Genomic DNA, 144,179 nt, shown 5'->3' on the forward strand with positions numbered 1-144,179 from the left:
GGGAGGGGCAGAGAGAGCGAGAAAGTAAGAGAGAGAGAGAATCCCATGCAGGCTCCGCTCTGTCAGCACAGAGCCCGATGCGGGGCTTGAACTCACAAACTGTCAGATCATGACCTGAGCCGAAATCAAGAGTCGGACGCTTAATCGACTGAGCCACCCGGGCGCCCCATTTATTTTATGTACATTTTCCCACAGGTGTGCTGTAGTTCAGAGTCGTAACTTAAAAAATAGAAAAACGTATGAACCTTACCGAAAATTCCCAAAGTCCAAGTGCGTGTGAAAAAATGTCCGTGATCACTAGTACCTGGAGAAATGCAAATTAAAACAGTAGGATATCACTTTACATCTTTTAGACTGGCAAAAACAGCTCCGTTGTATTAATTATTGGCAGGAATGTGCATAAGAAGTCCCATTCGCCTAAGGAGGGAAGCATACACTTATCAAGGCATTCTGAGGGATGTGGGGTGCGCACGTGTGTGTGTGTGTGTGTGTGTGTGTGTGTGTATCTTCTATGACCCAACAACTCCACCTTTCACTATATGATCCAAGTAATGATATATGATCTCACGGTTCGTGGGTTTGAGCCCTGCGTTGGGCTCTGTGCGGACAGCTCAGAGCCTGCAGCCTGCTTCGAATTCTGTCTCTCTCTCTCTCTCTCTCTCTGCCCCTCCCCTGCTCATGCTCTGTCTCTCAAAAACAAATAAATGTAAAAAAAATATTAAAAAAAAATAGAATGGGACATACCACAATGTCATTCATATAAATTAAAAATACCTGAATGTCAAAAACGATTTTTCAAGGACATATAAAAACAAAATGTTATCTATTACTTTGGGTGGAGAGTAAGGGAAAATGGAGAGTACAAGATGGTGATAAAAGAAACTTTTTATTTTATTATTTTTTAGAGGGGGGCGGGGCAGAAGGAGAGAGAGTCCTAAGCAGGTTCCATGCTCAGCACGGAGTCCGACAGAGGGCTGGATCCCACGACCCTGGGATCATGACCAGAGTCGGACCCAGCTGACTGAGCCACCCAGGCACCCCAGGGGAAACCTCCTAAAAAGAAAAATATAAATAGCCAGGATCAGACACCAACTTAACCAAATGGTCAAAGTTAACGATGCCAGTAGTGGGACAAACCAACAGAACATGCTTCCTAAATGATCACGAAGAAAAGCAAATGGCCATGCGTGTGGTATCCTGGCCATATGCGTAACCTGAAGCAGAAAGGACCATCAGAGAAAATACCAGTTGAAGGGCATTCTACACAGTAGCTCGCTCGTGCTCGTCAAGTGTCAAAGTCATGAGAGCCAGGAAGGCTGGGGAACTCTTTCGGGTTAAAGGAGACTAGACACAGGACAGCCAGATCCGGGATCTTCGACGGATCTTGAACATAAAATAGGGCACTAGTGACACAGGTGGTGAAATGTGAAATCACGTGACTAGAGTATGGTGTTCCACTGACGTTAACTTCCTAATTTTCGTAACTGTTGTTACGTAAGGTATTCACACTGGGGGAGATGATAAAGGATATGTGAGGCTTTCATATTTTTAGAATTCACATCCCATAAAACTCACCCTAGGTGTACAATTCAGGGGTCTTTAGCGTATTCACAAAGTTGTGCAACCATCACTAGAAAATGAATCCCAGAACATTTCTATCACCCCAAAGAGAAACCCTATACCCACTAGCATTCCTTCCCTGCTCCCTCCTCCAGGCAGCCCCTGGTGACCATTCACCTCCCGTCAGTCTCTCTATTGCCTATTCTGGACATTTCAAGCTAACGGAATCACATGGCATGTGGCCTGTTGTGTCTGCTTCTTGAACTTTAGTGTAATGTTCTCAAGGTTCATCCCGCCTTATAGCGTGTATCAGCACTTCATTCCTTTTTATGGCCGAATACTATTCCATCGCGTGGATAGATCCCTTTTTATCCATCCACCAGGTGACGGGCATTTGGGTTGTTTTCCACCTTTTGGCTATCATAAACAGGGATAATGCTACTGTGAACATGGATCCGTTTCGGTATCTGTTTTCGATGCGTTTGGGTCTATACCTGGGAGCAGAACTGCCCTGTCACATGGGAACTCTATTGAACTTTTGGCAGGACGGTCTTTATAATATTCTTTGTAATTTTTGGAAAGTCCGAAATTGTTTCAAAATGGAAAGTTAAAAAAAAAAAAAGACTACAGCCGCGTTGCCGTGCGTCTTTTAGGAAGAGCCAACACACCAAATGTCCATCCCTTTCTTGGTCCCAGAGAGAGAGAAAAGGTTGAGAAGAATGGAGAATATAAAATGGAGAGTGGGAAATGAAACCCTGACCACGTAAGGAGTTCTTCACAGCCGGTCTCATCGTCAACACTCTTTTTTTAATGACAGGCAAAGGGACTCAAAGGGCATCACAAGTATGGGAGTGGACAGAGGGGAAAGAAAACTGTCCTTTTGGGAATTATGATTTATTAAATATAAGCATGCCACCCAGAGACCTTTATCCCTCCTCTAAGGATGTCAAATACCTCAAGTGCAAGGACTTTCTCTCTTAGGGCACACAGGCCAGTGGTTTCAGTGCAGAACAGGTAACAGAACTGATAGGTGGATAAAAAGCCAAAAGACACACACACACACACACACACACACACACCCCCCAAGATGCACACACAAAAAAAGTTCCAAGTCATTAGCTTTATTCTTCCTGAATTCAGCATGGGGTGACAAAAATGCATTATGATCACAAAAATCAACCATTACATACACACATTTCCTTATCATTCACTTTCTCCTTTAAATCTGTTAATTCATATTAATTAAAAACATATGAAGCGTATTAAACATATTAAAATTAAACATATTAAACATATTAAAAACACATGATCTCTTACTAAAATTCTCCAATTCATATAACCAAGAGGTTACAAACTTCTTTAAAAAGTTGTATTCCTTTCTTACTGAGAATTTAATGGTTTAAATTGCTAGGTTTTTTTTTTTTTTTTTAATGTTCAGACGATTACATTATTTACCAGGAGCAGACAAACAAAACGTAACGTAAAAAGTCTTCCAGAAGCTATTTCCATTCTCTTCTTCCTTTTCTCTTGCAAACTGGTGTCTTGTCTTTACAAGTTCTCGGTCATGCCATAAAGCTGTTCTTTTGGTTTCATAACAGAGATGGTGAACAGTGGTAAGAAAACAAACAAACATCCAGTTTACATAAATTCCAGAGCTCAGTTCAGGGAGCAAATGATGGGGTTGAATGTTGGGGCAGAGTGAAAGCTCTGGAGTCTGGTGAGACAGAGTCACTCACTTACGGGGCTGTGGTAAGGGGAGAACAAAACTAAACTGGGTTCCTGGGCAAGAAACCAAAATGAGCACGGAATTGTGATCGGGGCCCATAGGTGCCGTGCCTTGTGATAGTAATTACGAACAGAAACCAAACACTAATTAATAACGGCATGGAAGGGGATCGATCTTTGAGAGCGGAGGCAGAAAGAAGGAAGAATGGCATTACGCCTTTTCTCTGGTTCATTCCGTTTCCTCGGCTGGTGTGGGAGAGCATCTTGGGTGAAATCAGGACAAAATAATTCTTTGCTAAGGTGATCAGCTCTCATGAGGTCCTTTCTCTACGCTCTGTCCAATGCTAAAGCCCACAGGTTTATGCCTCCTGGGAAACAGTTATTCCAACCCCGTACAGGTGAAGCGCTGAGGGCATAACCATGAAGAACATGTTTCCAGGTAGCCTGAAACCCAGCAGACAATGTAGCTGTTGCCCAAGAAACACAGATATCTACATTGTATGCCAGGTTCACGCCCCAGACCTGGACGCTGGCCTTGCAAGTCCTCCCCATGCATGATTTCAACACAATTGCCAGCTATGTTCAAAGTTCCTGGTAGGTATCTTATCTACCATGCTGAAAAGACAAGTCAGAATGCACTGCTGGGACTTATCAACGACAAGTAAAATTTCCTTAAACTGCCATACCGTCAGATTGTCATTATTTAATCACATAATTGTGAAAATGCCATTTAAAAGTCAAGAGATGAAAAGGATGGGTGGATGGATGGGGGGATGGGTGGGTGGATGGATGGATGGATGGATGGGTGGGTGGATGGGTGGATAGATGGGCGGGTGGATGGGTGGATAGATGGGCGGGTGGATGGGTGCATGGATGGGCAGATGGGTGGGTGGATGGATGGGCAGATGGGTGGGCGGATGGATGGATAGATGGATGGGCGGGTGGATGGGCGGATGGATGGGCAGATGGGTGGGCGGATGGATGGATAGATGGATGGGCGGGTGGATGGGCGGATGGATGGGCAGATGTGTGGGCGGATGGATGGACGGATGGATGGGTGGGTGGATGGGTGGATGGATGGATGGATGGGTGGGTGGGTGGGTGGATGGGTGGACGGAAGGATGAATAAGATATACAGGTAGAGAAGTAGGTAGGTAGACAGATGGTTTTGTGACCAGATGACACCTTCCACATGGGGAAAAGAGGAAAGAAAAAGAGAGTCTATGGATTCCCCCGTCTTGTGGTGCTGAAATCAAGTCACCTCATCATTCATAAAACCTTGATGGTTCTCACACTCCAGCTAATAATGGAAGAGTTACCACTCGGGAACTTAACTCTGTGTGTGTGTGTGTGTGTGTGTAAATCAAGGCAACAAGTGAATTATTAAGGACTCCCCAGTAACCTCACTCAGGACACTGTAACAGAAGCCAGAAGATGCCATCAGAGACCCAGTAGCCAGATGTAGCTACTGATTACAAAAGACAGGATCTACACTGGCTACTGAGCCATTGAGGGTACCTACACATGCCAGCAGCTAGGTGATCCGCAGCCTTCTGGGGAGGGGTTCTGTGGAAGGAAAGAGAAAAACATTAATCCTGGAAACTTACGGGGAAGTGATATCAATGGATTTCAATTCCGTATTTTCTTTATTGACATAGCTGACAACAATCCCATGAATGCAGTTTTAAAACAAACCTCTAGATTTGTTCACTCAGTGTATATTGATTGAGTGATATTGAATCAAGGGTCAGATACTCTCCCAGGTGCTAGAGATCCAGCAGCAAACAAGATATGAAAATCCCTGCCTTTCTGGGCACATGATTGTGAGAAAATCTACAACTGATTACCTGGCACATGTTTGCAGTAAAATGTTATTATATGAAAAACTGATCAATTACAGTAAAGAAATAATATTTCCCCACTATACATTGAGGATGATAAAGTTATTTCTACCAAATGTCTAACACACCAAAGAAACCTGCAAAAAAGAGATGTCACCAAGTATTCAAAGCAACAGCTCGCCAGTATGTCAGTTCCAAGCTTTCCTCCCCTAATCCGATGTCGGAAGACAAAAAAGTTCGAGGATAGATGTCCTCTCCATGGATTCATTCATTCATTCATTCACCCCAGAAATGCCTACTGAGTGCCTTCTCCGTTCTGTCTGCTGGGCCCCGGAAGGGTGACACTGACCAGAGGCCCTGCACTCATAGAACTGAGCGTCTAAGATCCGAGGGGTGTGTAGGCAAAGACAAAAAAGAAACTCGATTGATATGTATGACCGTTTCACAGAGTAATGGGACAGTAAAGAGGAATGCTATTTGCATAGGTAGTCAGGGAAAAGCCTCATTTGAGCAGATCCTTGGAGGAGGAGGAGGAGGAGGAGGAGGAGGAGGAGGAGGAGGGAGGTGGGGAACCTGTCACAGACCTGGGGTGAGAAAGAACACCGAGGAGAGAGGCAAGAGTCAGAACAAAGGCCCCGAAGCAGGAAAAAGCCCGGTGTCTTCGAGAAGGCACTCTCATACTGGCACATGACCACCGTGGCCAATTATTATTTTTGACTTTTAAGATTACTTAGAATCCTACCTTCTTATGAATTTAAAATGCTTTGGCTGTCACTTTGAAAAGACTGAGGAAAGTTATCATCAACTGGAAGAAAGCCTATACTTAGAACTTTAATTTTTTTTTTTAACATTTATTTTTGAGAGAGAGAGAGCGTGAGCGGGTGAAGGGCAAAGACAGAGAGAGGGAGACACAGAATCTGAAACAGGCTCCAGGCTCCGAGCTGTCAGCACAGAGGCCGACGCGGGACTCGAACCCACGAACTGCGAGATCATGACCTGAGCCACAGTCCGGCGCTTAAATGACTGAGCCACCCAGGCGCCCCAATACTTAGAACTTTAAATCACGGCAATCCGACTGGACATGTAGCTAGACCACGGAATGACACTGAAATATTCGTGGTCAGGAAAAGCGCCTTTAAAAAAAACTGTGTTGGCTGTGAGAAAAGATGACCAGCTTTCTGGGAGTTCTAAATACATACATTTCAAAGGAATGATTTAACTATTTAATCACAGATGTCTAATTTTAAGACAGAAGCTACTTGCCAAGTTCTAATAATGGTGTTTCACCAGGTGGTTCGCTCTTAGGGGAGGAGGGTGAAATTTACAAGGTGAAGTAGGTTTTTGTTTGATTGTTTTTTTTTTTCCTTTTTCATTAAATTAAAACCAACTCTATGGTGAAGGACATTTTGGCCCTGCCTGAAAGCCTGGGCAGAAGTACCAAAGTGGAAAAAAAAAGACTGCTTGTGCAGGTTTGGCTGAATCTCACCCTCAATGTAAAATGAAGCATTTTATAGAACACGCCAATTTATTTTTCATAAGCCGCTAAGACTAAATGTTCATAACTCTACTTTTATGAATAACACTGACAATTACAGTGAAGCAAGGGTTCAGTCTGGTTAGTTTTAATGCCAAAATCCAAAGGATTATCTTTTATAAGTTTTGGTCCATATTTAAATTAGAAGAATGAATGCTACTTTTAATTGTTAAAGCTTGCCCTGCCTATCCTCCAAATGTTCCTAAATTTAAAGAACTATGAAGTTAACATGGTCTTTCCCCCCCTCCTTTTACACTTATCTAGGTAATACCAAAAGGGAAAAACTAAGTAAGATTTTACTAAAGACTGTACTATAGATTAGTGTCAGCCACTAACACACTTTTAAAGTTTATTAAAATATAGAATAGAATATCTAAGGAATATACTATAACACAGAGTATTAACCAATAGTACATTTTCAAAGCGTAGGGCTACCTGGGTGGCTCAGTCGGTTGAACGTCCAAATCTTGATTTCAGCTCATGATCCCAGGGTTTGGGGATTAAGCCCCCCGCGTTGGGCTCTGCACTGAGTGTGGAGTCTGCCTAAGATTCTCTCTCCCTCCGTCCCTCTCCCCTAGTTGAGCATGCACTCAATCTGAGATGAAAAAAAAAAGTATTTTATTTTAATTTTGTAATGTTTACTAAGCATTAAAGAGATATAGAGAGAATGAGACAGAGCGTGAGCAGGGGAGGGGCAGAAAGAGGAGACACAGAATCTGAAGCAGGCTCCAAGCTCTGAGCTGTTAGCACAGAGCCCCATGCAGGGTTCGAACCCACAAACTGTTGAGATCATGACCTGAACCGAAGTTGGACGCTTGACTGCCTGAGCCACCCAGGCGCCGCCCCCCCCCCAATAAAATTTTTAGATAAAAATTTTAAAGAACCATTTTCAGAGTTTATAAGTAAAAGTCAAAGAAAAGGAATTGGGTCCAACTGAAAATGTCACATTATATATAATTCCATTATCTAGCAATTAAGAAGCCAGCTAAGCCCCAGGGACGGGTGACAAAACTATAACCAAGGTACTTGCTGCTCAAGTCTCATTCACAGTGCAAGCAAACAAAACAAAGACAACGGTTTAAAAAATTTCTGTCCATTCAAGCTAAAGTCCATTTATTCGAGGTGTACAGAATGGGAAAGGGAGTTTGAAGGAAGAAGACTGCTGAACAGTGAAGCCTAACACCTGCTGTTGGAAAGCCTGGTTGGAATGGAGATAAAGCCCATTTCTTGAAATGTTAACCTAGAATTTGAAGAGCTCACTCTCCAGAATTAGAACAGGGGTGACCTATAAACCAAATCAAGAAGTAACGAAACCCACTGATGTTTCCAGCTAAGATGACAGATATAAAATGGCATTCTCATCAAAGTTCCACTAGAAATGAAAGAAACGCAGGGTCGCGGGTCATTCAACGAAACAAGAGTAGCCTTACCCTGTCTCTTTTAAGGGATTATTGGGACAATTCTATTTGCCCCACCCCAAAGTATCACTGACTTTAGAAATTGTGGTTTCTGGAAAGAAATGTAACCCCAGGCACTGTATTTGGAAGTCAACAAAGAGGGATGAATAGAACGTTGACTTCCCAAGTCAAAATGGTCAAGTTTGACTCTAGATGTCCCCTCCAACACCCACCCATGCGATTTCGCATATTTTAGTGCATGTCCCAGCAGCTTTCGGAAACTAAATAGGAATACAAATATATCTATGGATCTGATAGGACTCACCCCAGAAAGCTATTTTAACAAAGTCAGAGTTTACTTTAGAAAGCGAACAAAAATGGGGCGCCTGGATGGCTCCGTCGGTTAAGTGTCCGACTTCAGCACAGGTCATGACCTCACGGTTCATGGGTTCGAGCCCCACATCGGGCTCTTTGTTGACAGCTCAGAGCCTTCCGATTCTGTGTCTCCCTCTCCCTCCCCCTCCCCCACTCATGCTCTCTCCCCAAAACGAATAAACATTAAAAAAAATTTTTTTTAAATGAACAAAAACGGCCTCCCATGGGGTAGATCTTATGTTAAGTGCTCTTAACACACACACACACACACACACACACACACACACACACACGGGCATAAAGGCAGCTTTAAGAGGTGTTGCATATGTCTGTTACATCTCGATTGTGGTGATAGTATCGTGGGCATTTGCATATGTCCAAACTCATCAAATTGCATACAAGAAATACGTACAGTTCCTTGTCGATCAATCATATCCCTCCATAAAGTTGTTGACCAAAAACGCAAAAACAACTACAAAACTGCCTCCAGTGTGGTTAAGAACAAAAAGTCTAATGAACTCAACCGGCCGGCCCAGGGAAGAAATGTACACGTATATACACACCGGGCCCCATGGGGTGAAACTATGTCAGAGGGAAAAAAAAAAACCCGACCCAACCTTTTAAACACAGGTGACTAACTAAAGTACATTCTTGCGGACCTAGATTCCTTTTGGGTTACGTTAAGAGGTATGTGAGCCAGGGTCTCACCATAACCAGCACGTGGTTGCAGCCCATCCAACTCCTGCATACCTGAGATCCTGTGACCAGACGGACCAAAAACATTTACACCAGCTGATGGTCACTTGATTTTCGCATCGCTCTATTTAGTAAATTGCTCTGCAGGTCAACCTGAAGCCTGAGGTGAACATTTTCTGAGACGTTCCTGCTCAAGACATTTTTTTTTTAAAGGACTTTGCCTGCCAGATAATTCTAGTCTGAACAGGCCTGGGAAGGGATGGGGTTGGCACGAGATCCTAAAACAAGCTTGCAAAGGCAAAACCACTTAGAGCCAGCCCATAAAGACAGACCCAGACTAGTTTCTTAAAAATACTATTTAGCAATTAGACACATGCCTTTAATCCTTCTCAACGAAAACCAAATTTTTTTGCTTTTTTACACAATCACTGGATGAAAACATGAATCATTTGGCTCATTAAAAACACTCAAGAGAAAAAGGATGGTCTTCACCTAAGGAACAGCCTTTTTTTTTTTATGGACAAGGTCCAGAAATTAATTGAACTTCCATCCATGTGCAAATATCTCTCTGTGTCACTCTCCCTCTCTCTGAAAGAAACCACTCAATTCACTTCATACAATGTCAGCAGGTGCGCAACTGCAGTGAGGAACTCTTATCACTGAAGAAGAAAGGTCATTTGCATTCTATCAATGGTAAGTAAAAAGAGAGTTAAGATCAAAACAAGGTGATTCTTCTGAACCTGTAATTACCAAACCAGGCAATTCGACCAAGATTCTGTGACTTAGCCCTTTACTTTGTCACAATTAACCCCCTGCTCCTTTTCCATTATTACTGGGGTCTTTCAAAATGTGTCAGTATCACAGACGCGTAAGTGTTGCAGGTTTCATTCAGAATCAAATGTCCACCAGGCCTCTGCTTTCGCCGCGGCACCGAACTCCCTTTTGTCACCGAATGTGCTCACGGTGTGAAATTCTTCGTTTGGTCTTTCTTTGCTCTTCCCATCAAGTTTCAGAGGATCTCCATTCCAGGAAAATTCTTACGTATCCTTATCCTTTAAACAATACATGCTTCCCAACTTAGTTTTATGGTACCTTTCTGTAACATTTGTGGGTGTTTATAGGAGCAAGCTATTTACTTGTAAAGGAGCCAGTTTCCTAACAGAAGTACAGGCCAGTGACAGCACGTTCCTATATAATCCCTTGCGGGTACTGAAGAGTCCTGGGCATTCAGGAAGGTTCTCCTAAATGCCTTCATTCCACAGGATAAGTAAGCAAGATCTACTGTGGTGCAATGAAAACAACTGAGACAACCGAACAAGTAACAGTGGAGGAGGGAAGAGAATAGAAGAAGGAAAAGAACAAAAGGAACATCCACATGTTACGGTTTCTTTGGCTCACGATGGTTTTACAATGAACTACACTGTAATCAAATGAAGCCTCTTCCGAAAATCATAGCTGTCTACCAGAAGTCGTACTGGACTTCAATTATTACGAGGTCCGTGGTAGTATGTTGATTTTTTAAATTATTGGTTTGGGTAAATGACTCATACCACAAAGGAAAAGGGAAGACAGCTAACGGATACGTGTGAAGGTTTGGAGGGGCCAATAATAACCGTTTGAAAAGATGGAGGGCTACATGTATATATCATGCTTGCTGATACTATCTGATGACCTACCGGTTACAATACCCACAAGATATTCACCAGGGCAAACAGGATGATAACGTGGATTCTACTATGTAACCAAGAGAAAACAGGAAAGCTGATGGAGATTTATAAAAGACTGTTCTGATGTGTGTTACACTGGGGAAAGGGACAGAATTGGGTGTTTTTCAGTTTCTAGAGAATGGAAGAAAGACAGCCTTATAAAGTCCCAACCTGCACATCAAGTATTTGCTCCCAGAGCGATCTCCACCCAGTGGATGTGTGGCCACTTCAACTGGTCACAAAGAAACCAAAGGTAGGGGCGCCTGGGTGGCTCAGCTGGTTACGCATCAGTCTCTTGATTTCAGCTCAGGTCATGAGCCCAGGGTTGTGGGATCGAGCCCCGCATCGGGCTCTGCGCTGAGCATGGAGCCTGCCTGGGATTCTCTCTCTCTGTCTCTCTCCCTCTGCTCCTCTCCTGCTCATGTTCTTGCCTGCGCCCTCTCTCTCAAAATAAATAAACATTATTATTGGGCAGTACTGAGTTACTACCACCGAAACACTTTCTCTCCCTTCTTCCCTCATTAGTTGATGCTCGACTGGTCTACACTCAGTACGTTTTTGACAATATATGGATGATTCTGCAGAGTACATGTCAGCGTTTAGAGAGACACTATCAATCTAATTAAAATGAGCCAGATTCAAAAAAATAACGAAGAAAATATCAAAGGATCAAGCTCTCAACTTAGAGGAAGAGGGCTACTTAAGACAGAGGGCCACTGGAAATGACAGAGTTAGGGCGCCTGAGTGGGTTGAGCGTCCGACTCCTGATTTCGGCTCATGTCATGATCTCACGGTTCGTGGGTTCAAGCCCCACATTGGGCTCCGCGCTGGCAAGTGCCAAGTGTGGAGCCTGCCTGGGATTCTTTCTCTCTCCCTCTCTCTCTCTCTCTCTCTTTCTCTGTCCCTCCCCGGCTCACTTGCACACACGCTCTCTCTCAAAAAAAAAAAAAAAAAAAAAAAAAGGAAAACGACAAAGAGCAAGGAGGAGAGACAGAGGTCAATACAGCCAAGAAGAAAAGGGGTGTAAGAGAAGCCCGACACCCAACTACAGCACCTAGGCACTCATCAATGAGGTAAGGCTTCCTGGGCTGTCCTGTTACACTAGGTAGAAGAGGAAGGGTATCAGATCGACAAAACCAGAGTTGGGAGAGGAAGGATACAGTCGGAGTAACCCTCCGGAGTTAAAAAAAAGGGGGGGGGGCTCCGGGGTGGCTCAGTTGGTTAAGCGTCCGACTCTGGCTCAGGTCATGATCTCACGGTCCGTGAGTTCGAGGCCCGCATCGGCCTCTGTGCTGACAGCTCGGAGCCTGGAGCCTGTTTCGGATTCTGTGTCTCCCTCTCTCTGACCCTCCCCCGTTCAGGCTCTATCTCTCTCTGTCTCAGAAATAAACGTTTAAAAAAAAAAGTTAGCAAAGGTGAGCATCCAGAGTCCGAGAGAAAGGGAAGATTATTCACAGTCCTGAGCAAAAAGGCAAGAGATGAAGGAAGGAAGTCTTTCTTCCTGTGCAAGGTGGGGGAAGACACAGTGGCAAACTTTATCGCTAAGTTGAAAGGGGAAATAACAGAAACACAACTGCTGTTTATACTCATGGTAAGTAACACAAGGGAAATCTGGTTCCCCTTTCTGTGAGTGGAGAAAGGCGTCAGGAGAGACACTTGGCACTGAAGGATAATGTACAACCTTGAAAGGACTGGTTACGGAGGACAGGAGAGGATGTGTCTACCGAAGCAGTGCCTTTCAGTCAAAAAGGAATAGCAAAACGCTCTCATTTACAGAAAACGGCAAGGCCTAAGAAGCTAGAAGATGGGGGCGCCTGGGTCACTCAGTCAGTTAAGCGTCCGACCCTTGATTTCGGCTCAGGTCATGATCTCACGGTTTGTGGGATCGAGCCCCGTGTCTCCTAGGGAGATGTGACAAGCCAGGAACGACCCCAACTCACCAAAGTCCAGAATCACCTGGTCCGCTTTACAACACAACAATCCTAGCCCCGCATTCATTCCCCTGCTTCCCGTTCCTCACTGGCAGACAACGGCATTGAAACTATTCGAATTTCTCCCTGACAATTACGATTCATTCTGACATGAGCTCCCTTTTAAGTCCTATCCTGATGATTAAACTTTTGTGCTGTCTGGGGGAACAAACTGTTAAAAAAAAAATCTATACAATGTAATTCTTTTCATGCTGAGAGGTCAAATTCATCCTACTGCTGTACTCACTAACAGTTAACATGCCCACAGGACAGCTATTGGGACCCCAGAACAGGGATGGAATAAATGGAGGGACTTCAAACGGCAGAATCTAGACGATTTGGTGAAAAACCAAAATAAAACAAAACCAAAAACAGGAGAAATTCCTTCCATTGACTTTCATGCTTGGGCAAAACCTCACTATCTGTGTGCCCTCAGAGGATTACATCTCCTGATTTTTCTAAGGTGAAAATAAACCTGAATGAGTTTTAAAACCATGAATAAAGTTTAGAAACTGGAACTCTCCAGACCCGAGTCAGGAAAACAAGTCACGACATGGACAGACAGAAAACTCGTAGGGAAATTGTCATTTTACCAACACAGCAAATGACAAGTTACAAGACAGCATTTTCCAAAGTGTATTCAACTTTGGAGTATTAAACCAAGAGACGAGTCCACACACACACACACACACACACACACACACACATACCACAGTTCTATGAATCTCTTAAAATTTGGGAAATGTTACTGAGGTACTCTATGCTTCTCTTGAAGTTTCAATACAAACATAAAAGGTTCTGAGAAGTCCTGCAGGAAAGAAACTTAATTTAATGTTGTTCAACCCAGTGTTTCCTGAACTTATTCAACCAGAGAAGTTTTTCCCTGTCTTCTGGAAACATGTTTTGTGAAAGGCCATCCTAGGGAGTAAAAAAGGCTACCAACAGTCCCCACGTTGTTCATCACGTCAGCTGGGGAGGACTTTGGTTGGCAACAGACCCATCAGAAAGGAAGAGGGATACGAAAGAAAGAGGGCCACTGAATGTGACAAAGAGCAAAGAGAACTGTCAGTCAACATAGCCAATGAGGAAAAAGGTGCCAGGCATGGACGGGCCAACCTTCTTAGCTAAGTAAACCCTAATGGCACCTGCCTTCAGCTCTTTAGTGTCCTTTCAAACCATGAGTTTCAGGCGCCAGGACTCAACTAAGCACTGTGTAGTATCTTTTGTGTTTGTTTTTGTTTTGTTTTGTTTTGTTTTTGAGAGCCAGAGAGAGCACAGATGAGCAAGAGGAGGGGGGGGGGAGGGTCGGAGAGAGAGAAACTGCCCAGCGCAGAGCCCAGTGCGGGGCTCGATCCCGCGAACCGTGAGCTCATGACCTGAGCCGAAATCAGGATTCGGACACTTAACCGACCGAGCCACCCAGGTGCTCCAGGACTGTTTGGTATCTTTTAAAGAAAAGTTGACAATAATCCAGGGCACAAGATTTCACGTATCATGAAACGTGGCAATGTTGATGGAAGCCACAACGCAACTAATGGAGTTAAGCTCTAATGGAGTTAAGTATCGCGCCATCAGTAAGCACGCCTGATAGGGAAATCACAGTAAATATCAATATCCGCTGCGAATACGATGTTTACGGGCTACCGTGGCTCTTTCACCAAATGAGTCTTTGGCCCTTAGAACATTCTCGTGAAGCCTGGGGTTGTATTACTACCCTTCTAGACAAGGGGAAACAGGATTAAAGACCATCACCGCGGGCAGCTCATATGCAAACAGAGGAGACTCTAGTAAGTGACAAACCAATGAGCAAAGAACCCTGGCCAAGTACCCAATGACATGAATTTGGGGAAGCAACAAGGTACAGTAGGAAGAATGGTGACCTCTCCCCAAGAAGTTGGGGGCTCTGTGATCCAGGCAAACAGCTTGGCTTCTCTGGGTTGCAGTGTGTGCCCCAAGAAAACGAGGGGAATATTGATCCTACCAATAACGGGATGGCGGAGATGATCACACAAAATGAAGTTTACCAAAGTACTCTATCAATTCCCCCATGCTCTGCAAATAGAGTTACTTCTCTAACGGTGGTAGAATCTGAAGGTGGGATTTTCATCTTTGCCATGTGAACCCTGCTGCAGAGGCTTTAGCCCTCCCTCATCATCTGGCGAGTGCTACAGGAGTTGTGTTTAAGTGCCGATGTTTCTACACGAGGCAGGTAGCTGGCCCCACAGTGCTGGACAAGATCTGTCTGGAATCATCTGTTTCAATGCCCTGGAAACAGGAGGAACTAAAACTATCCCATCTATTACGTTCAGTTTAACTTGGGTTTCTCATCTGCACTAGAAGGTTATAGATCTATCCCCCCAAAATTAAACTTTCATCAGTTTTTTTTTCCCTAAGAGAGGCCAAGTCTTTATTTTGTCAAATAAGGGCATTTTTAAATGCTCCATCTACTAGCATCGTGATCGCTCATTTTTTTAAGTTGTTTTTAGCTGAGGAATAACTAACACGCCATAAAGTGCACCTATTTAAAGCATATAATTTGATTAAGCTTTGACATGTGTCCACACCTGTGAAACTATCACCACAACCAAGATAGTGAAATTATCCAGCAGCCCCAAAGTTTCCCTGTGCCTTCCTGTAATCCCTCCCACTTACCACCCGAAGCAACCAGGAATCTGCTGTCATTATGAATTTCTTTTGCATGTTCTAGAATTTTACATAAATTGAATTATACAGTGTGTCCTCTCTTCTGTCTGGCTTCTTGCACTCAGGGTGGGGTTCTCTACGTTGCGGACTACATTTATAACTCACTTCGTTTCGGTCTTGAGTAGCATCCATCATACGGATACACCATAGTTTGATGATCTGTTCCCCTGTTGATGGACATCAGGGTTGTTTCCGGTTTTTAGCTATTACTTATAGGAGCAGAAATGTCTGCACCATACGGTAGGTGTATGTTTAATATCGTAAGACTTTGCCAATGGTCTTCCAAAATGTGCCATTTTACGTTTCTACCAAAATGTATTAGGAGAGTTCTAGATCATCCGCAAACTTGCCGACCCTCGAATGAATGATCACCTGGTGTTTCGGTTTGCATTTCCCTCATGACGACTGATGGTGAACATCTTTTCATCTGCAGATCTGTCATTTGTCTCTCTTCTTGGGTAAAGCGTCTGTTCAAACCATTTGCCCCTTTTTTTCTAGGCTGTGTCTTCATTATTGAAAACTCCGTCGGCTTTAATGGGTGGTGCAAAACGGACACCTAAGAACTCGGGTCGAAATTTCACATTAATTCACGGGTCCCCGAGAGGATCAAAAAACCTCACCAATGCCGAACTAAAATACTGTCCAAATGTTAGGACAAACTTGAAATTCTTTTAAAGCTAGAAAAGGGTGGGATTATTTTTACTGGTATTGCCGCTAACTCTACATAGGCTCAGAGCTCCATCACTGAACAAAATAATCCTATTTACGCACGTCGCAGTGGTACCTAAACCATCTTAGTTCTTCCTCAGCGCCATCAGCTAAGATCCCCAAAGTTCCTGTCCCCAGGGCCACATTTCACGCTTTGTGCTCAGTGCGTTCTAATCCCTGAAGATTCCATTTTGCAAAAAGAATTTCTCGCGTCAAACTCGTGCCCACGTTCAAAAAGCGACGCAAGGCCAAACCTCTTTCGCACTTGTTTGTGCAATCAGTTATGGCTACAGTCTTCATTTAAGATCTACAGAGTAGGCTAGTTTGAGGGCAGCTACAGGCTTTCCTTTGAGGAAAAGCAGGCTGGGTTCTGCCGTGCGGGGCCATTGGTTCGCAGCTCAATTGTTACAGTTGCTGTGGGTTTCCTTTTAGATGCCTGGGAAATGACTCTGCTGACCACATCCACATTCTGAAATACTTTTTGAGAACTTGTAACCAAACTGCAGGAACTGACTCATTTTGCAGCGCCCAGACACCACACAGGCGTTCCAGAATGGACTCCAGTCAAAGGCAGAAATAGCAAGGCCTTAGAACACAGGCAGCAAATGGTCTATTTATATGGGGGAGACCAGGGGGGAAATCCCGGGATGCATGGGGCAAAACGGCGCAAGCCCCGGGAGAGCATCGGAGGTGACCGGCTTTAGAAAAAGGACCAAAGAGAACACACGACTTCATGAGTTAACACATGTGTTGCCCTCAAAGCTACAAGTCAGAGACCAGGTGGCAAAGGGACCTTAACATCTAGCTCTCTATCTTTCACCTAGAAAGCAGATTCGGTTGAGACACGTACACAGGGGAATTTGGGGGCCACTGGGTCTCAACTCCCATTCCTGAATTCCTTGATAAATCAGGAACACACCCCCGCCCCCCATGTCTCAGGAGCTAAACGGGAATGGACCCCGAGGTCGAAGATGACAGACAGAAGTCACCTGGGCTTCAGACCAGAAATCTGCAGGTACCCTGGGGGGGCGGGGGGTCTCCTACCTCCTTCCTTATCTACTTCTACACCTTTCTCTCTCAACTCCCAAGCTCATCCAAGGGGGCTGGCTTCCACAGGAAGTGCCAACTCTCAGCTCCCTTTCTCCCAGTCCAGAGTTCCCACCTCCGGGGGGAGGGGGGGAACAAGAGCAAACCAGGCCCTCCTCGGGCAAACACTCTATGTTCCCCAATTACTAATTTCTCCAACCCACAAGTGAAACTCTCAATCTCTCAGTCAGTTTCAGCCAGAGGCAGTGAGGAAATCCGGTCCAGTTGAACTAAACTATAAATGACAAAACCAGTTAACTCTTTTCTGCAGGTGGGGTCCCTGGCTCAAAGAATAGGAGTGCTAACCCAAATGCATAACTAACTAGTGGAAAGTCAGGCGAGGCGAGGCGGTAAGAAAATAAAGTCTCAAGGGGGGGGGGGGCGGGTGAAGGAAGATAAACGTGGACAAGACGTACAAACAGCTCTCAAGCCCTGTGGCGCGGTGCGTGCCGTTAGACCTGGTTGTGGGGTCCAATGTCAGTAAAATGACGTGTATACACATTTTACGTCCGCTCTCACTGATGCCACGTCTGTTAACACAAAAGGGAGGACTTCTAACATCAGATGATGACAGAGCAGATGATGACAAGGGACGGCAACCCATCTGCAGCAATCGACTCTATCTTTAAGAAATTGCAAAAAAAAAATGGCTTTAACACAGTTATTTAAAAGACAGTAAGTAGATACACCTGCATTCCTCGCGACTGAGCAACTGGTCTGACTTTGGCACGCTCCCTTCCTGCCTCCGATTGTAGAAAAGTACGGTGGAACACAGCCTTTTCACCTGTATCGGGCAGATTTTCATATACAATTGAGAGGACATCTATCAAGGAAGTGAACATAAAACTAAGGGCCCCCAAAAAGAAAACCCGGAGTTTTTAACACAGAGTTACGTGGAAACCAGGGAAGTTACCAATCTTCAGCTGTTTCACTGAGTATAAAATCAGCAAAGACGTGCCCCTTGGAGAGTGAAGCATTAACCCACTTTTGGCTCCTTGGCTGATAAGGAGTTGCTAGCTCAACCTTCTCTCTCTGTCTCCCTCTTTCCTCCTCCCAAGGTTTTCAGGTAATTTAAAAGACAAAAATGGCATTCTATCCAAAGAGAGCCTTGTGTAACTTGTATACAACTCCAGTTATGAGGCACCATGGGCTGGTCTCTCTGGAATCCCTACATAAAATCACCCATACTCTCGGAACGCCATCCTCCTTCTCTCTAGTTATCATCTCCTACCTTCCAGCAGCTTCTGTGGCCAACAAGGCCCTAGGAGACCTGATATTCACTACCTCCCAGACCTCATCTGCTACCTTCCCCCTTGCTTACTGTTCCACACTGGCCTCTTTTCTTAAGAGTTTTTTCAAGTTTGGGGTGCCTGGGTGGCTCAGTCGGTTGAGCATCTGACTTTGGCTCAGGTCATGATCTCGCGGTTTGTGAGTTCAAGCCCCGCGTCGGGCTCTGTCCTGACAGCTCGGAGCCTGGAGCCTGCTTCAGATTCTGTGTCTCCCCCTCTCTCTGCCCCTCCCCTGCTCATGCTCTGTCTCTGTCTGTCTCTCAACAATAAACGTTAAAAAAATAGTTTCTCAAGTTTATTTATTTATTTTTAGAGAGAGAGAGAGCAAGCGGGGTAGGGGCAGAGAGAGAGAGAGAGAGAGGGAAGGAGGGTGAGAGAGAATCCCAAGCAGGCTCCACGCTGTCAGCGTAGAGCCTGACGCAGGGCTCGAACTCATGAACCGTGAGATCATGACCTGAGCTGCAATAAACAGTCAGGCACCTAGGTGACTGAGCCACCCAGGCGCCCCAACACTGGCCTCTTTTCTAACTCATGGACATACCAAGCTTGCCCCCAACTCCACTGGAGTGGTTTTTGTCTTCTCTGCCTACAATCCTTTTCCTCCGCATACCCGTGGGTAAGTCTCTGAGCAAAGTATCACGACATCAGAGAGGCCTTTCCTGAGAGCCCCGGATAAGCCGCTCTTCCTGGACCCCTCGGGTACTCCTCTGTCTGACCTAAGTACCTACTGACACCTGGCTGTCCGCCTCCCCCCACTGCCATGCGGGCAGGAACCCTGTGCACGGTCGTATTCCCAGACCCAAAACATCACCCGGCACGTGGGAGGTGTGCAACACGTTTTTGCAAAATGCACATTTCTCTGCCCATTGTTCTGTGACAAGCCTATGAAGTCTAGTAGGCACCCGGGACAATTTCTGTTAACTCCTCACCCAAACGCCCCGTACTTCAAGGGCCAGGTGGACGGAGGTTAGAGGAGAGCCCACAAGCATTAGAATGCAGGCAGGACCGGGGCGGGGGGAGGAAGAATAGATTCTTTATGGGTAGAAGAGAAGGAAGAACCTGAATGGTCAGTTATGTGTTGTTGTTGGCTTCTCCCCCCCCGCCAAAAAAAAAACCGTGCCAAATGACTCCCAGGCTAAAAACACCAAGTGTGAGGGGCGCCTGGGTGGCTCAGTCGGTTAAGCGTCCGACTTCGGCTCAAGTCATGATCTCGCAGTATGTGAGTTCGAGCCCCGCGTCGGGCTCCGTGCTGACAGCTCAGAGCCTGGAGCCTGCTTTGGATTCTGCGTCTGCCCCTCCCACGCTCATGTTCTGTGTCTGTCTCTCAATAAAAAATAAATGTTAAAAAAAATTTTTTTAATAAAAAAATAATCACCAAGTGTGAGTACAAATCCTCCTCCCTCTGTATCTTCCTCTCCCCAAAAGAGAGGGTATCCCTCGTTGTTCCCATCCCTACTGAAAGATGTTTTCCAAAATCTCACAATAAATTTAATTGAGGGCACAGCAGGATTTCGTCCCCCCCCCCCCAAATTAGCCTAAATCCTACTTAAAAAATCTTTTCCAACACATCGTTGCGGTCTCTTCATGTGCTCCAAACAGGGAAAGGAGTTGAAAGCTTGGGGCTTCTTAGACTGTATTTCCTGCCACATTCCCTACTAGGGGGCCCTTCCACCGCCACCATCAAAAAAGAAAAGAAAGAAAGACCATTTCTCTGCATTATTTTCCTGTCACAAGCCTTTTCTCTCCCTTACTTTAAAAAAAGAAGCCTGGCTGCCAAAGGAAGATGCTTAAAGACTTTTATGAATGTCAGCCTGTGAAATGTGCCTTGTCGCAAAAATGGCAAAGGATCAAATAAAAGATGGAGTCACTGAGGGGAAAGGAACAAAGAGTGGGCTGCCTTCCCCTAATGGACCCTCACACTGTCCTTTCTTTCATCTGTCTGCAGGTAGGCGTTGAATGAGTTATGTGAGAATATGGATAAAGGAAGGAGGGGGGGGAGAGTGGGAGTGAGGGAGGGGAGGAGGGAGGGAGGAAGGAGGGAGGGAAGGAAGGAAGGAAGAAAGGAAGGAAGGAAGGATTATTAGATTATTATATCCTCCTATATCCTCCTACGGGCAAGGTCAACCCAAGGCCAAGAGATGTTTTTAAAACATTTCTTTTTTTTTTTAATTTATTTTTGAGAGGAAAGCTGGAAAGTGGGGTAGAAGCAGAGAGAGAGAGAGACAGAGACAGAGAGACAGAGACAGAGAATCCCAAGCAGGCTCCACAATGTCAACGCAGAGCCCGACGTAGGGCTCGAACCCGCCCACCATGAGATCGTGACCTGAGCCGAAGTCAGAAGCCAACTGACTGAGCCACCCAGGTGCCCCGAGATTTCAAAGCGCCCTGAACCCGTCAGCTTGGGTAGCTTGCCCTCATCTTCCAAGTCAAATTCTCAAGCCACATTTGAAAGAGGAGGAAAATTCTCAAATGTGAACCCCCTCTCCCACACTCTGAAAGTGAACTCCTCATCCAAACATAGGCTTTTTATGCACATCGGTTCCTGCAATTCTTTGCTCGGCAGGTAAAGGAGAAAGACATCAGTCACTGCGGATTCGTACTCATTTTCCATTTCTAGGGATTAATTCCACGCCGGATAGAAGAATCTCCAGAAAGGTTAATAACCGTGCATCCCTGGGACCCAAAGGCTCACAAACTTCTCACTTCCACCCCCACTTTCAAGTGAAAACATTCGAGAAAAAAAAAAAAGCAGGGGAAGTTACATGAGTAAATTTGTGAAGCGCGTGAGATCAAATGAAAACAAGGAATTCCCCTCCTGGCCTTTCGTGGCCTAATTTAAACTCATAACACACAAGTGACTAAAAGTGCCCCCGTTGATCTGTGAAATAAGAAACAGGAAAAGTCAACTGTGTATTTCACTATTGAGAGGGCCAGGCTCGGAAGACGTGACACTTTGCAGAATAGAAATGAGAAGACCATTTCTGAGACTTTCAGGTTCAGTCAACTTTTTGGATTTACATTCTGGTTCCACAGCTTACCAGGTGAATGGCCCTACGCACGTTCCTTTACCCCTGTGCCTTAGTGTCCTCATCTATGAAACGGGCCCCCCCAAATCGCGCCAGTGGGATGTCGAGGGGATTGAAACGGTCAGCGCGGACAGAGCACTTATAATGGCGCTCTGTTGTAACAGAAAAAAAAAGACACGTACCTTACAATGGATCCACAGGCCTTGCGACCGAACTGAAGCCTGTTCCCAAAAGGATCTGGGAAGGGCACTCAAGTGTGTGAAGCACCATGATTCCAGGGACCACAGCAGGTGCTTTACACGTGGTTCTCTCGTTTCCTGCCATAGCCCCGTGAGCCTGTGAGTCCTGACCCTCCACTCTCGAGGGCTTCTGGAAATAAATGGACTCATTTACTCACCTAGTGAGGGGCAGGATGCGCTTAAAGCACAGGTCTGTTGGTGCCCAAAGGCTAGACCTCTGGGGGAGCAAACGCTTCAATGGGTGCCGTGAACGGGCACCTTCTTGGGGTCACCGTAACCACTGCCATGTACTTGATCCACTCACTAGACAATGCCTGGAGGTTTGGAGATTGTTTCCCCAGGTGATCAGAACTTTGAAAGCACCCTGGAAAGCTTCGCTGGGCCCATACAAACTCAACTCAGTTTCTCTCAATTGTAAGACCTTCGGGTCTCACTTTACACAGATGTCACACACATCCTAATGGAAAGAAATCGATGGGCTTTCACTGAAAAAGCCTTTATCCATCTACTTTTAAGAGAGGTGGGACAACAAAGCATTCTTCCAATGCCACCACCAGCAATGGGTTTTTAGTGGAACAGGTGCTTATGGAGAATTAAAGTCTTCCAAGGCAGAAAAAGAAGATCCTTTAAAATAAAACCTTACCTTCCTTTTCACAATCGATGACTCCACCTTCTACCTTAAAGGAAGCCGTTACACTGAGCTTTTAAGCAAGGTATTACTTTATCATCGAAAGCAATGAGAAACTATTTTGCTATTAAAATGTAACAAAGAAAAACAAAATGTCCCAAATATTGTATCGACTTACAAAAGCATATTGTATTCAGTTTTACAGGCTTCTCACCTGTTCCTTTAGGAATTAATTTAAAGAAAGAAAATCAACTACGTAAATGCTCTAAATACTTTGGAATGTGCAAACCAGAATCAATATAGGATATTATGGCAATAGGTTATAGTTGAGAACTTAGGAACCTGACCCACAAACTGTCCAAGATTTGATCACTTATATTCTTTTTATGTTTTTTAAAGTTTATTTATTTTGAGAGAGAGAGAGACAGAGACAGAGAGAGAGAGAGAGATCGAGCAGAGGGAGGGGCAGAGAGAGAGAGAGAGAGAGAGAGAAAGAATCCCAAACAGGCTCTGCACCATCAGGGCAGAGTCTGATGTGGGGCTTGAACTCACAAAATGTGAGATCATGACCTGAGCAGAAACCAAGAGTCACATGCTTAACCGAATGAGCCATCCAGGGACGCCTAATCACTTACATTCCTTAGTGTAATTTTGTAGAATTGTCTTATATTGAAATTTTTCTTAATTTCCAACCCCCCCAAAAAATACTGGTACCAGGTAGGTGAGTTTAACATGTTAACCCCTGGAAACATGAGTTTCCATGTTTTCAGTGGAATAAAAATTTTGCATGGTTCCCCAGCTCCCTATCTAGATTGAAGGCAGTTCACAAAGCATGGAAGTATTTTACTTTGCATATACTCCTTAGTCCTTTAAAATACGCTTGATTTTAAAAATCCTCAATGATTATGTTCAAATTTGGCTAGTTTCCTCTCCTGAATGAAGCCATCAGTTCTCTGAATACTGACTGCGCAATCAAAGCTGTTGAAGAAATTCTCGTGGCTGTGAATACAAAAATGGTAACTGATAAGTAAGAGAAATCCAATGGGCAGAAAAAATTTCATTACCGACAACAGCCTGAGACTGATGGGAGGGACTATCAGACGGAGATCAAAGAGAAATAAATCGAAGATCCTTACATTCGTTCAAAAATAACATCTCTGCTAGTGATTGACTGAACCGGCAAACGAACACAGAAGTAATACATCAGGGAGAGACAAGTGCTAAGAGGAAAAATGAAGCAGGGTAGAGGGACAGAGAATTTGGGAAGGAGAATGGGGAGGTTGCTCTCAGCTTGGAATGAATCTTTTTTAGCCCTAGAAATGCATAGGTATTGAAGAGACACCTTATATACTTGTTTGAAAAGTGCTGTTAACAAGTTTCTTTTTGTGGGGCACCTGGGTGGCTCGGTGAGTTAAGCAACCGACTCTAGATCTCAGCTCCGGTCATGATCTCGCGGTCATTCAAGGTCATGCAGCTCAAGTTCCACAGACTGCCTGAATCCGCCCCCCCCCCCAAAAAAAGGCCCTTGCTTTGTCCCAATGTGGCTCCTGTGCCAGGGTGCTCACCCCCTCCAAGGTGACCCTATGCCTTCCACAGGGCGTGCACCGCCTGCTGGCTCAGGGGCCCAGAAAATGTCTATGAAATGACTTTTCCCTGCTACTCAAGATTGTTTCCTTGGGGCTGAGGAAAGAGCTGTTTTGTGTGTCTTAATTTTTCAAGATCAAGAAGTCCTGCTGCCTGCTGGTGGAGATCAATGCTGGCAAGCCTGTAAAGAGATTAACAGCCTCTCACATCCCTGGAGCTCCCACACTCCCACCCAGGAGGACCTAGGAGAAGCATTCCACTGCAGGCTCCTGGCCGTGACCACGGGGGCGAGGTCATCGGCTTCTGATGACAGCAGGGCACCGGGTGACCTAGGAATCAGGTAAGTAGCTGACCCGCCCCTCTGACTCAGCCAAGACTTCCTGTGCCACCGGCGTCTCTCAGACCTAAGTGGGCTCATTAAGGGCAGACCGCGTGGGCGGTGTCACATTGGGCAAGTCGCTTCCCCATTGCGTGCATCAGTTTCCCCGCGTAAAACAGGGGTGAACGGATTGGCGATATTCACTTTTTGCGAGGATTCAATGTAAGTTAAGATAGGTAAAGCATGGTCTAGGGGCCAGGACACTGCTGTGGGCGTCAGTGATGCATTTACATCAGTGCCTGGCACATGAGAGGACCTCAATGTGTTGTCAGTAATTAGAGGTCCACCGACCTGTATCGGACACTGTGATCATTACGATGACGATCTGATAACGGTAACAGGGGGACTCTTCTAACTGTGAAAACTCCCGGGGGGTCTGGTACAGCACTCCGTAATCAAACACCAGTAAACCATACGAACGCTTGTACTAAGTGGGATAAATACAGACTATATATAAATAGCCTCCCCCCTCAGTTCAGGTCATGGTTAATGACCAAATAAATAGTCAAAACCACTTAGGAGCAGAAAATAGGAAGCCCTTCAGGCATGGAAAATCCATGACTCCCTAATTAATCTATGCCAAACAGTATCTAAACCACCCCTCCCCCCTCCAAATACAGGGCACCGTAAGAGACTCGGTCAACCAAGTCACTTCTACGAACGGCAGGTCTTAAAGTAGTTTTTCACTACAGGACGAAATACTTGGGTTTTACCACCGTTTCCAGGGTACAACCTTCTTTCCCACAGGAAACAGAGAAGCTATCAAAGGGCAAATAACTGTCTTCAAAACATGTGCCTTAAAAGAATACAGTGTTCTCCGCAGTCAGCCCAGAGGAGATGAAGAAACGTGCTATGCCAAAGTGGTTAAAGGATCCTGCCACCAAAGGATTTGCACCAACCCATGGAAGCCGACCTCTCCCGCCTCTTTATTAGCCCCATATGTTGTTATTTATCTTCCCCAACTTTTCGGACCCCTTTCCGTGGATTCTATTCCTCAAGTATTTGCTTTGTTCGAAACCTGTGTTTACCACTCCCATGGCGATCCGGACACAAAGGCGAGTCAGGAAGACATGGAATGAACAGAGGTACTTAATGTTGCTTCATGGTTTTTTCCCCTTCTCATTATCTTCCTACTCAATGAGACTGTAGTGGGAGGTCTGAATGACATTTCCAAACTGAGAACTTAAAGCTACATTTCAACACCCAACCCCTCAGTTGTCATAGGAACAACACTAGGCGGCTTATCTAGATTCTAACAAACAGCCACTTGTTTCGCTAAGAAATTAAGCCTCCTCCCCCAATCAAATATATACACACACCCCATATACCTAACCTTAAAAAAAAATACTTGTGGATAAAACTGTATACTACACCAAAAACTTAAGACACAAGCCCAAAGGGAGCATGTTCATATCCCTGAGGATGCAAATATCAAATGCTATTTGCGAGAAATTGTTTTGAGGTCTGTCACTTGACCTGCATACCTTATAGTCTGTAGTTTTTACAAGCCCCACAAAGCCAAGGTGCTCGTATCTTTTCAGAGCACACAAAAATAATACTCTCCATAACCCCAGTAGAGAAGTGAGGGCAATGTTAATGGCATTTATCCTACATGTATTTTTAAAAATTAGTAAGTTGATAACAAAAGAGCAAAGAGAATTAAAAACATGAAGAGCTAAAGGAACTCTTCTGGAATATACTTCCTGGCATTTACTGTTTCCACCTGCTTCTGCTTCCATTATATTTTTATCACTCAAAACAACGGCTTCTCAGTGGATGAGTAAAACCTAATACTTAGAGGCTTTTTTTTTCTCATTAAGCATGGCAGTAGCCAGATTATTAAATCATCAAGTTTTGCCCAGGTATTTACATGAAATACAGAGCTCAAGGCAATTGCGAATCACAGAACACAAGCTAACAATTGGATAGAAGTTACCTGTAAATATCTCAAACCTATAAATTCAGGGGCTTCAGGGAAACCAGGAGAGTTTTTCCTGTCCTCAGCCACACCTTAATTAAAGTCAAATAACCTGTAACAGTCACACGTTTGGATCACCAATCTGGTTTGCTGGCCATGTTCACGTTGCTTTTTGTTTCTTTCTTTGAAACTAAATCCTGATACCGGAGTTTTGAGAGCTCTTAGTCTGAGCAAAATTGACCTTACAAGTCATCCTGTTTTTTATGATACGTTTTTCTCCTTTTCAAGTTAAGGATTTTTAAGATTTTGAAAGTAATGGAATGGGAAGCAAAAGTCAGACGGGCAGATTCAACTTTCAATTTGGCTTAAGGTACTTAAAAACAGAAATCAACAGCATTATGTCCTACAGAACCCCAAACGTAACCACTCTGTCAGTAATGGTTTTAATTATATATAGTCACTTTCATAAAGGAACATCACCAAAACTACCCTATATCATTGCTAGCAGTTAAATAACAACATTTTTTTTCCTGTCGGATTCTATAAGGAGACATCACATGGTTGCTCGTAGTGACCAATAAGAAACTAGTAAGATCAGGTAGCCACCCCCCCCCCATTCTAACTATATTTTCTTATTCTAGTCCCCCTTCCCGGCACAATCATTCTTAAAAAGCCAAATCAAGAAATCAGACACTTTAAAATGTAAAAAAACCTATTACCAGCTGAATCAGCCCCTCGCGATCGGTAGGAAATGTTTCCAATGCATGACTTACACTTTCATTTTGTAGAGTTCTAAGTAAATAGTTGTCATCCCCGGGTAGAGGGAGGGCTAGGAGGGCAAGCTGGGGAATTCTGAAAGCAACCCTTCAAATATTATACAGACTATTCAGACTAAATGGAAACCTATACCCATGGACTATCAGTGCCCCAACTCTACCAAACAGCCCGTTTGATTTGTGTCTCCCCACTAAAAAGAGAAAGGGGGAGGGGAACCCAACTGGTTATATTACATGTATTTGTCTAAACCGGCAAAGCCTAGCTCATCATCTTTGTTAATAACCTGGCTTCTTCTCAGACTTTATGGTATATTCCTGGGCGACTTCTTTCAAGAATTCCTCCCTGTTTATGTGTTCTCTGGTTCAACACAGTTGTTAGGGGTCTGTGAACAATTTTACAATCCCCACGTACACCATATGATATCTATTAGGGAGTGATGCCACTTTTCACTTACCAATTCTGGATAAAGCAGTATTTCCTGGTGACAGAATGCTGCTGCTTCCGTTCGCTACAACTCCCTCTTCACAGCTTGATAAATCTGATTATAAAATGTCTTTGTTCCAGATCACACGAGGCGCTTTTCCTGCGAAAGTTTTCTAAAGAGTTAACTGCATTTCATTCCTGTTACAAAACGAACAAGAACAAGGGGTGGGGGGGGGGTGGGGAACAGGGAGTTAAGTCTATACAAGTTCCTGGCAAAAAAATTTTAACTGCATTTTTCTGAGTTTAATCAGTAAGCTATATTAAAGTGACAGTTACCAGTTCGGGGAGGCAGAGTTTGATCAAGTCGGCCACCACCGGTGTTGGGTGTCTTCTAGTGATGTGCAGACCCCAAGGAAGAAGTCACTTGGTCATCTATCACATGTAGCTGAATCACTGGACACCCGCCACCCCCCCACACACACCTCCACCCTTGTTGAGCAGCACTCCGGGCAGGATGGTGGCTGGACACCCAAAGCAAGACCTCTTATAGGGACCCGCCAATTAGCTGCTGACCAATCACAGACAGCACCTAGTACCTAAGTCACATGACAGGGCAGTCCCTATGACTGCAGGATTTCTGAATTACTGGGGTTACACAAAGGACACTCATTCAGGAAAAGAGAAAAAAAAAAAAAGCCATAAGCCGAAACAGAAAACGCCCAGGCTGTGACAACTCCGGCTTTAAAACAGGGAACACCCGAACTTCACACAGACCGAGAGAAAGCCACAGCCAAGCCAGGATGAAAATCAGAGGAATGCCTGGCACTTATTAAAAATTAATCCCAAAGCAAAGGCTGAGTTTACAAACCCACGTCAGCTATAAATACACTCTTCCTTCCTCTACAGTCTCCCCGACAATTCTGCATTCTAAACGTCTTTAGTTCAGAAGGCTCCCGTGAGCCTCGGGAAAACTCCGGTAGGAAACTGGGTAAGAGATGCGAGCCTCTTCTCTTCCCATCCCCTCAAAATACCCCCAACGGAGATTCGAGGTGCACCATCAACAAGTTGCTTAACCAAAATGCATTCCTTTCAAAATGGTTGGATAACTCAGGCCAAATTAAACCTTGTCGTGACACATTTGTACGGTAGCTACCAAGTCATATGTGTCTCCCCCCACCCCCGCTCTCTCTCTCTCTCTCTCTCTCTCATGTAATCGTTTTAGGCTGCTCACATCAAGAACATTCTCATTAAGTAAATGAGTCCCCCCCCACCACCACCACGTACTAGCTACTAATCTATTTATGTTTAACACCTCCGATTTATTGCTTACACATTTATGTCCTAGGAAAAATTCAATTGTGAAAACCCCCTACCATTTCTTTGCCCCCTCCCACCCGAAAACGGTACTTACAAATGTTGTCTGTTTGGGTCTGTCAGTTTCTCCCCCTCCCCCGACATCTGAAGCCAAAACATGCGCTCAACTTCATCCTTCAAGCCTAAAGGCCCTATTTTGATCGTGCAAGGCTGCAACGGCTCTTTCTCCGAGGCAAGCCCAGAACACTGTGCTGCTGGCCATTCCCAATTTATGGAAGGAAGCGTATGTCAAACAAACCAGGTGATGACTCACACTGCCTCCCCCAGCCACATTTTCCCTAGAATGGGAGGGTAGCGTAAGTGCAGCCCATTTGGATGTGACTCAGTTTTATGAGACTGGTGATTGTAGTTCATCTGACAAGCTCACATTTTTTTTTTCCTTTATAACGTGTACATTTCAGGATCAGAATGCACGTTCTAAACCGTTTCAAAGAACTGGACCGCGGAAACGAGAAAGTTGCAAGATTATTTTTAAGGTATGGCAAAGCTCTGGTTCTAGTCCCAAATCCTTAAAACTTCCTGATTATCCCTTGAAAATGTCATACCTGAGGCAACCTAACCTTTGAGTTCACAGGACAGCCGTAAACGAATTTTATACATTTATGTCTACTAGAGGCTTTCACCGGGGGAGGGGGGACTCAGACTCTTTCTGTCCTGAGGACCCAACTGCAAGTCAAAGTCTGGGGCCCACGTGGCAGGTTCTTCAGGAAGTGGTCGGGAGCATAAGAGCCACGTTGAGGCTTTCACTTTTGCATTTACTGCAATTCACATACTAACCTGAGCTTTTCTCTCTCTCTCTCTCTCTCTCACACACACACACACACACACACACACACACACTCATGCAATTCAACCACATCACACGCACACTCACACAAATCTATACAGTCCTCTCATCCCAACATGCTAAAAGCTGCAAGAGAAAAACTTGGAAATCATCAACCGTCATCTATGAAAATTCCCATTAAATACACGGCCATGCCGAAAAGTCTTCACCTCAGGAAAAAGTTTACTACCAAGATGGCAGAGGCATTATGTGGAATAAATTGTTCCCGGGTATTACACAGGCAGGAAGAAGGCAGTCCTAAGAAGTGCAATTCCCCACCCGAAAAATCTGGAAGGCTTGGTCTGAGCAAGTTTCACTAGAGTTATCTCTTGTCAGAGTGCTTCCTTTAACCTTGAGCAAAGCCAGCAACCGCTTGGACTAAGGCTTAACATTTATGGTTGACAATGCCTTGATGGAGGACTAATTCTGTTGCAACAGGAAAAAGATTCTATTTCTAGAATTCACAAAATTGTTCAAACACCTAACTTTCAAATTGGTAGATGAGGCCAGAGAAAGGGTATACACACTGAAACAGTGAAAAAGAGCTAATTCCGGGCCTGACTATTCACTTTACAAAACGATTCCCTTGAGGGTTTTGCTGGAATAAACCCTACACTAAATATACATAGAGAACTGACTTTCGGAAACTAAAGTCACATGATACAATTCAGAAGCCCATTTTTTTTTTTAACATTTTTTAAAATGTTTTTCTTTATTTTTGAGACAGAGAGAGACAGACATGAGCAAGGGAGGGGCAGAGAGAGAGGGAGACACAGAATCGGAAGCAGGCTCCAGGCTCCGAGCTGTCCACACAGAGCCTGACACAGGGCTCGAACTCACAGACTCTGAGACCATGACCTGGGCTGAAGTCGGACGCTTAACCGACTGAGCCACCCAGGCGCCCCTGGAAGCGCATTTCTGAATTACACTTTTGAAGCCTTGGTATTTTAACTGCACGCACATAGTTGTCATTCAGTTATTAAAACATATTCATACTTTAAAAGGGATGTGTTAATCTAGCCACGGACTTTTTGAGTAAAATTTTACTGGCTTAAAGAAAGTTACCTCCATATGACAGAGAACATAAAATCTATAATTACGTGGCTTTCAATGGAAATAAAAACAGGCTATGAAAACAGAACGTTAATAAAACCAAACACTGAAAACTTTGGCATCTAAAAGAATCTATAACATTTTAAAAGCTTGGAGCCAGACTTGCTGGGATTCGAATCCTGGCTCTGACATTCCTACAGCTTTTCTATTATTGTCATCATGTCACTTCTACCCTTTTCGCCATTCTTTGTGCCACTGTTTTAGAGTCAGAGACACCTTAGTCTAAACAACACTTCTGCCTGAGAAAAATACAATCCTGTAACTTTTTTTTAAAAAAACTCACTTGTAACTATTTTACTAATGATGACAAATACCTCACCAGGCCATATTCTCCTACCAAAGTTTCGGTACATAGTTTCCAAAATCCGGTACAGAATCGGGTCCGGGCCGGCCAGGGAAGACGTTCAAAAAGAACTTCCATTCCAGGCGGCCCAGATGGGTCAAGACATGAAACTCATCAGCTAGAAACGAAGGTGAATGGGTCAAAGACTAAGGGTAACATTACATCCCTGTCGGGGCCAGGGGCGGGGAGGGGGCAAACAGAGGAATGAGGAAGGGGTTCCAGGCTCAGAAAACAGTACGTGAGATCCACTCTTTATACAGGGTCAAGACACAAAACTTTATGATGGTTACCCTAAGGGAAAATCATGGAACGGAGGGTGCATTCTCTCCTTTGTGGTCTTTCATTAAGAAATTTCAATTCTTTTTTTTTCCTAATATCTATTGATTTTTTTCTTAATTTTATTTTTTATTTTTTAAAAGATGTTTGAGAGAGACAGAGAGACAGAGCGCAAGTGGGGGAGGGACAGAGAGACAGGGAGACCCAGAATCCGAAGCAGGCTCCAGGCTCCGAGGCGTCAGCACGGAGCCTGACGCAGGGCTCGAACTCACGAACCGCGAGATCATGACCTGAACCGAAGTCGGACGCTTAACTGACTGAGCCACTCCAGGCGCCCCAAGAAATTTCATTTCTTAAAGGAGAAAACTACATGGGTTTCCATCTGAAAACCATACGAAGAAATTCAAACATCCCACAAACCCTTCAGTAACAAAAGCTAATCGTTTCCAGCCAGCATATAACATATTTGAACAATGATAAGAAGGACAGCAACCAGACATTTCTGAGGCTCAGGCAAGCTTTTTAAATATGGAACTCCTCAAATATGGTGCTCGACACTGCTCTGGGGGAGAAGGTGGTTAGGATTACAAATGAGTGTTTGGGGGACCGTTTGGTTTTGCTCCCCTGCATGTCAGTTCCGAGACGCCCGGAGACCCGGTTCAACAGCTCAGTTAAAGGCAGGTCCGGAGCCCCGGCACAGAGCTTCCTCTGGGCCACCACTCCTGTCCCCAGGCAATCGCTAAAATACCAAATGACCCAACTGTGTCGGGTTCCCATGAACCGGAACTGCAAGTCAGGATGCAAACAACCTGGGTTCCCGGTTCCAAGACTGGCTCTGGGACTAGCACGTGGGGAGGGACGTGGGAAAGTCACTTCATTTCACGGAGGCTTTGTTTGCTTATTTGTTTCATCTGGAGAAGGGGAATCGATGAGAAGAACTCCATGGCTGCCATCCACAGTTACCAACCTGACGACTCCTGGCGGGGCTCGGAGGGGGGCAGGGGGAACCCAACAATCTTAGGCTTCCAAGCCACACTGCTCCTTTGAAGGTTGAAGGTTCCAGAGCAACGTCATCACGTCCCAGTGATCAAAAATCTTTCGGACGGCTGCTCGATTCACTTTTTGGCTGCTCACGAAGTACCCTACTCGGAGATCAGAAGACCACCTTCGTGTGTATACGGTACAAGGGAGAGTCCCGATCTGAACAAAATGAAAACCTGCCTACGTGGCGACGGGTGTGCACGCCCTATGGACACGCACGCAAACGAAGTCTAGGCTTACGTAAGACCATCTGAACGTTTCTCTAGGAGAGCGCTGCCTCGGGTTCCACGCTTTTTTGTGTGTTATATAAGCAGCCACTTTGCCCGTCTTCCTGCAGTGCTTTCAGAGCTGAGCAGCATACTGTGCTCAGAAAAGTTTTTATTCGTCGTCTGCTTTCCCCCACCCATTTTAAAGAACGAACTGACTCAGTTTTCTGATGGCAATGCCACCGGGTGGGAGTGAGTATGGGGGCGGCAGGGTGGGAGAAAGGGGGATGAGGAGAAGGTGGTGGTAGGAACCAAGAGCTGAATCACAGCCATGTGAGTAATCTTAGGCTTTTTTTTTCTCTTCCTAAGGGTATGAATCAAATTAAGCTTGTTTTGCTGTGGGTGAAGGAAGAGGAATATAATAGCATGAATCAGAGCAATTATCAAATATGCGGCACTCACTGAAAATTAATTACAATCACTGCCTTCCCTCACTCGTCTGCCAGAAGATGCCGGAGAGCTTTTGTTCATCAATATAATCCTTTACGAGACCCCTTAAGGGTTTGGACTTGATCCTCGCCCGCTTCCCTTTAAAAATTTCCTTTTACACACGAAATTTCAGAAACAGGAATCACTTCGGAGCTTCTGCGAGATAATCTTTGGCCCTTGGAGACAAGTGTGAAAACAACGTGGCTAAGCGCTGGGTAGAGACCAGGTTACATAGGCTCTAGCCGTGAGGACTGGAAGCAAAATACTGAGTTTATGAAAACAATCGCTCAGAAATGAGTTTAACCTCTCCAGAGCTCTCCAAGGGGAATGCTGTCTGCAACAACAAACCCTTGGGGGGAAAAAAAGTGGGCATCCTTTCACAAGGGTTTTCGGCAAGAATAAAGCTGCCGCACAACATTTCTGAACTACCTTATGCTGACATTAGTGGATCCTCATCGGTTTGAGAATTTACAAGGAGTCATATTGAGAAAACAATGGCTCAGAACATATAAAATCAGGTTTTCTGGAATTTACGTAAAGAGGAAGAACACAGCTCAGTTATTTGTAGTCAGGGAGCAGATCTAACCAGATTTATAGAAAGTCACTTCCTTTTAGGCCGTATTTTTAAATCCGATCTATTTAGTAATTCATGGCATCTAAATATTACCATGGGGGAAAACTGGCTACCTTAAGAGAAAGGCGCGATATATCTATAGATATTCTATACATAGGCAAGTGCACCCTGTGAATTCAGTACCCTTACAGAACATTCCACACACAGGAGCTCGAGGAGGATAGTGTCTTTATCACACTGTCACGTTTTCCAAAGTTCATTTCTATTTATGGGACAACGTACTTTGTGCCAGTACAACCTTTGCTGGGGGGGGGGGGAGGGCGGGAGGGTCTCCAAATAAATGATTTCAAGAGTACTCTGAATAAGCAAAAGTTTTTAACTTTTCCATGCCTCTGTGTTCTTCAACCTGGAAACTGTAATCTGTAACACACTTCCAAACCTGTCATGTAACATTAACATTTTGGAGATTTTAGTCAAGATCTGTTTATATAATCTAGAAAGATATAGCAATAGAAGGTTTACATAACATGAGCCAGATGTATTTTGAGACTAGGAGACTTGGCGATCTCTGGATAGCCCCAGCCCTCCAGTTACCTGCTACCTGGTCACAGCCAAGTTCACGACATGGCAGTATTTAACTTTCTACATTTCAAGCCAGTAACTCTCCCCACTTAGACTGTCTAGTTTCTCATGCAGCAGAACCAATATTCCCAAACTTGATTTTGTCACATCCTGAACTGTCTCTATGGCAAGGGGCTAGGAGTGACCAGAAATTTTCTATTCATGTTTTAGCTCTTTCTCTTTCTTTTTTTTAAATGTCCTCAACAGTAGGGGCACCTGGGTGGCTCAGTCGGTTAAGCGTCCGACTTCGGCTCAGGTCATGATCTCCCGGTTCATGGGTTCAAAGCCCACGTCAGGCTCCGAGCTGCCAATGCGGAACCCGCTTGGGATTCTGTCTCTCTTTCTCTCTCTCTCTGCTGCTCCCCGGCTTGTGTGTGCACACTCTCTCTCTCAAAATAAACTTTAAAACAAATTTAAAAAATGGGGAAAAAAACACTACTATTTTAATGGCGAGCTTTTATTTCCAAGCTTGTACCAAGTCCTGTTTATTATTATTTTTCCTATACTGTATCTCCCAGTTCACTCCCTAATTAAAATACCTGACCCATCATTATCCTGTCTCCAGGATGTGGCCAAGCTATCAAAAAACGCAGCAGCCAGGGAAATGAGGGGGGTCTAAAGCACCCTGGGATTAAAGGATCTAGACGTATTTAAGCGGAAGGAAGGCAGGGAGGCACAGAGATACCTGTGTGTTGTGTGATGTGCGGTTAAGAAAAGTCCTATCATGTGGATGGGGTGCCTGGGTGGCTCAGTCGGCTGAGCATCTGACTTTGGCTCAGGTCACGATCTCACGGTTCGTGAGTTCGAGCCTCGCGTCGGGCTCTGTGCTGTCAGCCTGTCAGTGCAGAGCCTGCTTCAGATCCTCTCCCTCTCTCTCTCTCTCTCTCAAAGATAAATAAACATTAAAAAAGGGGGGGGGGGCTGAAATAGGAACCTGGCAGGGAGGTTAAGAGAGAAGTCACCCTATCCAGCGTGTGACTGGCCTCAAGTCCCTTCTGACTGTGTGATTCTAGAATTGCACTATTTCCAGAGTTTTTGTAGAGCATTGTAACTCACTCTAAATTTCGTTACAAGAAATCTTGTGCTGAAGCAAAAACACAAGTCGATGCAGGGTTCCCCTGGTGGAGAAACAGGTCGCAAATCAATTCAACCTGATTATTTCCTCCGTGACGTGACAATCAATACGCAAATCCCTCTGTGATGTCTCTGCCTCTGATCTCAGCTCCGTGACGGGGGGCCCTATAAAGTGAATGGGCTGGTTGTACCGTAGGACAAAGTCGCTTATCATCTCCACTCCTACCCCCACAGGTCACTGGGAGAAAACAAGATGATCCAGTTAACACGAGTGGCTGTGCTGCAGTTAACGTAAGATGTCACCAGCGGGGGAGAAAGCTGGGAGATGGGTGTACGAGCCCTCTGCATCCCGGTCGGGACTTCCTGGGAGCCTATTACTATTTCAAAAGAAAGAGCTGGAAAGCAAAACCTGCCGCTGTCCGAAAAACTGACCTTCGCCTCATCGTTCCCAAACCAAAGGCAAAACTCATTTTTGGAGAATTACTCCCAAGGGTGCCGGGGGCTCTCAATGCCGGAGAAAACGTTCGGTAAGAAACCCAGCACACCGTAACTCCAGTTACCTGCCCAAGCCTCTCCCTTCTTTTGGAATGCCTACGCTAGAGTGGGCATGAAGTACGCACGACCTGAAGATACACCGGCGTTTCCGAAGCTAAAGTGAGTAGAGAAAGGGAGACAGAGAATTTGAAACGGGCTCTGCTCGGAGAGCAGAGAGCCGCATGGCGGGGCGGGGGCTCAAACTCCCGAACCAAGAGATCATGACCTGAGCTGCAGTCAGACACTTAACGGACAGAGCCACCCAGGCGCCCCCAGGATATCTTTTAAAGGAAGGGACGACGGGACTTGCAGATGCGGGGTAAGCTAAAGAGAAGACTCAATGGGGACTCCAGGGTTTCTGGAAGAAAGGAGCTGCCGTTTCTCAAGCCGGGACCGGCTGGGTATGGCAGGGGTAGGGAGGTGTCCAGAGGGGAAGGAAGAGCTGAGTTTTAGACCTGCTCGGTGGGAGATGCCAATCAGACAACCAAGCAGAGATGGAAGTTGAAATTGAGCAGAGTTGTAAGATGAAATCATCAGGAAATGAGCAAAGGAGACTGGCAAGGAACACCCTCGGGCGGGCAAAACACCAAGGAAAGCCAAGTAAAGAAAATGATTTCAAGGAAAAGGAAACCGATTTCAGGAGCAGCGGGGTCGAATCTTGCCTGAAGGCTGAATAAGATAAGGATTGGGAGCTCCTCACTGGAGGCGACACATGGAGGTCCCAGGCACTCAGGACAGGAGTCATTTGGGGGGCTGGGGTGTAGGTTGTAGGTGCATACAACCTAACTGGAGTGCAAACAATGGGGCATGGGAGGAAACGTATTTGAGGCAGCAGATAACGTAAACACCAAGAAATAGCACAGTAGCTGGAAAACGATGCGGGTGGAAGAAACGGAACACAGATAAGTGCGGGAGCCTCAATTAGGAGACAGAGGATAGGACCCAGTTTGCCACGGAGAGGTTGGCCTTCGTAAGGCAGTACAGGAAAACAACCCCATGCACACCCATTGAGGTCTTTTTTCTTTTTAGAGCTAGATTCATTTGTCCTCCGTGACTTCGGGTTGTTGCTGTTGCCCCAATGGATACAGAAAGCCTACCGTCCTGATCCAAATATTTAAACAATTTTTTAAGTGACTAAAAAAACATGGGGGCACCTGGGTGGCTCCGTCAGTGAAGCACTCGACTTCGGCTCGGGTGACGATCTCGAGTTTGATGAGTTCAAGCCCCACATGGGGCTCTGTGCTGACGGCTCGGAGCCTGGAGCCTGCTTTGGATTCTGGGTGTCCCTCGCTCTCTGCCCCTCCCCCGCTCATGCTCGGTCTCTCTCCATATCAAGAATAAACATTAAACGGGGTTGTGGGTTGGGGCGCCTGGGTGGCTCAGTCGGTTAGGCGGCCGACTTCGGCTCAGGTCATGATCTCGCGGTCTGTGAGTTCGAGCCCCACGTCGGGCTCTGTGCTGACAGCTCGGAGCCTGGAGCCTGTTTCGGATTCCGTGTCTCCCTCTCTCTGACCCTCCCCCATTCATGCTCTGTCTCAAAAATAAATAAACGTTAAAAAAAAAAATGTAAACGGGGTTGTGGGTAATGAGTGGCATTAGCCTTAGTTTACATAGCTACAAAACACAATGCACGCTAAGTAAAGAGCATCGGTACCAAATAACACCGCAAAGCCACCACAGCGACTTCAGTATCAGTATCTTTTGTATCTGAGCCACGCTGTTGGAAAAACACCCCAACTACATGGTTTATGGAGATCCATCACCTGATGTCATGACACAAACTTCAGACCGAATCTCTCTCTAGTCTGAGACGGGTCACTCCAATCAGAGAGGCACTCCCTCTGTGGCATCTCTCAGAAGCTGAGGAGTTGGTGGTTATCGGGTAGAGTCTGTCTGTGGCCACAGAACTGAGGCTGACCAAGTTCTGGCTAAATGAGGACACGAAGCCCCACTATTGAGCCTCTTGAGTTCTAGATAAATAAGTTACCTAGAAATGACATTACAATTGATTGCAGAAACGCTGTGCGTCATATAGTGGCTGTGAAAAGCAGCACCAAAATTCTAACCATTGTTAATCTCACACACACTCACTCACACACACACACACACACACACACACACACACACACACAATCAATTGGTTTTCTTGAATTCGTTTACTCTATCATGCTTGTCTACATTGCAGACAGCAGAGTAAGGTTAAGAGCACAGGTTTTAAGAGCCAGACTGCCAGGGTCAAGTCCCAGCTTCACCATTTACAAACCATATAACTTTGGGCAACTTCCTAAACATCTCTGGACCTGTTTTGTCATCTATAAAATGGAGGTAACTAACAGTACCTATTTCATATGGTTACTAGGAGGATAAAGAGAATTGCTATCCACAGTAAATATTATAAACTCATATTTTCCATCAGGGAACCGAAAACTGACCCAACATGGAACAATTACACAGAAGTGGGGCGCCTGGGTGGCTCAGTGGGTTAAACGTCCAACTTCAGCTCAGGTCATGATCTTGTGGTTCCTGGGCTTGAGTCCCACGTCGGGCTCTGGGCTGACAGCTTAGAGCCTGGAGCCTGCTTCAGATTCTGTCTCCCTCTCTCTCCGCCCCACCCCTGCTTGGGCTCTGTCTCTGTCTTTCAAGAACGAATAAACCTTGGGGCGCCTGGGTGGCTCAGTCGGTTGGGCGTCCGACTTCGGCTCAGGTCATGATCTCACAGTCCGTGAGTTGGAGCCCCGCATCGGGCTCTGTGCTGCCAGCTCAGAGCCTGGAGCCTGTTTCAGATTTTGTATCTCCCTCTCTCTCTGACCCTCCCCCGTTCATGCTCCGTCTCTCTCTGTCTCAAAAATAAACGTAAAAAAAAATTTTTTTTTAAAGAATGAATAAACCTTAAAAAAAAGGTGAGTGACTGCTGAGGGTTAAATACAGAGAATATGGTGGGGTTAACAAGTAAACCAGGGCTCCCAACTGCAGGTTCAGTCATGCCTCCAACTTGACCTGGGATGTGGGGTCTTCCTGAGAGGGTACTTAGTTGCCCAGGGAGAGATGCCTTGTTGTAAGTACGATGTTTTTTAGCAAGAGAGTTTGGGAATCCCCAGGGTATTTCTGACAGGACTGTGGTCTCCACCCTGAATACTGTCAAAGTGTCCGGCCCTCCCTGGTTCTCCCTCACATAAGGTGGCTTGAGGTGCCCAGGATTGTTTCAACCAGGCCTGTCACCACTTGTCCCTTACTTTTAGTCCTTGATTTAATTAAGACAGATCCCAACAGATTGGGGAAATAAAGAGATGATGCTATGGATGGCTTCCATATTCAAAATTATACAAATTTTAAGAGGAGCAAGGAATGCACGTGCCCTCAGAAGAGGGTCTCAGGGTATTAAAATTTAAATTTGGGGGCGCCTGGGCGGCTCAGTCGGTTAAGCGTCCGACTTCGGCTCAGGTCCTGATCTCACAGTTTGTGAGTTCGAGCCCCGCATCGGGCTCTGTGCTGATGGCTCTGAGCCTGGAGCCTGCTTCAGACTCTGTGTCTCCTTCTCTCTCTGCCCCTCCGCCAACTTGTGCTCTGTCTCTGTCTCTCCAAAATAAATAAATGTAAAAAAAAAAGTTAAAGCAGAATAATGCTTTTAAAAAAATTTAAATTTGTATCACCTATAGACCCTGTGCCCTAAAAATCAGTAAGTGAAATATTGGTTTGATTGTGCCCCAAATATCTATTCTTCTAACTCACTTCGTGCAGTCCAAGGCTGGGCTCTGGGTCAGTAGAAACATAGGGGACAGAGACCCTGCCCTCCAGAATTCAAGATGCAATTAGAGAGACCAGATACAAAGATTAAGAAAGATAACGAATAACCTAAGGCAATTTGTGGGCTCTAAATTAGTGAAACAGACAATACCTTAGGCTCTGGAAGGCTTTCTTCAAAGGAAATGTACAAAAAAAAGCCCAATATGTAAATCAGATCAAAGCAAGTGACCTGGCAGAAGCTGGAAGAGCCCCAGCGTGCAGCTGTGTTCTCTGTTGCCTGCCCCCCAGCCTCGAGCCCCAAAAGTGCCTAGCCTTCAGAATGCTCGAGAAGGAGAGGTAGGGTGTGCTCTCAAAGGTGAGCAGCACCACAAGCAGGTAAGAACTGCAGAGACAGGTGTGGAGGACTAGAAAAAACTGGCAGCACAATTTCCCCTTTCTGATTTAAATTCTAATCCTGAACCTCGCAAGGCAGCTAGCTGCGCAGCAAGCCAGAGTAGCCTGGGAAGGGCAGGGTGAAGGGCAGAGTTCAAGAGCATTGCCCACTGGCAGAGAGAGCTGCTGGGAGCCACACCTCCCATCCCAACCAACCTGGCCTCTTACCCCGGCTCTCACCCAAGGCTCCCCATTTCAGAGGGTGATCACTGTGTAGGGAGGCGCATAAAGCGGGGGATCCCAACCAAAGGTGCCCCCGAGAGCTAAAATACCAGATACAAATCTCCCAATTTTTCAAGAGGAAAAAAACACCATAGCGTTTATAGAACTGGGTGAGCCAAAGAGAATGTACCAACAGGCCACATTAGAAGAGGGGTCTGGGGCTATCTTGCCTACTACAACGGTCCCAGCATCTTGCCCAGGGTCCCAACGCACACGGGGTGTGTCCAATACGTATCTGTTCAATGAGTGTGTGAGAATCAAATATCAGAATGGGCAGCCAACGGTAAGCCGGCTTCTTTGTCTCTCCTCCCCTAGAGAAACGCTGCAGTTTGGGGGACAGAGATCCGGTAGCAGGTTCCAAGCAAAGGGAGGTCTATGTAGAAATTACTCACAAAGTCACCATGAACAGTGTCAGGGTTACTGTATTTGCTCTCCGCACTGAACCTCCTCAAGATCATTTATTATGCAGTTACGCATAATCGCAATCGAATGCTTCCCTTCCTCTTTTCCCTTCTCACCCTCTTCAAGGACTTCACTTGGAGTTGGGCCAAGAAAAGAAAGTCACTATCACAAAGTAAATGGGGAGCGTATTGTAGTTGCACATCAGGGTGGCAGGTGGCGTTACATCTGTCTCCAGCCTCAGAAGGTAGCAAGGACCTGGGCGGGCTCTGAGCGTCTGCCCTTCAGAGCCCTGTTCCTCTCTGGGAGACCTAGGAAGGACACGTGCACACTCATGGGGTTGCTAGAAATAGCTCTGGAGCTCTTATCTCAAAATGTATTTCTGGGGTTTTGAAGATGGGTCCCAAGACTCTGTTCTCAGTAGCTCTGCTTGGACTTTACAGAAAGCCAAGTGTGAGGTCTGAGGAATCAGGGGAGTTCCAAGATGCACACGGGGGAAGTTTTACCTAAGGTGTATCCCATACATCAGAATGAAACCGCCCTTACAGGGGCACCTGGGTGGCTCAGTGGGTGAAGCTCCCGACTTCGGCTCAGGTCATGATCTCACGGTCTGTGAGTCTGAGCCCCGCGTCGGGCTCTGTGCTGAAGGCTCGGAGCCTGGAGCCTACTTCTCATTCTGTGTCTTCCTCTCTCTCTCTCTCTCTCTCTTCCCCTCCCCCACTCATTCTCGTTCTCTCTCTCTCTCTCTTTCTCTCAAAAATAAACATTAAAAATGTTTTAAAAAAACAAGAAAGAAACAACTCTTACCACTGACATGAGACATTTAATCGGAGCTTGAGGGCAAAGATCAAAGCGTCCCCGAAATGAGCAGATCCTAGAATTACCAGGGCTGAAGGAATTCTTGATCATCTTGCTGACAGCATGTAAGATTTTGGCAATGGTTTGGGCCAGTTTTCAGGTAAAAGGAAAACAATAGGCTGAAGAGGATGAGCACACAATAGGCTTCACTGGAAAAGTGCCTTCTGCTGGAGGCTTTACGGAAGCCAGGTCTATTGGTGGGAACGCAAACGAGTGCGGCCACTCTGGAAAACAGTATGGAGGTCCCTCAAAGTTAAAAATAAAACTATTCTACTCTGATACAGTAATCACACTATTGGGGGTTCACCCCCCAAAATACAAAAACACTAATTCAGGGGCACCTGGGTGGCTCAGTCGGTTAAGCGTCTGACTTCGGCTCAGGTCATGATCTCACGGTTTTTGAGTTCGAGCCCCACGTCAGGCTCTGTGCTGACGGCTCAGAGCCCGGAGCCTGCTTCTGATCCTGTCTCCCTCTCTCTCTATCCCTCCCCGACCAGTGCTCTGCCTCTCTGGCTCTAAAGAATAAATAAATGTACAAAAACAAATTAAAAGAAAAACACTAATTCAAAGGCTATATGCACCCCCAATGTTTATAGCGGCATTATGGCGATAGCCAAATTATAGAAGCAACCCAAGCATCCATGGATAGATGAATGAATGAAGACGCACGGTGTGTGTGTGTGTGTGTGTGTGTGTGTGTGTGTATACATATATAATGGAGTATCATTCGGCCATAAAAAATGAGATCTTGCCATTTGCGACAATAGGGACAGACCTGGAGTGTGTAACACTAAGCAAAATAAGTCAGTCAGAGAAAGACAAATACCGTCAAATACCGAGCAAAGAAAAATATCGACAAATACCGAGCAAAGAAAAAACGAGAGACAAAGGAAGAAAGAGACTCTTTCACTATAGAGAACAAAGTGATGGTTACCAGAGGGGAGGGGGGGTGGGGAGGGGGGAAACAGGTGATGGGGATGAAGGAGGGCACATGTTGTGATGGCATCACAACTCTTCATCTCAGGGCTGTGAGTTCGAGCCCCATGTCGGGCAAAGAGATTTATTAAATAAATAAACTGGTTTTAAAAATGTGTTTTTGAGAATATATCCTCCCCCCCTCAAAAAGAGACAGTCAGCCGGGTCTAACTAAGGAATTTCTAGGTGTAACCCTCCTCAAACATTCACATCTAGTCCCTTCATCTTCCACTCACCAAATACAGGTCCTGAACTGATCCCATGCCAGGCCGGCCTTTGCACTTGGCCTTGAAGTATATTCAGATCTTCCCCCTGACCTTTTGAGAACACCAACGGTAGTCTTAGAACAAGATACACTTTTATATATTTCTGTCACCCTTTAAAAAAAAATTTGGGGGGGGGTGCTTGGGTGGCTCAGTTGGTCAAGCATGCGACTCTTGGTTTCAGCTCAGGTCATGATCTCTCAGTTCATGAGTTCAAGTCCCACATCGGGCTCTGTGCTGACAGTGCAGATCCTGCTTGAGATTCTCTCTCTTCCTCTCTCTCTCTCTCTCTCTCAAAATAAATAAACTTAAAAAAATAAATAAAAATATTTTTATTAATAAGGATGTTCTTAAAAAGCACGTACAAAAGTTGAGAGAGTAGTATAATGAACCAACGTTACCTTTACCTGGCTTCAAAGATTGTCTCTGCCAATCTTGTTTCATCTATCCCCTCCAGCACTGGTTTTCCTCTCTCATTTTAATAGTTAACAAACTTGGGGGACGCCTGGGTGGCTCAGTCGGTTAAGGGTCCGCGGTTGATCTCGAGGTTTGCGAGTTTGAGCCCCACGTTGGGCTCTGTGCTGACAGCTCAGAGCCTGGAGCCTGCTTCAGATTCTGTGTCTCCCTCTCTCTGCCCCTCCCCTGCTCACACTCTGTCTCTCAAAAATAAATAAAAACATTAAAAAATTTTTAAAAACATCGTTTTAACAAAATTGGTTTGAGAGGGCAAGGGCCTCACTCAGAGCCACCTTGTTAGAAGCAGACAGAAAACTGTATCTCAGGCCAAGTTTCTAAGTAATTGTAATGGGCTCTTTGAGAGATTCAAACTGCGGAGAAACAAAAATAAAAAGAACAGACCCAGAGTGAAAATCACTTACCACCCTTTTCAGTAGATTCTCTCCCCCTCAGGAAATTTTTTAAAAATTCAGTAGGGGGGCGCCTGGGTGGCTCAGTCGGTTAAGCGTCCGACTTCAGCTCAGGTCACGATCTCGCGGTCCGTGAGTTCGAGCCCCGCGTCGGGCTCTGGGTTGACAGCTCGGAGCCCGGAGCCTGCTTCGAATTCTGTGTCTCCCTCTCTCTCTGCCCCTCCCCCGCTCATGCTCTGTCTCTCTCTGTCTCAAAAATAAATAAAACATTAAAAAAAATTAAAAAAAAATTCAGTAGGAAAACATATAAAACAATATAATATAGAAGTCTTTTCAAAGCAAGATGTATATATATATATATATATATATGTTTTTTTTAAGACTATTTATGTTAAAGGGGGAGGGGCAGAGAGAGAGGGAGAGAAGGAATCCCAAGCAGGCTCCGCACTGTCAGTGCAGAGCCCAACGTGGGGTTCGATCTGAACCGTGAGATCCAGACCTGAGCTGAAATCAGGAGTTGGCTGCTTAACGAACTGAGCCACCCAGGCATCCCCAAGGGGTGTATTTTTTAAATATTGCTTTAAATGATAAGGCCGTTCTGTATTTTCTGTGGAATTTCAATTGTTAGCAAGCAAAAGGTTAATATTCAGTGAACCATGACAACAAAAGCCTGTATGTCCGTGTTCAAGGTTTTTTGAAAAGGTTATATAGGGGGGAAAAATCTTTATTTTTCTTAAAATTGACAGTTACTGTCTATAACTGAGAAGATGGTTCTATTTGTGTGTTATTTTATAGCCACATTATACCTCTTCTTTTTTTTTGGTGGAGATAGTGGTAGAATCTTCTCAAAATGTAATTTTAAGAGGGCAGAGATCATTTATTTTTCGGGCAGCTAAAGCACACCTCCTAATTAAAACTAAGAAGCATGGGGCGCCTGGGTGGCGCAGTCGGTTAAGCGTCCGACTTCAGCCAGGTCACGATCTCGCGGTCCGTGAGTTCGAGCCCCGCGTCGGGCTCTGGGCTGACGGCTCAGAGCCTGGAGCCTGTTTCCGATTCTGTGTCTCCCTCTCTCTCTGCCCCTCCCCCGTTCATGCTCTGTCTCTCTCCCAAAAATAAATAAACGTTGAAAAAAAAAATTAAAAAAAAATAAATAATAAATAAATAAATAAATAAAATAAAACTAAGAAGCAGACATTTGGTCTTCTCCCAGGACTATGAGAAAAGGTTTCGTTTTAGAAAGCCAGCAGACCAGATTGTTCTATTTGCTGTTCCGTCCACCTATCCTTTCGGTCTGGGCTAAATTCTGTCTTCATCGATTTTAGCGTTCTGACATTTAAAACAGCAGTTAGGTGTTCCAAAATGCCTGAGAATGACAGATCGTGCCAGATACCACGGGTCCACTACCTTTTACAAATCTGTGACCACTTGGGACACTGAAGAAAGGAACCTGTTTGGATGGTGGATGGGAGCCCCGGGACCTCTCCACTGCTGAGGCTTTGCAACTCAATCTGTGAGTCTCCGGGCACAATCTCGACATTTAAAAACGGAACTCTGGGGCTCGTGGGTGGGGAGTTCGAGCCCCAAACTGGGTGTTAGAGATTACTATAAATAAATAAATAATAAAGAAGTAAAAAAAAAAAAAGAATAGAACTTAGGCGTTTTCTTCGCAAGAAATTAATTATTAATGCCACTTGATGTTAACACAGCCGGATTCTTACAGTGCATTGTATTCTGACTTTTCCACCCTACTATTTCGTACTTAGCAGGGATCTCAGCAAGGTTAACAGCCCCTAGCGCTGCTGACTGGTTGATGGTTATCTAAGTCTCAGGGGCAATGTTAAGAGCAGCCTCTAAATACCTTGGACAAAAGAGTCCTTCACGCCGAATGGCCACCAGCTAATTATTACCTCCACAGTGGAGAGATGAAATGAAGTAGAAGCCAAATTTATACGATGGGAAATCTGGGCTTGAGGAAAAGAAGTGAACCCTGAAAATGAGAACCTAAAAAAAAATAATGGACCGTGGAAATCGCCAAGGCAATCCTTTTCGTGAGCGAGCTGTAGTCAACTACTCTCTGAGAAGTCTAGAAATAATATTTAGATAGATATAGCTATGTGCTAAGAGGGATGCCTCCAGCTGAAATTTCTTCCACACAGCTCAGTGACGAAGGGAGGGCCCTGGTTTTAGTGTCTTTTCTGTGTTAATTTGAAGTCACGGTTATTGGGGCGCCTGGGTGTTTCAGGTGGTTGAGCCTCCGACTTCGGCTCAGGTCATGATGTTGCGGTTTGTGAGTTCCAGCCCCGCGTCGGGCTCTGTGCCATCAGCTCAGATCCTGGAACCTGTTTCCGATTCTATGTCTCCCTCTCTCTCTCTCTCTCTCTCTGTCCCTCCCCTGCTCGCACTGTCTCTCTCTCGCTCGCTCTCAAAAATAAACGTTAAAAAATAAGTCACAGTTGCTCCACATGAGCACTTTTGATATATTTGGGGCCAGATCATTTGTTTTGGGGGGACAGGGAGGGACGTTGTCCTATGCATTATAAGGTGTTTACCAGCAACCCTGGCCTCCACCCCTTAGGTGACAATGAAAACCCGGTTCCAAACACTGCCAAATGTCCCCTGGGGGCAAAGTCAGCTGAGAACCAGTGTTATAAGTCCCCAAACACACCCATCCCTGTATCCTCTCCTTCAGATCCTCCCCCCGCCCAACCAAAGCCAAACTGAACCACCCCGCTCAATTGATTTTCTTTCAAACCTATAAACTCACTTCAACGAAGTGGGTGGGGGTGGTTTCCCCACTTTTTCCTTTCTGCTGAAGACTTCACAGCCTCTCGAGCCGTTACCTGTCTCTTTCAGGTACCTTGTTTTCCAGGTACCCTCCTACCTTGAACGTGGCAATTACAGTCAAAATGATACAACTAAGGATTGTGATTTATGCTATCTTTTCGCTCCCCGTAGGAGGAATGCAAGTCTTTAATTTTTAGGAAGAACACCGGAACTAAATAAATACTTAGCACTTTAAAGGAAATGCTTTTTACACTTCAATGAATTCCTGCCAGGAGGCACGGACTGAAAAATGCAGCACTCCTCAACAATGATGTCTAACAATAATAGCCTCCAGTACTTAACAGCCTCCCACCCGTGTTTCTATGGTGATACTTGAACTCAAAAGGTCTGAATTTAAACTACCTAACTAATCTGAAGAAAATCCTTTCCCTCCTTCCTTGGAGCATTTTTTTTCAAAATCATTTGTTGGGGGAGGGCGGAGAGGAGAGAGGAACGCTTCCCCAGTTTTAGTGAGGCGGACGTGAGACCTTCTCAAATCGGGACGGAGGATAAAACTTCTAAGACCAATCTTCGGAGCCTCGTTTAACCGCTTTGCAATGAGGAAAATACTAGGCACTGTTCAAGGAGGCGCAGAGTTGAAGCACGCCAGCAGCGTTGAAACTCATCGGCAAAATACTCTTCCCAGCTGACATATACCTGACATATACTCTCCCGTGTTCCGTAGGGACGATACACCCCGGCGACGAAAAATACATTCCGTTTCCTCTAAGGGCACATCCAACCCGTCAGACGGGGCGACAACAGCAAAGAGCTGCTGAAATCCTGAGACCCAAGCTGCGAGGCATCCTGAAGAGCCAGCCCTTCTCTCCCAAGAAAAGTTAGGAGCCACGTTCAGATACGGCAGCATCTGAAAATCTCGGGAGAAGGATTTCAAAATAACCCCCTGATAAACTGCTCAACGGGCATGGCGTTTCAGGTTCTCGATCTCACGTGAAATTTCCCCATTTGTGGCACATGGCGGTCAAATGGAAATTTTCCCTGTGTTCTGGAGCACTCAAAGGGGTTTAAGAGGCCTCCGGCTGACACAGGCATACACCTTTGAAAAACGTGGGCTGTAGCTTTAAAAGGTGTCAAAGGAAAAGCAGATGAAATACTGTAATCTCCACCCACTGTCACTTAAGACATACAGCCCACGCACTCCGCACGCCCAGCCAGCATCCTGCATCCACCCTTTCGGTCAAGCCCACTGCATTAGACCATGGAAACTCAGGATGTGTGGCCACAGGGGCCCCTGCTCTGGCTCCAGCTGGCCCACCACGTGGCGTGGCCGTGACCTTAGTCACACTTCCCCCTGACATCCTGTGAGTGGGCTCAAGCTGGAGCCAGACCTTCCCACCGTGACAAACCCTCACTCCCTGAAACATTCCATTCTCTTCTAACAACCAGGAGCTTCCTGCTCCCCACCCCTCCTGAACAACAGGTCTTTGAATATCATGCACCACCCTGGTGACCCCTTTAACCATTTAGCGCAAAGGGAGGGATTTGCAACTTCACTCTGGATGTTCACAGAAGCTCGTTCTCTCTCTCTCTCTCTCTCTCTCTCTCTCTCTCTTTCTCTCTCTCTCTCGTGTTAACTAAACGATTTTCACGATCATCACTTCTCCAGGAATTACAATAAGCACATAGGACCTTGGGAATGGAAAACAGGATGCTGAAAAATGTGCACAACAAAGCGATCTTCATTAAAGAAATGCTTCTTCCCTTAGGAGACAGAGGGTGCCTGCTGGATTCAGATTTACAGAAGCATGACCTTCCCGGTCCTTTTCTAGTTGGGACTAGAAGGATTTCAGAAATCTTGGGAGTTGTTGAGGCGCCTGGGTGGCTCAGTTGGTTAAGGGTCCCCCTTCGACCCAGGTCGTGGTCTCATGGTTTGTGAGTTCAAGCCCCTCGGCTGTCAGCCCGGAGCCTGCTTCAGATCCTCTGTCCGCCTCTCTCTGCCCCTCCCGGCTCGCGTGAGCTCTCTCTCTCCGAAATAAATAAACTATAAAAAAATTATTTTAAATAAAAAAAGAAATATGTGAGTTGTATGCCTAACCCTGGTCTTTGAAAAAGAACGTTCATTTAAATAAAACAGATTTAATGAGAAAAGTACTCCCCATTTCCTTTCAGCTATAGAATCAAGAAAGAAGCAATTGTTTGTTTCATCAGGTGACGGGCAGTATTAATCCTACCTTCCTCCTAAAAGATGCATGTGGGTCCTAAGGTGGTTTCTCAGGCAAAGACGTAAAGCTGGGTAAGAGGCAGTTAATGCACTCATTGTTTAGACCCCTACTATTTTCCATATTCAAAAAATGGCCAGAGAGGTTCCGGCTGGGCAAAAAAGAGAGCGCCCACACTCCATCGTCCTGCTTTTCCCAGGGTACCAGACTAGAAAACCTGGAGAGACTGCACAGAGCAGCTAGGAAAGACAGGAAAGATTAGGAAAGACAGGAATTCAAAATGCCACCAAAGGGCCAGTGAGTTTCCCATGACTGTCTCCTCCAGTATTACCCCACGGCCTGACCCCAACGCACTGTCAGCTTTGGCTCGGGGAGCAGGAAAGAACTCCTGATGCTCAGAGAGCGGGGGAAATCCCCCGGTTATTTTTTGTTTTGTTTTGTTTTGTTTTCCTTCGCTCTGTCCTCTCAGGTCACAACCCCCCCCCCACCCCCCAGTGGCAATGGCAGCCTGCAGGGCCAGAACTCTGAGGGCCAAGAGCCTTCCTCTACGTTCCGCGTAGCTGTGGTTCCAAGAAGATGGGGTGAGACCATGCTTTTTTTTTTTTATTCTCTGTCCTCTTGACCAAGCTTGGTAGCTAAATGACCGAAACAGGGAAGCCCCTTGCAATCGGGAAGTACTAAAGAAATTAGGTAGAGGGAGCAGCTCAGGAAAAGGCACCCCATAAATTGTTTATAAACTCCTGTGCTCACCCATGAGCTTTGCATGGATGGATCTCGTCCTTTCCCCGCCCCCCCCCCCCTTAAGTTCATTTATTTTGATAGAGAGAGAGATTGGGAATCCCAGCCGTCCACACAGAGCCCGATGCGGAGCTCGAACCCATGAACCGTGGGATCATGACCTGAGCCGAAGACGGACGCTTAATTGACTGAGCCACCCAGGCCCCCCCGCCCCCAGCATGGATCTCATCCTAAACAGCCTACCTGAAACTAAGAACACCGGGGGGCCACAGTCACAGGAGGTTGGGTTAGAACTTGCTCCCTGAACATAACCAAGTCGACTGCCTGCTAAAACAAAGGTGTCAACATTCTCCATGGGATTTAAACAAGATCCAGAGGCTCGTAACATAACATTCAAAACGTCCTGGCTAAAATCCAAAAGACCTGAAAGCAGCTATTAGAACACTGCTCCGGCAACCAGTCACAGGCAACCGTGAAACCTACGGGAGAAGTCTGGGCAGAGACACAGAAGCTGGGCAATTCTAGAACTGAGAAATGAAATAACGGAAAACAAAACCTCCTGGACAGGCTGAACACAGCATGGAGAGAAGAGTGCCCGAACCTGAGGACAGAACCAGGGAAATTGGCCGATCTGTACAACAAAGAGATACAGGATTGAAAACAAAACAGCAGAGCCCCCAAGGGATTCAAGGGACAGTAACAGAAGGTCTGTCATTTTGTGTCCTGGAAGTCCCAAAAAGAGAGGAGAGAGAGGGCATGGCAGAAAACAAAACAAACAAACAAAAACTTAACAAACTAGTGGCTGAGAATTTGCTAAATTTCCCCAGAGGCACAAATCTACAAATTCAAAACGCAGAGCAAACCTCACCTAGGATAGGCCCAAAGAAAAAACGAGACCCAAAACAATCTTGAAGGCAGCGAGGGAGAAATGGCCTATTACCTAGAAGCACAAAAACTCAAAAGGCTACAGATTCCTTACTGGAAACCGTGGAGGAGACAAGGAGGTGGCCCAGTATTTTTTAAGCACTTTGGGAAAGAACTGCCAACACTCAGTTCTATATCCAGCGAATCTGTCTTTCAGGAATGAAGGTGAAACACAGATATTCTCAGATCTAAGAAGCTCACTCACTGGCAGCTGACTTCCTCTAAGATAATAGCTAAAGAAAGCTCTTCAGACAAAAGGGAAATGATACCACGATGGAAATGGGGAACATTAAAAATTAGAAAAGAGCAGCAGAAATGGTAAACATCTGAGTAAATATAAAACACCATACGTCTCCTCTTGAGCTCTTTGTTGAAAGCAAGAATTATAACATTGTCTATGGGGGTTTCAGTGTATGCCATTGTAACCCGAAGATAAATGTAACAAAAGAAGAGGGGTAAGGTCTCCACACTGCACTTCAAGAGGTAAAATGCTGACTCTGAATCCACCATCAAGTATGTATATTGGAATCCTTACAGCATGCACCCAAACACGCAAACACGCGTGCACACACACACACACGCGCGCGCACACACACACAAAGACATAGGAGGCATACAAGAGATCCATTAAAATAAAACACTAAGGAACATTAAAATAACGCAAAAGAAGGCAGAACACGGGAATCCAGAATGACAATCAAGGGAAGAAACTGAAAAGAAATAAATAATCAAACAGTAGGCATAAATCCAAGCAGATCAATAACTGTATTCGACTTAAATGGTCTAAACATGTAAATTAAAGGACAGAGACCGTGAGAATGAATTAAAAAATATGAGCCAACTATATCTCAACAAAAACTCACGTGAAATATACTATTAATAGGTAGGTTAAAAGTAAAAGGAGGGAGAAAGGGATGATATGCAAACACTGCTCAAAAGAAAGCTGGAGTGGGGGTAGGTGCCTGGCTGGCTCAGTCGGAGGAGCCTGTGACTCTTGATCTCGGGGTTGTGGGTTCGAGCCCCAAGTTGGATATAGAGACAACTTAAAAAAACAGATGGAGTGGCTATATATCTAGATCTATATCTATATCTATGTATCAGACAAAGCTGACTTCAAAACAAAGCCAACTGCCAGGGACAAAGAAATACATTACATAACAATAAAAAGGTCAAGTTGACAAGACAGGACGTGTTTGCACCCAACAACAAACCTTCAAAATAAAGGAAGCAAAAACTGACAGACTTCGGAGAAAGAGATAAATCTAAAGTTACGGTTGGAAGCCTCAACATTCCGCTCAGTAATATATGGAAATGGTAAATAGAAAATACCACCAACCAGCTAAATCTAGTATTTATAAAACAGTAACAAAAACAGAATATGTATTCTTCTAAACTACTCGAAAAACATTCACCAAGACTAACCATACCTCCAAGTATAAAACTTAAACAAATTGAAATAATACAGAGTATGTCTTCTGACCGTAATGAAATTAAACTAGAAATCAAAACAAAAGAGAACAGAAAGAGACAACAAAAAGAGAAAAGGAAAACTTCTAAATTCTTGGAAATTATACACCATACTTCTTTTCTTTATCATTTTAATTTTTTAATCATTTCTATTTTATTTTTTGAGAGACAGAGACAGACAGAATGAGAGCAGGGGAGGGGCAGAGAGAGAGGGAGACACAGAATCGGAAGCAGGCTCCAGGCTCTGAGCTGTCAGCACGGAGCCTGAGGCGGGGCTCGAACTCACAAGCCGGGAGATCATGACCTGAGCCGAAGTCGGATGCTTCATCGACTGAGCCACCCAGGCGCCCCCAACATACTTCTAAATAACTTACAGGTCCAAAAAAAAGTCTCAAGTGGGAACATTTTTTTGTATTGAACCAAAATAAAAATGCAACACAACAAAACGTGTGTGATGCAGCTCAAATAGTGCTTAGAGGGAAATTTACATGAAATATTTGTATTAGAGAAAAAGTAAGGTCTCTAATCAATAATCTGTTTCCACCTGCCCTAACTACCAAAACACCACCGAAGCAAGGAGGGGAAGTAACAAGGACAAAGGCAGAAATAAATGAAATTGAAAGCTAACAAACAATAGAAAAAAAAATATCAATGGAAACCAAAGCTGGTTCTCCGACAATATCAAAATTGATAAGCCTCTAGCAAGACTGACGAAGAAAAAACTCATTTCTTCCTAAGGAAAGAAATGGTGTCACCACAGATCCCACGGACGTTAAAAGGACAGGGGCACGTAACAACTCTACACACATAAATTTGCCCCCTAATATTGCTTCTATCTTTCGATGAATTTTTTTTTTTTTTTTTTTTTTTTTTTTGGTCTGTGTTCATGAGAGTTGACTGTGGGTTTGTCGCTGGCCTCATGTCATACACTGGGACGTTTTCCCTCTTGTCCTCAAAGAGACAGTCTCAAACTGGTGTTATTTCTTCCTTCAACGCTTGTTAGAATTTACCAGTGAAAAGCCATCTGGGACTGGACGTTCCTTTTTCAGGTTTGTAACTATGAATCCAGTTTTATGAATGATGCTAGGATCACTGCGGGTGTACATTTCAACTCAGGTGAGTTTGGATAGGTTGTGGGGTTTTTGGGGGGGTGGGGAGGGGGAACTGGCGGAAGAAGTAAGTTCCTGTTGGAGTCTTCTTTGATTCCTCCTGGATCAGAGAAGAGATAAGGTGATCCAGGATCTTTCAGGTTGTCACGGAGAGGTTTCCAATCTTCTTGGTAGTAGTCAGAGAGCAGTAGCGGGGGGGACCGAGGGGGAGGTTACAGGGAGGCTTAGGGAAGGGTGTTAAGGGGGAACATTTCAGACTCCTAGTCATCCAAATGCCTATTACCTGGCCAGACCAGAATGTTCTATGGTGTGAGCTGGGAACCACAGGACTGGAGCTGGTGCTGGGGGTGGGAGGTAGGTATGGGAGATGAAGTCAAGTCTAAGTGCCAACATGGCTTCTACCCACCTACAATGACCAGTCCTTCTAACTCTTTTATTATCGTAAGGACAATTCAGCTGCTACAGAAAAAGTTGGGAAACCACTCAGACGTCCCAAAGGAGATGACTCGGGTTCTGGCACAGGCTTCTCGAGAGGGCAAGGGGCCAGCCATTCCCAGCCCAAGGCAGGGCACTCCAATGGAATCAGCCTGGGTATGGAAACAAAGTCGTGGCATTCAACTGGCCGGCTGAAATTCTTCCTCCATTTAGTCAGACACAAACCGAGACTCATAAAGCTGAGAGCCACCTCATGAGTCTCCCTGCCCGTGGCCTCATTTCGCAAGATGAGGAGACTCTGTTCTAGATAAGGGAAGTGACCGGCTCAAGGTCGCATACCTTGCTGAGGCAAAAATGGGACTGGAGTCCAAGTTCCCCCAGGGTCCCAGCTCAGTGTTCTTTACACTACACATAAAAACAAGTATTCACCGGACACCCACTGCGTACGTGAGGCAAGGTGAGGACAGTTCCCGTCACCGCAGAATTTGAACTTCGGCGGGGAATACACAGGCATTCAAACAGTGACACAGGTAACTGAAGTAGAAATGAGCGTTAAGTTACTAATGAGAACTTCACCACCACCAGCACTAAGAGTCAGCCATAGTGGTCCCAATGGAAAAGTTTCACCTTGGCAAATTGAGAAATTATTCTATGGGATCTTTCGGTGATTGAATAAAACTTCACGTTGGTGAAGTCTACAACCTAGAAAGTGCTTGAGTCCTGTATCTGAAGCACCATCTCGGGTAGCCACGGTGGGGGGAAAACACCATATTAGTAGACCAAGGAGCAAAGACTGACATTCAAAGAAGTAAAGACCGACATTCAAAGAAGTAATGATTCTAGCCCGGGGCATTCTGTGGGACCAAGAAGAAGGAGCCATTGTGTGGTGACTCAAGCCAAGCATGACCCAGATACTCCAGGGGAAATAGCCCTGGAGCCACGAAGGCCCTGAAACAGACTCCAGCAACCAAGCATGACATACTCCAGAGAGCAAGAGCTCTCTGCTGAATAAACCAGGTAGTTCTGGAGAGCAGGGAATGAACCTAGGATTCCGTGTTTCAACACCTTGACAGTGAAGAAAGGACATAAAGAAACACACACAGACAGAACTTCTGGTTGACCTCAGAACCTGATCAATCGGAACACTTTTAAATGGGAAACTCTTACAGATGTTTGGTCAAGTTATTCTTGCGGGAGACGTTTCCCCTACAACTGGCACTCTCATGATGGAATCATTTTAAAGCGTCTCGAATTTTCCCCTATTCTTTCAAGGGATAAATGCAATCCTACAATCGGAGACCTGAGGTGAAAGTAGCTTTACAGACGGCAAATTACCATATGGGAGAGTGCTTGATAAAGCAGACTCAGGAACCCCTGGGTGGCTCAGTCGGTTAAGCATCCGACTTCAGCTTAGGTCATGATCTCGGGGTTCATGAGTTCGAGCCCCATGTCGGGCTCTGTGCTGACAGCTCAGAGCCTGGAGCCTGCTTCGGATTCTGTGTCTCCCTCTCTTGAAGCCCCTCCATCTCTCTCTCTCTCTCTCTCAAAACTGAATAAACATTAAAAATAAAAGACTCAAGTCTGTAACCCATGATCTGATTAATTCTATTATAACAGAATACCAGACTCTTTTAACTATGACAATTAACAGAAGAACAACAAAGTAAGCATGTAAGTTGGCGGTTAGTTTGGTTAAAGGTATAGAATTTACGATTTTAAAACGTATTCAGCTGAAAACGCACATGTAGACCAGGCAATTCTGACGGGGCAGAAATCATTTATCATCATCACAGCAGGCTGTAAGAGTCTAAAGCGGCACCCATGGTAAAGGCTTAATGGAATCCCCCTCCTTAAAAATTATTAATAATAGAATGACTTAGTTTGCATTTCCCCCAGACCCTCAGAAGCTGGCTACGAAATCTCAGACGTACCCAATCAGTTCAGTAATTCTGTGAGTCGACGGGAAAATGACAATTCATCTCGGGCGCTTTGTTTCGACCCCTTGATAAGTAAAGAAAGAACACGGGGAAATGCGGTGAAGCATCTAATTTTTATCTCGGGCCTTGGTAAAAATAATACTTATTTTTAAATACATTCCCGGCTGTGTCCAGAGCGCCTAGCACAGAGCCTGGCACGTAGTACAACTTCAGAAAGTGGGGTGTGTTTTTGCATAAATGCACGGTCGAACGATGAGGCAGTGATTCTGCCAAACCGGAAGTATGTGCCTTGAAGAATCGCTCTTCTGTTTTCACAGCGATACGCAAGGAAGAAAGGGATGGAAGGGAAGACCAAACACGTGCTTTGTTATTTTCTTTCGGAGAACAGTTGGGTGGAATCGGACACGCAAAAATAACGAATGCCCTCCACCGTTTACTAACTATGTGATCTTGGCCCTGGGACTTGAATGCTTACTCTTAAGCACAACAGGCGTTCAACGAATGAGGACCTCTGAGCGAGCAGAGGTCTTTTCACCTCAAACATGGATCCTAACTAGAAGTCTGTAGTATCCCTGTCACTTTCTGAGTTTCTTTCCAAAAAAAAACAAAAAAAAAAAAAAAAAAACCAAAAAAACCCTCCAAAACCCAGTCCTTCACTTATTACAAGCATTCTCTACCCTGGCGCGGCAGATCAGAACCCCCGGGGGGTTCGAGGCAGGTGACCTGGCTCGCTGTGACTCCCCAGTGGTGAGGGAGAGGAGGAGAGAGCGGCCCGGTGGGGTCCTCCACCTGGCACGGAGCCCCTGGGCCCTGTGCCCTCCAAGAGCTCAGAGACGTGGGGACAGAGGGACAGCACAACGGAAGCAGTCAGGACACAGGGAGCATGAGGCTTCAGAGGTAAGGTAAAGGGAAGAAGAAGCATCCTTTTTTTTATTATTATTTTTAAGTTTATTTATTTATTTTTAAAATAATCTCCACACCCAGCACGGGGCTCGAACTCACGACCCCGAGATCGGAGAGCCGCACGCTCCTCCGAGGCTGAGCCAGCCAGGCCCCCCTGAGAAGCCTCCCTAGTTTAACCAGTAAATCAAAGGCCGTTTGCAAATGGCTTCCAGAAGCTGCGATCTGACAGAAAACTTCGAGTGAATCTCCATCTGAGCTTTCCAAACACCAGATCTGAAATTGGCTGCTTAATCTGGCCTCAGCCGTGACATACGGAGAGATGGAAATGCTGTCGCAAGCCTCCATTTTAAAAGCAACACACGTATTTGTTCAACGTAAGTTTAACATGCTTTTAAAAATCGTAACGTGATGCAATCAGAAGGGCAACACTCACCGAGCGGAGCAAAAGCGTTTCTTGGCAAGCGGGTGTCCATCAAATAGAAGTGGTTCTCGTCTTTACCTTCTAGATGAACCATATGCCACTTGAGTTCTCTGTATAATCTCAAGGATGTCTCAACCTTTCAGGACTCAGTTTCTCCGTCTGCCTAAAAAAAAAAAAAAGCAGGGAGGGACGGATCCAGCAAACTCTAAAATGCTATGCTTCTCTTCTGAAAATAGCAATTATCGCCACGTCTCCCTATGCCAGGTATTGTATTAGCAAATATGCCTATCTTCTAACATGTGGTTCCTCAGAAGAGTGAGAGGGACCAGGGTTTAAAAACCAACACAGGGTGCCCGGGTGGCTCAGTCGGTTGAGCGGCTGACTTCGGCTCAGGTCATGATCTCGAGGTCTGTGAGTTCGAGCCCCACGTCGGGCTCTGTGCTGACCGCTCAGAGCCTGGAGCCTGTTTCAGATTCTGTGTCTCCCTCTCTCTCTGGCCCTCCCCTGTTCATGCTCTGGCTCTCCCTGTCTCAAAAATAAATTTAAAAAAGTTAAAAAAAAAAAAACCAACACAATGAGTAAACGCAGACTTTTAAAGGGAAATTTCCTACACACCTTGTTCACCCCAAAACAGGACCGGCCGCATCCCTCCCCTTTCTTTCAGTCACACTGTCGTAACTCGGGGCACCTTTGTGGCTCAGTCAGTTAAGCGTCTGACTCTGGCTCAGGTCACGATCTCACAGTTCATGAGTTTGGCCCCCGCGTCGGGCTCTGTGCTGACAGCTCAGAGCCTGGAGCCTGCTCCCGATTCGGTGTCTCCCTCTCTCTTTGCACTCGCTCACTCTCTCTCTCTCAAAAATAAACATTAAAAATATTAAAAAAAAAAACTGCCTTTAACTCTGTTCCCCTAGTGCCACAAACCTCTCTCCTACTGGCCAAGGTGGGTCTTAAGATTGAATAAATCTTCTCACGGGCTGGCAACCCTCCGGCGAAGTACGTGATTGTCAGGAACACAAGAAGCACAAGATGGAACACAGTATCAGCACCCTTGCCTTAGCCCAGAGCTCGGAGGGCAAGGTGTTCCCAAAAGAAAATCTAAGGCTTAAAAGAGCGCTCTGATTTATCTGGTAACGCCATCAAATCATCCTGAAGGCAAAGTCACGAAAAGAAAGGAGAGCCCAAAATGACCTGTTTCAAAAGCATGCCGTATTCAAAGTACATGAAGAAAAATGTATTCTTCCTAAGCCCCAATACGGAGAAAACCTTAGCAGCCTCTTTCACAGGCCTTAAATCTGATAATACTACGTGCCCTGGCAACCCAATGCGGCTATAGGATATCGAACACTTCTTACGTGCTAACAACCATACAGAGTGCACAAACAGACTGCTCACTCACAGAACATAAAGACTCGAGCAGGTTAACAATGGCCAACCGAGGGAACAGTTTAACGGTCTGTTCGTTACAACAGCCTTGTTCTCTGACCTCCTGAAGGGCTCTTGATTTGCAGTGATAAATGTCTATTTTGAAAAACTGAATGAACTATTACTCAAAAGCTAACAAAGCACCTATGTTGAGAGTCGACATATTTTTTTTTTTTTTAGTTTTATTTATTTCTTGAGAGAGTGAGCTGGAGCAAGGGAGGAGCGGGAGGGGGGGTGGGGACAGAGGATCCAAAGCGGGCTCTGTGCTGACAGAGAGCCCGATGCAGGGCTCGATCTCATGAACTGTGAGATCTTGACCTGAGCCAAGACCAAGGGTTGGATGCTTAACCGGCTAAGCCGCCCAGGCGCCCCCATAAAAATTATTTTTACTGTAAAACTTATTGAAGGGTCCAGTCTAGACCGAACAGATAGATATACAAGTTTCTCGAAGGATACGGCCAAAGAGACAAGTTCTTTATTTCTCCCATATCCTTTGGAACGTGCCCACGTAACCTGTAGGTTCAGTTCGCGAGACGTAATACAATCTACCTAGGACGCTGCATAAATGGCTTCATTTGGAAAGCATTCTTCCATTCACAGGCCTGACAAATGCTTGCTTCCTGTGTTCCAGAGGAAACTGTATTTATAATTAGTAGTTTCTTATAAGATTCACTTTTGCGTGCTTCTCATGTGATTCGACACTGGCAGGGCTGGCCCCAGTGTGTGTAGCAACAGAGCGAGCAGCAGAAACATGCTCGCTTGCTCGAGTGTTCCCAAACCTGAAATGGTTAAGTCCTTGGCCTTCAGTTATTACCTCCGCAAGGCTTTGGTTAAGTTTCAACCATTTTACCCGAAAGGAGTAATAGCTAAACGCTTCATATAGGAATAAATACTGCATGTTAATCTGTTTTCGTCAGCAAAGAGGACCCCAGGTGAGAAGCAACTGAAACTACCTCCCTCCCCCACCCCCACTGGGTTTCCTGAAGTCAAGGAAATGAGAGGAGGTTCCTAATAGGTGAGAAACCTCAAACCCTGATTTCTCTACCTCTCTAGGTTGCCTTAAAAGCAGCCAATACTGTTTGGCATTTGCTCGAAACTCAAATAACCTGACCCATGCACATAGGTCAACACAGAAATTAAAATGTACTGGGCAGAAAATGTAGAGGGTCCAGGTACACAGGTCATGGAAAAGCAACGTGTCTGTATTGCCCAGTCAAGTGAAGCATTCTGGGAAAGCAGACACTCTGACTGCCCTAAGTCCCGCGACCTCTGCAAGCCTGGCTACTTTATGGGCAGACCTCGACTCAGAAGACCCACAGAACATCCATCCTTCCTTCACGACAACATCAACCTGATGATGAGTCTTCCGAAATCAGGGGTCTTGTGTTGGCCAAGGGAGGCCTTCCCCTATCGTGACTCTTTGCTTAGAAGGTGGTTTCATTTCAAATGGCATCACCACGTTGGGGTTGATTCGAGAAAGGTTGAGTGTGGGGCAGCACGAAAGGAAAATGTTACATCCTCTGTGGAAATTCCGGGCCTTTCCACTGCTTTCAGTTCCACCAGAACTGGATCATGAAGCCATCAATCAATAAAATAAGCTTGGGACTGTGTCCCCCAATTTGTCATTCTCGTCTTTCATATACAGCATCTTCTTTTTATTTCTATTTTTTAAATGCTTATTTATTTTCGAGAGAGAAACAGAGTACAAGCAGGGGAGGAGCAGAGAGAGAGATGGAGTTCAAGCCCCACATCGGGCTCTGCCCTGACAGCGCGGAGCCTGCTTTGGATTCTGTCGCTCCCTCTCTCTCTGCCCCTCCCCCGCTCACGCTGACTCTCTCTCTCATAACATAAATAAATAATCTTAACACAAACTAGACATACGGGACAAATATTTTGAAGGCATTTGAAAGCACTTACGATCTCACCTTTTGACGAGTAAAACATTTGATTTATTCGAGGGTATACAATTTTGGAAGATTTTGTCTTTCCTTCTCAATTTCAGTTACTGTCATAATAAAAAAAGGTTGATGAAATGAGGTTTACTTTTCAATCGCTGTGGTAATTTGCCGTCTTTCTTTCCACCTGCCAGTGTGCCTGAAACTTCTGTTCAAGTGCATGCAAAATATACAACTCCCCTATGGCTCAATTTGCTTTTAAGTAAAATGAGCAAATTGTCAAAGCTTGGTTCCTGCCTCTCACTACTTTTCAGAGCAAGTAGAACTTTCTAAAGCATTTTGCAAATATTAAAAAAATGATTTTAGAAGATGTTGGGGTGGTCTTAAAATAAAGGGGTGCCCAGCTGGCTCAGTCAGTACAGCACACGACTCTCGATCTCAGTTGGGGCTGTGAGTTTGAGCCCCAGGTTGGGTGGAGATGGCTTAAAAATAAAATCTCGTAGGGGCGCCTGGGTGGCTCAGTCAGTTAGGCATGCGACTTCGGCTCAGGTCGTGATCTCACGGTTCGCGAGTTCGAGCCCCACATCGGGCTCTCCGCTGTCAGCACAGAACCTACTTGGGATCCTCTGTTCCCCTCTCTCTGCCCCTCCTGCGCACGCATGCACACACGCGCGCTCTCTCTCTCTCTCTCTCTCTCTCAAAAATAAACATTTAAATAAATAAATAGAGCTGATAACTCTATACGTTCAGTGATGCTCACAAGTGTCTAGATTAAAATTCTTTTTTCGTAACTACTTTTCAACACTCTAAATCCCCTTATTATCAAATGTACCTAACAGCCATGATCTCCAGGGATTCTTGGTAATAAACACCCTTTATACGGAGGGACTGACTCAGATTGGAGGAGAAAGGATACGAGATAACTAAAAGGACTGTAGGGTCCTGGATGAGATCCTGGAACGGAAACAGAACACAAGTGGGAAAATGGTGAGAGATCTGAATAAAACGTGGAGTTTCGTTGGCCGTTTTGCACCAACGTTCATTTCCTGGTCTTGGTAGGCGTACCACTGTTAACGTGAGATTGAGGAAACTGGCTGATGGGTATACAGGAACTGTTCATGGTATTTTCTGCAACTCTTCTGCACACGCAAAATCAGCTCAAAAGAAAAAGGTTAAAAAAAACACACACACCCTTGGAGAAAGAAAATCCATTGTTACGGGTTTTTAGGAGGAACCTGCATCTTCTGAAAGTATTTAATGCACAACAGGATTTGACTCCACTAGGGAAAGGGTCTGGGTAGACGGCACCCTATTTTCTGCAGTGACCAGAGACCCCTCTTCCGGCGTCACCTGACAGAAATTTTTCTTGAGCTCATTTTACTGGCGTCAACGGGCACCACGTCTTTGGACAATGGGTTCTATGACTTGGCTCTCGCTACATGAAACAATGTTTGCTTTATTTTCTTCAAATGTCTTCTTGAGGATTCAAGCTTCATTCGCATTCCAGAATTTTGAGATCAAGTTTAAGGAATTCCGTCATTCGTGCCCCGTCCTGAAGCAACCCATGTTCCTTAGCGGTGACCGACATTAAAAGCTTCCCGTCCTCCCGCAAACAGCTAAGAGTCTACGAGATCCAGGATAATTTGGTTTCTGCACTTTAATCTGATGGACCTGCAGCATTTCCTGGTCCATTCAATAACTTCCTTGTAAAAATTTCGGTCACCCGTGCTCCTTGCCACTGCTCTCTGCTGAGAAGCTCTAACAGGCCCAAGAGACTGAGTTCCATTCCATTCTGAAGTTTGAGTTTAGGCAAGGGATTTCCAGCATCGCTAATGTGATTTTTTTTAATTTCTTTTAACGTTTTATTTATTTTTGAGACAGAGGGAGACAGAGCATGAATGGGGGAGGGTCAGAGAGAGGGAGACACAGAATCTGAAACAGGCTCCAGGCTCTGAGCCGTCAGCACAGAGCCCGACGCGGGGCTCGAACTCACGGACCGCGAGATCGTGATCGGAGCCGAAGTCGGCCACTTAACCCACTGAGCCACCCAGGAGCCCCGATTTTTTTTTAAAGGGATCAGGGGTGCCTGGGTAGCTCAGTCGGTTAAGCGTCCGACTTCAGCTCCGGTCACGATCTCCTGGTTTGTGAGTTCGAGCCCCACACGTCGGGCTCTGTGCTGGCGGCTCAGAGCCTGGAGCCTGCTTCAGATTCTGTGTCTCCCTCTCTCTCTGCCCCTCTCCCACTGGCGCTCGCGTGTCCTCTCTTTCTCTCTCAAAAATAAATAAAATGTAAAAGAAAAACAATTCAAAAAAAAAAAAAGAAAAGAAGGGATTAAATGCCTTTGGGGGCGCTTACATGTCAAAATGAAAATCGAGTCATGCTGTTCACGAACCTATTTCCCAAGTTCTGGATCGGATAAGATTGGAGAGCATTCGATCTCTGAATGGTACGGAATGAACATTTATAGTACATCCGAACGAACTGGAAATAGTGATTCTACAGGAGAGACCATACTTCTAGCACCTGGCCCCAGCCCCAACCAGAAAACAGGAAAACAGGAGACGATCCCAGTTTAGGTTAAGGTGGCACGCAAAAAGCTTGAGGCAATTCTTTAATTAAATGTCCATAGAAATCCCTCTCTCTATTCATTTCTCACTCTCCTATAAGCAACAAAGTCTATGAAGGGTAGAAGACAATGACCAAATTGGATCTTACAAACGATTTCCTTTTAACAACTGTTTCCTCTGATTGTGAAAGCCAAATTTTTACGAGAAATTTTCCTTAACTACCACACCAAGTTCTACAGTATGTGCGCTTTTTCTTGTGCTCTAAAACTTCATCTAAATTAACCACCAGTTTGGGGGGGAAGGGTATTTTGGGAGTCTGCCCTCAGCACCTCGAACTCTGAAAAAAGTCCGCTGAATTGAAGGCAAAATTACTTAAATTACCTCCAGCTTTACATGCAAATGTTGGCTTCTTCATGTTGAAGAAATTAAACTGAGAAAAAACTCATATGCTTTAATAAGAATTTCAATTCATTATTTCCAAGCCATTAGATTTCTTTAAAAAAAGCAAAATTGCTCATGAACTTGCCTATGGACTTGAATTTCGTTAAATAAATACCCCATTCAATAAATTGTCCAAAGACCTTCAGATAATATCTTCACCAAGGAAACGAGGCTTTGTCTTCTCTATTCATGCCATTCAAATTCATGCATTTTGAGATAATTTTCTTACTTATTTATCATACTAAAGGGGGAAAATTATTTATATAGAATTATAATATTATTATGTTCTCAACACATACACAATATAAAATTGAAGAGTGACCTAAGTGCCTGGAAATCCCAAATACTGAGAGAAAACAAAATGTAACAGAAAAAAACAATACGAGGGGCGCCTGCCGGGCTCAGTCGGTAGAGCTTGGGACTCCTGATCTCGGGGTTGTGAGTTCAAGCCCCACGGTCGGTGTAGAGATTACTAAAAAATGAATAAACTTACAAAAAGAAAAAGCAATGGGAAAATAAACTCATGTAAAGATTTTAGCTAAAAGGTGAATATGCAGTCATGTCGCAGGTTTAGATGAGTGTGATATGTTTTTCAAGATAAAATCATCTACGACATCATCATCCCCAAAACACATCTAGAAAAATCCATCTTTAGTGTGATTACCTTTTTTCTTTGATCAACTAGTAAGTACTTACTACATGCTGGGCACCGGGCTGGAGTCTAATGGGGACTTAGAGACCGGTTCCCTAATCTGCATCAATAAAAATACGACAGATGGTGTGACAGGAAATGACAAGTCCCCTTATCTGTCTCAGGGTCAAGTGAAGTTGGGAAAAAGGAGTTCCAAGGAAAATGAACATTTAAAAATATTTTCGGGGTGCCTCGGTGGCTCAGTCGGTTAGGCGTCCGACTCTGGATTTCGGCTCAGGTCATGATCTCATAGTTCGTGGGTTCGAGCCCCATTTCAGGCTCCGCACTGACAGTGCGGAGCCTGCTTGGGATTCTCGCTCTACCTCTCTCTCTGCCCCTCCCCTGCTCTCCCTCCCTCTCTCTCCCAAAAAATAAACTGAAAAAATCTATTTTTTAAATATTTTCAACAAGGATGGAAAAAAAAAACAACAAACCATTTTCCGGTCAACACTCAGATCATTGAAAATTCCACAACAGACTTTCCCATGTTTGTACCTTTTGGTCAGCTGCACTGTTGCTCAATTTTATAATCTTCATTTTTAAAAATATTCAATTGAAAAAATTTACAGATACGAAAAGGACGGTCGGGCAGTTCCTCTCTTTGTATGCCACGGTTAGCAACAAAAACTGAGAAAATAAACTCAAGCAAACCTTGTGTTTCCAGCTCACGGGCATCACCAACCAAGTTTTGTTTGTTTGTTTGTTTTTTCACATCGATTGGTTGTTCTTGCTTATCGGCAGCCACCTATGTTACTTCTCCAACACAAAAGCACAAGCAAGATCATCTGCCAAGAATCCCCCCACCCCAAGAGACGAGTGGAAAAGGAGCCACCCTTGACAGAACTGATCTCTAACCACCCTAAGAGGACTCCTTTCGATAAAGGAGAGAGACAGAACCTTCCTTGTAGGGGTGAAATGAACTACTTCTGAATTTCCCAAAGGGAATCCTGACTTGTGTGACCAACTCGGCTGTCTTTTGAATTAAAGCAACCTTTAAATAGCTGTTCTATTTAATCTCCCTTCTAAATTCACTATTGTTACTCATTATGAGTTCACTGGCATTAGTCAGCACAAGGAGTTAGTCACTATATTTTTTAAACCACCAACCCCTTCCCCCCAAACTTTTCTGATTTTCCTTTCCCTCCGGTATTTGGCAATGTTTAAGGAGCCCAGTAACTATATGCAAGAAATGCTGCTGGGCCTTTTTTGTTTGTTTGTGGTTTCAACAGTGACCAAGTCCCCATTAATAAAGGGAGTACAACTCTTCATTCTTCTCGTGAAAAGGGGACCCTCGCCTTTAAACCTTCAGATGAAAAGTTTCTTATTCAAACCATGGATCGAGAAATGGATACCATTCGTTCTCCTGACCAAAATAAAAAAAATCAAAGAGTAGGATTTCTGCTAACCACAGGGGAGAAATGGAAAATAATCCAGGGAACACTAGAGACCGTGCTGGCCTTTCCAAAGGACCGGTCACTTACAGCCCGTCACAATCGTGACAAGTTACCTTTTCAACATTATCGGTCAAGACCTCCTCGAATCGGCCATCAGTTCTGCTGGATTGAAGGCCAAAGCGTCCCTGCTGTGAGCAGGCCACAGGGACCTTGAAAGCCCTCTCCCCTTTTCCTCTCCCTCCACACAGAACCACCTCAAAGCAGATACCCCTCCAGAACCTTCCCTAATCGCTGGCTGCCAGCCACTGCTTGCTCTTGGAACACTTCCTACACTTACTATATCCTGCTTCTTCACGACCTACCACATACCTCCATCCTCTCTTCCCAAGTAAATGGTACACTCCTTCTAGAAGGTGTGTCTGACTTCAGCCCAGGTCACGATCTCGCGGTTCGGGAATTCGAGCCCGACATCAGGCTCCGGTGCTGACAGCTCGGAGCCTGGGGCCTGCTTCGGATTCTGTGCCTCCCTCTCTCTCTGCCCCTCCCCCGTTCATGCTCTGTCTCTCTCTGTCCCCAAAATAAATAAACGTTGAAAAAAAATAAAAAATAAAAAAAAAAAAAAACCTGCACTTCCTGAATAATTGATAGAAATTCTGCGACAAGATCCAGAGGCTTGGTTTGGTAACATCTGACAAAATGATGGAAAAGACCGCACCCTACGCTTCCGATCTGTGCGTTTCCTCGCGTGCAGATTTTACCTACAAAGCCTTTGAAAAACAAACACTGAACTACTAATGCAGAAGCATTTGGGGAAAAGTGGTTTTTGTTTTTTGTTTTTTTACCACATCGGAAAATAAGATGGGCTCACAGATGGCTAGACGAGCAACTAGATGGTTAGGTATTTGAAAAAGCAAGTATCTTAAGATGCTACTAATCCAGGTGGTAGGCATCTATGTGTGCCCACTCCAAAACTCTTTCCGCTTTGCTGTAGACTTGGGAGTTTTTCATAAAAAAAAAAAAAAAAAGAAAGAAAAATGTTGGGAGGGTCGCCTGGGTGGCTCAGTGGGTTAGGCCTCCGACTTCAGCTCGGGTCATGATCTCGCAGTTTGTGGGTTCGAGCCCCGCGTCGGGCTCTGGGCCGACAGCTCGGAGCCTGGAGCCTGCTTCGGATTCTGTGCCTCCCTCTCTCTCCCTACCCTCCTCTGCTCATGCCCTGTCTCTCTCTTTACCAAAAATAAGTAAACATTTTAAAAAAATTAAAAAAAAATGTTTGGAGACGAAACCCACACTGTAAACTTATCTTTAGAAGCCGCTTGCCAAAAATCTTTGAAAAGTTTTTCTTTGGGTCTCCGAACGGTCATCCGCGAGGCAGAAAGTCCTTGCCTCCCTTCTCATCTGCCTCCTAAAAAGAACGATCCCTTGCTATGAGGCACACGGATCTGTCAGGGCCCTCACCGACTCGTGCCTGAAAGTCAGTCAGCTGACTGTCCCTGACACGTGGCAGTTACCTGTGCATCCCAGGAGGCAGGCCAGAGCCAGCTGAAGAACGGTACACCTGGCCCCTCAATCCCCCTCCCCCCTTGCCCCGTTCACCCCATACTCGGCCTCCATTGCTGAAGCGCCTGAGGGTTGGGGATCCCCAGGGAGTCACATTCCAAGCACACAGGCATTTCCCCCAGACACCTCAGGTCTCTCCTTCAAGCTGTTGGGCACGGCCACGGGCAATCCTCCTGCCCTCACCCACCCCACGGCACCCTGCTGGGCTTTCCTGGGAGGAAAAACAGCCACAGAGCCGGGCAAGGCCCGCCTTAGGGTGGGCCGGGGGATGGGGGCGGCCATTTTCCGGGACAGAATGGAGATCACTCACTCCTGCAGGGAGAAGGAAAAGAGGGGCTCCCACCCTCTGTTGCTCCTCCCTGACCCTTACCCAAGAATAGTCAAGGAAAGGCTCATCCTCACAGCTCATACCTCTGAAAGACAGGACACGGCTGCCACTACGGCTTCTGGAAGGACAAGGAGGCCGGCCACCGTCCACATCAGGCCTCCCCAATCTGCCTTCTCCGTTGGCTCAGAGGAAGACCCTAGGTCAAGAAAAGGCGAGAGTAACGGTACAGGATTCAGTCTCCCAAACCATGTGTTCCGTCTTCAAGTCAAACCTTTTGCTTTTCTGGCGCTCGGGCCACATTTAGACCAAACCCAGACCATAGAGCCCACTGTGTGTGTGTGCTTTCGCTGGAGCCAGAGCTGCTTCAACTCCGAGTCGGGGGCTGGAATCCACAGAGAGGCCCGTGCGTGAGAAAACTCCAGAGCCCGGTGAGAAAACCCATTATCCACCCTAATGAGCTCATACGTCATCCATCTTGGCAACTGCTGCAACGGCTGCCTTCCCACCCCACCCCTTTCCCCTTATCTCTTCCCTCTAGAAGATTCCTTGGAGGGAAGCACAACTTGAGGAGAAAACGTCCATGTTCATCACACGCTCTCCACTGTCCTGCTTCCCAGGCGCACCATCCCCTAAAACGGCCAATCTGAGGGACTTTAATGCTAAGAGGGGTGTGTGGGGGGACAGGAGGGAGGTGGGGGGGCGGGGGCGGAGTGTGAGCCTGAACCTCTTACACTGGAGTTTCAGTTGAGGAAATGCCAAGTTTTGCCAGTATAAAAAACTGATACAAAACATCACCGGAAGTCTGATCTCTCTCAGCACGAGGGGCTCAGACTGGATTTTTCCACGGTCTCCATGGTGCGGTTGCTTTCACTCGCAAGAAAAGCTTTCAGAAGAGCACTTTACAAAACAGGATACGCTACCTTCGCGGACGAATGGACACATAAGATGGAGTACAGGCAGGCAACGGAATATTATTCAGCCTTAAAAAAAAAGAAAAGAAAAAGGAGGACGTCCTGTCACATGCTACGACCTGGGTGAACCTCGAGGGCATTACGCTAAGTGACATAAGCCAGTCTCAAGAAGGCAAATACGGTGGGATGCCATTTATACAAGGTATCTAAAGGAGTCAAACGCCTGGAAACAGAAAGCAGAATGCTGGTTGCCAGGGGCTGGGGGAGGGGCGGGGGAAGCGGGGTGTGGGGCTGTTTAATAGGTACAGACTTTCGGTTTCACAAGATGAAAAAGTTCTACAGGTCCGTTGCACTACTGTATCATATACCTTTAAAAATGGCTAAAATGGCACATTTTATGGTATGTGAGTTCTTTTTTTTTTTTTTACCACGATTAAACACACACACACACACACACACACACACACACACACACACACACTGCCTTCACCGTACGTTTTGGCCATTCTCAATTTCCAATTCAACATTTGGATATTAAAGGGCAGAGCCAAGTATCTCAGCGAGTTCTCTTACTGAAAATGAGAACCCTCGAATTAAAGTGCTTTGAAGATTCTAGAAGAATTACAAAGTACTCGAAACCACTGCTGGCGACAACCTTTGTCATTTGAAGCATGCATGACATTTTCGTAGCAGGAAGGATCCCGACATGCTTCTCGAATGGTATGCGTGGTATGCCGAATTGGCTTCTAAATCATATGGAGCCTTTTAGCGCAAGAAGGGATATATCACAAGACAGCCTTAGAGACGGAACACTGTGGCTATTATCACAAGGGCAGCAAAATGAATAATTCACGCGCAGAGGGAGTGTACAAGGCTTACGAACAACTGTGACTGGTTCCCTCGCTCCCGGGCCTCTCTTTACTTTCCCATTACTCCCAACACTGATCCATGATGCATTCTTCCGAAACGTAGAAGTTACTCTACGGAGACAACATTATTCGTAAGGAGCACAGTAACTCTTAAGGTGACAGAGCAAAAAGGCAGGGCGAACTCGCGTCAGCCCGGCTTTCTTTTCGGAAAAGGTTGACCTCAAAGGACACCTACACACTTTCTAAAGCTCGTGACTTCAACTTTCCACGGCTAAGAACGATTACGTAAGGGAGCGGACTCGAAATGTCCAAGGCTCGTTCTCCTGTAGAGAAATGTAATGAACGTTTCTGTATCTTGGCCTTAGACACTGAAAGACAGGTACTATGGAACTGTATTTCCCAGTAGCTCATGACCCCATGGTCTTGGGGGGGGATCTAGGATTCTGAACAAGTCTCCGTTGAGTTTCACCACAGGCATCATTCAGGCATGTGAGATCACCAATGAGGTGAAGAAATATATTTGCATAGTTTCTGTGTGATTTACATTAAGGGGCGCCTGGGTGGCTCAGTCGGTTGAGCGTCCGACTTCGGCTCAGGTCGTGATCTCACGGTTCATGGGTTCGAGCCCCGCGTCGGGCTCTGTGCTGACAGCTTGGGGCCTGGAGCCTGCTTCGGATTCGGTGTCTCCCTCGCTCTCTGCCCCTCCCCCATTTATGCTCTCTCTCAAAAATAAACATTAAAAAAAAAAAGGACTCTTTACACGGTATTTGTTGTTCAAGAGGGTCTGAAGTCCCCTTCTCAAAGGTGTTCGTGTTTTAATAGGAAGCATTAAAGATCTCTGACACACCAAAAAAGCAAGTTCTAATGAGAGCACTGGGGGACTCCTGGACACCAGAGAAGACTTCTCCCAATGGCCAAACCCTGTCCCTTCCATCCTCAAGGGCAGCCCCAGGCTCTCAACCTCAACCCCGACACCCCAGGTATGAACTGCTTCTCTCTGATCTAGCACAGCGGCCCCATGTGGGCATCAGCCCCCCCCCCCCAAACCAGGCAGGGCGGGCTGCACACATGCTCACGAGGATGGGCATGTGGGATCCTCAGTCCAGGGTTCAAGCTCAGCACAAAAGCAGACGGCGGGGCCTCCTCAAACCAGCCCTCTCTTGTCCCTATCTAAAGACAGAGACGGAAGAGACACCTTTAACAACGCTTAGAAGCAGCTGGCCCCTCCAGCTTTCTAGTGACCCAACAGCAACACAGGGCGTCCCTCTAAACAGTTCCAGAATTAGAACCAACATCTGTACCTAGAAGCTGCAAAGAAAGAACAGAAGCTTTGAATGAGTGTCCTCTGGGACAGTATTGAGATCCTACGTGGTCCGAAAGGGGCACACTGTGCACATGAAACCGACTGGTAGAATCAGGGACAATTCCTCCCATTAATGGTCAACATTCCCTAAGTGGGGGCAGGGGGGTGGGGAGTCGGGAGTCAACAAAGGGGGTGTGTGCGTGAAGGTAATAACAATTCATTGCTGCAGAAATCACGCAAGTAACCTCAAGCATCAGTTTCCGCACTTCTAACTTACGGAGAGCTCACAGGTCATCAGGGGGATGTCAGTCACACTTCCACTGTGGGGGGCTGGGGCTCACAGGGCCACTGGGTCTCACTGGGAACTGAGTTAACCCGCCACACCCATATTCTCTTCCCTCCCCATCTGCTCAACCAACAGTGAGCCAAATCCCACAACGAAACAAAGGGAACAGCAGCAAAGACAAGAGAAGGACAAGGGGTATGACGGTCAACTTTAAACCACACACGGAAGGGACATCTGGGTGGTGCAGTCGGTTAAGCGTCTGACTCGATCTCGGCTCAGGTCATGATCTCATCACAGTTTGTGAGTTCGAGCCCCACGTCGGGCTCTGTGCTGACAGCTCAGAGCCTGGAGCCTGCTTCCGATTCCGTGTCTCCCTCTCTCTCTGCCCATCCCCTGCTCATGCTCTGCCTCTCTCTGTCAAAAATAAAAATACACATCAAAAAAAAAAAAAAGATTAAAAAAATAGTAAACCACATATGGAGAGTGCAGATATTTTAAAGAGAAATACTTAGGGGAAGAGAGAGAGAAAGGAGGGAATAAAAAAAAAAAAGAGGACCCACTGTGGCAGTGACTTCACAAAGCACAGAGGATAAACATGGGGACACAAGGGACCTTCTCCTCAACCCAAAGGAGCTGTACCGGTTTTACGACCAACCCAACGGTACCGTCTCCCCTTTTTCATATCCTGCCGTGTGCAGAAGTCCTCTGTAAATTGTATTTAATCAATTAATTTTTTTAAGTAGGCTCCACGCACCACACAGGGCTTGAACTCATGACCGTGAGATCACGACCCGGGGTCAAGAGTCAGACGTTCCACTTTCCTTTCTTTTTTTTTAAGTAGGTCTTTTGTAAAATTTTACTTTTTTTAAAGGTTTTTTTTTTCAATGTTTGCTTATTTTTGAGAGAGAGAGTGCAAACAGGGGTAGGGAAAGAGGGAGGGCGAAGAGAGGATCTGAAGCGGGCTCTGTGCTGACCGCAGAGAGCCCAGCACAGGGCTTGAACTCACGAACCGTGAGATCATGTGCTGAGCTGAAGTCAGACGCTCAACCAACTGAGCCACCCAGACGCCCCAGGACTTTGTATATTTTAAACCAAGGTTTACATGACACGAGTTTGACTTTTACTATGTCTCTCAGCCCTCAGTGTCAACTACCCTAAGAATGAATGTGTCTGAGGCTGATTAAAAGTCCTAAAAGGATACGCTAAATAATCACTCTCGTATGAGTTATCTCCAATTCCCTTTGCACGGTCATATTTGCCTGGTGAAATCCAATGCTTCCTTTGTCTACACCATGCCTGTGCCCACTCGGTCAACAGCAGTCGCAGAAAAACACACCCCCACCAACTGTTCATTTTAATCATGGCCACCAACCTCAAATGGGCCCGGAATACCTCCCGATTGATAATCGTACCGTCTTCCTGGCCCAATTAGTCTAAGATTCTCCCTAATGACTATTCTACCCCCTCTGCTCTCTCCTCCAATCTCTGATGCCTCTCCCCTATCTTCACTCTCGCCTTCCTATTCCACTGCCACGCCAGGTACAACCATAACAGACTTCCCATAATCCCCCACCATCATGGAAGTCCTCCTATCTACATCTGTGCCTACAACACTCAGGATGGGCTAAGCTCATGTGGTAGGAACAGCAAAGGATGCTCAATGTCCATAATGGTCCGCTAAGGGTTCTGCTCTATGTGGTCCCTACTCAGGGATGTCGGCTGATGAGAAACCAGTGTTTGGAGTGTTGCTATTGGCCATGGAAGAGGGGGAAATAACTCAACGATGTTCGCACGGACAATGAAGGGCTAGCGCGGAAATGACGTGTGTCGCTTAGAACGATTCGCTGGCCACAAGCAGTCACGTGACCCCGCCATGCCATCGGGCCAGCAAGCACAATCCTCCCATGTGTCCAGAAGGCAGAGAGAGAGCGGACCCTGTCTGACCTTAGTGCTAATGACTTCCAACATGCCTACCTCCCCTACTACCTTCTTCTCCTATGAACATGCTAACCTCCTGGATGATGCCTACCCCCTCCTGTACTAGACCCTTCTCGCCTCTGCAGAGACATCAGTTGTTAACTGCCCCCAGTTTCTCTGGTTTCATGAATGTTCCTTCCTCTACTGCTACTCTATCCTCCTTATCCGCATATATACGTGACCACCACTTGGGTTTCTCCCACCTTAAAAACCAGAGTGGAAACCTTGACCTCGTGCCCCCTTCCAAGGACAGCCCCACTTCTCTGTTCCCGTACTTGCTAATTCCGGATCTCACTCCAATAAAGGATGGCCCCCCTCCGTGCCATCCCTTCGCCAAAAGGGTGCCTCTCAAGCTCTACCATGACCTCACATGGCCACAGCCAACGGTCCACCTTTAGTCCCCATCTTACTGAAACACCACTGAATACGCTTTCTGAAACGCTTTTCCCGTGTGACTCCCAAGACAGTCAGCTTTCTTGGTTCTCCCTCCTACTTTTCCTGGCCGCAGCTGCTTGGTCTTTTATTGGTTCCTTCTGGGTGCCACGACTGTATCACAAGCAGGGTGTCCCAGGGCTCGGCGCTCAGCTGGCTCACCCTCTCTCCCACGGCCGCCTCCCTTGGTGGTCTCATGCGAGCTCACGATTTTGAATGCCATCTGTACACTGATGGCTCCCAAATGTCTCGCTTCTGCCCGGACGGTCTTAAACCAAGAGATACTCAGCTACGCAAGCCAGTAGGCAATACCACCACTCGGACGGTGCCTCGGTCCGTTCCAGCTGCCGTAACACAAATCCCAAACACAAACATTTGTTTCTCATAGATCGGGAGGCCGAGAAGTCCAAGGCCAGGCAGCGTCTGGTGTGGGCCTGCTTCCTGATAACGATCTTTTCTCTGTAACCTCACGCGGGGGAAGGGAGGCTCTCTTTTTTTTTTTTTTCACGATTTTATTATTATTTTTTTTTAATTTTATTTTTTATTCTTTTACACTGACATCCAGATTAGTTAGCACCTAGTGCGACCATGATTTCAGGAGTAGATGCCTCAGGGCCCCTTCCCCATTTAGCCCCTCCCCCTCCCGCAGCCCCTCCAACAACCCTCATTTTGTTCTCCATATTTATGGGTCTCTTCTGTTTTGTCCCCCTCCCTGTTTTTATATTATTTGTGTTTCCTTTCCCTTAGGTTCATCTGTTTTGTCTCTTAAAGTCCTCATATGAGGGAAGTCACAGGACTTTTGTCTTTCTCTGACTGACTAATTTCACTTAGCCTAATACCCTCTGGTTCCATCCACATAGTTGCAAAGGGCAAGGAGGCCCTTTTGTAAGGGCACCGATCCCCTTCATGAAGGCAAAGCCTACATGACCTCATCACCTCCCACCAAAGGTCCTACCTCCTCATACCATCACTTTGGGAGTTAGGATTTTAATGTACGGGGGGTGCCTGGCTGGCTCGGTTGGAAAAACTGCGGCTCTCGATCTCGGGGGTCGTGAGTTGGAGCCCCATGCTGGCTGTGGAGATCACTTAAAGATAAAATATGTAAAGGGGCGCCTGGCTGGCTCGGTGGGTTAAGTGTCCGACTTCGGCTCAGGTCATGGTCTCACGGTCTGTGAGTTCGAGCCCCGAGTCAGGCTCTGTGCTGACAGCTCGGAGCCTGGAGCCTGCCTCGGATTCCGTGCCTCCCTCCCTCTCTCTGCCCATCCTCCGCTCACACTTTGTCTGTCTCACTCTCAAAAAACAACATTAAAAGAAAATTTTTTTTTTTGGCGCCTGGGTGGCTCAGTCGGTTAAGCGTCCGACTTCGGCTCAGGTCATGATCTCGTGGTTCGTGAGTTCAAGCCCCACGTCAGGCTCTGTGCTGATGGCTCAGAGCCTGGAGCCTGTTTCAGATTCTGTGTCTCCCTCTCTCTCTGACCCTCCCCCATCCATGCTCTGTCTCTCTCTGTTTCAAAAATAAATAAACGTTAAAAAAAATTAAAAAAAAAATTTTTAAGAATTTGAAAACCAGTGGCGACAAAAAGTAAAGCATAGACAGACATCTACACAGGCCTTTGTACATTTAATCGTGCCAAATGTAACTGTATCTGAACAAATGAAGTCTGTAACTTTAAATTCAACGTACTTGACCATTCTTGTCGTGTGTTTCTGTCTATGAAAAATGCAGTAATTGGACTAGGTCATTTGTAATAACTTTCCCCCAGAAAATTCTTATGCGGGAGGAGCATGAGGCCCAGACAGTGCCTAGGTAGGATGTGCTTCGAATGGTCTAGGATTACAAAATAGTTTAAAGATGAGGCAAAACACAGGAAGCCCAGCCTGACCCAACCAAATATTAAACTAGGGGTGTGACAAGTTATTTGGTCCTCCACGATCACCGTTAATATGTATTACCTCTACGTGTAAAGAATGCACCTAAAACCTCAGGAATAAAGACTGGACCAGAGAGTCAAGGCCAATACACCCCCTGAAGATAGCAACCGGGCAAAGTAGAAGAAAACATCCTAAAAGGTACCAAAGAGCTATTAAAATCATGAGAAACCGGGGCGCCTGGGTGGCTCAGCTGGTGGAGCGTCCGACTTTGGCTCAGGTCATGATCTCACGGTCCGTGAGTGCGAGCCCCATATCGGGCTTGTGTTCTCAGCACAGAGCCTGCTGTGGATCCTCTGTCCCCCTCTCTCCGTCCCTCCCCCACTTGCGCTCTCTCAAAAATAAAGAAAACGTTAAAGAAAATCGTGAGGAAACCACTGAGTATCAAGTCAGAAGGTGGGTGGGAGGACATACGTGGGGCTGTTTCGCTCAAATACAGTTCCGTTGGGCAGGATTAAATGTCTAAGTGCCTGTGTAGATGTCAGTCTATGCTACAGTATTGTCACTTGAGTGGAAATGGGGACGTGTGCCTTAAGAAAATGATCGGAATTACCTTAATAGCACTCGGGGTGACCTTCGCTGAGGCATGGTAAGCGGGCTTTTACTTTTTGTAAAGTAATTTTATGCCATCAGCTTTGAAATTCTTTTTTTTTTTCATGTTTTTTTTTGTTTTATTTATTTATTTATTTTTGAGAGAGAGAGAGAGAGAGAGAATGAGTGGGGGAGGGGAAGAGAGAGAGGAAGACACAGAATCGGAAGCAGGCTCCTGGCTCCGAGCTGTCAGCACAGAGCCCGACGCGGGGCTCGAACTCATGGACCGCAGGATCATGACCTGAGCCGAAGTCGGCGCTTTACTGACTGAGCCACCCAGGCACCCCGAGTTTGTTTTTTTTTTTTTTCTGTGAACATAGTCTTCTCCTGTGTAAATACCATTTTTTTTCTTCCATTTCAATCCTTATATCTTTTTCTTGTCTTATTGTCACGGCCAAGACCTCTAGAGCTATGTTGAGTGAAGAAATGATGGCAGGCTGAGAACACAAGCCCGATATGGGGCTCGAACCCACGAACTGTGAGATCATGACCGGAGCCGAAGTCGGACGCTTCACCGAGTGAGCCGCCCAGGCGCCCCGGCTTTCAAATTCTTAATAAGTTGTCCATTTGGATTTGAGAGAGATGCTATTTCTTGCCACAAAACTAACCTTGTCATGTTGCTGGGAAGTAAAAAAAAATATGAAGCAAACGTGAAAACATGGCTGTATTTGCGGATTCCCCAGGAACATGAGAGGATGAAGGTTATTTCTGATGGCCTCTGGGGGAGAAAAAAAACCAGAAGTTGGGGCCCACAGAGACCACCTCATTTGGGGATAGAAAAAGCAAAGTGAACAAAAAGTCAGCAGCCCTCATATGGACTTACAGCCAGTGGCTCAGATGACTTAGCTTAATAAGAGGATTCCAGAAAGCTAGTACTTCGGGCATCCGACAGAAGAAAACAAAAACATTCTCTAGAGGCATAAGGCATCTTAGCCCTTTAAACACAGCATCCGAACATAACCAAAGACAACCATTTGTGCAGGAAGGAAAGCAATCGTGAGCGAGAAAACACAGAAACAAGACACAACAGAACAAAACAACGGGACTCCAAATACCAGAAACTGTGAGAATCGGACGGTAAAATAACTATGCTTAACACACTCACGGGGCTAAAAGCCAAACTTAAAAACGTCAGTAAGGTTGGAGCGCCTGGCTGGCTCAGCCGGTGAGGCATGGGACGCTTGATCTCGGGGTTGTGAGTTCGAGCCCCACACTGGGTGTAGACAGACGTTACTCGCGAGCAAAATCTTTAAAAAAAAAAAAATTCAGTAGGGAACTGGAAACTTTTTTTTTTTTAATGACACGAGTTTGAAAAAAAAGAAAATACCAGTTCTACGTGTGAAATTCAATGTTTTCTAAATTAGAAACTCAACAGATGAAGAAAGAATGACTGAGCTGAAAGCAAAGTTGGGGGGAAAGAAAGTATTCAGAATAAATGATGGAGGCATAAGGGAATGGCTAAAGGAATGGTGTCAAAGTGAGACTGTACCAGTTCTGGGCTTAGGTCTTAAGAAAGCCTGACCGCTTTCATTTTTCTGGAAGCCCTTTTAAGAGCCCTGAGTCACCATGTAAAACAGCCTAACTGTCCCACTGGACAGACCACATGAAGAAGCCATGATGAGAGGCCAACAGAAGACATAGTCCTGACACGAAGATGTCCTGTCAGCACTGCTGACATCAGCTTTCCCAGCTGTCCCCATCAAGGGCACCATACAAGTGAGTGAAGGCAGTTTCAATGCTAAAGCCCCAGATGCCTTCTGTTTGCAGTCTCATGACAGATCCCAAGCAAGAACCACAGAAGAATCATCCAACTGAGCCCTAGTCTACTCACAAAATCCTTTTTTTTTTTTGAGAGAGAGATAGAGAGAGAGCAGGGGACAGGGGCAGAGGGGAAAGAGATTCACACCCAGCATGATCCCAATGAGGGGCTCGATCCCACGACCCTGGGACCGTGACCTGAGCTGAAATCAAGAGTCGGACACTCAACCAACTGAGCCACCCAGGCGCCCCTACAGAATCTTAAATAATGAAACACGTGCTGTTGTAAGCCACTGATTATTAGAGTGGCTTGTGTGCAATAACAGATAACCAACACGGAAGGACATAGAGAAAATACCCTAAAATAATTAACACATATTTAGTTAACACGTGAGAAAATGGGCTAGAAACAATATAGAAAGAGAACAGTGGAGAAGTTTCCAAAATTCACTCAAGATTCCACTCTCAGATTCAAGAAGCCCTAATAAACCCGAGAAGGACAAATGAAATCTGTGCGTTAAGCACAACACGATAAAAATGCAGAAAACCAAAGATGCAATTAAAAGTAGCCTGAGAGAAGAGGCAAATCACATTCAAAGCGGCAATAATTAGGGGCGCCTGGCTGGCTCAGTCAGTGGAGCGTGTGACTCTTGAGCTCAGGGTTGTGAGTTCGAGCCCACGTGGGGGGTAGAGACTACTTAAAAGTAAACTCTTTTAAAAAGGTGGGGGCAATAATTAAACTGACAACTGATTGTCCACAAGGAAAGGATTACTGGAGTCAGAAGGCAAAGGAATTGTATCTTCAAAGAGCTCAAATGAATTATTTGCCAAATGGGAATTCTATAAGCAGTGAACGTATCAATCAAAAACGAAGGTGGGGAGGGGGCGCCTGGCAGGCGACTCTCAATCTCAGGGTTGTAGGTATGAGCCCCACACCGGCGGTAAGGTTACTTACAAAAAGAAAATCTTCAAAAAATATACCAGGCACATCATATCCATATTATTATTTCAAAAGTATCACATACCCTGCTGAAACTGAATTTACATCTCGATTCCACTCTTAATTTTTTTTTTTTACGTTGGTCAATATCACTGACCATATTAGCAGATTAAAAGAAAAATCGAATTGTCATCTCGACACGTACAGGAAAAGTAACATCTATTGATAAAAAAATAATAAACTTGAGGAACAGAAGGGAAATTCCTACTCTAGAAGAAGATACACGCCAAAAATGTATAATAACCCTAACACTTAACTGGTAAAAGATAAAAAGCACTTCCTTTTAGAAAAGGGAATGAGACAGGAGGTCTGCCATCATTTCTTCTACTCAGCGTAGCACTAGAGGTCTTGGCCATGACAATAAGGCAAGAAAAATATATAAGGATTAACGTGGAAGAAAAAAAATGCATTTACACATGAGAAGACTATGTTCACAGGAAAAAAAAAAAAAACTCAGGGCACCTGGGTGGCTCAGTCAGTAAAGCACCAACTTCAGCTCAGGTCATGATCCCACTGTCTGTGAGTTCGAGCCCCGAGTCGAGCTCTGTGCTGACAGCTCGGAGCCAGGAGCCTGCTTCTGATTCTGTGTCTCCCTCTCTCTGTCCCCTCTCCCACTCACACTCTGTCTATCTCTCAAAAATAAATAAAGCATTTAAAAAAAACCTCAAAGACCTCACAATTATTACAATTTTAAAGGACTTTCGTTTAATGTTTATTTTTGAGAGAGAGGAAGAGTGCGCGAGTGAGGGAGGGGCAGAGAGAGAAGGAGGCAGAAGATCCCAAGCAGGCTCTGCGCTGACAGCAGCGAGCCTGAGGCGGGGCTTGAACTCATGAACAGCAAGATCATGACCTCAGCTGATGTCGGACACAACCAACTGAGCCTCCCCGGCGCCCCTTCCAGGGTTTTTATTAGCGAGACTGCTGACCGTATCCAAGCTCCAAAATAAAACGTATTTTTATACACTAGCCATTCTTAGAAATAAGCTTTTGACAAATACACCATTTCGATCACATCAAAATATAACAAGTACGTGGAAATAAGTCTAACAAAATATGTGCAGGATTCCTGTGCAGAGAATGGTATTAACCCATGTGTTGAGCAAATAAAGCCACATGTATTAATCTATTTACATAAAGGTCAGAAACAGGCAGAACTACATAATTCAGAGATAAATACGTAGGTGGTAAAATTAAAACGCAAAACAAGGCAGGGATTTGCATAAAGTCGGGATTTCTCCGGAAGAAAGGCATAACGAGTGGAGGTGGAAAAGGGTTTCCAGGTTCCATTTCTTGGCCTTGGTGGTGGTTAGATGGGGGTTTGTTTACAGCCTCTTTCAGCGGCACACTGTTTCCACTGCACTCCTGCATGTATATTGTGTTTCATACACATGCACGCATACTTAAAAGGTTTTGACAAATCCCCAAAGAACCAGCTACAAAACAGGGGGAAAGGGCAGATCCGTATGGCAAATGGCTCTTTGAGACATAAGGATAAACTAATTTGGAACTCTGAACTAATTTGGAACGTTGAAGAAACACGTTGAGTGGAACGTCGTTATTTTTTAAAAAACAGATGATGGCGGGGGGGGGGGCGGGGGGACGGGCGCCTAGGTGGCTCGGTCAGTTGAGCATCCAACTCTTGGTTTCGGCTCAGGTCATGAGCTCAAGGTTCATGAGTTTGAGCCCCGCGCCGGGCTCTGCATTGTCAGAGCAGAGCCTGCTCCAGACTCTCTCTGTCCCTCTCCCCACTCCCCTCTCTCACAAGCGCTCAAAATAAATTAAATAAACATTAAAAAAAAAAAGAGGACTAACAGGAAGAAAGACAGTCTCCTTACCAAGACAGGTAAAAGCACAGGTTTTAGAGTCCAAAAACTTTAAGTTTCAATCTTACTTTTACCACATAGTGGCATGGCATTCTTGAAAGTTGGGGGGTTGTTGTTTGTCTTTTGCTTTTTTTTTTTAGCAAAGTCTAGTTTCCTGTCCTGCAAAATAAGAATTCCACTTACCTCATGAGGATTAGAGAGAAAATATCTGCAGGGTCTTGTCACGTAATAGAAGATCAGGAAATGAAAATTGCTTTTGTAATTATCTCAGCTGCGTCCCCACTATTACTTTTTTTAAAAATTTTTTTTAACGTTTATTTATTTTTGAGACAGAGAGAGACAGAGCATGAACGGGGGAGGGTCAGAGAGAGGGAAGCACAGAATCTGAAACAGGCTCCAGGCTCCGAGCTGTCAGCACAGAGCCCGACGCGGGGCTCGAACTCACGGACCGCGAGATCACGACCTGAGTGGAAGTCGGCCGCTTAACTGACTGAGCCACCCGGGCGCCCCGCGTCCCCACCATTCTTAACAAGCATATGGTCTTGAACTGACACACAGTTCCGAGCAAAGGGCTTACCAGCCCTTCAGTTAATAAAACTCGATCATCAGGAGGTACCTCACTTGAAATCGACAAGTGCAGGTGACAAGCTGTACAGGACTGTCGTTAATTTCATTTACTACATTCCATAAACATGGGTTTAGCAGGCAACTCCCAACAGTTCTTTTTCTGAAAAGAGTTCTAAGAACCCCTTTGACATATACTTAGATGGCCACAGTATAACCTGAAAGCATGAAGGACATACATAGCCCTCCATCGACAATGAGCCTTTATGCGCATTAGCCCAAATGTGTTCAAGTACACAAGTATTCGCCATGGGAGCCTGAGTGGCCCATGCGCACTCTCCTCCCCTCGTTCCACCTTATTCCTACGCGCTTGCTTGAGCAAGGCCACGGGAGATCCACTCACCCTGTGAGACAACAGTGTGATGAACTCGGGGGCGACTGGGTGGCTCCGTGGGTTAAGCGTCCAACTTCGGCTCAGGTCACCATCTCACGGTTTGTGGGTTTGAGCCCCGTGTCGGGCTGTGTGCTGACAGCTCAGAGCCTAGACCTTGCTTCGGATTCTCTGTCTCCCTCTCTCTCTCGCTCTGTCTGTCCCTCCCCACTTGTTCACACCCACACACTCACTCTCTCTCTTTCAAAAATAAATTAAATAAACATTTTAAAAAAAAAGTGAATCAGAACGAGCCGCAAGGGTGGAGACCACCACGGTAAAAGAAATGCCAGCAAAGAAACATAATTGTCAGTCCTTCACAGTCAAAACAATGGCTATAAGAGATCCAGGCTGTATGTAAAGAATTTCATGATCAAGAGGTATTTGATACAACGGAATTAAAGGAGACACACATGTAGCTTCTCCAGAACCCTGCATTTCGTATGAGGAGCAGATTTTGCCAATGTCATGCTAAGAACAGAAAAAAGGAACGCCACTGCTTTCTCTCGGGGCTTTGTGCTTTCTCTTGTGGTTTTATCCATGCTAAGTAGTGCATTAGAAAGTCGCTCACCATGTAACGCTTTCAATTAGTCCGTATCAAAAAGAAAAGCATCCTTACTAAAAAGTGGGGGGGGGGAGGGGGCGGGGCAGAAGCATGACTTTGGTTTTTCCGGACTGTCCATTTGGGGCAACGTGTATTTCCACCCATGCTCCAGGGATTCCGGGTTTATTTTCCAAATTTCTCCTATAGAAATCAGGCGTTACTGTAGTAATATTTACCCACCCTGGTATCATTTCCCGCTTGCTTACTCTAGGGCTTTTGCACACAGCAACCACCCAAACCCTTGCTGCAGGCTGCTCACAGAACTCAGATCTCTGGCAACATTCAGAAATGAACAGATCTTTAAACTAGGGGAACATTTAGCTGAACACCATAGTTTGAACGGTCTCGAAAGGGCTGTTTGTGCTGAATCCATCCCAGATCTGTCAATTCTTGTAAGTAGCACATCTCTATCTTCATGCAGGTGGATGGGTGGAAAGCTAGAGCAGGATAAGCCGGCTCCTAAGTTTACTCATTACTACTGTATTTTGCAGTTAAAGACATTAATTCCCAGCATGTATATGTATATATGTATATATATGTGTGTGTGTGTATATATATACATGTATGTATATATATGTGTGTATATATACATGCATGTATATATACACACATATATACACACACACGCATATATATGCGTGTGTGTGTATATGTGCGCATATATGCATATGCATATATACGCACATATACACATATATTATAAGCATACATATATGCATATATGTATATATGTATACATATGTATGTACACATACACATATATGCATATATATACATGTATATATAGCTAAACAATTGTTTAGTACACATGTATTTCTCCCCCCTGACAATAGTTGCAAATAAACGGTATCTTTATGCAGATTTTGAGAAGGGTCCTAGTCTTTAGGTAAGAACGGAGCAGTTACCGTGGTAGCTATTTGAATCAGTGGAGTTATCAGTGGACTGCTATTCTCTGCCAACATGTTTTCCCTAGAAGTAACTTCAGTGGAAGGTAAGACAAGGGATGGGGTTCTTCGCATAAAGGTCCTCTGGTGTGCGGACTCAAAAGTGAGTGGTCGATTAACACCTCCCTGAGGAAAATTCATCACAGTTGGGATGGGGTCCAGACACAGAAAGGGCCTGTATAGGGAAAAATCACAGCCTCTTCTCTGAAACTTTTGGTAACAAGGCTCACCAAAAATGCGAATTAGTTACACAATACACGTGCACACACTCATAATACATGGATATGCATACAAGTATGTGTATATGTGTATATATATGTATATAATTCTAATATATTAATATATTAATTTTAATATAACTTATATAATTATATATATATTACATATATCTAGGGGCTCCTGGTTAGCTCAGTTGGTAAAGCATCCAACTCTTGATCCCAGGGTCGTGAGTTCAAGCCCCACGTTGGGAATGGAACCTACTTAAAAAAATAAAAATAGGGGTGCCTGGGTGGCTCAGTCGGTTAAGCGTCCGACTTCGGCTCATGTCATGATCTCACAGCCCGTGAGTTCGAGCCCCGTGTCGGGCTCTGTGCTGGTAAGTCACAGCCTGGAGCCTGCTTCAGATTCTCTGTCTCCCTCTATCTCTGCCCCTCCCCCGTTCATGCTCGTCTCTCTCTGTCTCAAAAATAAACACTAAAAAAATAAATAATTTATATATAATTTATGTATAATTATTCATATACATAATACTATAATTATTTATATACATCATTTTAAAATATATACCCACAACCATACAAAACAAAGCGTGAATAATACTGAATTAGCTAAAATCAAGACTGAATCCCCAAAACATCCCCCATGAGTCAGGTCTTTGTTCTTTTTCCTAATGTTTACTCTAAGCCCATTTAGAAGTAGGAGGAAAAGGGTTGAAAATCACAATAGGGGAGTTTTTCCAAATCGGATCCACCAGCAGGCTGTCTCTGTCTAGTGACTCACGATCTCTTAGGTGTATGATGGGTTTGGGATGAGTCACACCGGGGCTGACTCACTTTCCTCCATGACTAACCTGTGCGGGAGTTTGTCGGTGAAGGACCCACAGCCCACCACAAGGCGGCACCCTAGGGAAGGAAGAGCCTAAGGTTTCTGGGTTCCAAGAGAAAAATAGCCTTTGGGTTGCAAGAAGCAAGTAGCACGCAGCGGGGAAATACAGAATACACAGCTCGCTGATGAATTCTTGCATTTGTGTAATGAAGTCAGCATCTGAGGACAGCATTATCTTCAATTCTTTGAAAAGGACTGGTTGAGAGACTTAAAAGGAAACAGGTCCAAAAAGTGGCGAGGTTAATTTCACCCGTGGTCAGGGCCCAAACACGAACATATAATTTGGAAGAAGAAAAATAAAAACCTATTCAACGTTAGCCTGACTCCTCGGTTCTATTTAAAAGGAAAAAAGAGGGGCGCCTGGGTGGCTCTGTCGGTTGAGCGTCCGACTTCGCCTCGGGTCATGATCTCACGGTCCGTGAGTTCGAGCCCCGCCTCAGGCTCTGTGCTGACGGCTCAGAGCCTGAGCCGTCAGCACAGAGCCTGGAGCCTGCTTCCGATTCTGTGTCTCCCTCTCTCTCTGCCCCTTCCCCTGCTCATGCTCTGTCTCTGTCTCAAAAATAAATTTAAAAAAAAATTAAGAAAAGGAAAAAAGAAAAACGGGGCAGCTGGGTGGCTCAGTCAGTTGAGCGCCTGACTCTTGATTTCGGCTCAGGTCATGATCTCACGGGTTCGTGAGCACGAATCCTGAGTTGGGCTCCACACTGACAGCACGGAGACAGCTTGGGATCCTCTCTCTCCCCCTCCCTCTCTCTCTGCCCCTCCCCCTTCAATAAATAAACATTTAAAGAAAAGAGACTTACTTAAAAAAATAAAAACATTCTTCAGACACAAGAATTTCACACACATACAAAAAGTTATCCTTCATTAGTTCATACAAACTTTCTGTAAAGGGCCAGAGAGTAAATAGCTTATAAGCTTTGCAGGCCATACATGGTCTCTGTTACTCTGTCACTGTTCTGTGAAATCAGCCATAGACGATTGAGTAACTTAATGGGTAGGACTGTGTTCCAATAAAACTTTACTTAAACCACAGGTACAGATATGGCCCACGGGCTGTCGTTTGCTGTAAAACCACGCACCTTACACTGGTGCGGCATCTGAGAGTGTCAAGGATTTTTCATAAATTTTTTTAAGTTTATTTATTTTTGAGAGAGAGTGAGCAAGGGAGGGGCAGAGAGAGAGGGAGACACAGAATCCGAAGCAGGTGCCAGGCTCTGAGCTGTCCGCACAGAGCCTGACGCAGGGCTCGAACTCACGGACTGTGAGATCATGACCCGAGCTGAAGTCGGATGCTCAACCGACTGAGCCGCCCAGGGACCCCAAGTGTGTAAAGGAGTTTTAAACAAACCCTACTTCATTCAGTGTCCACACCCTCCCTGCAGTGAATCAGGTTCTCTTGACATACAATATACACATTAAAAAGCTCAAAAACAAGATTACTATCATATAGCAGGGTCAGATAAGAACAGATTCTTTAGTTCAAGAATTATCATTTTCTTCCAAAGATTCCGAATATTACACGTTAGATTACTTCTAATACTGTTCAAGTTCAATCCTATAAAATCTAAGTAAGATTTCTAAAATTCAAATAAGCCAAACCAAAGGTCATGGGCCAAAAGGTCATCATCGAAATTAAACCGTCTAGGTAAAATAACTGGTTTTCCTAGAAGCTGGAAAAGAGAAAAACAATCCAAAATGATTGCTGTTCTAACTATGCCCATTTTAAATTATATACCCTAAAATAGGTTTTTAAAAAATTTTACCTAAATATTGTTGATCGTTTTTCATTATGGTCCAATTGAAAGGCAAATCACAATTCGCAAAGAAAACTTTTGCAACTGTGTTTCTGTTCATTTTTTTTTAATGTTTATTTACTTTTGAGAGAGAGAGAGAGAGAGAGAGAGAGCAGGGCAGGGGCAGAGAGAGAGGGAGACACAGAATCTGAAGCAGGTTCCAGGCTCCAAGCTGTCAGCACAGAGCCCAACGTGGGGCTCAAACCCACGAGCCTGAGATCACGATCTGAGCCGAAGTCGGATGCTTAACCGACCGAGCCACCCAAGCGCCCCTGACACCGTGTTTCTAAGGACAATCTGCATCAGTGCTGTTCACGTTTTAATGTACATAACGAATCTCAGGCAAGGGATGTCGCTGGCCCTTGGACCACCCTTTAAGTAACAAAGAACACATAATTACCTTGGAAATGGAACGGAGGCAGGAATTTTAAATTAGCTCCCCGGGGATGATGCACTTGGTAAAGGGACTTAAGGAGAATAATCCAGAAATTACGCCCATCTTTTCTTTTATGCCTACAAAATCCTCCGCATTGTGTGCGTTTGAGTCAAAACCAGTCAAAACCCAGGAAAGTCAAGTTCCATCCAAACAGCACATTCGGTACCATGGCAAAATTTCATCAAAGGGAACATTTGCTGGCAGCCTTTTTACGTGTCAGGCAGGCGCAACATGCTTTGAATACGTCATTTCTCTTAATTATTCCATTTCACGGGAGACATCTGAAGACACAGCCTCTGCTCAAGGTCAGAACCTGAATTCGAAATCCATCGGCCTGCCTCCACCTGTCCACTTTTTATGTTCTACATCTCACCATCGCATTCCCTTCCAGGAGGTCAAGGGGCTCGTGACTCCCAACGGTTTTTCCCTCTGTATCACAGCATTAGTCACCCTTTCAATTGTCATGGGGGAAAAGTACAAGTCCCCACTTAACTTGACTTTGGGTTCGGCCCTATGACACACGTTGACTAATGCGAGCAGACACAGCATCGTGCTTTTGGGTTGTGCTCCTGGCAGAAGCTGTTCTTTCAGCATTATTTGTAAGAATACAAAAAAAAAAAAATTGGAAACGACCTACGGTCCATTAAACATAATCATTATCAGAGACGCATGATATGGAAGGATGCATGATGTAAAACGAAAACAAAACAAAACAAAACAAAACCCACAAAACCACGCCTGCAGCTGTGGGTCCACCGCAACAGACACACGCACAGGGGGAAGACAGACAGAAAGGAAACTGACCAAAATATAATCAAGATTTTGTTCGACTTCCGGTTAACGGTCTGTCCTCTGTTTTCCACAGGTCTGTTCCCGTGTCAGACAGCTTCAATAAACTGCCAATGAAATCTCCAACTTTCACCTTTCAAGGCGAGACTTCATTTTTAATGGGGTTCACTCGGTTCAGCCTCTGACTCCTGCTTTCAGCTCAGGTCACATCTCATGATCGTTTCATGAGACGGAGCCCCGAGTCGGGCTCAGCTCTGACAGCACAGAGCCTGCTTGGGATTCTCTTTCTCTCTCTCTCTCTCTCTCTTCCCCTCCCCCACTCGCTTGCACACTCTCTTCTCCCTCTCTCTCTCTCAAAAATAAACTTTACTGGCAGCCTGGGCGGCTTGGTCGGTTGAGCGTCCGACTTCAGGTCAGGTCGTGATCCCACGCTGCGTGAGTTCGAGCCCCACACCGGGCTCACTGCTGTCAGCGCAGAGCCCGCTTCAGGTCCTCTGTCCCCCTCTCTCTCTCCCCCTCCCCCTCTCATGCTCTCTCTCACATAAAGAAAGAAAAAGCATTTTTAAATACATAAATAAGGGGCGCCTGGGTGGCTCAGTCGCTTGAGCGGCCGAACTTCGGCTCAGGTCATGATCTTGCAGGCCGTGAGTTCGAGCCCCGCGTCGGGCTCTGTGCTGATGGCTCGGAGCCTGGAGCCTGTTTCAGATTCTGTGTCTCCCTCTCTCTGACTCTCCCCCATTCATGCTCTGTCTCTCTGTGTCTCAAAAAGAAATAAACATTAAAAAAAAATTAAAAAAAAAACATAAATAAATGCAAGTTAGGGGGAAGACGAGAAAGCAGAATCTCAAGGTTTGAAAGCCAAGAAAAACCTCTTGGGGTCCTTGGCCAAAAGTGCCGAAGTCACTGCACAGATCTGGGTTTAAACAGGTAAGTCTCAGTTGTGGTTTTACCTTGAAGCGGCTCAGTCACCTTCGGTAAGTCAGTTACACTTCTTCAAGGGCATCTTTCAAAGAGGGGGACTTGCTAAAATCATCCCACTGCCCCCTCCAAGCTCTACATTTCAATGGTTTCAAGCAGAGAGCTTATACTTTTGCTCGTGGTTCACCTACCCACCCCCTCCTCGCTCCCCGGCGCCCCCCCCCCGAAAAAAACTGAAGTGGGAACAAAAGTCAAGGTGCCTATAATTTAAATACCCTTGGGCTGATTTCACATCTCGCTTTTAATAGTGACAGCCACAACAAACAGATGGTTACTGCCGACACGGGATGTGTCATTACAGCCCTAATGATAATTGATGTTTTTACAGCTCTTTACTGTTTATAAAGCACCTTCACATAAGAAACTATCTCTTTGCAGGTGACACGATTATGCAAATAGAAAATCCTGGGGCTCCTGGGTGGCTCAGCCGGTTAAGGGTCCGACTCCGGCTCAGGGCATGATCTCGCGGTTCGTGAGTTCAAGCCCCGCGTCGGGCCCTGTGCTGACAGCTCGGAGCTCAGAGCCTGAAGCCTGCTTCGGATTCTGTGTCTCCTTCTCTCTTTCTGCCCCTCCCCCGCGCTCTCTCGCTCTCTCTCTCTCAAAACTAAATAAACATTAAAAAATTTTTAAATATATAGTTTTGGGGTGCCTGGGTGGCTCAGTTGGTTAAGCATCCAACTCTCCATTTCAGCTCAAGTCATGATCTCAAAGTTTGTGAGTTCAAGCCCGGCATCAGGCTCTGCGCTGGGTCAGTGCAGAGCCCGCTTGGAATTCTCTCCCTCTCTCTCTCCCCTTCCCCCACTCGTGCACGCACGCGCGTGAGCTCTCTCTTGCTCTCTGTCTCGAAAACAAATCAATAAAACTTAAAAAAAAAATAGTTTCTTGACCCTGACACACAGCATCTGGGATTTCCCACTTGGTGTCACAAACACAGAAAATGTGTGAGTCAAAAGAAATTTGCAGAGTTTGATCCTTTCAATCGACTGAAATTCAAGGACACCCTTAATTTCCAAGCGATGGATGACTGGAATCCAAAAGGCAGAGATGGAAAGGACTGGGGTTCAACCGTTCCAATGTGCTAACATTCTCAGGAGGTGAAAACAGAGGCCTCCCCCTGGGACAAGTGGCTTGTGGCAGGCAAAGCCAGTACTAGAACTCCGGGCTCCTGCCAGGCCTGGGGGCTCTCGGTGCTGGCCAGGTCTTACCCAGCTTCTAAGAAAAGTTAACAACAGAAACTCCTCCTTAACACTGAAATGGTTCCAATTTAAATAATTTGAGGGGCTCCGTTCTCTCCTTTCTACATGTGCAAACCATATGGACGCTGCCTGTTAATGGTCCTCGAATTCTCTGGAACAAGTTCTCCCCCACAAATGGCAGGCTTTGTAATGAGTCATGCCTCGTTTTAGGACAAAAGAGAAGTAAATGTGTCCGATAAGGAACCCGTCTGAGAGGACGTTAAATCAACTGAAACGGCCTCCATTACCATCTTCTACCTAAGGAAAGTGTTTTCTGGATAAATGAAACTTGGGAACCTAAGGAAGTGAAAATATTTTGAAGAAGACCGTATTGTCTCAGGGGTGCCATTTTCCTCCTTTGGAAATATGCCAATGAGTCAGCAGGTGCTTCAGGGGCAACATTAGTTTTATCACGAAGCTGAAAAATGTTGAAAGCGTAAACTGAGGACTCCACGAGGAGAACAGAGGACATGAAGATGATGGACAGTATGAAACTGCCCCTCCCACCTTATAGGTTTTAGGTAGAAAAAAACAGTAGGAGGCTTCTGCGAGCCACTAAAGGATTCAAGGTCAAGAATGTCAAAGGAAGGGAGCCCTTCCTTCTGAGGATTTCCCTCCCTCAGAGCCCCTGGGAGCTGAGGCGATTTGCTTAGAGAGATTTCTAGGGAACCAAAGAAACCAGCAAAGCTTTTTGGCGAACACGCTAATGTCGGCTCCTGGGACAAATGGGAAATACCCACATTTGTGAGTTCCGCAGCTCTAAGAAGGACGCGGCGATGGGAGGCCAAAGGCCATTAAAAGGGAGAGTGAAGTCTCCAGTTTCAGTGTTTCACAGACGACATTTTTACTGAGGGAAGAGGGCTCCCTCGAGTACATCACCAGGTTTCTCCTCAAAACAGTGGCAAGACTTTAAAACCAAGGGGACAGGAGGCGCCTGGGTGACTCTGTCAGTTGAGTGTCCGATTCTTGAGTTCAGGTCCGGTCATGACCTCAGATTCCCTCTCCCTCTCTCTCTGGCCCGTCCCTGCCCTGCACACGCGTGCACACACGTGCGTGCTCTATTTCCCAAAATAAAAAAAAAAAGAGACTAAAAGTCAAGGGGACAGGGAGCTAAGCACAAGACCCCCAAAGGGCAAAGTTTAATCTCCCACAGTTTGTCAGGGCCAAGAAGACAAAAGATCTTCTAGGGTTTCAGTTAAAAGCCCGGAAGAACCAGGTCTGGTAGAAAAAGAAGAAGCAGACAGGAGAAAAACTGCAAGAAAACATAACCAACGTTCAAGAGAAAACAAAGATAAGAGATGCAGACTCGAAGATGATCCAGATTATGGGATTCAGCAGACAAAATCTTTAAAGTAATGGATTAATTGGTCAAAGAAAATGAAAAAAAAATGGATGAAGAAATGGAGAATTTCAAAAAAGAACTAGAATTTATGTAAAAAAAATAATCTAGGGGCGCCTGGGTGGCTCAGTCGGTAAGGTCTGACTTTGGCACAGGTCATGATCTCGCGGTTCCTGAGTTCGAGCCCCGCGTCGGGCTCTGTGCTGACAGCTCGGAGCCTGGAGCCTGCTTCAGATTCTGTGTCTCCCTCTCTCTCTCTGACCCCCCCCCATGCATGCTCTGTCTCTCTCTCTCTCAAAAATAAATAAAGGTTAAAAAAAATTAAAAAAAAATAATCCAATGGACACCCTAGAAAAATAAAATACCTGAAATTAAGAAAAATATAATACCTGAAAAAACTCAGATGGGTTGATCAGCAGGGTTGGGTTTAATAGCAGACAAGATGTAGCAAACTTGGAATATAAAAGTTAATGGAGGGGCCCCTGGGTGACTCAGTTGGTTAAGCATCTGACTTCAGCTCAGGTCATGATCTCATGGCTCGTGGGTTTGAGCCTTGAATTGGGCTCTGTGCTGACAGCTCAGAGCCTGGAGCCTGCTTCAGATTCTGTCTCTCTCTCTCTCTGCCCCTCCCCTGCTCACACTCTAATACCATCTCTCTCTCTCTCTGCCCTCCCCTGCTTACACTCTGTCTCTCTCTTCTTCAAAAGTAAAACAAACATTGGGGCGCCTGGGTGGCCCAGTCAGTGAAGCGTCTGACTTCAGCTCACGTCATGATCTCGCCGTTTGTGGGTTCAAGACTCGCATTGGGCTCTGTGCTGACAGTTCAGAGACCACAGCCTGCTTCGGATTCTGTGTGTGTCTCTCTTTCTCTCCGCCACTCCCCTGCTCACACTCTGTCTCTCTCAATAATAAACATTAAAAAAATTTTAATAAATCAAAATAAATAAAATTTAAAAATAAACATTAAACAATTTTTAATAAAAATAAATAAAAAATAAGTAAATAATAAATAAAAGTTAATGGAAGGCAACCCTATTAAAACCCAAACAGAAAAGGTGGGGGGGGGGGCACCTGGCTGGCTCAGTTGGTGGTGTGGGACTCTTGATATCAGGGTTGTGAGTTCAAGCCCCACGGTGGGTGTAGAGATCGCTTAAAAAAGAAATTAAAAATTTTTTTAAAGTAGAAAAGGGGAACGGAAAAGCTAAACAGATCATAAGGAACACGAGAAGCTCTCCTGACCACGTAATTGGAGAGACAGAAGAGAGTAAGAGACAGAACAGGGCAGAAGCAGTATTTGAAGAGAAAATGGCTGCGAACTTTGCAATACTGATGAAAGACCTCAACCTTCAAGTTCCAGAAACTCCACAAACCAAAGCCAGGTTAAACATAAGGGAAAAAAAACCACACGTGGACTTGGGAAGGTCAAATGCTTAGTACAAAAACATGGCAAGCACTACGGAAAATCATGTAGCAACCCCCACATGCAGTCCACTAAAACTTAACCTTCTTCTTGTTGGAGAGGTTATAATAAAGAGGGCAGTGCGAGGGGTACCCTAACTCAACAATAAAGTTGACATTCTTTAATAGGGTGGTAATCACTCTGCTCTTGACCAAGTACAGGAAAACTCCGCCGTGACATAAATTCGAATGGTTGCCTCTTGGTCTCTACCTAGCCACTGATCTCAGTTCATTAACCGTATCGTAACGGAACTCCTCATTTCAGGCGATCAACATGTTTTAATCCCAGTGATAGTCTCATGGTAGAGTTTAAGGACATCAGGAAAAAAAAAACAAAAACAAAAAACTACAACCATGGCATGAAGGCTGACGGAGTAGCAGAGGAAAACGGGATGCTAGAGACAAGCAGCCCAACCCTCATGTTAAAAACTGACAAAACCAAAGCCCAGAGCAGTAAGAATGATGTACCCAACCCCCACAGCTCTTTAGAAGCTCACCGGAAACCTGAACGGCAGCCTCCTGACTTCTGATTCTAGCACCAGGCCAGTCTGAGGTCAAATCGAATCCAAGGTGAAAAGCCTTGCTGCAATGCATGGATTTTAACGAATATACAGTTTCACGAACAGTGATGGAAAGTCACTGCTGGTGATGCAAAATACAAGACCCTAGGTGTTCATTCAGGGACCGTGGAGATATGGAGACCCAGCATTATCACTGGGAAGAGCTCTTACACACACACATACACACACGCACACTGATTTAGGTCACACTCTGTGAACCTGATGTTCACAGATAGAGCAGAAAAACGTGTCAAAGAGACCAAGAGAGGTGTGGCCAGGGACGATCACTTAAACCCCAGCAGTCAGGTTCCCATGCATGACGGTGAATGGGGGAAGATGTCCCACACTGACGTCCCTGGAGGTAAAGAAAAGACAACAGCCGACCCTCTGCATGGGTTCCTTACCACCAGAGCACAAAATGTCGCCTCGGTGCACATGGCTTTTTACTTCGCATCCGTTAAATCTGAGGCGCTGTGATTGGCTAAAGCAGCCGTACCTCTTCCTCTTTAGGATATTGACGAAGACTCTACTGCGCTTTCCTCCGTTACCTTTTCCTGATCAAATACACGCCATGTTTTCGTTTGTGTTCATTTGTCAAAACACAGTCCAACACCCTCCCTCACCCACCGCTGGGCCCGAGATCCCAACCTCTGTGCTCCAAATACTGACAGCTGGCATAACAAGAAGAAAATTTTGCCATCGTTAATCAGGAACAAAAACATGGTTTTTACAAAACAGGGAGGTCATTTTAAATATTTTCCAACGCGCGGATTAGTATTCAAAGGACAGGAGGATGACTGATTAACCATCTAGTTTATCTTTTTTTTTTTTTAATTTATTTTGAGACAGAGACAGAGCACAAGCAGAGGGGCAGAGAGCGGGGGAAAGAGAATCCCAAGCAGGCTTCGTACTATCAGCACAGAACCTGGGGCTCGACCTCACGAACCGTGAGATCATGACCTAAGCCAAAATCAAGAGCTGGTCGCTTAACCCACTGAGCCACCCAGGCATCCCCAACCATCTAGTTCATATTAAATGTGTATGTTTTTAAATCCCCACTGAAAAGCCAACAGTGTGCCCCGTAACACCATTCAGTGTGGCGTCTGAGGCTCCTCCTAAAACTATCACCTTGAATTCCTTAGTCATTTCCCTATCATAACCTTCTCCAATGTAAATATTAACAATCCGTGATAAAGCTGAAGTCACTGTTCTATGTGGCTGTTTGAATATATCAGCTCTATGCTTACTCATGATTTTTGTACAGCTTTTGTTTTAACCTCATGCAGGAGGATGTGTGTTCTCTGTCTCCCTCTCTCTCCACCCCCCTCTCTGCCTGTCTCTCCCCCCCCACACGCCCATAGTATAGTATATATAGACTATACTGATGCATCTATACATCAGTAAACATAACATGAAGGAGAATTCACATTACGCAACATGTCAGGAATATAGTGTATAAGATATTTTACACTATCGTCTAGATTATCAAACTAGCTCTTAGAAAAACAAGACATGAGGGACGCCTGGGTGGCTCAGTCAGTTACGCATCCAACTTTGGCTCAGGTCATGAGCTCACGGTTCATGAGTTCAAGCCCCATGTCAGGGTCTAAGCTGTCAGCACAAAGCCCGCTTTGGATCCTCTGTCCTCCTCTCTCCCTGATCCCTCCACCACCACTTGTTCTCTATCTCTCTCATAAATAAACATTTCTTTAAAACTACAGAATAGAAGTGGGCCTGGGTGGCTCAGTCGGTCAAGGGTCCAACTTCGGCTCAGGTCATGATCTCACGGTTTGTGAGTTCGAGCGCCGCATCGGGCTCTGTGCTGACAGCTTGGAGCCTGGAGCCTGCTTCAAATTCTGTGTCTCCCTCTCTCTCTCTGCTCCTCCCCTGCTCATGCTCTGTCTCTCTGTCCTTCAAAAATAAATAAAAACATTAAAAAAAAATTAAAACTACAGTATAGGGGAGCTTGGTCAGCTCAGTGAGTTAAGCGTCCAACTTCGGCTCAGGTCACGATCTCACAGCTTGTGGGTTCAAGCCCCATGTCAGGGTCTGTGCTGACAGCTCAGAGCCTGGAGCCTGCTTCGGATTCTGTGCCTCCCTCTCTCCCTGCCCCTTCTCTGCTCCCGCTCTGTTTCTCTGTTTCTCTCTCTCTCTCTCTCTAAAATGAGTGAACATTAAAAATTTTAATAAAAACTACACTATAAAAATGAGTTACTTGTTTCAAAAAGAAAACAAAAAACAAACACCTATCTCAATGAGGATCCTATTTCAGTCTGTTAAAACTCCTTCCCTCGCTCAATTGTTCCCAGTGAAAAATAACAATTTTCTAACTCACACTAGTCACGGTCTTCTAAAAATAATGGAACTACAGCCCCTCGAATTTACGTTATTTTAAATAAACAGCGAATGCGATACAGAGATCCAGGAAGAAACTGACTTATAAACAGAATATAGTGAGCGGTGTCTTTTGTTCTCTACAAAATAAAAGAAGCATGCCCTGAGAAAAAATTTTAAGAAGATTTTGTTTAACATAAGTGAAAGTTCTATTTTCCCCATAAATAGTAACACATCTGTCATTCTGACAGAGGATTACTCGTGTTGTGGATGTTTCATGCCTCTAACTGTGTCAGTAGCCGATCTGGAGTGGCATAGACAGGCAAAACACCTGTACAAGGTCAGAAAGAGGTCCAAAGGGGGTCTCGAGGCCCTTCAAGTGTCCCTTATTTTACACATTTTGGTCACTCCCCAGTCCATCTGTACTTCCGGGATCAGTAGAGATGGGCTTGAATGAGGAAAAATTTAGATCCGTTTTCTTTCCTTCCACCGGCTCTACTGAAACATACCGATTTGTACTATAACAAAGTTCTGGAAAAACTCAAAACTGACCCAAGGTGACTCTACTACTTCTGGAAAGTCAGGGTCACTTCATATATGTTTCTCTCAGAATATTTACTAATAAGCATTTCATGTAGATTTCAACTAAGCTCCTGCCCATATATTGTAACTACACTTTCTTATAATGTGTGAGAGTCCTTAAAAAGAATCCTTTAACAGGTAGCAAACCAGAAACCTTTAAACTCATGTTTCCACTCTGAATATTCCGTTCATAGCAGCTGGAAAAGCACACACATGTTATGACCAGGTAAACTACGACCATTTCTCTGTATAAGGTCTTCAATTTTCACACGTGAACGACCGCCATCAGTCAGACCTCTTTTCATTTCCTGACGTTCTCTTCCCCCCAAAATGCCTTTTAAATGGGATGTGAGACAGCAAAGGAAACAACCAACAAAACTAAAAGGCGACCAATGGAATGGGAAAAGATATTTGCAAATGACATATCGGACAAAGGGCTAGTCTCCAAAATCTATAAAGAGCTCACCAAACTCCACACCCGAGAAACAAATAACCCAGTGAAGAAATGGGCAGAAAACATGAATAGACACTTCTCTAAAGAAGACATTCGGATGGCCAACAGGCACATGAAAAGATGTTCAGCATCGCTCCTTATCAGGGAAATACAAATCAAAACCACACTCAGATATCACCTCACGCCCGTCAGAGTGGCCAAAATGAACAAATCAGGAGACTATAGGTGCTGGCGAGGATGTGGAGAAACGGGAACCCTCTTGCACTGTTGGTGGGAATGCAAACTGGTGCAGCCGCTCTGCAAAACAGTGTGGAGGTTCCTCAAAATATTAAAAATAGATCTACCTTATGACCCAGCAGTAGCACTGCTAGGAATTTACCCAAGGGATACAGGAGTGCTGAGGCATAGGGGCACTTGTACCCCAATGTTTATAGCAGCACTCTCAACAGTAGCCAAATTATGGAAAAAGCCTGAATGTCCATCAACTGACGAATGGATAAAGACATTGTGGTTTATATACACAATGGAGTACTACATGGCAATGAGAAAGAACGAAATCTGGCCCTTTGTAGCCACGTGGATGGAACTGGAGAGTGTGATGCTAAGTGAAATAAGCCATACAGAGAAAGACAGATACCATATGGTTTCACTCTTATGTGGATCCTGAGAAACTTAACAGAAACCCATGGGGGAGGGGAAGGAAAAAAAAAAGAGGTTAGAGTGGGAGAGAGCCAAAGCATAAGAGACTCTGAAAAACTGAGAACAAACTGAGGGTTGATGGGGGTGGGAGGGAGGGGAGGGTGGGGGATGGGTATTGAGGGGGGTACCTGTTGGGATGAGCACTGGGTGTTGTATGGAAACCAATTTGACAATAAACTTCATATATTGAAAAAAAATTTTTTTAATTAAAAAAATAAAAAGAAACTGAATAATCTAAAATAAATAAATAAATAAATAAATAAATAAATGGGATGTGAGAGACAAATCGATGGCAAACACTAAAGGATGTGTCGTAACAAGAAGGTCCCCAATGCCCAAGGGTATCTACAGCGGCTTCCAGAATACAGAGGAAACAGAGAGATGCTTGTCCGTTCTCCCGCACCGAGAGCAATCTGCCCATCCTACAGCATCAAAGGTACCTCATCAAGGCCAAAAAGAAACTGGGGCTGTCTCAAATATGCTTTGGATGAAAGGATAAGGACAGAGGACTTGAGGGGAGAATCAAGAGCACACTAGGAAACACAGGGCCATCTTAGTTGGGCTCCTCTTAGATGCGATTGGATGCACTTGGGGTTAAAACCATCCTCCCTCCAACCCTCTGGACCACACCTGGTCGTATCTCATATTCCTGCTTCTAGGTAAATGTAGTATGTTACTCGCAAAAAGGGCTGCAATATTTCTCCTCTATCCGTGCTCCTTACAGCATGACGGAGCTCCTGCCTTCAAGAGACAGAAGCCATTTCGCCACCTCCCTGGCTCTGGGACTCGTTTTGGCTAACAGAATTCAGAGGAAGTAACCTGGAGGCAGTTACAAGCCTAGGCCTCAAGAGACCTTGCATACCTGGGCCCTCTTAGAACCCTAACACCCCCAGTGCAAACGAGCCCGAGCTAGCCTGGTTAAAAGATATTTTTAAAAAAAGCACGGGGGGGGGGGGGCGCCTGGGTGGCTCAGTCGGTTGAGCGTCCGACTTCGCTCAGGTCACGATCTCACGGTCCGTGAGTTCGAGCCCCGCATCAGGCTCTGTGCTGACAGCTCAGAGCCTGGAGCCTGCTTCCGATTCTGTGTCTCCCTCTCTCTCTGGCCCTCTCCCCGTTCATGCTCTGTCTCTCTCTGTCTCAAAAATAAATAAATGTTAAAAAAATAAATAAAAAATAAAAAGCACAGGGGGGGGGTCACTTGGCTGGCTCAGTCGGAAGAGCATGTGACTCCTGGACTCTTGGATCTCGGGGTCATGAGTTCGAGCCCCGCAATGGGCATAGAGATTACTTGAAAGAAAGAAAGAAAGAAAGAAAATTAAAAGAAAAAAAAACACAAAAACATGGGGCTGGAGCTGAGGCTATCCTAGAAGAGCCAACCCCCAACCCACCCGGCAGAAAACCTGCCCAGATCCAAAGAACTGCCTAGCGGAGTCCCGTCCAAATAGCCAACTGACCTAAGAGCTAACTAATGACAATGCGGGTGGCTTGAAACCACTGACTAAACCTATATTGTGGTGTTCTGTTAAGCAGCAAAAGCTAACTGCTATAGTAAAGAAAGGATTCATTCAGTGAGCAAGTGTTAAATGCCTTCACATTGGAAGTACTACTCTCGGTAATCACGGAGGACACCACCAAGATTAACACGCAATGGTGCCAAAGTTTGGCATCCCCTCTAACAACCCTAAAAGAAGTGTGAATAACACGATCTACTTAGAGGACAGGAGGGCTCCCTCAAAGAAAAGGTCACACGGGAGCCAGTTTTTCAAGAAAAAGTAGGGGTGCCTGGGTGGCTCAGTCGGTCAAGCGTCCAACTCTTGATCTCGGCTCACGCCGTGGCCTCACGGTTCCCAGGATCTAGCGTGGCTACCAGGGTGGAGCCTGCTTGGGATTCCCTCCCTCCCCCTCCCTCTCTCTCTCTCGGCCGCTCCCCTGCTCACACTCTCTCTGTCTTTCTGAGAATAAATAATAAACACAACACTTTAAAGCAAAAAATGGGAAGTCACCAGCAGATAGGAATGGGCGTCAGAAGTAGAAGAGAAACGGCACGTGCAGAAAGCACAGATGCTTGAGGAAAGAACTCAAGGAATGTTCTAGGAATGGAAAATAGTTTAGGACAGATGGAGTGCGGGGAGGAAATGGCAGACGATGGAACAGGAAAAGAAGGTTGAAGGCGAAGGAATGTGAATGCCTCTTGTAGGCCGTAGAGAGCTACAAATCATTCTTAAGTAGGAAATGACACAATTAAACCTGCGTTTGGGGAAAGGAAAGCTGATGACAGGTGGGGGGTTAGAGGCAAGGGGAAGAATCAGAGAGATCAGTCGGAAGGCTATTACTGCGATCCCAAAGGGGACCTGAACCAAACTAAATATAGGCTGTGAGAGGGATAAGAGTTGCGCAGGAGGCTGGAGACAGGGCCAGGATTTCTACTTTGGGATCCTGGATTAATGGTAAATACATTCATGAAGGCAGGAAAGCAGGAAGAGCAGACTGAAGAAGAACAACACGTGTGCTTTACAAAGGCACCTGTAGGATATCCCGTGGGAGCCGTCCAAGAGGCAGATAAGGATATAGATCCAGACCTTCTGTGGAAGGCCAGGAGGTGGGAGTAGGAGATAAAGACCTGAGTTTGCTTTTTGTTAGGTTTATTTATTTTGAGAGGTGGGCGCGATGGGGGGGGGGGGGGGAGACAGAATGCCACACCAGGCTCCGTGCTGTCAGCACAGAGTCCGATGTGGGGCTCGAACTCACGAACCGGGAGATCATGACCTGAGCTGAGATCAAGAGTCGGTCGCTTAACGGACTGAGCCACCGAGGCGCCCCAAGACCTGGGGAGTCTTTAGAACAGAGGGCAGAGGGGCAGAGGGAGAGAGGCAACTCAAGGCCTGAGAGTGAACTTGAACACAGGGCTCTGAGGCAACAAAATACAGGTGGAGAAGAGAAAAAGCTAATGAATGGCAGAATCCTGAGGGCCATTCCTATTTCAGGGGCGAAGGAAAGAAGGGAGATCAAACAGAGCAACCTTCCTTGCGGAGGGAAGAAGGGAAGGAAAGGAAAGGAGAGGGGAAGGATCATTCAGCCAGTATGGATTATGAATTATGGAAAAATGGATCGTCATCCATTTTGCCACATTCTTTCCTCTAGCTAAGTCATCACCAGGCTCTTCCCTAGGGTACTTCCTACTCCAGAGGGGTCCTGAGGACATAATCAGTGTCACGGGGAGACCGGAGCAGGGACCACTTGAGTAACAGCATCTGTGTCCACGTATCTTACTCAAAAACACACCTTTTCAAACCCCTTCTCTGGCACCTGCTGCAGCAAAGACCATTACCAACTTTCCTTCTTAGGGCACTTATTTGAAATAAGCTTATAAGTAATATACTGCATTTTCCAAACAGATTGCCTTCATGTATTTTCAAGAACTAAAAGAGAGGCTTTAAAAAATAACCCCAAAGCAGGCAAAGATTTTATAAACAGAACACAAAAAGCAACAGCCATAAAAGAAAAAAAAAACCCATCACTGGGCTTCATTAAAAACCATCCAAAGATAGCATGAAGACAGTGAGTGACAAGGCAAGCCACAGACTGGGAGGAAATATCTGTGATATGTATACCTGACGAAAGACTCCTATGCAGAATATGAAAGGACTCAAACAAAGAAATCAAAACCAAAATCAAAATCGGCCAAAACATTTTAATAGAAATTTCCCACAAAGATATTGCAATGCCAGCAAGTATATGAAATGGCACTTAAAATTACTTATCAGGAAACATAAATTAAAACCATAAATAAGGACCAACTCACACCCATTAGGAAGACTACTATCAGGAAGAAAAGATAAACAAGAGAAGACAAGAGAAGAGAAGGAAAGGAGAGAAGAAAAGGGAAAAAGAGAAAAGGAAGAACAGGAGAGAAGAGATAAGAAAAGGGAAAAGAGAAAAGAAAAAAAGAAGAAAAGAAAAGGAAAGGAAAGGAAAGGAAAGGAAAGGAAAGGAAAGGAAAAGAAAGAAAAAAAAAGACAGAAGGGAGAAGAAAAGTGAAAAAGAAAAGGAAGAAAAAAAGGAGAGAAGAGAGAAGAAAAGGAAAAAGAGAAAAGGAAAGGAAAGAAAAAAAGAAAAAAGACAGAAGGGAGAAGAAAAGTGAAAAAGAAAAGAAAAAAAGGAGAGAAGAGAGAAGAAAAGGGAAAAGAGAAAAGAAGAAAAAAAGAAGGAAAGGAAAGGAAAGGAAAGGAAAGGAAAGGAAAAGAAGAAGAGAAAAGAAGGGAGGGGAGGGGAGGGGAGGAGAGGAGAAGAGAAGTTGGCAAGGATGAGGAGAAACCAGAACCCCCTACACACAGTTCCCGAAAATAGAAAAGCAGGGTCTCAAAATATTTCGACACCCATGTTCAGAGCAGCACTATTCACAGTGGCCAAAAGGGGGCAGCAAACAAGTGTCCACGGACAGACAAGTGGCTAAACAAAATGGGGTATAGGTGTACAGAATATTATTCAGCCTTAAAAAAAATTCTAACACATACTACAACATGACTCTTTTTTTAAGTTTATTTATTTGAGAGAGAAAGAGAGCACAAGTGGGGGAAGGGGCAGAGGGAGAGGAGAGAGAACCTTCCAAGCAGGCTCTGCGCGGTAGGCACAGAACCAGAGGCGGGGCTCGATCTCCCAAACCGTGAGATCATGACCTGAGTTGAAATCAAGAGAGTCGGATGCTTAACCAGCTGAGCCACCCAGGCGCCCCAACGTGAATGAATCCTAAGGGCATTATGCTACGTAAAAGAAGCCGGTTAAAAAAGAACAAATATTCTATGATTCTACTCATCTGAGGTCCTTTAAAGTAGTCCGGTTCATAGAGACGGAAAATACAATGGTGGTTGTCAGGTGCTGGGGGAAGAGAGAACAGGGATTTGGGCTGGGGGCGGGGGTACGGATTTATTGTTTCACAGGCACAGTTTCAGTTCTGCAAGATGAAAAGAGTTCTGGAGATGGATGGTAGTGTTATGTGTGTTTTTACCACAGTTATTTTTTTTTTTTTAATTTTAAAACCCACAGGGAGATACCAGAATGCCCCCACCAAAAACAGCTGAAGTTAGGGGCGCCTGGGTGGCTTCGTCAGGTAAGCGACCGACTTCGGCTCAGTTCATGATCTCAGGGTCCATGGGTTCGAGCCCTGCATCGGGTTCTCTGCTGTCAATGTGGAGCCTGCTTCGGATCCTCTGTCCCTCTCTCTCTCCACCCCTCTTCCACTCGCTCGCACATGCGCTCGCTCGCTCTCTTTCTTAAAAATAAATATTTAGAAAATAGATGAAGTTAAAAGGCCCCACAAAACCAAGTGTTAGCAAAAACACAGAGCTCCCTACACTACTGGTATGATTTATTTTTTTTTTAATGTTTATTTATTTTTGAGAGAGAGAGAGAGACAGAGCATGAGAGGGGGAGAGGCAAAGAGAGAGGGCGAGACGGAATCTGAAGCAGACTCCAAGCTCTGAGCTGTCAAGCACAGAGCCCGACGCGGGATTCGAACCCACGGAACTGTGAGACCATGACCGGGCCCAAGTCAGAAGCTTAATCGAGTGGGCCACCCAGGCACCCCAATTACTGGTAGACTTTAAATTGCTGCAGTCACTTTGGAAGACTATTTGGCAATTGTCTACTAAAGCTAAATAAAAGCCTACTCTATGACCGCCACTCCATTCCCAGGAATGTGCGCAAGAGAAATGAGTGGGTACGTGCAGTGAAAAACGTTAGCAAGAATGCTCATAGCTGCTTTTTCACATTGGCCACATGCTGAAAACCCAGAAATGCAACAAGAGAATGGATCAACAAATGCGGCTACGTCCATACAACGGAACTACCAATCAACAATAAACGAGACTGAATTACTACGACACGCAGTAACATGGACGACTGTCCTAGACATTATGTTAATGGGGATGACAGGCGCGAGCGTCCCTTCTATAGGACACTATTCATGTGGAGCGTCATGGGAGACAAAACTAGTGGAAGGAGGGATGTTTTTTCATTTCTTTTAATGTTTATTTATTTTTGAGAAAGGGAGACAGACAGAGCGTGAGCGGGGGAGGGGCAGAGAGAGAGGGAGCCACAGAATCCGAAGCAGGCTCCAGGCTCTGGGCTTCCGCACACAGCCCGACGCGGGGCTCGAACCCACAAACCGTGAGATCATGACCTGAGCCGAAGTCAGACGCTTAACCCAGCCACCCAGGCGCCCCCGGTTTTGACAAATCACGATGTGAAAGAAAAACCAGAATGTGGTTACCTTCAGGTGGGAAATGGGATCAAAACTGTCCAGAAGGGGAAAGAGGATAGAAACTGGGGGGGGGGGGGGGGGGTGCCTAGAAGTGTTCTAGATCTCGACCTGGGTGGTGCTCCCATGGATGGGTGTGTACACACGTCAAAATTCACGAAGCAGTACACTTTAGCATAACGCATTTTACAATTTGTTGTATGAATGTTACACCACAAAAATGACAGATCTCTGAAGCACCTAATGTCTCTACCATGAGAACAGTAGGATCCAAAAGAGGCATAAAATCTCAACTGTTTGCTCTTTTCCCTTCTGACTTAGAAGATTAGACCCTATTCGTGCCAGATGCCTTGGGGATGACTGGTTACCTCCCAGCGCCGGAGTCCTATCACGAATCGAAGTCCCACGCAGTGCAAACTTACGTGCTCCTAAATGTCACGACGGGGTTTCCTGAACCCACTCCGTATGTCCGTGGGGTCTCTACAGTAGGAACCTCTAGGTCCCTAGCTTAGCCTATGCTTTCTGAGTCAGAGCTCCCGATTTGCTTTCTACTGGGAAGTGTCCAATTGGATCTTTTTAAGCTTCGAGAACAGCATCTGACTTTGTTTTACACCCTCAACTGGCAGGGGCTAATTCAATCCCTCTTCAGCTGTAAAGGCAGAACGTCAAAAATCACAAGACATCACCACATTCTGGCATTGTGATGAATGCATACACCCCGTGGAACGAGAAAGCTTCGTTCTAACAGCCATTTTGATGCCTGTCCCTCGTACAGCCAATATGGTGATGACTTTCGTTTCCTTGTGAGAGCATTAGCTACGGCCCACCATTGTGAGGAAAGATAAAAATCCACAAGGATGACCCCCCACCCCTCGACTTCTTCTATCATTCGTAACACTGTGCTACCCAGTTGCTGAAAAGGGGCCTTAATACGCAAAACTTTACAGAGGTTGCCTCAGTCGGTTAAGCATCCCACTCTTGATTTCGGCTCGGGTCATGATCTCACGGTTCAAGGGTTCGAGCCCCTCCTCGGGCTCTGCGCTGGCAACACAGAGCCCGCTTGGGTTTCTCCCTCCCTCGCTCTATGCGCCCCCCCCCCCCCACCGCGTTCATGGTCACTCTCTCTTCCTCCAAATAAATAAACTTTTAAAAAAATATGCAAAACTTTCTATTTGAACGATCATCAAGGCAAATCCTCTGAAAATGCATCACAATGAAAAACTTGCTGAACTTGGTGGTCGTTGATCCTATATTAAACCTGCCATTCATTCAGCGAAGCGGTGAATTATGAAGGTACCTCGTATGTGTTAGATTTGGCAGGAGAAAAAAAAAGGACGAGATGGTTAAAAAGGGGGTTGGCGCTGGTTTAAAACGCACTGGTATTCTGATAAGCGTATGCCAAGTTAACAGTGAGACGTAGTTTTTGTGAAAAGCAGAGCTGTTACGTAGGCTCAACAGGGTGATTTGTTCAGGAAGCGTTTTTAACAGCAAGCGTCAAGCAACAACTGGTTAAAGGCAAACGCCACATGGCCACAACAGAAAAGCAACGCTTCTTTTAGAACAGTTAAAAAGTAACGCAGCAGACCAACCTGCAGCATTTTATTTAAATCCATCGTCTAAAATAAAATGAGCTTTGTTTTCGCCTCTGAGAATACCTCAAAGTATGTTTCACTTCATGAAAGTCTATGTAAATGTCAAGATATTGGAATGCAATAATTACAAAGCTGGCTAGGTATATTAATTGTTCCACATACCTGCGGTTTTTGTGATTCCTGTCCGAGCTCCCTCGTGCATATTCACTCTTATTTTTCAGAAACCACTTCTGGAAGCTCCCGTTTTGGCTTCCACACTGCCACCTGTAGACTTAAAAGAGAAATAAGCCATGTACTCATCAACCACGCATCTTTTCCAGGCAACTAACAGGGACAACTGGGGGAAAAGTGGCCCAAATATTTGCTCCAAGAGGTAAAAGTGTTCTTTCTCCTCTGTGTGGAGAATTTCTGAGGAGTCCCTCTCCCCGGATGGTTTGAGAAATTACTTAGGAATCGAAACATGCACTCACTAAGTCTCAGACGAACACCATTCTGATCAGTTCATTAAAGAAAGACATGGAGTCATCCACACGCCAACCTACAACCATTTCAAGATCTGCCATTTAAAATCAGAAGACAACTCAACCACTTTGTTAACTGGGTAATTAAGAATTCTGTCAATTACCACAAAGGAAGAAAAAAAAAAAGAGGGCGAGATCCAGGCAAAGGATACTTTCTCCACGGGGTTGTAAAACGTACATTTCAAATAATAATATCAAGTCTAAAATGAACTAGTGCTTTATCCAATCTAAACAGCAGCTAGATCGGGTTATTTTCATCATACTGCCCTATTCCCATCTTGAACGTGAACGAACAACGCTGAAACCCCACAGATTTTAATACAGGTAGGGGTTTTTTCCCCCCTTGGGGGGGAATAAAAAGACGAATCAAAATCCAGGAGCACAACAAGCAATAAATAAAAATCCACGAGCAACTATCAATGAGTTAATGCGGCCATGAGATGAGAGGGATGTGTGTGTGTGTGTGTGTGTGTGTGCGTGTGTGTGCGCGCGCACGCGCGCGCGAAGAGTCAGAGATAGAGACACAGATTCAGATTCTAGAGTTAACTGAGAATCACAGATCAAACCAGGGTGTGTTCTGTGTGAGTGAGAGAGCAGAGAGACAAAGATTCTAGAGTTGAGTGAGAATAACAGACGGAACCAGGGTGTGTGTGTGCGCGTGTGTGTGCGCGCGTGTGAGAGAGACCGAACAGAGACGGAGACACAGATTCTAGAGTTAATTGCGAATAACACACCGCGCCGCACAGCTTTTTACCTCCTGCGAGTCCCACAGTCCACCGAGAACAAGTACCCCAGCTCCGGCACCTTAAGCCAAAGACACAAGCACCACCCCCACCCCCACCCCCACCCTCACCCCCGGCCCCACCCCCACCCGCCGGGCGAGATAGCGCCACAAGCCACCCAGCCGGCGTGCCCGCCGAGCCCGCAACCCCGCGGACCTTTTTTTTTTTTTTTAAGCCCCACCAGAGATCCGTCCCCACTTACCGGTAATTTCCTTTAACGCTCCGAAAGCCTGGTTCGGTTTAAGGAATTGCAGCAAATCCAAGAAAATCAAGTCTCCTTGAGCCACTCTCCTCCTGCTCCCTAGGACGGACATTTCACACACACTCAACACTCCCTTCCCCACCCCGAACACGCGCTGGGCCATCCGGAGAGGCTCTCTGGGGGCCCGCCAGCGACCAATCCTGCTCCCACGTGCCTCCATTAAACCCTCGTCCAAACGTGCACGGGGCGCCAAGTGCATGTGCACCGTCAGCCTTCAGAGAGAAGTTCGGCAAACCCCATCACACCCGTTCCCCCCCCCCCCAACCCCACTCCGGCCCTGGGGCGCGAGCGAGCGCGCGGGCTCAGGCACCGGTCGGGCAGACAATACTCGAACAACTCCAGCCTTCCCCGCACACGCCCCGGCTGGTCCTGCCACCACTCTCTGCTTTCCCCGGGTTTCTACAGTCCCGCGGGCCCAGGGCAGGGGGCCTCCGGATGGTTGCCGGGTGTAGAGTGCGAAGAGAGGGGCGACCTGCACGCACCACGGAGATGGGGGGGGGGGGGAGCGCAGTCTTCCAAAGCCGCTCGGGGGCTCAGCTCGTGAGAAGGGGGTGGGGGTGGGGACTGTGAGACCCGAGGGGGAGAATCCCGAGGGAGGCAGCCGCGCCGCACCTCTTCCCTACCTCGCCCAGCGCGCGCACACAAGCGTGCACACCAAGGGGCCGGGCACCTTCCCGCTGCCCCCGGACCTGCCCGGCCCTCGGCCGCGAGCTCGGTGGCCTGGAAGCCAGGGCATCCTGCCCGCGGCGGCCCTGGAGGGGGCAGAGCGCCGTGCTCGGGGGTGCCCACCTGCGTGCAGGGTCGCGGATGCGGCCGGTGCGCCGCCCGCTGTGCCGTGTCCGCCGCAGGAGGAGGTGTGGGCGGCCCGAGCCCTGGACTCCAAGCGTCTCCTCGCTCTCCGGCCGCGCGATCCTCGCTTCCTTTCCTCCCAGAGGGTGAGCCTCCCACCTAGCCCGCAGGTTCTGCCACCGTCCCTCTCTGCCCGCCAGAGCCCGAGCTGTCCTCCCCGCCCCTTTCCCGCCGCGCAGCGCCGCGCTCCGCCCCCCGCCCGCCCATCCCCGCCCGGGCCCAGGGCCTCGTGTAGCAGATGCCCAGACCCGGGCGGAGGGGGGTGGGGTGGGGGGCTCCGCCTAGACCCCGCACTCCTACCCCGCGCCCCTCTCCGGCGCCAACGGCGGCCACCCGCGCTCACCCCGCGGTCAAGGGTGTGGGCACCGCGCGCTCTGCCCTCGCTCTTCCGGCGGCTCCACTCCCCGCCGGGCACCTTCCGAGGCCCAAAGGGTGCCTCGTTTCTTGGGGGGAAGGGGGTTGATGAAGCGGGGTAGAGTGAGCGAGAGAGAAGTTGCTGCCTGTGCCTTGTTTCTGTTACGTTAAATACCTGGATGTAACGCTTTCCTTGTTACAAGTGGGGCAATATTCAGAGGAGGCTTGAATATAAGATTTCCAAGCTAATTGGTTGTAGGGGCCTTTTAAAAATGTAATGATGCAGAAGACAACAGATTCACTCCTTTGAAAAAGTTGCTTGACATAATGGCCACATTTCTCATTTTAAATAATAGCAAAATATAAATAACAGAACAGCTGTGTTTTACGGAAACAGATCCCGTTTGTGTGCGTTGTTTCAACCCTCTGTAATTATATTAATTGGGTTCTTTTTAAAGTGTATTTTAGGTATTTCTTAAGAAAACGGGCTCAGAATTTAGGGATCAGGAATCCATAAATTTTCATTTGGCTTTTTGCCATCATTCTAAAATGTCAATTTCATGGAAATTATTTCATGTGGTTATGTAGGAAAATGGATCCTTTTTCTCCCAGGTTGGCAACATTCTTAGATTTGGCAAAGGGCAGGTTTTGTTTTGTTTTGTTTTGTTTTTTAACGAAGAAATAATAAAATTCTCATTTTCTAGCAGCTTTTTCCTCAGTGTTTCTCTCTCTGAGGCAAACTTCCTTTCTCTGTCCTCTTACATTTGTTCCCTTCAAAATTCTCTCCCTAAATGTAAGTAAAGCAACAGATAACCATGATTTTTTGAGCCTTTGTTTCCTGAAAGGGATAGGAAAATTCATTATAATCGATTACCAAAATCAAACTCCAGGCTCATGATACTAAATTTCACACTGATTAAGCCTGTTTGTCAACCCCGCTTTTAGTAATTGAACCTAACACTTGAGAACCAAGAGGTTTTTTTGTTTTAAGTTCCAGCCCTATAAGGATGAAATGTACACTTTTTAATTAACATTTTGAACCAAAATTAAATTGACTAATGAAAAGCATATTCGTGGCGTTTTTGTTGCTGGGTAAATGAGGACAACATGAGTGATAAACTGATGATCCCCTTTTCAAGGCAAGGATAACAAATACTTCTTTAATGAGTTCCTGTGTGTTTGCTTTGCCTTGCTTCTTCCCCAGAAGCATATTTTATTTCTTGCTGTCTGCCTTATTGAATCCACCTTTGCCTAAACTATTTTCCCTGAACTTCCACCGAAGAATCGGATCCTAATCCATAGCTCGCTTGACAACCATCTTTGTCCTTCAAGTTAAGTCTCCCTTGAGGTCTTTGGTAAGAATCCAGTATGATTAACCATCCAAAATTGGAAAGAGTACTTATTCAAGCTTGGTTCTGACTAAGAGATAACCATCAGATTTCTCAAAACCCGGAGGGTGTGTGCCATTTGAATAAAAAGAAGAAACAGAACTAGCAAATCCGTTTTGTTCAGGTCAAAACTAAGCCAACAAAATCACAGTGGAGATCCGTTCTAAGCCCGAATTATGCTAAGAGATATATAAAAAGCACAATCCAAATAACTTCATCTGTATTTTCTTTCACCACTACAAATCCCTAGCTCCACTGACCAAATACCATTACATTTCACATTTCCCTTTTCCTTCCTGTGCTAGTGAGAATTTTTCACTAATCTTTAAATAAGAAAAGTGCAACCAGACACTCCTGCTGTCCCCAGGGATCCCGTGTCAGTCTCCATTTGTTTTCAAAAGTTGTTTTGAAACGTGTGTGAATCTGACGAGGACCGATCCGAACATCCCATGTAGACCCATGGAGAGGGGAGTTCCAATGACCAGTCCGTATTCAAAGCAGTGAGGTTAAAACAAAACACGAGTTTGTTGTACCAGCTTAATCCTATCGGCATCCATTCTGATCCTCACCCCGGCACAGGATTTTAGGACACACCAGCTTTCTCCTCTTGGGCAATTTTCTCCTGATCATTATTTTAGTAATTTTTTTGTCCATTTCCTCTTTGGGCTGCGTCATAACTCACACTGAGCCTGAACATAATGCATAGTCTTCTGTCCTTTCTTTTCTATGATAATTGAGGACTGGAAATGCTTTATGGGGGAAGGGGGGCTGCGAGGACAGCTCTTTTGCCAGATTTTCCTCTCCTGGCTCTAAGAAAAGCATGCACTGGGTTTCTTCACTTTGGTTGATTGGGCTCAGTGAGCAACATCATTGATTCAAACGTGCAGAATGCCAATTACTTTAATTGATCTCTTGGTGCCAGGGAACTGTGTCCCCAGTTATCTCACATAAGAGACGTTACCACCCATAATGCTCAGATTGAAACGTTGGTGCTCTAAGCTAAGTTACTTAAAATGTGCGTGGGGGGGGTGTATGTATAATTCAAAGCCAAATATAAACCTGAATACTTACAACAGATCCTTCAGTTATGAAACTCATGGTAAACTCTCTCTGATGGTTTGTGGGTATGTGACAAACTAAGGAGTACTTCAATATTTACCTTACTCACAGGAAAGTACCTTTTTTAAAAATTTTATTTATTTATTTTAAGTAAACTCATATATCTTACATAGGGCTCAAACTCACCACCCAAGGTCAAGAGTCTCAGTCTCTTCTGACTGAGCCAGCCAGCCGGGTGCTCCGAAAGTACTCTTTTCGGATCCAGATCTTCCCATCAATTTCCCAACACCAAATATTTAACCAGATCATGTCATGATGGAAGGAAGGAAGGAAGGAAGGAAGGAAGGAAGGAAGGAGGAAGGAAGGAAGGAAGGAAGGAAGGAAGGAAGGAAGGAAGGAAGAAGGAGGGAGGGAGGGGAGGGAGGGAGGAAGGAAGGATGGAGGGAGGCAGGAAGGAAGGAGAGAAGGAAGGAAGGAGAGAAGGAAGGAAGGAGGGAAGGAGGTGGGAAGGAAGGAAGGAGGGAAGGAAGGAAAGAGAGAAGGAAAGGAAGGAAGGAAGGAAGGAAGGAAGGAAGGAAGGAAGGAAGGAAGGAAGGAGGGAGGGGGAAGGAAGGTTAAAGCCACTGGTATAGATAGGAGGATACCTGTAGAACTCTTTAGCACAACTGATAAGCACATCAAGTTAGTCAGATCATGGTTTCCTCCCCCGTGGACCATTTTGCTTTGGTCTGTTTCATGGCTGCCCATCAAAACCTTATCCCTCGACATAAACAAATGTTGTTGGTCACTAGATGCTGTGGGTGGAATTGTGTGCCCCCAAAAAGATATGTTGAAGTCCTAACCCACGATACGTGTGAATGTGACCTTACTTGAGAACTGGGTCTTTACAGATGTAATTAAAATGTAAGTTGAGATGAGGCCATACTAAAGTAGGGTGGACCCTTGATCCAGTATGACCGGTGTTTTTGCTGGAAGAGCAGAGACACGCGCACACAGGGAAGTTGGCCGTGTGTGAAGGTGAAGGCAGATTGGACGGAGTTAGGCTGGCACAAGCCAAGGAACACCCGAGACTACCAAAGATGTAAAGAGACAAGAAAGGATCCTTCCTTAGAGACCCTGGCAATGCTTTGATTTAGGACACCTAGCCCCCAGGACTGTGAAACACTAAATTTCAGTGGTTTCATCAGCCATCCAGTGTGTGGATGCTATGCTACCGCGGCCCTAGGAAACCAATATACCGGGAAATCATCAACTCCTGGTGATGCCAGCCCATAATCTGCCATATCGAGCACAGAGTAAATGTCTAATTGGGGAACGTCTAAAACTGATAGGCAGAATCATCTCTGTACATGAAGGACGCCAGCAGGGTAGGATCATCCAGGAATTGGAAGACGTTACCTAATCTCGTGGCTCCTCCGAGATGGAACTTGGCTGCAAGTGAGAATCATAGGGTCACAGAATCTTAACGTGCTCAAAGAATGTTGGAGATTTTTCTCTTCTTTTGAGACTGCGTGATACGCCGGTGGCATGACTTTAAAATGTGCAGGACAGGATCCTCTGTGTACGTTGCACCCCCAACACCCAACGTGCCCCACTGATTCAATCCTACCTCCCTTTGTGTTAACTAACGCTTTTTGGTAATCCCAAATTAAAATGTAAATAAGTCTGGAAGACTTCCCAGCCTGAGCTCTTGTCGGTTCCCAACTTGTATGTTTATCAGCTCATCATTATATCCCCCCTGCCACTGCCTAGCAGAACGCTGAGTTCATAGAGCATCCTCCATAAACGTTTGCCAAGCTGTAGTGAGAAGCAGAGCTTAGCAAGAACTAGATGAAGGTTGGGCAGGGTGGAGAGAAGCAGAGCTCGATCGAGAAGTCCTATAGCCTTGACTCGGACCTGGTCATGACATGGGACTGGAACACAGAAGTCAGGGGGCCGCTGGGAGCTTTATTCCCGTGACTGCTCCCAAGGCCAGGAAGCATTCGTGGCCCTAAAGGTTAGCACGGAGGCAGGGCGGGGGGGGGGGGGGGCGGGTTCAGCCTCTCTAACCACTTCCACGAGCTCTCACCCCCTCTCCAGCCATTCCCCCTAAAATATCTGAACTGAAGAAAAATACTGCATTTGCAATGCAAATACAACCTCAAGCAAGCCCCAGCAGGACTCCCTATGCCTGCCCCCCACCTCCGAATTCCAATTAGATGCAGCCCCAGTGTCCTTCCTTAATGGAGATGCTGGAGGTGTGCTGTTAGTGCCGAACTCCTTTTGAAATGTACGCCTGGGACAGACCCCGATATAAACAAACCCACAGTCAATATCAGAAATCCTCCCACCTCGTATATTATCGGGAAAAGAGAACCAAATCCGTGTGAGAGAAGACTGCACCGCTTGGAACATGAATAGCGTGGTTCTTTAGTGAGAAGTGCCAAGAGAAAGAAAAAGCAGAGTGTCAATTCTCTGAAGAAAGGAAAACCGGAATAATTCTCTCTGTGTGTCTGTGGTTGGATCTCCGATACCTAGACTCTAGAAACTTTTGAAAATGTTTGAAGCAGTCAGGAGTTGCTCGAGACCTCCCTGGAGTTAGTCCTTCCCGAAAATGTGCGGGAGTGGCTCAACTCTAGCCCACAGATTGAATCAAAGTATTACAGTAGAATGAAAGCAAATTTTGTATTAGATTTTTAAAAAATATTTATTATTTATTTGGGGGAGAGTGCAAGCAGGGGACGGGGACAGAGGATCCAAAGCGGGCTCTGTGCTGACAGCAGTGAGCCCGATGTGGGGCTTGAACTCGCAGACCACCAGATCATGACCTGAGCCGACGCTGGATGCTTAACCGACTGAGCCACCCAGGTGCCAGGTGCCCCTAGATTTTTTTTTTTTTTAATCGGGCCCATGAAGAAAAGTCGACAATCCAAAATGCTAGTGGTCCACTCATGGTATTTTTGTTATGACGTTCACAGTCACGTGAACTCCATCAACCAGTAAACCTACCTGATGGTGTGACTAGGGTGGCTGATTTGTGCCTGGAAATGCCACCCAGCAGGTGGGTCTCAGGGCACTAAACCTTGGGGAGGGGCGCAGGGGAAAGGTAGCCAATCCCAGGCTGCAGTGAGGACAAAACTTACCCACTGCCCAAGGCCGAAGTGACCATTCCAGTCCTCCCTGAGTCCGAACCGAGAGGCGGAGGCTTAACCGACGGAGCCACCCAGGTGCTCTGGAGTTTCCTTGCTTTCTGTGCAGAAGTCCAAGTGTTCCAACCGCAGAGATGGGGGAGGGAAGTCTCTGACTCAAAGAACACAAGATTCACCCAAGGTCCCCTCCGGAGGGTGAGGACAGTAAGGGAAGACACTTAGGACTTCGGGCTTTCTGCCTTCTTTTCTCCCTAGTCTCTGTCCTGCTAAGGGTGAGGTCACGCCTTTTGGGACCGGGGTGGGGGGTGGGGGAAGGCAGTGCTCACCCTTGTGGGTCTAACCCTAGGTTCCAGGGCTAGACGTAGGAGATGCGGTAGGCGCTTCCCACAAGGCTCACATCGCTAGGCCCCTTGCAAGTCCATTGACACAGGGCAAGTGGGCGGGGTCAGGAGCCTCGCGGGGGGGGGGTGGGGGACGGGGGGGGGGGGGGGGGGGAAGGCCCAGCTCAGCAGCGCAGGGGCGGGGCAACCGCCAGTCTTTTCGAGAGGCTTTGGCTCCCGGTTCTTTCATCAGCAGAGAGGCCACTGTTTACTGGCAAGCTGATCCAAAGCTTCTTTATTAGTACACTTTATTCAGTGCTTCCTACACCGAAACCGCCTGGGAAGCTTTTAAAAAAGATGCTAATGCCCAGACCCGGGGCCTGCTACATAATTTGCAGGGCCCCTCGTTCAAAAAATGACTTCGGGTTTCAAGACGGCAGAACATTAAACCCAAGGCAGGGCCCTTGTAAGTGCAGGACCCCGTGGAACCGACACACATCGTGGGCCCATGAAGCCCACCTGCCCGGACTCCACTCCCGGAAATTCAGATTTCACTGGTCTTGAGCGGGGTCTGGGCCCTGGGGCATTTTAAAGCTCCCTAAATATTTTTCATCTGCAGTTAAGGCCTCCGAACCCCCATTCTAGCTCCGGGAATCATTAAATCCAAAAGATTCTTACGGTTACAATTGACGCCTGCATACAAACTTGTCTCTAATTCAATAACTTAAAACCCTCACTCAAACATTCTCAGCTTATCCAGGATGAAATCATCATGCCAACATTCTTTAGAAAATGTTTCAACTCATACATAAGTTAAAAGCTGCAGTCATGAATCACCTTTTGATTCCCCCTTTTTAAAAAACAAAAATGGCACGAAAATGGCATATTTTCTCATATAGAAAATTGATATAATTTGAAGTGTTCTTACTCATCGTCATTCCCATTAGATCTGAAACGAAGCTAAACAAGAATTTTGCTAAATGGAAATTTATTATCACATCAATAGAACTCGGTGGCACACAAAAAATGCAAACGCACAGTCAAACATCTTCCCCCCCTTGCCCTTCTTTCTGGAGACTAAGGAGCATGAGAACAATACTGAGGGAGTTTTATCTGGGAGAAACTTCCCAGGAAAGGGTCCGTGGAGAGTTTCTGATCCTGATCTAGCACCATTACTGGGATCCTCTCTAGAGACTTGTATCTTGAGAAGAACACTCTCTCCTGCCCTGGGTCATAAAAGCCATCACCTTGCCCTAAAGATAGTCCAAAATGGAAGCCCTTCCCATCCTCTTCTGCAGCATCCCCCACGTCCCTAGTTGAGACTCAATCTCTTTCCGGATCTCCAGACTCCTGCTCCAAATGCAGCTACATAAGGGTGGGTCTCCAACCTTCCCACACTCAACAGCTGCCTCTGCTTGGGTTAGAACTTCCATAAGGCAACCTGAGAGTCCTTCATTGGGTGGCCTTTCAGATACAGGGAGGGTGACTGACCGTCCTAGGTTACCCCGAACCACCTGGGTTTCGGCACCGAAAATCCAGCATCCTGGGATACTGTTTGGTCACCTTAGATACAAGATGTCACTCACAATCGACTCCAGAGTCTCCAGTACCTAAATATGTGCATATGAGGAAAGCTGGGTTTCTGTTTTTCCCCCCCGGAGTTGGCTTAACCGTGCGTTCACCCGTTGACGGTCCTGTGGTCAGATCCCCTAGACCCTCCTTTATGGGTTCTATGTACCCCCTAGTTTCCGCTTGCTTTACTTTGTTCCTAACTGCTCACACCTGTAACTGCCTTCGGCGACCTACCCTAGGGCTACTGGATTCACTTTGCTGGATCTGCTGTGATCCCGGCAGGTTAATGTTCCTTCCACCTTCCCCCTCCTACCCTGGGCAGCCCATAAGCCACAACTGACTGACGCAGGAGTAGGAAAGCACCCCCCCTGCCCCCCCCCCGCCGCCGCTTCTGTTGACACAAAGGGAACACGATCTGAGGTGGAGTTTACACTTCTGAGCTCCCCGTGGGACATCATCTGAACCCACACTCGTGGCTTTTCCCCCTTCCCTGGTCTTGCTCGCCCCGCTCCCTTCCGGGTTTCTCCTGGGAGCACGTCCTCCATAAAGGGATTCTTCCTGAATCTTCCCCTCAGTTCTCTGTTCTGGGGAACCTGACCCAAGACAGACTTGGTTCAGGAAGGTCTTCTATGATGAAGATATAACAAGCAACGTGAGGTCCAGCAGTGATTCCTTCTTTGTGTTGCCAATAGAGACTTTACCTGAAAACACCAAGTGAACTTGGGCAAATCTTCCCCTGCCCTTTATATTTAGCATGGCCTTCATGGTGTTCTAACGGCGTCTGGCAGTCTTGTCGTCCCAGCAGGAGCCACTAAAAGGCAGGAATAAAGCATTTTCTTCCTGAATCACAAGTCACCCAACAAGGTGAGCTATAGCACAGAATACACGCTCACGCAACAGATAGCAGCACCGTTGAGACCTGTTTAGACTTTCAGCCACCTATAGTAAATATCCATCTCACTGACTCTTCGTTCGTTAGGGTTTCGGCAACAGGAAACGGAAGGCATACCCAAAAGGGACTCTGAAGAAAATGTGACAGGGGCGCCTGGGTGGCTCAGCCACTTAAGCGGCCAACTCTTGATCGCGGCCCGGGTCATGATCTCACGGTTCGTGAGTTCAAGCCCCACAGCAGGCGCTGTGCCGATGGCACGGAGTCTGCTTGGGATTCTGTCCCTCCTTCTCTCCGCCCCTCCCCTGCGTGTGCCCTCTCTGCCTCTCTCTCTCAAAACAAATAAATAACCCCCAAAAAAAACCTTTAAAAAAAGGCAAAATATAGACAGTAGCTCCCGTTCTAAGCTTTTGCCCCAGAATACCCTCCATTTACTATCTTCCACCCATTTCCATTGCTTTCCATCTCTGTTACTTAGGTTCCTGGCTCTGTACTTATACCTGCTTCTAGCCCAGACATTCAGGACACCCTTTGGATTTGTCTAGTTGCTTAGACTGTAGCTTTCTAGCAGGTTCTTGGCTTTATGTTAAAGACCCCCATTTTTGCATCTCCTGACGTTTCCAATGAGAAACTCTAGCCCTGTGGAAGCCCACTGGGCAAACCTATTGCCTGACTCTTTGGAGATGCAGTGTTCAAGGAAGAGTAGCTTTTATAGCCACTCACAGACCAACAGAAGACAGTGACTTTGACACGGGGTATGTGCACACGTTATACGGATTTCTAGCTTTGAGAGGATCATTTACTAGAAATAACTCCGCCTAAACGTTATTTGTTTCTGCTCACCGCGAGGTTGATGTGTGAACCCCCTTTCTAAAGGTTTCCTCCTTAAGTTTCCATTTTTGTATGTATCTCTCCATTAGCAAGTGGAAATGGCTATAGAATCATCCGTGATGTAGACATCGTGATGGGAATTCTTAACCCTGAGCACTGGCAGATAGAAAACAAAACCAAGAAGCAGATTCTTAACTATACAGAACAAACTGATGGCTACTAGAAGGGAGGTGGGTGGGGGAATGGGTGACCTAGGTCAAGAGGATTAAGGGTACAATTATGCGGGGGGGGGGGGGGCTGCCTGCGTGGCTCAGTCGGTTAAGCGTCAGACTTCGGCCCCGGTCACTGTCTCGCGGTTCCTGAGTTCGAGCCCCGCGTCAGGCTCTGTGCTGACACCTCGGAGCCTGGAACCTGCTTTGGATTCTGTGTCTCCCTCTCTCTCTGCCCCTCTCCCGCTCATGCTCTGTCTCTCAAAAATGAATGAACGTTAAAAAAATTTTTTTTAAATATCATAAAACGAAACTAACATCCGACTATATCATTAAAAAAAAGAGTACACTTCTCATGATGAGCACTGAGTGAGGTATAGAATTGTTGAATCATATTGTACCCCTGAAATTAGTAGAACATGGTCTGTGAACTACATTATAAAACAATTAAAAAATTAAATGAAATTTAAAAAAAGAAAAGACAAATCCCCTGCAATTCACATCTCAGTCCTAATATAAAACTGTAAGCAACATGGCTCAGCATGGGTTGAGGTGGGAATTGGCCACCATGGCCATTTAAGTGGGAAGAAAATGAGGATACAGACAAAATCAGAATAGGAGCATTTATTTTAGCCAGCCCGGCCCGGGGTTTTCGTGTGGAGAAATGGAAGGTACACATGAGAACTCTGCTGCAATTAAGTAGCTGAGATATTTACATCTCTTCTCCTTTGATAAACACATTATTGGGAAAAGTCCCTTTGTCGGTGGCGAGTTTTAGCATTTGTGATACAGAAGTGTAAAACGTCTTACTTCAGAAGGTCAATGTCAGCTTGCTGCCAGTTGTCTAGAAATCTCGTTTATTTTACCACTTGCCAGAATCACAAACATCATCTGACCACTTCCGTAAGCAAATGATGGTGCTCAGAAGGAAAACACTCTCTCAGGAAAACATTTTGTGGGTTATTATTGGCAATGTGAATGCACCACCTGGTAAAGAGAGAACTCATACCCATTATTTTCATCAGCAGTGCAGAGATTCAATTCATTTGGCACACATTATTCGAAAATGGACTCTGCGACTGGCAGTGGGCTTAAGTCTGGAAAGAATTGCCATAGAATTTTGCCACGAAGAGTTAGAAAAGCAGATCAGGAATTGTTCACAAAAGCCTGACAAATAGAAGTTGCACAAAGCTACTCTAAAGGCAAGATTAAGCTGGTAGTCATACAATGGATGATTATCATCCAACTTTCAATAACAATTTCTGCAGGTAAAAGGAACATACTGCCTCTGGTTTCTTTAAGAGTTTAATTTGGCCAGCACATCCTAAAATCCGCACTTTACAAAGCAGTACGGAGTAACCTTGGGGTTCTAAAGGCAAGAATCCACCCTTTGCTTCCTGCCACCTGGCTATGGCTGGTGAATAATTACTCCCTAAAGGTGTCCACATTCTAATCCCCAGACCCTGTGAATGTATTACTTTACATGGCAAAAGGCACTTTGTAGATGCAAATAAATGAAGGATCCTGAGATGGGGAGGTGATCCCGGATTATCCAGGTGGGCTCAAAGTAACCACGAAGGTTCTTATAAGAGAGAGGGAGGCGGGTCCGAGTTCGGAGCTGTGAGGACAGGACAGAAGCCATGGTCAGGGAGAAGGGGTGGGGAGAGAGGTTTGAAGAGGAAACGCTGTTCATTTTGATGATGAAGGAAGGAGTCACAAATCAAGCAATATAGGCGACCGCTAGGAAGTAACTGGGAGACACAAGGAAACATATTCTCCCCGCAGAGAATTCTTGCCTTCCTTTCCAGAAGGAAAGCGGTTCTGGCAATGGATGCCTTGAGTTTAGCTCTGCAAGACCTATTTTGCACGTCTGACTTCCGGAAGTGTGATAGAAAAAGTCAGTGTGGTTTTAAGCCGCTACATCAGACACTAATACAATGGCTGATCAAGGAATGTCCGTGGGAAATGACCGTGAATTCGCCTTTGTAGAAATCTGACGGGCTGGAAGGAAGCACCGAGGCACCAGCCGCAGTCATGCAGTGTAACGATTGTAAAAAATGATCGCTAATATCTTTGACAGACATTCCTTCAAGAGGTAGAGCCTATGTCCCCTACCCTTGAACTGTGGGCTCTGTTTGGGGACTGCTTTGCCCAATACAATGTGGGAATACAGACATATGATGACATTTGAGGCCAGGTCACAGAAGACCATGACGCCAGCGAGAAACATGACCACCATTCTTATGTTCGTTTTCACTCTTGTAGAACTATAATTCGATAGACGACCCCGTCACTTCAAGAAAATACCAGAAAGAATAAACACATTTCATCAAAGTAAGAAATTAAGCGGCGCTGAGTAAGATTCCATTTCCAACAAATTATGGGTAATTTTCCTCTGCTTTTATTTTTTTTCTTTAAAATACATTGTACCAGTCTTTGGGACTCATTTTCTCACCAGGTTTGGACATATTCCTTTTGTCACCCTGTGTTTTGCCATTTTTTTGTAACAGGAATTATGCGGAGAGCCACTTCCTTTATTTGCAGCACCAAAGGGGCAAAAAAACAATTTGTACTTTCCAGTCTGGAACTCAGGGTTGGTACCAGCAATGATGATTTTTGAAATTCCTATTATTTCCTTAGGTTCTCACCTGCCAGTCTTTACTGCGACCCCTCTTAGACCTCCCTCTTCTCCTTTATCACCTTTCAAATATTTATCAAATATTCATCCCTATTTAAACAAGAATGCTCTCCTCCAACCACTGTTCCTGTTCCTTTCTAGCTCAGGGAAGCAATAATTTTTTCTGGGGCCACCTGGCCATATCGACAGGCAGCTCCTATTGTCAGAAAAACGATTTCTGACAAAATGTTTGTTCGACTTTGCTTAATTAAAGACAGGAACTTTGCTTGGAGCTTCGGTATTAATGGGTTCTTTGTGAAGACATAATAGATGGGGGCTCTACATTCGAAGAATCATTTGAAAACCTCATCTGGAGGGGTGCCTGGGTGGCTCAGTCGGTTAAGCGTCTGACTTCAGCTCAGGTCACGATCTCGCGGTCTGTGAGTTCGAGCCCCGCTGTCGGGCTCTGGGCTGACAGCTCAGAGCCGGGAGCCTGCTTCAGATTCTGTGTCTCCCTCTCTCTCTCTGCCCCTCCCCTGCTCGCTGTCTGTTTTTCTCGCTCAAAAATAAACATTTAAAAAAAAAAGAAGAAAAAAGAAAACCTTGTCTGTAGAGTTCCAGTTCAGGTTAGGCACCACGAAGATGTGATATTGACAGGTAGCTTACATCAGTGGCTGTGAAAGGTATACAATTTTGAGGTGCCAGGGTGGCTCAGTTGGTTGAGCATCCAGCTTCGGCTCGGGTCATGATCCCGCGGTTCATGAGTTCAAGCCCCACATTGGGCTGGCTGCTGTCAGTGCAGAACCCGCTTCGGGTCCTCTGTCCCCCTCTCTCTGCACCTCCCCTGCTCGTATTTTCTCTCTCAAAAATAAATATTCTTTAAAAAAAAAAAAGGTATATGATTTAGACATTTTTTGGAAATTTTTTATTTTGATATAATTTCAAATTTGAGGATCTCTCGTGTACCTTTGGCCCAGATTCACGAACGGTTTACATCTTGCCCCATTTGCTTTATCATCCTCATCTGTGTGTGTGTGTGTGTGTGTGTGTGTGTGTGTGCGCGCGTGTGTATTTTTTCAAAACCATTTTAGAACAGATTGATGAGATCATGTCCCTTTGCTCCTAAATTTTTCAGAATGTGTTTCCAAAAAGGACATTCTCTTACATAACCACAATACAGCTGTCAATGATTTAGACAGATTTTTAACATCCGTTTCCACTGAAAATTCAGAATGTCTTTCAAAAGGACATCTCGGTTAGAACACATTTTTTTTTAAGATTTTATTTTGAAGTAATCTCTACGCCCAACATGGAGCTCGAACTCACAACCTGGACATCAAGAGTCACACGCTCTACCAACTGAGCCAGCCAGGTGCCCCAGAATACATTTTTGTAATGAGGTCAAACGTACCGGTGCTGTGTGCTTTTTATACCGGTAGCTCCTGAGGGTGGAAAAGTCTTCCCTTTCCTATTTCACATGTGCATACTTTGTCCTAAGTTCCTTTTGTTCCTGTAAATCCTGGGTCAGGGAGAAGGGAGAGGAGAGGACTTCTGAATTCAAGACTAAAAGGAAGGTCCGATCAAGTTCACTAAGTCTTTCTAGATTTTTCTGAAAGTATGATCTCAAATGGTCCTAAAAGGGACTTGGATCTTTGTTCTATCCACACAAAAATTAGAAGGGGCGCCAGGATGGCTCATTCGGTTGAGTGTCTCTTGATTTCAGCTCAGGTCATGATCTCACGGTTGGTGAGTTCGAGTCCTGAATCACGCTCTCGTGCTAAGAGCACAGAGCCTGCTTGGGATTCTGTCTCCCTCTCTCTCTCTGCCTCTCCCCCGCTCTCACTCACACCGGCACGCTCTCTCTCCCTCTCTCAAAAATAAATAAATAAAACTTAAAAAAAATAGGAGATGGTCACTTTTACTTAGTAATGCAATTTGCACTTTAGGCACATCTCTATAAAATTTATTTTTTCTGGGGTGCCTGGGTGGCTCAGTCGGTTGAGCGTCTGACTTTGGCTCAGGTCATGATCTCTCGGTTGGTGAGTTCGAGCCCCACATGGGGCTCACTGCTGCCAGCACAGAGCCCGTTTCAGATCCTCTGTCCCTCTCTCTCTGCCCCTCCTCCATTTGCGCTCTCTCAAATTAAACATTTTTTAAAAATTAAAAAAATAAAAACAATTTATCTTACTATCTTACTTACTATCACCTTTTAGGAAAACGGTGTCTTATTTCTAATTTACTATAGGATCCTTACTTCCTTTCTTTAAAGATTTTATTTTTAAGTAATCTCGACACCCAGCGTGGGGCTCGAACTCACAACCCCCAGATCAGAAGTCACATGTTCAGTCGACTGAGCCAGCCAGGCACCCCTAGATTTTCTTTTCTTTTTTAAAAAAATTTTTTAACCTTTATTTATTCTTGACAGAGAGAGACAGAGCGTGAGCAGAGGAGGAACAGGGAAGGAGACATAGAATCCGAAGCGGGCTCCAGGCTCTGAGCTGTCAGCACAGAGCCCGACGCAGGGCTAGAACCCACAAACTGCGAGATCGTGACCTGAGCCGAAGTCGGACGCTTAACCAACCGAGCCACCCAGGTGGCCAGCCCTAGATTTTCTTAACCACGTTGAAAAAGGTTTTTTTTTTCTATTCTTAGTTTGCTTGGAAAGCCCTCCATCTAATACATGGCTAAACAATTAGCCAAAAATGGAAATCAAGGCTGCCTTGGGAAAATGTGGAGTTTGTGAGGTTGCGATGTCTCTACCTTTTACCTTTGAATCTCATGCAAACACTTCCTGTCCTCTGAACCTTGTCCTGGTACCCTCAGCCCTTTGAAGCTAAAGACATCTGCTAAGTGGAAGGTAACCCCCGGTCCTAACTGTGCCTCCATGGGGGCACCCAGGTGGTTCAGTGAGTTGAGTGTCCGACTCTTGGTTTTGGCTCGTGTCATGATCTGGCTTCGTGGGTTCTGTACTCTGTGCCGGCCGTGGGGAGCCTGTTTGGGGTTCTCTCTCTCCCTCTGTCTCTCTCTACCCCTCCCCTACTCATGCTGTCTCTGTCTCTCTCAAAATAAATAAATAAACTTAACAAAATACCAAATATGCCCCTGGGGGAAAAGGTCCCACATACTGTTAAAACCCCAGAAAAATACGACCCAAGGCCAACAGCTCTTCCGGCCCTTCCAACCCATTGGTCTTCCTACCAAAGTCCCACCCTCAATCTAGTGACAGGAAGGAGAAGGGGAAAAGCAAAAAGAGAGAGGTGTCTTAGTTCTTCTGTTCCCAGGTGCCTCTGTGGGTAGCATTTTTAAAAGTAAGCCTGAAGGGCGCTGCACGGATCTAAGAATGGGTCGAGAGCATATCTAAAGTCATATAGTTAGGGGCACTTGGGCAGCTCAGTCGGTTGAGCGTCTGACTTCAGCTCAGGTCACGATCTCACGGTCTGTGAGTTCGAGCCCCGCGTCGGGCTCTGTGCTGACAGCTCGGAGCCCAGAGCCCGCTTCGGATTCTGTGTCTCCCTCTCTCTCTGTATGGAAAGAGCCTGGACCGGCAGTAAGAAGGCCTGGGTTCCATTCTGTGCTTCGTTGGTTTCTAGCCATTTGACCTTGGAGAAGGCTCCCCGGCGACTTCCCTCGTCTCAGTGTCCTCCTCTGTAAGATGCGTAGAGTGAACCAACATACGAACTCCTAGTGCCCTCTGATGTTGTGGACCATTTGATTCTAGATTAGAACATGCAAACATACAGAAAGATTGATGGTTACAAAATGACGAATCTGCTCGATAACAAACGCAAATACTCTGCGCAACTGTTTGCTAGATAACTGGGGCCACGTTCACCGCAAGGTTATCGACCTGGGTTGTGGCCTCAGATGTTGATTCTTCTGCTTCACGGTTATCTCCTCAGCTGGATCGCAGCTTCCCAGCCAGCAAGAATTTTCTAAGGTAAGGCGTACTCATTGCTCACACAGGAAGCAGGAAATTCCTCTTCAGCTCCGACAGGGAAGAAGTAGGTAGAAAATCTCAAGTTACAGCACGCCTAGGAAGGGGTGAGGAGACAGGAGAGGAGAAGCTGTCAGCTGAAAGGTCCCCTCGCTCTAATGGGGAAAAAAGCAAAGGCACTCACGCGTTAATGGGAGGGCTTGGTTTAAAGACTTCCCTGAAGATCCAAGATGTCCCGTGAGTACAGAATAAAGTTAGTTGGGTACCAGAGTATTAAACAGTCCCAAATCAACAGCTTCAAGTTCCATTGTTTTCCTGTGGAAGCCAACACGGTCTTGGCTTTCTGGGGACGGTGAAGATTTTATGCAATTCAATAGAAGTCATTAGTGAATGCATAACTGTCATGATTTGGGAACATGGCTGCAAATTCTCCGATACTTCCATCGACAGGTGGGGATCTTTGTCCCCCATCGGCCTCTTGGAATCCTGCCGGGCGGCTGACTGTTTTAACCAAAAGAGTCCGGCGAAAGCAGTTCTGGGTGACCTCCGAGGCCGGATCACAAAAGGCGGTACAAGCTTCTACCTCATTTGCTAGAACATTCTTTCTTGGGGCCCCGAGCCACCATGCGAGAGGTCCGACTGTTTTGAGATCCCAGGCTGTGAGCAAGCCCAAGTCACATGGAGGGACCTTGTATAGGTCTTCCAGTTATTACCTCCAGCCTTCAAATCGCCCCACACGAGCTGTGAGATCACGACCTGAGCCGAAGTCAGACGCTGAACCGACTGAGCCACCCAGGTGCCCCCGCTGGAGCCATTTGTAACGAAACATCTACATGATTCCAGTGCTTAGCCACTCAGGCCATGCACCGCTGTCTGAATCGTCACAGCTGAGGCCTCAGACACGGTGGAAGAGAAATAAGCCACACTGGCTGTCCCCTGTCCCCTGCCTGCACAATGTGAGAGACTAATAGAATAGCTTCTTCTCTCTGCTACGAAGTTGGGGTGACCTGTCACACAGCAATGGACGACCAGAGTAACTGCCCAACACGTGATTTAATCATCATGCCGTACACTTTTTATATTCAACAATTGAAACACGGAATCTTCGCTCAGAGAGTATCTCCTAATATTTCGGTAGGGCAGTGGGCTCCCTGTTAACGATTGCCCATCATGTGCCCCGCGCCCCCTGAAGAAAAGCTACTGGAGGATTCAGTGAATATATTATAGCTGATAATTACTCAGCACCCACTAAATCCAAAATTCACAGTAAGTTTAACAAATAATACTATGGGGGTGCCTGGGTGACTCGGTCGGTTAAGCGTCCGACTTCAGCTCAGGTCACGATCTCGTGGTTCCTGAGTTCGAGCCCCATGTCGGCTCTGTGCTGACAGCTCAGGGCCTGGAGCCTGCTTCGGATTCTGTGTCTCCCTCTCTCTCTGCCCCTTCCCCGCTTGTGCTCTGTCTCTCTCTCTGTCTCAAAAATAAATAAACGCTATAAAAAAATTTAAAAAAAATCTAGACATTCAGGCTTCGAGGCGGAAAACCCTCTTACAGGTCAGCAAAAGACAAACGTTTTCGGTTTCTGTCTTTCTAAACCTTGAACGCCTTTGAAAATTACACTGGAGAGGTGAAGCGTCTGACTTCGGCTCAGGTCATGATCTCGCGGTTTGTGAGTTCCAGCCCCACATCAGGCTCTGTGCCCTCCTTGCACAGCCCGCTTCGGATCCTCTGTCCCCTTCTCTCTCTGGGCCCCTCCCCTACTCATGAGCGCGCTCTCCCTCTCAAAAGTAAGTAAACATTTAAAAAGAAAAAGAAAGTCACACTGGAGCACCAATGCAAAAGGCCGACACACGACCACCTGTGTGAACTCACAGACACAATGTTGGGTGAGGGGGAAAAAAGAAAGACACAAAGGGAGTACACATTGTATGATTCCATTTGTATGACATTTAGGAGGAGGCAAGACGACTCTCTGGGATCGAGGGCAGAATTGTGGCCCCCTTTTGCTGGGGTGCGGCGTGGGTGAAAGAATGGGAAGGCTTTAAGGGGTTCTGGAAGTGTTCTAACCCTTGATCTGGGTCATAATGCGAGTGAGTACATATCTGAAAATTCTATCAAGCTGTACGCTTAAGATTCATGCACTTTACGGCTTGTGTGTTAGACCTCATTAAAAAATGTCCCGGGAAGGTGCTGCCGTTAATGGTTCCCTTTAATTTACCGGTGGCAGGGACGAGGAAGAGGAGGGTGGTGTGGGGGCTCTGACGTATGTCTTTGGCTGTAGACCAAAGCCTTCATTTTGATAATTACTTTTAATTTAGCAGAAAAGGCCTGATGCGGCAGCAACACTGTGATTCAGCTCCCCACTTTCCCACAGCACTCTGCAAAATGAAGGCACGGCAGGGGGGATATATGTATTTCTTTCCTTCATATATATAAAGGGCTTATAAATAGTAATACCAGCTTCAGCGCCAGGCATTTCCTGGGGAATTAATAGCCAGCTGGGGTTAACGGTCCTTGGTTTGACTTTGGGCCATCAACCCTCGGTGCCTCTCGTTAATTCCCAGAAAGTACCCTGCGCCTTGATGGTTATTGCTTAAATACATTAAAATCAAGTTAAGGGTTCTCCCAGCAGACACATTCACTGTTGTGTGTTTTTATTTAACTCATTTTCTTTTATATTTTTGAGCAGCACGATGGAACGAGGGTCAGGGACATTTTTGCAGATGTTGTTGCTAGGACACATGTGTGTGTGTGTGTGTGTGCGCGCGCGCGCGCGCACGCATGTGGTTCAGGCTCATAACTAATCAAACAAGACCTGAACAGAGACCTCACTAAAAAGCTTTCCAATGGGTTCAACACTTCAGTGAAATTTTTCTACTTGGATCCAAGTGTTATATGAGAAAATACTTTAGGAAAATATGGGTAGGTCAGTTCTCTGTTCTCCATCAGTTTGTGGTTGGGGTGGGCTGAAGGGAGGCCTGAAACATGGGGAACAGCCCTTTAAAACCGTATTTTCCACGTGCCTCTTCGGAGGGTAGAAAGAACCTACAGGCAGCTTCCCCTGCCCAGGGGGAGGAGAGAATTATCTCAAGGCAATTTTGAGCAATTCTTGGAATAGGAAAGCACACACGTCTCTCATTTTTAAAATCCTGTCCATTTAGGCCAATCAAGTGAGCATTTATTGCAAACCTCTTCCGGGCAAGTTCAAGGCAGGGGAGAGACTGTTAACAGGGAAGCCCTTGCCTTTGGTAGCCCACTGTCAAGTGAGAGAGATCGACAGACCCACAGCAGAACACAGCCCACGATTCACTCATCCATATGGTCAAGGTGCTTCGAGAAAACAGAGCATTCGTCGTAAACAGAGAGGGATTTACAAAGATCACCCACCCCCTTATGAGAGCTCCAAGCATTTGGATGAATTCTCAATTCGTTCTATGAATCAGCTTCAAAAGAAAGGGTATGCCTAGATGGGCAAGATGCATCTTGTTGGAAACGTTTTGAGGGCTACTTGAGACTCTCGATCTCATTTATTTGAATTCCCGGGGTTGGGGGTGGGGAGGGTGTCAAAAATTCAAATTCACTGGCCCTACTTGAGAAATTCAATTGGAATATCTGGGGGTAGGGCCCAGGCATCTCATTTTTTAAAAAGATGTTATTCTTGAGTAGTCTCTACACCCCACGTGGGGCTCAAACCCAGAACCCGGAGATCAAGAGTCACATGCTCTGCAGACTGAACCAGTCAGGCAACCCCCCACCAGGCATCTCCTTTGAAACAAGTGCCCCTGGTGAATTTTTAGTGCCCTGGAGTTTGAAATGACTGAATTAGGGTCTTTCAAATCTACAAAAATTGTTCTGCCCTATACCAGTTGAGAAGGATGAAACATCGTGAACAAACCACCATCACCAAAGCCAAAGCACCTTATCTTGGCGGAGGGTGGGGTTAAATTCTTAGCATCCAGGGGCACCTGCTTGGCGCAGTCCGTTGAGTGTCTGACTCTTGACCTCGGCTCAGGTCACGATCTCACGGTCTGTGGTTCAAGCCCCGTGTCGGACTCTGTGCTGATGGTGCGGAGCCTGCTTTGGATTCTGTGTCTCATTCTCTCTCTCTGCCCCTCCCCGGCTTGTGCTCTGGCTCTCTCTCAAAAGTAAACATTTTTAAAAAAAGTAAATAAAAGAATAAAATCCTATTATTGATTCATTCTCTCCCCCTCTTTCCCTCTCTGTTTCCATTCATCCATCCATCCATCCATCCATCCATCCATCTGTAACCTAGGGGTAATAACTATGTATACTTGTCCTATCTCCCGGAGTTGGGGAACATATATGCAAAATTTGTATACATTGTACAGCGTGACATAAACACCAATTAATTCTTATCACTTCAACTTTCTATGGGTAAATATTCCTGTGGTAACTATTGCATTTGACCTGGGTCTTTCCCATCACAGCACTCTTCAAGGAGCCTGTATCCCTTACCGCCGGACTGAGACGTGCCCCTTGGGCAACGTAAAACGACTTAAGCAGTTATTTAAGAAAAACACGGTAGGAAGATACATGTTAAGTGAAACAGAAGCCCTGAAATATCCTCTTTGGGATCATTTACGCCCTTCTTTTTCTTAAATAACTGCCGACACACACCACATTCAGTTTATCATAATCATTTGGAGAGATCTTTACCAAAAAAAAAAAAGTGTCATTTAACTGGTACACTTGACTCTTCCCCATTTGCCCAAGTGCGTTTTTTTTTCCCCAGTGAGCCAAGTTATTTTCATCATATTCCTTTTTATCTGAAGTTCACATAACCCCTAGAACCTGAATCTAGGGCAAAAGAAAAGAGCAGACCCAACACTATCGATTCATTCATGTGGCACCGTTGGTTTTGATTTTAGAAGGTCATTGCCCTATGGGCCAAATTTGTTCAAAGGACAAACACACGATAATGATATAGTGCTTCCTCTCTTTAAAAATCCAACCACCACTGTTTAAAATACAGCTAAGTATCAGTGGGAAAATGTAATGTATACTTTTAAAAGTAAGCCTCTGTGTGGTTTAGAGTCATTCTATAATTATGTTTCAAATAAATGATGACCTTTTAAAACATATAATAATAATATTGTTGATACTTCAGATAAATGGTTCCTGTTTCATTTTTAAAAGTCATTAACTTACCATTACTAAAAATTTAACCATGCCTTATAGAATTCCCAGATGGAAATGAGATTATTTTAGTAATTTATAATAGAGCAATACATTTCTATTATGCTTATTTAAGAGCGCATTTATATCATGCAAATTCCTTTGAATATAAAATTGTCATGTGGTTCTCCTGGGCAGTAGATAGAAAATGAGGGGAAAAAATCCAAATAGGAGATTTGGGGAAGGATAAGAAATATGCAAAGCAGAGGTGGGTTTTTTTTTCCCCCATAGACAGGACAGGACCTTGAGGAAGAAATTTTAAAACAGATTTTGGAAAGAACAGGGACTAAATAAAGTGTGTGCGCTTGTGTGTTTAAAAGAAAAATAACTCCTGGGGCACCTGGGTGGCTCAGTGGGTTAGGCGTCCGACTTTGGCTCAGGTCATGATCTCGCGGTCTGTGAGTTCGAGCCCCGCGTCGGGCTCTGTGCTGACCGCTCAGAGCCGGGAGCCTGCTTCGGATTCTGTGTCTCCCTCTCTCTCTGCCCCTCCCCTGCTCACACCCTGTGTCTCTCTCTCTTTGAAAAATAAATAAACATTAAAAAATTAAAATAAAAATAACTCCTAATAGCCTACAATTATTCCTCGATGGTCAGAGTATTCATTTATAACAAGAATTGCTTGGGGCTATGACATTAACGACCAGTTAAATTCACTTGAATGTCACTCCTTACAAGTGGATAATACTTTAGGGGTTGGTGGTATACACAAGATGCCATCTACAGCCACCACCAATGATGGCTGCAGATGGAACGAATAGATGTCATCAGGTAGGTGACATCTATTTTCTGTTTTCAGCGTTGCTTAACAACCAACTTTGTGTGTGCAGACATCGGAAATTGTCCTGGGTCTCATATGCACTCCAAAGCTCTCCGCCTGCTCTACAATTTAGTGTAATCTTTTGACATCCACGCAGAGCACCTCCTTGCCAACTTCATTGAAGTTGTTTCTGTCTCCTTACGGTGATTCCTTGAAACCATTTGATCACTTGATTTATGACAAGAAGTAGACCACAAGCACGCTTATTCCAAAGGCTTTTAACCTGGAAAGCTTCAGGCATCTTGAACTCCCAGAAGTCGTATGTTCAGCTGTGCTCTATCCCAGGGAGAGGACTCCTAGCTTTTGTCCATTGCAAGATGGAGCCACTGATAGGGCCAAAGGCAGGGTGAGGAACAGGCACAAAGTGTGCAATGCCAAAAAGTAGGAGGAACAAGAGAAAGAGGAGGAAAGAGTGGTAGAAGGAAGGGGAAGCAAGGGAAGGGGGAGGAGAAGAGAGGACAAGAGGTTGGGAGCAAAAGAAAATAAATTCAAGTCAGAGAACAGGAAGGGCAGGGGAGGGGAAGAAAAGAAGGACAAGGTTGCTACTCTGGCAGAGGTCCCATAACAAGGAACCGAACCACGATCCCTAAGTGCGTCAGAAGGATGAGGATCTCTCTGTTTCACATTTGGGGGCAAATAAGCTAAGCTAAATGAACAGTCTTGAGCAACGACTTGGGCTCTCGTGGACACTAGACAATCCTACTGATGCAGACCTACAAAGGAAAGAAGCCTGCTGTCCAGAGTGAAAAACACATAGGTAAATGCAGGTTCTTCACAGGGATCAAAGCCTTCCGATTCTCAAGGAAGTATAAACTTTTATTTTAAACATTAAGTTTGAAGGAAAGGATAGATGTCTTGAGTTGACATTGAAATAATGCTAAAAAAACCTCTGGGTTCCAGGAATAGACTTCTGGGGCAGAATTTGAAAGCCCAAGAGACTGGAATATGTAAGATCAAAACCATAGAAATTTCCAGTAGTCCTTGAAGTGGAAGGGTGGAGACTAGTCCAAAAAGGACCTCCTTTTCAGGTGTTGACCCTGGCATCCAGAAACAGCTATGCTGGAGTTCCGATCTGGTCTCAGAAATGCACAGAGGGGCATGGTGGAGCTGTTTACCATTTACCCATGAGACAACATTAATCTGTGCCCAATGGCCCCTATTTATAGGGTGAACCCATGATTCGTCCCCCATACGGGGATGCTTTTCAGAATGAAAAAAAGAGACATAAACAAATTAGGTCAAGGCAATCGTCATAAACTAAGAACTGTCCCAGGCAAATTGGGATGTATGAACCCCCTGTCTCTACAGAACTTCTCACAGCTTGGCAATGAGACAAGACAAAACAGACCAGCAAGCAAACAAAACCAAAGTTACCACCAGGAATGGTTATTAAAACTGTAACAAAATCTGTTTCCCGATGGAACCCAAAGGGATTCGGGAGTTTTAATGACAGAACCTCATCATGTTTGGGGCTACTGTAAGCCTTGGGTTTGTGTAAAAGAGGTGTAAAGATAGGCATCGGGCATCTGGATGCTGTCTCGGCATAAATGGAAGATGGCAACCAACATGTCACGTAAGCACTGACAGGAGGGAACTTCCTGATGAATGACAGTGGTCACTTTCCAGGAGCATCTGTAGGTCGAAGGAGAGGAGTTGCAAGCTAGGGGGAAAGAGGACCAGCTGGTGGCGTATCTGGAAATCAGTCCCAGTTTGGGGGTGAACTTATTAAAAGCTTGTTCTTTTTTCACTCTTCCGAGGAGTCCAAACGGTCATGGGTTCTGTCCTAAATTCACGAGGCTTTCCAGAGATCAGAGGACACAGGAGCAGAAATAAAGGCTTTTCATTAGTCTTCTGGACGATTGCAGCATTACTTTTAATACATCCATAGATACAAAATAATATCTCCTTATTCTGATTTATTTCCTTTTTTAAGTTTATTTACTTATTTTGAGACAGAGAGAGAGAGAGAGCGAGCAAGTGCAGTGGAGGAGGAGCAGAGAGAGGGGGAGAGAGAATCCCAAGCAGATTCCATGCTCAGCACGGAGCCCGATGTGGGGCTAGATCTCATCAACCATGAGATCGTGACCTGAGCCTATATCAAGAGTCAGATGCTTAACTGACTGAGCCACCCAGGCGCCCCTCTGACTTATTTCTGAACGGACATGAGGGTGGCATAGACATTTTGGTTGGTAGGTGTGGGTGGAGAGCCCTCCCAGAATATTTCCTGGAAAGTGGGCACCACTCCCTCTGGGGATAATCTTACTGATATGGTTAACTTAATGGCAGCTTGCCTGGGCCGTGGGGTGCCCAGCCATTTGGTCCAGTATTATTCTGGGTGTGTGAGGGTGTCTTTGGATGAGGTTAACGTTTGAATCTGTAGACTGAGCAAAGCAGGCTGTCCTCCCTAATGTGGGTGGGTCTCACCCAATCAGTTGAAGACCAGGGTAGAACAAAGATGCCCGGTGAGTGGAACGTCCTCCCGCCTGACCCCCTGAGCTGGGATGTCAGCCTTCTCTTGCCCTCAGAGTGGAACTTACACCATCAGCTCTCCTGGGTCTCTAGCTTATCAACAGCAGATCTTAGGACTTCTCAGTTCCTAGACCCATGTGAGCCAATTCCTTATAATAAATAACTCTCTTTAGATATCTATATCCCTATGTTTCTATCTTTGTCTATAGAAAGATATATATATGATATATCTATATACATATATGATATATATATCATATACATACAAAGATATTATCTCTATAGAGATATCCCTATAGAGAAATAGAGATCTATAGATATATATAGAAATAGAGATATACAGACAGATATAGATATCGATCTTCTATTGATTCTGTTCCTCTGGAGAGCCCTGACTAATACACTTACTTTAGGTTTTTATTTTATTCTGTTTTCAGTAGGCTCCACGCCGAACGTGAGGCTCGAACTCATGACCCCAAGCCCAAGAGTCACATGCTCTACCGACTGAGCCAGCCAGGCGACCCCTAATACACTTACTTTAGAGCAATCTAGGTTCAACAGTGCCTTAAGGAGACAGCCAAGAGTAAGTGTGTGACCCACCAGAAGTTAAGAAAACGTCTCATAGGGCACAGCCTCTAAAGGATAATCATGGGAGACATTGACCTGGTCTGGCCCCAATCACAGCTGTGACCACAAGGCAGGCAGGGTCCAAACCAATGGGTCCCGTGACGTTCAAGTCACTGCTGTCTGCCTTGGAAGTTGGAAGGCCCCTGGTCCTCATGAGCTATTTGGTACCCTTCATGTTTGGAGTGCAACCCTCAGGAACAAATCCAGAACCGAGGCTGTACTCCAAATTCTAAGGCCGTCGGCTTGGTGGGAGCCATGGAAATGGTCAATGGGCCGAGTGGAAAAGTTCACCAACTACACTGTCTAACTAAGCACTTCAGAGAAAAAGTCACAAGCCATGAAACAAAGAAGGAACGTATGTGGTTGGGAGCTAACCTAGTCAAAAGATGGGGGGAAGGCAAAACCCTCCAATACTGCTATTCCTACCTGTGTGATGCTTGGGCCCAGTTATTTTCATTTCTGTTGGGACTGGGCAGGTTGGTCCTCAAAGTACCTGGGCCTTGCTGAATACCTCAAGAGCCATTAGACATTAACTCACAATTGGACTTTATGGGTATTTTATCCCTGTGATTTTTGTCTCATACCTTTAGATGCATCGACGAGATTTTATATTTGTTGGACAAATCCCCACCCTGGTTCCAGAAAATCAGGGCCCATAATCCTTAGCCATTTATTTTAAGGATGAACGCATTTTTCCCCCATCCCCATCCCCACTCATTTCGGAGGTTAAAAAGGCATCTGCAAATTTTGTCTGATAAATTTTCCATTCATTCTCCTCCTCTCCTTCAATATGCCAATCAAGCTGTCAGCTTGCTTTCTCTCCAGATTCATAACACTTCACCTTCAGTCTCATTAACTGATTTGCCTTTTGTTTCACATGAAGAAAACTCATCTCAACACTTAAAACCCTGGGAGTTACAAATCAGAACTTCTTCAGCTGTCTTTCGGATTTTTAGCTCCCACTGCTCGTTATTTTCTGCCTTTCAGATGGAAAAATTTCCTTTTTCTTGCAACCACCTCTGGTTGACCCCATCTTCAAATATGGAGTAAGAGTTCCACTCGTAGTTTAGCTCTTATATGTGTCAACTTTTATACGTTTCAAAATGGCAGTCAGACTTTACTCGTTTGGACTCCATTTGGATTTCTGTGAAGATTAGGATGAAACCCAGGCTACACAATTTGTTTAGGCATACCCTTCCCCATGAAGGCACTAAATATACCCTAATGATGTTCTTTTTTAAAATCTTTTAAAATGTTCATTTCTTTTTGAGAGAGAGACAGAGACAGAGTGTGAGCAGAGGAGGGGCAGAGAGAGAGGGAGACACAGAATCCGAAGCAGGCTCCAGGCTCCGAGCTGTCAGCACAGAGCCCGACGTGGGGTTCGAACTCACAGATCATGACCTGAGCCGAAGTTGGACGCTCAACCGACTGAGCCACGCAGGCACCCCTACCTTAATAATGTTTTATACACAAGCAATTGCGGATGTAATCTGTGCCTTGGAGTTCTGCTGAGCCTAGATCACCCGAAAGTGGGACTGGCCTTAGAAATAAGCGGAATGCATACAAATCATTCTGACAGCATTCGTGCGTGCCCATGACCTTCGCTGGTGGTACTTGGGGAGCTCAGTTTAAGTTAATGTAGCCCCCTGATGTCTGGGGGGAAAAACCCTTACATTTCTGCAGTCAAATGCCCTACCACTGAGCTATACCCCCTAAAAGACCTACGTTTCTAAAAGGTGAAGCTTTAGGTTGTGGTTAAGGAGTAGAGTCCTTAGTTCTAGAGTTTTAGAGTCAGACTGTCTAGTTTGTAATCTTGGCTTCACCACGAACTTACTATATGATCAAGGCCCAGTTACTTTCCAGGGCCATGATTTCTTATCTGTAAGACATGGGAAAAATCCAATAAATGCCTCTTAAGGTCGTCTGAAGATTAATTGAGATACCACGTGTCAAATACTCAGCATGTTGCCAGGAAGATGGTGTTCCCTTATAGGCCACCGCCTGAGTCTGTATTCTTGAAGTAGATCCTGGGACAAGGATTTGAGTGCAAGTAGGTGATCCCAGGAGACACTGGCCAAAGAGTGTGGAAGCAAGACAGGGAAGGGAGGGTAGCCAAGAAAGAGTGTAAGTATCAAGTAGATTATCACTGTGGACAGCTGGGGCTCAACCCCGCTGGGGAACTCTGAAACACTGTTGGACACGCATCTCAGAGCTATGTCCATGGCCCCTGCCAAGGGGATAGGGAGCTGGCGTCTTTATTGATGAATTCCGGATGATTGTGCCAGGAGTAACCCTTCATTCGAGGGAGACATTGGCCCTGCCTTTGTAGACCTTACGTTTTGGCGGGAAGGCAGGGGGACCAGGGGTAAAGTATCTCGGCGTTCTTATTGAATGCATTTAACAAAATTGTCTGGGTCTTAGGAGTGAGGCTGTGGTCAATCAAGGGGTAGCCATGCCAGTGGATGCAATGTCAAGGTCAGAGGGTTGGACGTTTGCATAGACAATTGGAACTACTCAGAACAGCCCAGTTTGTGACCAGGTTGCCAACAGTGTATGTCAAATCTATGAGGCTGGGCAAGGTCAGAGTTGGGAAAATGGGGAGAATAGCCTGAGACTGAGAGAGCTCTTCCAAGATCTACCGAGGCAGGTAGATCAGGTCAGGTCTTGGCACAGAGAGAAGGGCTGCGTAACACCTTAAGCGAAATCCAGAGCAGACCAAGGGCGGCTTAAAAACTTGTGCTTTGTAAAAATAATAAAAACCCAGGGACACCTGGATGGCTCGGTCAGTTGAGCTTCTAACTTCCGCTCGGGTCATGGTCTTAAGGTTCATGAGTTGGCACCCCACATCGGGCTTTGTGCCGATAACCGTGGAGCCTGCTTCGGATTCTTTGTCTCCCTCTCTCTCTGCCCTTCCCCTGCTAGTGTTTGTCCGCTCTCTCTCTCTCTCTCAAAATTAAATAAACATTACATTTTTTTGAAATAATACACATCCATAAAATTTAGAGACATTTCTCCTAGTCTGGAAAAGGAAGAGGGGAAATAATCATTTTCTGTGTCCCCCCCAGATATGGGGGACATGCCAGGGCTTTGGGATACCTAACTGGCATTTCATCCAAAGTTCCGCTCAAACGTCACTCCCTCAAGATAGCCATTCCCACGTACCCCTTCCCCCTTACACGTGGTCATACCACTAGGTGAATCTCTTTTGTGGCACTTACTTTGATATCTTGACTATAGCTCAGTGATCAGCCGCGCCTACTATTAGCCATTTGATTGGCCACCTTCCTGAGAGGTCTGTCTCTTCCACCACCTTATGTCAGGGCCTTGCCTAGGGCAGGCCAGAGTTGACACTCAGTAATTATTCATTGAATGAAAGTAAGTTTTTCTGTGTGATGTTTCTAAAATACGTAAGTTAGTACATAGCAGCCAAAGAAGCCCAACACAGGCCATCCCGTATGACTTTTCCACTGTTTTCTGTCAACAGCATCTCTCTGCAGGTCTGGAATAGTCCCAGATCCTTCTGTTGCTGGGCAGTGTGTGGTTCCTTTCTCAACAACGTCCCTGTTGGGCAGCTGCTCAGGAAGCCCCCTCAGTTAGTCAGTGGGATGCTCTGAGGCTCTTTGAAGAAAATGTAAACTTGAGACCGTGGCTGAGCCCTACTTGTCTTCTCGTGTACCTTTTGCAGGTCGCAGGTGCCACCAGATTCTTGCCTTAATGTGAGCCCTGGGACTTTGGCCAAAATCCTTCCAAGAGCAGGCTTTGAGCCTGGCATTTTCCTCTTCCTTGCAAGTGTGCAGTCGCAGGTATCTAAGAGCCTTGGGTTGTAACGTCAAGCCATCCTCTCTCCTTCAAGGGGTGGAGGGTCACTTGTGTAAGAGTTCTAGGGATTTCTTGGGTCATCTCACGATTGCAAAGTTACTTGTGCAAGTTAAACTCTCATACTACCCCTGGGGAAACACTCATTTACTCAAGAGTTTTGAGGCAGAGGCTATGGAATCCCAAGGGTTTGTGATACAGGCAGTCCTTGCTTTGCATGGTTTCGATATACAAATATTTCAGATTCCACAGTTTAGTCAATACTGTGATTCAAATTTCAGTCACCATGGCCTATTAGCACTGAGTAATTCCACGAAGTATGACCCTGGAGCCTAGCTGTTTTGTCCACAAATCACTACATAACTAACAGATGCCTCTCCCAACCAGTGACCAATCAGAGCACGTCTTTCAAAGCCTGCCTCTGATTGGTCGCTGCCCATCGGTGGTTCAGCTCAAACCAGGACAGCAGAGCTCGAGCTTGTGTTGTTGGCTTGGTAACCTGCGATGACTCCGTGTGACATTTTACAAAAATGGGTTATCAAAAGACGAAGTTGGCACACAAGAATGAAAGTGCCACAAAGAAACGAAAAGTGGTAATACTGGAAGTTAAATTTGAACCGGACATAAATGGAGTTGAAGAAGAAATAGTAGACTGCGAGAATGTTGACCATGACTCTGCCCTCAAGAGACTCTAAAGATGCAGTCAGAAGACTTCCTGAAGGGGAACCAATCAAACTTGCAAATGAGATGAAAAAACTGGTTGTGATGAAAAGGATGATGTCCCAGAGGAAGTGACACTGGCAAAACTTTCACATTTTAGAGGAAGTCTCAGAGATATTTTACAACATTAAAAGTGCAAAGGACAGGGGCGCCTGGGTGGTCCAGTCGGTTGAGTGTCCAACTTGGACTCAGGTCATGATCTCACGGTTGGTGAGATCGAGCCCCACTTCAGGCTCTGTGCTCCTCCCGCTCATGCTGCTTCTCTCTCGCTCGCTCAAAATGGATAAATAAATTACACTTTAAAAGAAAGGTGCAAAGGACAAAGTGTTGGACGCTGATTCATACTTAGCAAGGAGGATGACAATTTGCCAACGCATAGAAAAAGTTTGCTCCCTGTCAAAGGTTATATGATGAGTAGCAGGCAGCAAGCACCTGCTCAGACTACTCTTGATAAGGTTTTGTTTCGGGTTTTTTTGCAAAGGAAAACACTTTAATTCTCAATGTTTCTAGTGTTTTCAACTGTAGTGTACTAAATAAATATTAATTTTACTACTTTTTCATTTTCTTACACTTTTATAGCCAACAGTAAGAGAGATTTTAATGGGTTTTGGCAATTTTTAAAGGCCACAGAACACTTGTAATTTTTCCCATTGGCTAAGATTGCTTTGCCTATTTTGCAAAACAAGGACTACCTATAATCTGTCGCAGTGGAACATGCCCAGCTGTGTTGACAAGCCCATCGGTATGATGACGGTATATTAGCCAACTAAAAATTGTATGAAGACAAGTATTCATATTCTGACAGGGGGACAGATTATTAAAATTTGAAATTCTGTTGGAAAAATAAAATTACTGAAAAATGACAGCGGAATATCAAGTATCTGGAACAAGAGATTATGGCACTGCCTCATGACCTCACCTTTTCACGCCATCAAATCTGGCTCTCCCAAGAACGCCTGTTTTCCTATTTACTGCATTCTTTTTTTTTTTTTAATGTTTATTTCTTCTTTGGGTGCACGCGCTTGCGAGAGACATAGAACTTGAGTGGGGGAGGGGCAGAGAAAGAGAGGGAGACACAGAATCCGAAGCGAGCTCCGGGCTCCGAGCTGTCAGCACAGAGCCCGACGCGGGGCTCGAGCCCACGAACCGTGAGATCATGACCCGAATCGAAGTCTGACGCTTAAATGACTGAGCCACCCAGGAGCCGCTCTATTTAGTGCATTCTAAATGTTCGTAGGGAAGCTTACGTTCCATCCCTGACCCCACTACTGAATAAAAGGGAAATTTGACCATGTGTCCTTATCTTCAAATATCTCAAACCCTCCAAACCCTCCAAACCCTCCAATTGTGTGATTAAACATACTCTTAGATATGTTGCAAGGATTAACAATAAAGTATCTTTTAAATTTTTTTTCTTTTCTTTTTTTTTTTTTTTTAGTAATTTCTACACCTAACACGGGGCTGAAACTCATGACCCCACACTCAAGAGTGCCATGTTCTTCCGACTGAGCCAGCCGGGCATCTCTCCATTTGTTCTAATGCAGACACTGCTGCATAGCAGTGGGCTTTTGTTTAGCTTAATGTAAAACATGTTATTATAAAGGTGAAATGGTTCTCAACATTTATCAATGAGAATATTTCTCTTTTTTTTTTAATTTATTTATTTGGAGAGAGACAGAGACAGTGCAAGTAGGGGAAGGGCAGAGAGAGGGGGTAAGAGAGAATCCCAAGCAGGCTCCGCACTGTCAGCACAGAGCCTTATGCGGAGCTCCGGCCCTCAAAGCCGTGAGATCATGACCTGAGCCAAAACCGGGAGTCGGATGCTGAATTGACTGAGCCACCCCGGCGCCCCTAAGGAGAATACATCTGACAAAAAATCCATACCTAAGGCTTATTCACTTGGCAGAAGTGGGGCAACAATTGACAGGATGGCTCAACCTCAGCCCGTGTCACTCGGTTATGTTACCTGCTTAACCTTTGCGGAAGGTGGTTAACCTCTGCAAGCTTAATCGGGCCACCTATCTCTCTCATATCATCAGACAAAAGCATGCCCCCAATATAAGATGACCACCACTCCCATGACACATAATGTGGATCCTGCCTTTGCTAGGAAATTTGATATTCCTGGCTATAAGTATGCCTGTAGAAGGGCGCCTGGGTGGGTCAGTCAGTTAAGTGTCCGACTTCAGCTCAGGTCATGATCTCACGATTCTTGAGTTCGAGCCCCGCATCCGGCTCTGTGCTGACTGCTCAGAGCCTGGAGCCTGCTTCGGATTCTGTGTCTCCCTCTCTCTCTCTGCCCCTCCCCCACTTACTCTCTGTCTCTCTCCCTCTCTCTCTCTCTCAAAAATAAACAATAAAAAAAAAAACCTTAAATATGTCTGGCGACTGTGTTTTTCCGAGTTAGCTCTAGGGACTGGGAGAGGTTTGAGAGTTTGCTCGTAAACTAACGAGTTAACTTAGCAGTTTCATGGATGCTGACCGAGGACATAAGATTCCTGGGTTTCCTAAAGTCTCGATTCTCACAAGGAAGCACCAAGAGGGAGCACTAGGGTGCTCACAGGGAGCATCAAATGACACCCTGGAGGAAAGGGACCCTGAACTTAGGGAACTTGAATCTTTTATAACAGTCAGTAAGCATGATTGACCTTTGTTCTAGAGGGAGACACTCTCCATGTCATTATGGGACGGTAAACAAACCTGCCCTTTGCTCCACACTATCTCCATCTAACTCGAAGACCGTTTGCTCTACAAACATTTGAAAACAATCAGTCTGGGACAAAGGCAGTCGGTCTCTGCTGTAAGATGTGCAGAAACACAAAACACTTACGGAGAATGATCTCCCAACGTGTACCCGGCACCATTTGCCCTATTAGCCTCGCCTTCACTTCTGACACAGGGAGCGTTATGTATGGGGCATACTGGATTTCATTCGTTCGTCAAGCAAATATTTGCTGCACGCTTATAATGAAAGGAGGTGTTGGAAATACACAGTTGAAAAAGACCCATTCTTTCCCCTCAAGGCACTGTGAATCAGGCAAGTAAATCACCAGTTACAGTTCAGCGTAACAAGTGCCATCTGTGGACAAAGGAGGGGTAAGCCAGCCTGCGGTATGGTGGGGAGAGAGGAATGGCTTCCGGGAAGGCTCACTTCAGCGGGACCTTGAACGAGGAATGGGGGGAAAGGGGAATGAGAAGGGACGAGGACCGGTCCAGGATGTCAGATAGAGAGACGGGGAGGGAGAAAAATGATTAAGATGAGGCCATGAATTCGTGGACCACGATGAGACATGTGGACCATACTCAAGGGCAATGTGGGAACCACCTCAGAGGCACAGAGACCAGTTAGGGATCTTTCACAAGAGCCTAGGCATGAGACAGTGCTGGCTTGAAATATGGAGAAAAGAGGACCCAGCTGACTAGACCTGATCAGACTTGGTGACCAACTGGTTGAGACCGTGGGGGTACAGAAAGGAATCTCAGATTGCATCCAGTCTGGAGCTCAGGCAACTGGGTAATTGGTGGTGGCATTAAGTGAGATAGAGAGCAGAGGAGGAGGAATAAGCTCTGGGTGAGTAGGAAGAGTTCAGATTTGGACGCTCCAGGTTCAAGGGACCCAGAATCCAAATGGAGATATCCAGTAGACAGGTAGACGGCCATGCCTTATAAATCTAAAACACTACGGTTTGATCGCTGATATTATTTCAGTGCTCTTTATAATTTAAAAACGAATGACTCCATGATATTAAATTATTTGCAAATCAATAATTATCAGACAAATACCTAATGGGGGGCATATAATGATTTGTAAGTAATGGAGAAAAGCACAGCAAGAACCATCGTGCAGGCATCCATTACGCAGGCAACTCACAGGCCTGAATATGAACCCAGGGTACTTAACCGTGTGTTCTCTTCATACTCAAATAAATCTCTGAAGGAGAGGAAATAGCCCTGCATTTAAGTCAAGGTGTTTTTTGCAGTGTGATTGCAATTGATATATTGCTAATGCACCGTCTGACAATTTGCGATTAAAAAAACCAAACAAAACCACCTAGTACTTCGCTATATCACAGTTCTTGATTAGTACAGCCTGCTTTGTGCACTTAGGACACTTCTTAAAAGCCGACATTCACCATCCAAAAGCAACGATGAAATAGCCCATTTTTCCTGTGCTGTTGGCATCCCATTATTGGCAAAACAGAAGAAAATGCCGAATTGTTAACGAACTGGGTGAATTTTAATTTCTGCGGGCACCTTGGGAGAAGGCAACATTCTCCATTCAATGTCGCACGTGTAATTGTCTAAACCAATGAAATGCTCTCTACCAAATCCTACCGTATGCATCTGTCGCTGTCAGTGAAAACAGAAATGAAGACGTCATTGGGGACCGATTGTCCCTTCATCCGTCACTAATGCTGCCAATCTGTTAAAGTAATATTTGCCTTTATCTGGGTTCATAGTTCCCACACGCTTGTCCTGGAAACAGCACCCCAGTTACTGGGGGGGAAAAAACCCACCACGTTATCTAGCTGAAAGAGCAAGGCAAATAATTCGAATCTGGCAAACGCCAGTTGTAGTTCAGTCGGACAAGCACTGCTCAGACTTTTGCTTTTTATTTTTGTGGCTTTTTTAAGGCCACCACCGTAGGAATATTTTGGGTCGACATTAGACATGGCGGAGTTCCCCTTCCTGAGGATTGTTTGTCCCTCTCAGCTCTATGTCTTTACATTCTTTTCCCATCCATTTTCCCCGAAAGCTTTAAAAACAGGGTTCAGCGGCCTCTAGGGCATCAACACAGTCCTTGCAACGCAGTATGATTGACGATAAAGGGAAGGGAATGGTCAATTTTCCTGTGCACGTTACGGAATAATCAAGGATCGTTGGTTGAAACTGGTTTTCATCTCAGGACCAAACAACCGCTGCATTCTTTGACCATGGAGGTGAACCCTGGGATACCTGATCTGTTGTTTCCATCGAAGCCAGCAATAATTCTGGGGACCGTTCCATACAGAGCTCGTTAGGGTCAAGGTAAAGCTTTGGCATCAAAACCATTGTATCCTTTTTATGCTTGAAGACCTTGGCTCCTGACAGGCCCCCAGATTCCAGAGGCTTAGCTCTGCTTATTGCTGTGGTTTCGTTTGAGAGCAGCTTCATTCAGTCCGGGGGGGGGGGGGGGCCCAGGATCAGTATAAAAACGGGGTGGGGGGGTGGAAATGAGGAACCGCAGAGCAGAATTCAGAGGAAATGTCATCATGCGGTCTTGAGATTCAGTGCAGAATCCGAAAATGTAGTTCCAAGAGAGAATAAGTCAGGTATAGTTTAAGGTATTTTCTTCTTCTTGGCACGATGATATATGCACGTGTGGCTGGGGGAGGGGATTAGAAATTTCAGATTTTCCTCCTTTCTCTACTCATCCGTTGCTGGGGATTCCATATCCATATCCGTGTGGTACCTTCACTGGTTTCTGTCTCTGGACACCAACAGCAGAGAACCTCTGTCGCCTGCTGGGTGACCCGTACAGAAGATAAGTGCTGTAGGAATTCAGAGGGTGATGACTTAAGTAATCTCTAACCCCTGACATGGGGCACGAATGCACGACCCCAAGACCAAGAGTCAAGGGCTCTACCAACTGAGCCAGCCGGGCAGCGCCCCCGGAGGGTGATGCGTTTTCAGGAGAACCAGGCTGATCTAGAAAAGCTGGGAGCTTGAAAGCTAATGCTAGATGGGCTCTGAAGCCAGCCTCCCTGGGCTTGAGTCTTGACTTTGCCACTTCCTAACTGCAACATGGAGAGCAAATTATTGACCTCGTTACACCTCAGGTTCCTCCTCTGTCACAGGGGGGTGATAAGAGTATCTACCTAATAGGATTCTTATGAATATTAAATGGGTTCAGACTGATAAAGCGTTTAGTGCCTGGCACATGGGAAGTACTATCCTGGTGTTGAATCTCCTTAAATACAACTTGGTTGGATTCCCAGGATGAAACTCTTGACTGGTGATACAGTTGTACACAGAATGGTCACATTTTTTTATGCTCGTTTCTAGTCTCATGGCAGCAGTTGTAATCATTCCACAGTGTTAGGAAAATGTAAAGAAGGTCACAGAGAAGATAGCACAAAAATCGCACCAGAAAAGAAAGCCATATAATAACAGTACTGACTTCGAGTGCTTAAGATAGACCCATTTCACGTAGTTCAACTTTTATTTCCACTAAGGCAGCTTCTAAATTGGTGATCCGTCAGACAATCTACATACAGAGGCTCACACATGTAAAATCCCCTTTTGGTTTGGGCTCCGTAAACCACAGACCCATGAAACTCAAAGGGGAGGGGAAAGTGAAGCCCAGCCAATAAAGGAGGTGCCTGACATCAGCCACCGGTTCGGAGCCAGTGGGCAGCAGGCAGCGATTGAGCTAGAAGGGTGACCGTGCGGGGCGTGGTTAGTGGGGTCCCTGGGAAAGTCCTGGTATGTATATTTGGCTGGATCCCCGTGGGCCGGTGAACAACAGAGAACTTTTCTGTTGGATGATGGAAGCAAGAAGAGGGGTATCATTCCACTTTCCTTCGATATCTGTCTTGGTCTTTGTTTTTTTAAAAATGTTTATTTATTTTGAGAGAGAGAGAGAGAGAGAGAGAGAGCGAGCCCGAGCGCGTGCAGGTGCGCAGGGGAGGGGCGGAGCGAGAGGGAGAGAAGAGAATCCCAAGCAGCATCTGCGCTGTCAGCACATGAGGCTCAATCTCAGGAACCCTGACGTCATGATCAGAGCCGAAATCAGGAGTCGTCTGCTTAACCGAGACCCCCCCCCCCCGGGCGCCCCGCCTTGCTCTTGATGATTACAATTGGAGTCGACAGAATCAAGAAATATAAATAGGAATCAAATACCAACTGGGCAATTTGTGACCTGAGTCAGTTTTTTTTCTGCCAGCAATTTCTTGATCCTTCGTCGGCAGACGTCCTATCTACCGGCCCGTCTCGAATGAGTTTTGCTATAGACTCAGACGCTTCTTTCTCGACTAATGCTGTTGCTGAATTCGTAAAGTTCAGAGCTAAATAAACCCGCCAGGATTTGGGACACTTACCTGGGCCGGGCTGATCTCTTTCTACGCCTTTGGTGCTCACGCTTGGAAAAATCCCATAACCAGCCCCCTCTGCCCACGGAATGTTATGTTAGCGAGACTGATTTCTGTCTAGAACGTGTGATAGTATGAAGGGGGTGGCAACAGGAGGGCCACAACCTATCATGGGACCTGGAATTGTACCCTTATTGATGACATGTTTGAGTTATGTCATACCTTATATTTTCCTAGTCTTCTGGTTAAGATAATGACTGCAATTTTACACGTGAGGAAACTGAGGGTTAGCAAAGGAGAGTGAAGTCATTTGCTTAAAGTCACCGATGAAGGTAGCAAACTGAGGGTCGGCTTTATAATTCCGAGGCCAGCTCTCTTTTCTATCACCCAAAAGCCATCTCTTGGCTTCACTTCTAATGTCCCCTTTGCTTTATTTTTTTTTATCTTTATTTTTGAAAGTTTATTTATTTATTTTGAGAAAGAGAGAGCGTGCGAGCAAGTGGAAGAGGGGCGGAGAGAGAGGGAGAGAGAGGATCCCAAGTAGGCTCCCATGCTGTCAGCACAGAACCCTCCTTGGGGCTCGATCTCAGGAACTGTGAGATGGTGACCGGAACCGAAATCAAGGTGGGATACACTTAACTGACTGAGCCACGCAGGAGCCCCTAGTGTCCACTTTAAAAAATACAACTA

General features: G+C 45.7%; 2 long non-coding RNA genes across 2 annotated transcripts; both read right to left on the reverse strand.

The window, feature by feature from the left end:
• Window positions 1-4,330: 4,330 nt before the first annotated feature.
• On the reverse strand, window positions 4,331-28,720 carry LOC113597552 (uncharacterized). Its single transcript, XR_003418338.2, has 3 exons — window positions 27,901-28,720; window positions 27,596-27,762; window positions 4,331-4,851 (listed from the first exon to the last, which is right to left on the reverse strand). It is a non-coding gene; the product is annotated as an uncharacterized LOC113597552 (long non-coding RNA).
• A 37,022-nt stretch (window positions 28,721-65,742) lies between these two features.
• LOC113597564 (uncharacterized) lies at window positions 65,743-105,404 on the reverse strand. Its single transcript, XR_008290095.1, has 3 exons — window positions 104,222-105,404; window positions 67,947-68,006; window positions 65,743-67,222 (listed from the first exon to the last, which is right to left on the reverse strand). It is a non-coding gene; the product is annotated as an uncharacterized LOC113597564 (long non-coding RNA).
• Between the last annotated feature and the right edge of the window lie 38,775 nt (window positions 105,405-144,179).

Source organism: Acinonyx jubatus, chromosome X, assembly GCF_027475565.1.
Source record: "Acinonyx jubatus isolate Ajub_Pintada_27869175 chromosome X, VMU_Ajub_asm_v1.0, whole genome shotgun sequence".
NCBI lineage: Eukaryota > Metazoa > Chordata > Mammalia > Carnivora > Felidae > Acinonyx > Acinonyx jubatus.